This window comes from Apus apus, chromosome 2 (assembly GCF_020740795.1).
Source record: "Apus apus isolate bApuApu2 chromosome 2, bApuApu2.pri.cur, whole genome shotgun sequence".
Taxonomy (NCBI): Eukaryota; Metazoa; Chordata; class Aves; order Apodiformes; family Apodidae; genus Apus; species Apus apus.
Genome location: NC_067283.1, coordinates 39,437,414 through 39,575,026, shown reverse-complemented (window position 1 = coordinate 39,575,026; position 137,613 = coordinate 39,437,414). Strand labels below are relative to the sequence as shown.

At 43.6% G+C, this 137,613-nt stretch overlaps 4 protein-coding genes across 8 annotated transcripts; 1 reads left to right on the top strand and 3 right to left on the bottom strand.

Annotated features, from left to right (window-relative positions):
• Window positions 1-14,720: 14,720 nt before the first annotated feature.
• On the bottom strand, window positions 14,721-38,955 carry NR1D2 (nuclear receptor subfamily 1 group D member 2). Of its 2 annotated transcripts, XM_051609475.1 has the most exons (8): window positions 38,673-38,955; window positions 35,100-35,360; window positions 33,057-33,145; window positions 31,965-32,109; window positions 29,812-30,422; window positions 26,163-26,348; window positions 22,145-22,355; window positions 14,721-17,776 (listed from the first exon to the last, which is right to left on the bottom strand). In XM_051609475.1, the coding sequence occupies exons 1-8, from the start codon at window positions 38,686-38,688 to the stop codon at window positions 17,580-17,582; spliced, it is 1,716 nt and encodes a 571-aa protein (XP_051465435.1). In that variant the 5' UTR covers window positions 38,689-38,955; the 3' UTR covers window positions 14,721-17,579. The 2 variants fall into 2 exon arrangements, with proteins under 2 accessions (XP_051465435.1, XP_051465434.1); XM_051609474.1 differs by lacking the exon at window positions 38,673-38,955 and having other exon boundaries at window positions 35,100-35,436.
• A 15,873-nt stretch (window positions 38,956-54,828) lies between these two features.
• RPL15 (ribosomal protein L15) lies at window positions 54,829-59,692 on the bottom strand. 2 transcript variants are annotated; one of them, XM_051609681.1, is made up of 4 exons: window positions 59,609-59,692; window positions 58,447-58,628; window positions 57,268-57,404; window positions 54,829-55,188 (listed from the first exon to the last, which is right to left on the bottom strand). In XM_051609681.1, exons 2-4 carry the CDS (start codon window positions 58,616-58,618, stop codon window positions 54,883-54,885), a joined length of 615 nt encoding a protein of 204 aa, XP_051465641.1. In that variant the 5' UTR covers window positions 58,619-58,628; window positions 59,609-59,692; the 3' UTR covers window positions 54,829-54,882. The 2 variants fall into 2 exon arrangements, with proteins under 2 accessions (XP_051465641.1, XP_051465640.1); XM_051609680.1 differs by lacking the exon at window positions 59,609-59,692 and adding an exon at window positions 59,497-59,517.
• An 83-nt stretch (window positions 59,693-59,775) lies between these two features.
• On the top strand, window positions 59,776-73,182 carry NKIRAS1 (NFKB inhibitor interacting Ras like 1). 3 transcript variants are annotated; one of them, XM_051610238.1, is made up of 6 exons: window positions 59,776-59,858; window positions 60,349-60,442; window positions 60,648-60,943; window positions 61,119-61,245; window positions 68,330-68,571; window positions 71,439-73,182. In XM_051610238.1, the coding sequence occupies exons 3-6, from the start codon at window positions 60,941-60,943 to the stop codon at window positions 71,676-71,678; spliced, it is 612 nt and encodes a 203-aa protein (XP_051466198.1). In that variant the 5' UTR covers window positions 59,776-59,858; window positions 60,349-60,442; window positions 60,648-60,940; the 3' UTR covers window positions 71,679-73,182. The 3 variants fall into 3 exon arrangements, with proteins under 3 accessions (XP_051466198.1, XP_051466199.1, XP_051466200.1); XM_051610239.1 differs by lacking the exon at window positions 60,648-60,943; XM_051610240.1 differs by lacking the exons at window positions 60,349-60,442; window positions 60,648-60,943 and having other exon boundaries at window positions 59,780-59,858.
• Window positions 73,183-75,818: 2,636 nt separating this feature from the next.
• On the bottom strand, window positions 75,819-121,737 carry LOC127380755 (WAS/WASL-interacting protein family member 3-like). The gene is made up of 8 exons (XM_051610229.1): window positions 121,664-121,737; window positions 121,423-121,556; window positions 120,226-120,743; window positions 118,644-118,732; window positions 116,493-116,543; window positions 83,661-83,793; window positions 77,546-77,693; window positions 75,819-76,571 (listed from the first exon to the last, which is right to left on the bottom strand). Exons 1-8 carry the CDS (start codon window positions 121,735-121,737, stop codon window positions 76,474-76,476), a joined length of 1,245 nt encoding a protein of 414 aa, XP_051466189.1. The 3' UTR covers window positions 75,819-76,473.
• Window positions 121,738-137,613: the final 15,876 nt, after the last annotated feature.

Sequence of the window (137,613 nt, the reverse complement as noted above, 5' to 3'; positions counted from 1 at the left end):
AGAGCCATGAAGAATGGATGGATTTCACAGATGGTTAAAAGTGAATTATGTGAGGAATAACCAGACTTCACAGTTAAGTGTAAGGGAAGGTTGGGCACCTGCTGGGGGTTGGAATCTTGCAAGGTGTTCCATGCCTATCTATGTAAGAGTACCAGTAATGTCATATAAGGTCAAGATTATCTATGTATTATTATCAGAAGCACAGAATTTGGGTATGAATGTAGCCAAATTTGGACTGAGGGGGGAAAAGGAATTAGGGGTGACTTGTTTATTTGGGAGGAGACTAGGGTGGAGAAAGGAGGATCGAAACAAGGGAAAAGAGCTAATAGATGTAAATGACATAATCACAGCTGTCCATGTGTACCTGCCCTTTATCATTGCAGCCTGAAACTGGACAAATAACCAATCCTGTTGTTCTGATCATACCATGCATGTCTAACTTGTTTCCAGAGTCAGAGGCCCAGGGTGCATTCATTTGCCAGCAAGAGAACACCCAGGATGGACAAATCGAGCATCCCAGCATCACCATGTTGGTATCTGTTCCAGGTCTGATGGTATCAACAGCTCCTTATCAACCTGACATCAGTATTTACAATACACATGTTGATTACGTACTTCATAACAGGTTGACTGCTCTGCTTCAAAATGCTGTGAGTGGTTTACTGACTCATAAAGTTTATTGTTACTGAGCCAAGATACAATGGAGAGAGCGATGACGGTCTCCAAACAGGGGCTGTAGGATGCAACTTGCAGTTGTCCCTTTGAGGACTCTAGACACAGAAATGCACTCAGAAGCTCAGATAGTTTTTGTATTGTTTCCTTTGGATCTTCATTTCTGATTCCAGGTAACCTAAACTGCAGCAAACCCCAGGACAAGGAGTGTGCCAGACTATATGATAAACAGTATTTAGAAGTTACCTCTTCACATTTACCCTTCTGCTTTGTCTCAGCAATCTTTTGATTTCACAAGTTTTGTTTTTATTTAGAGATGTTTTGGCTGAGCCAGTAGAAAAAAGTACTAGAGAACTATAACAAATTCAAAGTCTTACACCAGAAAGATTTTTAACTTCAGCTGAGCATGTTGGTCATACAGCAGATCATGTGCATGATACATGTTTGTTACCACACCCTGGATCGTGCCTTCTCCTTTTAGCACTCCATGTCTGGAGAGATGATCTTGTTCATTGCCTGGCTTACCTGCTTGCCACAAAATGAGCATTGAAGGGGGGAGGATGGGGCTGTCCTGTCTCAAATATATTGTTTGAGAACAGGAATCTAGGAACGTAGTTCAGTGAGAGATTCCTTGAGTAGAGGTTTCTTCATGTGTTTCTCAGTCGGCTCCTGGGCCACAACCAGCCCAAGTGAACTCCTGCTTCTCTGCCTGCAGCTCTTGAGGCACAACAGAAAGTGAACTTTGCACCATCTCTCACCTCTTACTTGTCCCTTGTCTCCCTTTGAGTTCCAACTTGGGTTATGCAGTGGACTCTGGTTGCCATTTGAGTATAGACTCTGCTCAGCATTATTGAGAATGAGAGAAGAAAGGGGCTGATGATGATGGGAATGGGAATTCAGGAGCTCCAAAGTACATTCCCACCTGAGCCAGGGATTCTTTGTGTGATCTTGGGCCCGGGTCTTAAGTTAACTGTCTGCAAAATGGAAGTAACATATCCCTGCCTTCCTGGAGCACTGATGATAGCACTGATAGAAGAACACAATAATGAGAGTCATGTTTACACCTTTAAGAGCAGTGTAGGACAGCCTGGTCTTTTCCATATCTGGGACATGGAACGTCACCCTTTGAATGCAACACTGTTAGCAAAACTCCCTGCCAGCATCTGAATCAGCTTTCTTTGAATGAATTCCCCTGGATAGTGGATTAAATACAGCTCATTTTATCAGACTTCCCTAGGCTTTCTGATGGGGCAATTAAGATCAGAACACATACAGAATTAGTAGGTTTTGCATGGCTCTTATTGCGAAACAGATGTATTGATGAAACATTTTCACTTGAGGCACTGAGGGCTGAGCCTGTAGGGTGTTCATAAAATTAATTAAACAGAGTGAATAGAATCTCCAGGAGGGCAAGACCTTCCTTCTGGCAAGTACAGTTATTCTGAAGTGTGGTGTGCTGTTCTGACAGGGGAGCAGGAGCAATGAAGTAAAAAAGACTGCAGGTTTCCAGACAGAGAATGGTCTAGTCCTTGCTCCCCAGCCACTTTATCATATTTCCAGCAGATGGAAGTGTCTTGAACCTCTCCAGCTCTCCCATCCCAGTGTGCTCCAGTCTTACTGCGTGTCTTACTGCCAGGAAGGAGCCATATGGAACAGAAAGTTTGCTCCTCTGTTACACTTTGGTGTTTTTCTTTCACAGGTTGAGTAATGTAAATTCCACCAATACTTTCCCTGTGATATTTTGGACAGTTGCATTAATGAGTACATATTAATGCCGAGGAAGAAATGCTTATAGTATGAGTTTTAGGTTCAGGATGTGTTTCTCATTATAGTAATTTATGACTGACAGTGCTGGCAGAATATCTACAGTGCAGTCTCGGAATGAGTTCATTATTCTGCCATTCAGGAGCCTGGATAAATTGTTTATCTCAGGAAAAGACTGGCTGCCTCCAGAAACTGGCATTTTCATGTTTGATGTGATATGTAACACCTGGAGTTGGAGGAAGGCAAAAATACTACAGGTTGAGGGTTGATGGGAATTGAATGTATGGCAGCATGGAGCAGTTCGTTGATCTCTACTAGTGTCCTGCAAAGGACAGCAAAATTAATTCAGCCCTGCAAGTCCGAGGAAGATGAGGAAAGAAAAGGCATCATGAATATATGAAAATGGGAAATTAAACACACAGAAGCTTAAATTTTTTTTTTTTTTTTAATCCCAGATTCCTAAAAAGCCTGCAGTCACATGCTCTCGCTCTCTCCGTCTCCGTTTTTTGTGCACCTCTTTTGATTTTACCCTTCTCTCTCATCAATAACTTTTGACTCTTAGTGTTTTCTAGAGGAACTGAGATCTCAAGAGTGCCTGTCAAGAGGCCTCAAGGCAAAGGAGTGCTTATTCAAGATAAAGGCTTCCACGTGAGAGCAAGAGAAAGAGGGAGAGAGAGTGGCTGAATGCCCCGATTGCAGAAGAGCTTCAGCTGAAGATTACATGAAGTTGCAGCTAATTATTGTCAATGTACTCAACACTTTTTGCAGCCCATGATATATTCTTATTAGACAGCTTGGAATATATTCTTTAGCAGCAATTAACGAGGTCAGATAAAATGTACATAATATAGTTCTAAAGCTATTGGACTGACAAGATGGAGGTACAAGCTTCTGGAGGGGGAAGTGAATGAGAAGGGGAAAAGGAGGTTAACAAGTTATTTTAAGATTTTAGGCCTCACATTAAATTTGGTTTTTATGTTCTTTCTTGATAAGGATGAAGTGAGTTGTTTAAATTACTTAGAGGTGCCACACCCCAGTGTTACAAGGGCTGCCAGGAAGATTTAGAAGAAGAGGGCTTCATGGTTGAACTACACCTTCAAGGGTTCAAACTAACAGCTGTAGGGTATCCTAAGGGGCATGTGATCTATAGGCCTGTGCAGCTGTGTAGTGGTTTTGAGGGATGTGTGGCATCCAAGTGGTAGACTTTGGAGTCTGAAGAGGGATTTGGATGCTTTTGAACTATACCTAAATATTATTCCTGCACAGTTTTGTGGTTCCAGAAAGTTCAGAGAAACTATTTACCTTTGAAGAGCTTTAGAACGAAAATGTCAGATGTTTTTTTCATCATTAACCCCAGCCCTCAAAGTGATCTAGATATTCGGCAGATAGGTAAGAGGGCCAGGGAGATGATTCAGCAATCTTTATTCACACTAGCAACCTCAACAGTAAGGCTTACTCTTCTCTGAGGGATTTATGATCTCCGTAGGGAAGGGCCAGCTAAAGAAAGGAATACAATAAAGTGATGGTGTGGGAAAGCTTAGCTGGGCCTCCCTCAGCCAGCATCTTCTGGTTTGATCTCACTTTGCTGTTAATATTTATATTTGGCATCTTTCTGAAGTGCTTCTTATCACAATGAAAGCACAAATCATGTTAATTAATGAGAGCAGCAGCCAAAAAAAAAAAAAAAAAAAAAAACAACCAAAAAACCACAGCAGAGCTAGCACGTCTTTACCATAGTCAAGAGCTCTTGAAAAACTTGTCCTTGACATTGTTTTGGCTGAACGAAAATTAGATGTATAATCACTATTAGACTTGATTGACTTGATCTTTCTTTCTATTACACCGATGGCAGAAATTCTTAGCCTTGTAAAACTATATTGCCACATAAACCTGTGACTAAATAGCTGAGCATCATCTCCTCGACTTGGCCATCTGTCACCGAGGGCATTGAAATGCCTGAGATAGCCCACAATAGCTTGAGCACGATGGAGAAATAGCTCTGCCTGTTGACGCACAATCTCTGTCAGGCGCAGGCTTAGGGTATGTTGCTGTGAATCACCAAAGCGTGGCCGGAGAACCCATTCGTTCAAAACCTTTGGTGTTTTCTCATAATCATCTGCTACCATCCAGTGAGCATTAATTTAGATAACCTTCTTCCTAACCTCACACTGCTCACTGTGGGATGCTGTCCTGTCCCCCTGGCCGCACACCAGCAGCCAGGTTACAAGAAACCACAAGTAGGCTTCAGTCACAAGTAAACACCAGTGCTAAATGTAGTTGCCCAGCTCAGCAGAGAAGGGAGCAACTAGCAAAGCTCTCAATGAAGATGCCACGTGTTGTGTTAAATTCATAACCTATCAGCTATTCAGTGGTTGCTTCCCAACATTCCCCTACCAGCCAAACGTTTTCTTGTGGAGTCAGTGAAAGAGAAATAGAAAATGAACCACCAGAGTTTATGTAGTTCCACCTTCAGCTGAGAGATGATGAAAACCTTGTATCTGGCTCACTCACCACCACCACAGCAAAGCAATGCAACCGGCTTAGCAGGGACACATAGTGGTTCTCCTAAGAGTAAGATTAAGATAATTCTTACAGCTCCTGACTAAAGCACCTGTTGCAGGGGTGTGAGGTGATTATGGCAATTTAGACCAAACTAGGCAAGTATTACCTTTTCAAATCTTTGTGAATCCTCTTGGAACTTTTGAATCAGCTTTATATGCAGCCAGTAATTGCCCCTCTGAATGTCCAAGGGTTGGAGGGTTAGGGATGAATCTTCTTGATTTTGTGATTACACATACCAAAAATCATTGGGTGGCCAAGAGCCACAGGAGATGTACCACACAGAGCCAGAAGCAGTGGCAGATGGCAGCAGGTCCCTGTATATGAAGTGAAGGTGAGCATAAAGTATGCCAGGGTCTCAGAAGAGTCTGCTTTGAAGGCCTCATTTGGGTTACCTTCCTTTCCAGCTGTGGTTATCCAGCAGCACCAGCACAGCCCTGTGGCAGACACATGGCATATTGCCATGGAAGCCATTTCTGAACTGCAGATCCAGGGGCAATATTGGAGTCACAGGTTGTCTGAAGGACAGACTTTCCTATCCCCTACTACTATTAATCTCAAAACTGAATCAGGATTATATGTAAACAAGGAAGAAAGTGAAAGATCCATGTAGCCTGAAGATCTTAAATGCAAGACTGGTCCTGAAGAGCCACTTACAAACTTTCTTTTGAAGTTTGCCATCATTCAGAACTGCTGTCTTGGCATGAGTTACATAGAGCAAAACTGAGTTTTGTCCTCCCACCTAAACAGATGATCTGAGAAATCTCTACTGCAGTAAGTCCGGTTTGAGTCAATAGGGAGAGAAATCAAGATACTTCAAATGGTGAGCTCAGCTTAAAAAGCTTAACAGCTGTATCTGCAACAGCTGAGTCTATAATATTACAGAGCTGTCAGTCATGTAAACTGTTCAGCTCTTGGTATGCCATTTTTCTTGACCTTGTCATAAGTCAGCCATTGGTTCTTTTTCCCTCCTTGATCACTTTAATAAAATACTATCAGTTGCTATTGGGCTTCCCAGACACAAGCTGAACTCTCAGAGTAAACAGAAGAGTTGCCTCTGTTGCTGGTGCAGCTTGGGTGGTGGGATGGGAGATGCTGGAGGGGAATGCCTCCATTAAGGAGGAGGAAGTAAAGTCGATCAGCAACAAGCAGGCAAGCAGAAGTAGGAGGTAGAAAGCTCCAACAGCCCCGAGTCATGAAAGACTTCACTTCCTACTGAGGAAGGTGGCTAGACAGGCAGGATAAAATGGGATGGGGGCTGAAGCTGGTTGCACACCTGCCAGCTGGCTCCTAGATGCTTTTTGGCAGGCAGGTGAGGAGGGGGCTGTGGAGGGCTGCTCAGGGGACGAGTGGGTAAATGACCAGAGATGCTGGATGATCACAGCAGAGGTCTCTGCTCTTTGTCCAGCAGGTGGGTAGGGCAGGTACAAAAGCTGTAGAAGACACAGTGCAAATACAGTGACCTCATTTGTCAAGGACAAGAGGTATTGCTGGGTGTGGGACTGCATAGCAGGGACTTGAGGGCAGTCACAGCACAGCTGAATTGCTTGTTTCCCTCAGCTAAAGCCCAGCCACAAGAGAATCCAGCAGCACCTTCTGGAGCTGTGGCCTGGCATAAGCACGTCAAGAGCTGCTGCTCATGGGAGCAGTGAAAATAATCCAAGGAGCTGGCTCCACAGCTCTGATCAGTCGCACACACAGGTCTGTTTGTATCTTCCTAAACAACCAAATAAGCAGTGATTAACAAACACAGGCCATTCCCAGCATCACAAGCTAAACTTGCTGTTAATTAAAAAAGAGGATGGAGAGGAAAAGAAAGTATTATCCAGCTCCCCCCAGTGCCTATTCTCTGTCTTTGCTTTTTTCTCACTCTTGCTGGCAGACTTCATGGCCTGACTCCCAGAAGTGATTGAAAGGTTATATGATTCTGTTAGGACTGGTTTGTCTTATGGGGAAAACATCATCCTCTGGGAAACTTAGGAGTTGCTAGTGCTGCAAGTTCATGCCTGCATCCCCACAGTTGATGGTCTCCACCAAGTCTGGGGTGCTGGAACCATGTTAGAGAGAGTGTGTGTGAGCATGCACGTGTGTGTGTGAGCATGCTCACACAGTCACACAGTGGCTAGACAGGGGATGGGGAATCTCTGTATTTACACATGCAAAAGTTTAATTGTGAGGCCTCCTGGTTTGAGAAGAAAAGAAATAAAGACACTCAGAAAAAGGTGAATCCTGATACACAGATATAAAAAAAAAATCAACAACAAAAGATAAGGAAAATTAAAGGTATTTGGTGGTAGTATTATTATTGTTGTTGTTGTTATTGTTGTTGTTGTTATCGTTGTTGTTGTTGTTATTATTATTATTATTATGCCCCAAATTGACAGGAAGCATAAAGGCTGCTGTTGAGCCCCATTCTGTAGAGGGCTGCTTGCTTTTAAGGTTCCTGCTCCCATCTCTCTCTCACTGGAATAAACTGGCTGCAAGGAGAGAAGAGGAGCAGGAACAGGGGGCAAAGGCTGAGAAGATACAGCACAGTCACTTCTATACACAGGCTCTAAAGCTGCAGCATTCCAGCCCCACACCCTGCCACGTGCCCAGCCCCAAGAGGGGTTCAGCAGACTGTGTTGTAGTCCAGATTATGCTCAGCAGTGATTTAGGGCTCTTCCCCATTTTAATTCCCTCCCAGGCCCTCTTCCAGGGCCTGTGCTGCAAGCACGGTGCTGTTTGCAGGGCTGGTGCTCTCCCTGGCTCCAACACGGAGGCTGCAGTGAGAAATGGCAGTGCATTGCTGAGCAGCTGGAAGCAGTTATTAACTGAATTTGGCACCCGAGCTGAACTATGTATGCATCCTGGTGGCTTGAATTGTTCTTAATTATATTTTTGTTTTATTGTTTTCATTTCGAGCTGTGCTCTACCACTACTTTCTGTATGTCTCCATGCTGTACGTTTTCTTTGCTTCCAGCCTGGGGTAATTGCTCCTTGTCGTGCTGTGTTTGCCATTTTAATTTTTTATCATCTCAGTCACTTTCTTTTCTTTTCCCCTTTTGATTATTTGGTTATGTCATTCCCATTTGCCCTGACATTTCAATAAATTCACTGCTACATTATCTTTGTCCCTAGAGCTGCAGTTTATCCTTCTCTTCTAATGTCTCTGTCTCAAAGCTGGATATAAGCTGTTTATTTTTTTCCTAACAGCTTCCCTTTTGGGCTGAGGAGCAAACAGCAGCGGAGAGCAGCCCTGCCGCAGCCAGCAGCCTGCTGTGCTTCCAATCCTGGAGCCAGAGTGCCCCCTTCCAGAAATACTGGGGAATAACACGGCTTCTCTTCCTTAGGGGAAGAACTAAAATCTGAAGCTTACTGTTTGGTCGTAGAATCATAGAGTAGAATAATAGAATAGTTTTGGGTTGGAAAGGACCTTTTAGATCATCAAGCCCAATCGTTAACCCAGCACTGCCAAGTTCACCATCCAAACCGTGTCCATAAGCACCACGCCCACGTCTTAAATACCTCCAGGGCTGGTGACTCCACAACTTCCCTGGGCAGCCTGGTACAGTGACAGCCTGCCTGCCCAGGGTTTCTGACAAACCATTCAATAAAGAGGTTTTTTCCCAATATCCAGTTGAAACCTCTCCTGGCACTACTTGAGGCCATTTCCTCTTGTTCTATCACTTATTACTTGGGAGAAGTGACTGCGTCTAGTTGTAGAGAGCGATAAAGTCTCCCCTGAGCCTCCTTTTCTTCAGACTAAGGAGACTCAGGTTAAGACTATAGGTTAACCTATAGGTACTTAGGTGAGACTAGCTGAAAGGATGCTGGTGCAAATGGTGCATAGAGAAATGAGGTGGGGGGGGGGGCTTTTTATTTTCCCAAATGCCCTTAGCCTGAATGCACCTCTCTCTCTCTCTCGCTGAGGTGCTTGCATTTTCCTTTGTAACACTTGCTTTTTGTCCATGCCAGCTAAGAGCTCACAGGTGAGGTCTCCAGTGGGCAGTGAGCCGGGCAGTGGGCTGGGGCAGTGGGCTCTACTCCTGCACACTCATGCTCAGCATGGGGTGGTGGTTCTCCTGCCAGAAAGCACTTTTTCCCTTTGCAATAGTTTATTCCACCCTGAGCAGCTCGTTTCTGTTTGGTCAAGACTTGAGGCTTTAGCAGGCACTGAGCAATCTTGTTCTGGGAGTAGAGCTGGCCAGTCCACCTGCTCATGGAGAGAATGGCCTCTCTCATGGTCTCAGCAGGGTGGCATGAGTGGAACTGCTCGTGGGCCTCAGCTTCGGCTGCTGTGGAGCAGCCCAGTTTAAAGGGATCAACGAAGCTGAGTTTCAGCTGAGCTGCTGGTCTTTGTGCAGAGGCAGGGGAGGCACAGCCAGGCACTGGAGCCCAGGCTGATGCATCTGGGGGAGATGCAGGATAAATAGATGATGAGTGGAGAGGCAAGGGGTTCAGAGGAGTATGATGCTCTCTTAGCCTGCCTCTTTTGGGGCTGAGTAGTGCTTAACTTGTCAGCACTTTCTGAAGCAAGGTCCTCACAAATAGTTTGGTTTCTGTACCAAGAAAATGACTAAAAATTTGAGCTGTGGTTTGAAGTGTGAATTCAATCCAGCAACAGCCCTTTCTAAGCTGCTCGTGTTGGAGACATTGCCCATGCAAAGCCACCACATGGAAACTGAGCCAAACCTTCATGTTAAAACTATTCTCAGAAGATGGGAGGCTGTGGTCATATCTGCACAAAGAGGAAGTGTGCGGGAAATGTATGGTAACTGTAACACTATATCTAGGGTGAAGTTAACACAGAATCAATTTCTTTTTAGTAATTTTAATTTTCAGTTAAGCCTCATCTAAGTAACTTTGCTTTCTGAAATTAATAGCATGTTTTTCAGTCAGTGTCTGCATCTAGAACTGATGATGCTCCAGGTTTATAGTTATTGCTGGAGAATGGATTGCACAATCCTTTCAAAATATTGATCTTATTGCTGTTAAACTTTATTCATGTATGAGAAACACCACGGTCCTTCAAGGCACTCCTTTTGGACTTCATTAATAGCTTAATGTTTTAACAAGTTCAGCCACTGGAGTCATGCTCTTACTTACGTCTTTTAACACCCTCCAGAGGAGAGAAAACCCACCCTGCTAGACACTTGTTTCCAAGTTCTGATGCAGGAAAGCTCTTCAGCACTTCAGCAACACAAAAGCTCCTACTGAGGTTCTCCCAGCAGTCAGCAAATATTATTGAATGAAATCCCTGAGCAAGGGTACGTGACATGTCCAGGAGCACGTAGCCTGTGAATGACAGACTAGAGACCAAAATCCAGCTGTTCCTCTCTAGACCTCACCTTTACTAGACCAATTTCTCATTTTAGGCCTTAGCTGCAACAACACTGGGAATGTGACCCATGGTTGCCCTCATTCAGGTCTTTCCACCATGAGCCTGGCCAGTGTTGCAGACTCCTGAGAGCACCTCCCCATTCCCAAGCTGGCCAAGGGGCTGCCGGGTCTCAGCGTGCATGGAAGCACACAGCAGTAGTGCAGCTGAGCTGGGAGGGCACTGGCAGGGAAATACAGCTGCACCCCAACAGGACAGGGTGAAAGCTGATCTGTCCTCTGAGGAAACCTCAGCAATTGGTGGACATCAGGTGGTTTTTAAAGTGCAGAGTATCGTGGTTAGGTCACTGGGCTGCACTAGCAACCGAGCCTGAATTACACCAGTCTCCAAGCCAAGAGGTAGCCTGGCTGTTGGTACATATGACAGCAAGGGGATGTAAGGATGTCTGCAGGCACACGTGAATGGCTAAGAAAAGCTGTCCCCTGGCTCTGGGGATCTTGTAGTTTATTTCCAATGAAATGCTGGGACTAGAAAAGGAAACTGTTGCAGCATGAAGGCAAACTTAGCTCTCTCCGAACTCCAACAATACGGTTTCTGGCCATTTTTGGGGATAAGCAGGGTAAAGAGGCAAAGCAAACGCTCACCGTAGCAGCATCTCTGAAGGCCAAGCCATGCCCACAGAGCTACACCACAGAAAAATACAAGGACATCAGAGCACGCAAGCACTTTGCTTTTCAGCTTCAGAACCATTCTTAAAGAGCCTGACCTGTTTCAGAACATGCAAGAAACCTGGCAGGTGGGAAGGAGCAAACACAGGGACCTTCTCCATTATTTGAAAATAATTACTAGCTGTGGATGCAGTCACCTAACCTTATTACCCCCACCCATCCCATGTTTGTCTTCTCCAACCAGCTGAACATGACACCCTCTTGCCTTGTCTCCAATGCATTTAGGAGCTTTCTGAGGCCAGGTTTAGGGTACATTGTGAGCATGTCCCAGGAGCTGTGGTGCCGTGGGGCGGCCGGCGGAGGCTGACGCCCCTCCAGTGCAAGAGCGAAGGCTGAGCCTGAGTAGCTCCCTGCAGCCTGCTCCTTTATGCCAAGGAATTTTTGGCTGCAGGTGCCAGGTAATTCCTGGTATCGCTGGCAGGCAATCCTCCTGGCTATTTGCAGCAGTTTTAATTCAGCCCACCCAAGTTCAGACAAGGCTCCTGTGAGAGAATGACCCCGTGCAGGGCTTACATGAAGTGAGCTGCGCAGAAAGCTTTGCTTACAGTGAAGTTAGAAAGTGACACCCCAATTAGAAAGCCATGGAGGAACCTGTCCTGTGGTGAAGGACTTTAAAAGAGTAAACAGGACTTCTATGCCCAGTTTTATCACAGAATTTACTGTATGCAGGTAAGTAAAGTGAAAGCAGTCACTGATGGACAGAACTGGGTTCCCTGATACATTGTTATTTTAGCACAGCTCCTCTGTTAGACACACAGCAAGTGACTGTAAATAATTATTACTAAATTTCCCTTGTGAAATGTAAGAACAAGCACTTGTTTTCTGACGTGTTAACCCAGCAGTTTTGCTTATACTCTTATAAAGGGACTAACAGAACAGATGCTCCCCTGCAGATGTCAGGGGGTTCACTTTGGCCTTGCACCAAATTACCAACAAGGGGAAGCCTGTGCATGGGCAAGCAGAGGGCAAATGCACACTGCACAGTAGGAAATAGGGCTGCCAAGCCACACACACCACTCTGCAGCTTAAGAGTAAGCCAGAGAGGCTGCTATCGGGCAAGGATAAAGAGGTGAAAAGAAAAAAAATGCTCCATGCAGCATGGATTGATTCCTGCACCACCAGCCATCCTAAGAGGTACTAGTTCAGACATTGTGGAAATACAGCATAGTTAAATAATTTGTGTTACCTGTCACTGGGGACCCAGACACACGTTAGGTGGCCATTTATCTATGTGTTTTCTCTATTCTAGAGTGTTGTGCAGAAGAGAAGTCATCTATCAGGATATCACATCTGTGCACAGATCTCAGTTGCGTCCCAGGGCTTCTGCACCTACATTTGGGCCAAAGGAGCAAAGGGAAGGGGATGGAGGGGTAACCAAGGTTTCCTCAAGATCCTCCCACATTCAGGGACTGCATGAGAACTGAGTCAGCTTAGGCCAGAGGCAATCCTCACCTGTGTGTTGGCAACTGACCTACCAAAGCGGCGTAAGAGCGGGCATTACTGTCAGCCTAGTTTTATAAACCATCACCACTGCTTATGCATCACGTAACTTTGAGTCTCCGCATTAGGAAGTGAAAATCAAGGTGCAGCTATCTAGACTTGCAGCTTATCCCAGGCTGCCTGCATGAGGTCTATGGAACATCGTACATGAAGGAGAAGAGAAGATGTACAGCAGTAACCCAGTAGGCCTCTCTAGATGCGTTTCATTTTGAGCTGCATCTTCTGTGCCAGATGGGCTTTAAACACATCACATAAACCTTTGCTTTTCTACTACCTTGTAAGTAGCATACACTGCTGTTCCATGAAATAACTTGAGCCATAATCTCCTCAAGCTAAGGTACAGGGGCTGAGCAGAGAGAAACACCCTTGAAGACACTCACCCAAAATGAAGTATCTAACTTTACCAGTAACACCCTGACAGTCCTTCTCGAGCCAGAGCTAAAGGCAGCTCTGAAGAGCAATGCAGGGGAGCAACCATCACAGATAGCCCCGCAGCCTGCCACGGGGATCCAGGCCAGGCAGGAGCAGTTTGTTTCTATGGCTATAGGAAATGGTAGAGCTCAGCCCTCTATCATTGCAAGCTCTTCCTTCAAAGAGAAGCACCAGGGTGTATGTTTGCAGGGGCCTGGTGTGGCAGAGCAGTATCTGCATGGAAGGAAGCTTTGTTAGCGTGGATGGATCTGTTTGTTCCTGGTATCTGCAAATCTGCCGCCTTCCAGCCTCCATGCAGGCCTGCTCAGCTCCTCTTTCTCTTGCTGGTGACACATCTACATGCTTGACCAACTTCCCTGCCTTGCGAGCACAGCCTCCACAATATTTTTCTCCAGGCTGCCCATTAAAGCCCAGTCAGCTGTCAAGGGTGGGTGTCTGGGCATTCCCCATACTGGGATGTCCCTCCCTCTCCACTCCAAACTTTAACCTTAAAATTAAAAAAAACAAAATTAAAAAAAATAAAAATAAGGTATTAGCTGATTAATGCTCTGGTGGCCACTGGCAGCACTCATCAAAGAAAAGGAAGTGCCAATTATTTCCTCGTACAAACTGTTTCTGTAATCAAAGTGCTCTGTGGTTCAGTTGCAAATCCCAATTCCCTCCCACCCCAGACACAGCCCGTGGGACATGAACCCAAGCAGGAAGGAGCTGGCTGCCCACACCCTCACCAGCTTGTACTTTCACACAGTGACACTCAGAACTTTTGTTTCCCTTGTTACATTAGCCATTTCTCTGTGGAGTGAGGACAGAGACCGGGCAGGCTGCTGCAGGAATGTTCACTTAGGAGTCAGCGCTCTTGACTCCAAGACCAGCAAGTTTCCCCACAAAAAAGCCCAAGCACTTCATGTCTCCATCCCCAGATCATCTTGCCAAACGGGGAGGGTGGGAGAGGCAGAAAGCAATTGTATTTTACTGGGAAGCACCCCTCCCACCCCCTAATTTGCTCTGGTAAGGCTCTTGCTGACAAACAGGGAAGAATTACACCATCTGGAGCATCCAGGCAAAAGCCAGGAAAAGCCCTTCCCAAGGACCTCCCAGGCCCTGAGGCCTCTGGCTCAAGGCCCCATGCACAGGGACTCAAGACTTGGTTGCAACAAGGGAAGCCATATGCAAACATGCCACCAGAGAAAACATGCCAAGAACAATAACAGGGGTTTGCGCTGTTTTTTCCAATGCTGGCAGTTATAATCTTGTTTTGTTGGGTTTTTTTGAACAGCAACAGATTCAACAGTTCCTTGAGAAACTTAACTCCTAAAACAGTAAACATTTAAAAGTAGGAAACTAAGTTGGAGAAATCTTCTCCATATAGCTTCCTTGTAACCTAGCTTTAAGTCTGTCTCTACAAAAAAACTAAATCATATATATTTTTTCAGTTACAAGGTTATATTCTTGAAATGCAAGTAAGATGTTTAAAATTACTATTTTAATGAAGCTACTCAAAAAGTCCATTGACTGTAGTAAGCAAAGGGCACCAGGAAACTCCATCCAACCACCTGGCAAGACAGACCAGTATCACGGGCAGACCAAGATACTGGCTCCAGCCACCACACACCAGTGCAGCTCCTATGACCTTGACCTTACAGCAGCTGATGTTCTCATCCACTACTGCTGCTTTGTTCATTTGGGTGTGCTGTCCTCCCCTCCAGATTTCACACAGAAAACCAGAAAGAACACAGAAACACAGCTTAGCTTGCTGACATAATGCCCATATTTAATCTTTTGAAACAAGAACAAAATCAAGAACAAAATCAAGAATAAAAATTTCATTTAAGTCATACAGTACATTAATCTTTCATCAAAGACCCAATCTACAGTACTCAAATGCCTGGCATGAAGTCTATTATCTCAGCGTTTAACAAGTGTATAACCAGTGACACAGTAAAAGAAAAGCTCACAATACACAGCTAACACGATGAGTTTACATTTTCTTCTAAGAGTCCAGCTAGGGTCTATAATACGTGGGTCACTTTTGAACCGTACTTTAATCAACTCTTTTGTTCAGTCAATCTGTTTGGGGCTTTTTTTCTGTTTTTTTCCATTATGTACAGGAAGATTATTTCGAATGAAACCGCACAAGTTAGAATATCTATCTATAGGCATACATGGTCAATCTAACTAAAAATTTAATAAGCAGTTATTACTCAGTCCTGGTTATACATTCCTAAAGGCTTAATAATACAGTTTTAAGAAAACAAACAAACAAAAATGAAAACAAAATTAAACACAACAAAATACAGTTATAGGGTGGCGATCTCTGTAAGAAGCCTCCTTCCCTCCCAAAACAAGCAAGAGTTAACTGTACTTTCAACACTTGAAATGGGGTCTACAAAGAAGTCATTTCAGCTCCTAAGTAATACAAAACATGTGACTGTGTCCCTTCTAAAGTCTGAATGTTTCAATGTGTGACTTGGTGAAGCTCTCAAATAATACTGGTAGGATGCAGTTAACAGAAATTAGGACAATATGCCCTGACAGCACATTTTGGATAGCAAAATTGTATGTACTCAGGGCCTGTTATCCAGCTGTTAAAAGTAGCTTGAAGCAGGAAAATGGCTCTCCCTGCAGCAGCTGCAGAGGAGGGGAATGGGTGGGCTCTTCTGCTCCTCAGCCAAAGCTAAAGCCAAATCTTTCCCAACTCTTACTCAAGTACCCATCCTCTCCTGCTCTTGGTCCCCCAGCCAGCATTCCTTACCACTTTCCGAGGGGAAATCCCCATCCCAGAGGTGACTGGAGCCGTGGCAAGGTGCACATGCCTCCCCTCCTCTACGCGGCTGCTGGTGCTCAGAGATCTGCCTCGGCTCTAGGTCCCACAGCAGGAGAGCAGCTTCTGCGTGGCAAGCAGGAGCTCTGAAGAAGCTCTGCAGTCTGGCAGCTTTCTGCCTCCTGGCCTCAACTACCACATACATCTTAAATGCAGTAGCAAACTGAGAGGGCTCTCCTGCCCCAGAGTAGCGTTACCAAATGCTAGAGACCTCTAAGGAAAGTTAACGCAAGGGTAATGGCGCATCTTCTTCCCACATTAGCAAAACACAGGCATAACTAATTAACACAATGGCTTTGACTTTTTTTTAATTTCTCTTTTCTGGTACCAAGTCCTGCTACAAATGGAGAAAACCCAGAGAGAACTGCTTTCCTACATGGAAAAGCAGCAGAATCTTAAGCCTGGAGGAGCTGTTTTATAATTTGTTACTGGCATAAATAACAAAAAAAAAGTCCCATTTGTTTGGTTGTTTTTTGTAAGAAAAAAATCCTGACTATCCTGTGCACCTTCTTTGCACATACACACAAACACGCACCAACGGAGAGCTCCAGATCAGGCATGGAAACCACAAAGCCCAAACTGTGAAAAGACATGGGGAATCTCACATTTCTGTGTTCAATTCTCATTAAGCAATGAAGCAGCAAAATGATGTATTGCAAGAAATAAACAGTCACAGAACACACATACACCCAAACATAATCATGGATACATTTTTCCCATTTAATTTTTTTTCCCTAATAGATGCTGTTACTCATATCTCATAGTTTGTTTCTGGCTGTGCTGAAGTTTTTGAAGAGCATCTGATGCTTCTCTAACCTTTAGCAGACCATTAAGAACCTCAGCGGCAATGGAAAAATCAATCTCATTAGTGCCACAACAAACCACCTCCACTTGAGATTCTCCACAACCCCCTTCCCAAAGTTGAATCTGACTCTGCCCCTCTAGTGCCACTCTGTTGTTTATGGTTTGTTTTGTTTTTTTAAATTAACGAACACAGCATATTAATGCAAATTTGATGTTTTCTAAAAATTAGAAATGCTCAGATAATTAGTTCAGCAATATGCAAAGTGCATCTATTTGGTTCTTTCCATAGATCACCTTCTGTTTTAAGTTTAAATTCCTTCACAGTTTAAAATATTGTGAAGAAATTATATGTATACTTTATGTATAGAACTATTTATATACATACACATATATATACACAACTCTGTACTTTATATAGCCATAAACACTCATTACTTAGCTATTTATATTATATACACATGGCATGAACACACACTCAGTGAAGAGTTGGTGCAGGCTGAAATCATTCCATCAGGTTTAATGGAATAACAACAGTGAAACCATGAGTGAGTTACCAAGAGACACAGACATACATCTATTAGATAAGCGAAAGACCAATTAAATCAGCTCTTCGATTTTCCTGTTAGCACAGGATTGTTCCCACCCACATACACAGCTATTCTGCATTCAGTTTACATGAGAGGGCAGTGGTGGTTCTTCTTCCTAAGTGAAAGAACGGTCCATATTTACTTGGGCTCATCACAACCTCTTCTGCAGAAGTGTCCCACAGCTGGGGCTGGATGTCTTGGGGTACTCTGCTGTGCCACCCTTAGCTGAAAGCACCTGCTGAAGCATTGCTGCATGGTTATGGGACAGATATCAGTTGTTCACAGTCTGTGAACTCTCTCTCTTCAACAAGTGGTACAACTGTATAAATACGTATTTTAGCACAAAACAGTTTAACACGAGGCAAGTCCAAGTACAAATGAAACCTAAAGGCCTATGGGTGAACTTTAAAGGCCAAGAGTTCTTCAGAGTGCATGTTGTTTAAGGAACGCAAATCAGGTAATTTCAAAAGAAGTTTTGTGAAAATAGAAGCTTCATTTGGGTGATTTTTCATTATTAAGGTCCTTAGTGCACGGATTAGTGTTTCCTGAAGTGCCTCCACAGAATTGACATTTTCTATTCCGGAGCGATCTAAAAAGGAGGGGGGTTGGAGGGTGAAGAAGGAGAGAAAGAAAAAAAAACAGGAGGGGGGGAAAAATTAAAATAAAAAAAACATACTGAAGAGATCTACTTTGCAACATAAAGCCACTGCAAGAATCACTCACTACATGACCAAGAAAAATTACTTACAGCAGAAGTTTCAAACCCACCAAAAGTCTTTCAAATATTATTTAGCATCAACTTTGTAAAATACTAAAGCTTGTGCCGCAGTGGCAGTGTCCAACCACTGTTCCTGTAATTATTTACCCATGTTTCCAGAAAAGGACATGGTTAAGTATTTTGCTGAAACACAACTTTCAAGGCAAGGAGAGAGATAGGGGCACGTGGAAGTAAAAGTTTCAAACATTTCTCAAGGCAGGAAACTTAAATCGGAGGTTTATGTTTGAGAAGGAAACCCCTCAGGACAAGCCACACTTTTATCTGCACAATGAGATCCCCAAGGGCAAAGGGAGTACAGGCCTTGACATGACTGGGTGCTACTCAAGTGTGTTCTGAAGCGCTTACAAAATGAAACATGATGCACACAAAAGAATCCCAGTTGAGGAAGAGAAGAATTTCAACATCAAGAAAAATATTATGCTTTCACATAGCACTCACCCTACGCCTGAAGCATCTTTTCAAGAGAGCTGTATTTAAGAACATGCCTGCCGTCCTTAGGCGGAACCTAAGTAAGCAGCCTAAAAGGATGAATTTTTAAGCAAAACATCTCATCTAATAGTAGATGCACAGTAGCTCTTTTTCCAAGCTGTAACCTCTCTTTAAACACTATGTAAATTCAGCAGGGCACATATGTACACAAGTGACGGACATAAACAGAAACGTGCTTTGATGCGTACATGTACTTAAGCACTTTGCAGAACTGGGACACAGAATGACAACAGCTTTCTGGAGTAGCACTGAGTCAGACTGTACAGTCAGAGTGGGAACCCCTTCCTTATGCTGTCAGTGTGAATCCAAAAGGGCTTCTCAGGTGAACAGAGCGTAGGAAGCCCTACTGGACTATTCACTGCAGTTCACTATTGCTACAGAAAAAAAACTTATATAATCCACTTAAGGATCCATCTTGAAGCAGTTGCTATTCTTTGCTCCTTTAGAAGGATTGTTCCAGAACCTTCTTACCGTAACAGTTATGAACCTTCATTAATACCAAACTGGTATTAATCCACTCTTCTATGAAGACTGTCCATTAAGTTTAATAGCTGCTTTCCAAGACAGCACCGATTAAGATAAACCTCTCTGCCTGTATTTGTTAAGCTAACTATTCCACTTGCCCCTCACTCTGCAAAACCTTTAGGTTTGCTCTGTCCAGAGCAGGGATGATGACATTTGCACACACTATGCCAGATGAAGTTTCCCAAAAGCTCTGTACAGAGACAGCTGTACTGCCCTGCCTCTGAAGGCAGAATGCAGTCCAGTCTTTCCTGGTTGCCTCAAGTGAGGTAAGAGCCTCTGCTTTTCAGTTAGTCCAAGTCTGTCTTCTCCCTCTTGGTTGACTTCCAGTTGCCATCAGTGGCCAGCAAAAGTTTTTGTTAGCACTGTCCCAATAAGAAAGACTAACAAAAGGCTTGTATTTTATATTCTTCCACCACAAGGCAGCACTGAGTTAAAAGATTATCTGATCTCTAGACATGCACAAACCATTCTTTCTGCTTTGCTTCAACCTTCCTTCCTCCTTCAGTGCCCATGATCCACCTTGCTCTTCCCCTTCGTTTTCAACACATCCAGCCCACCGAAGCTAGAGGTGAAGCACTCTTTGGAACAGTACCAAGGTAATTCCTCAGCATCACCGGAAACACTTCCACATCCTCACTGTATGACTACCCTTTCTTTCTTGCTTTCTGGCACCAAAACCAGACAATGTACACAGTGACATTCCTTGCTACTACCCCTGCTTCTTTCTGCATGCTCTAAATAGCCCTAAGAAGAGTGGTTATTCATCCAATGTTACATACAGATGCTTCTGACAAGTGTTCTCCCCACCAGCACTATTTAGAGACTTTTTTTTTCCACTTCCACATCTCCTCCTCAAACAAATACTTGAACAACTGAAAGTTTTTTAAAAATATTCTTTAAATAGTGCAGCATAGTATTTTATATTCTTGATCACTTTATCAGGATGCAACAGTCACACAACCTGTTTCCTTCTGCAATTGACGTGGATTTTGACTATCTTCCTTTCAGTCTTCTCTGACTTTCATTTTGAAGTAAATTAGGTCTAACAGCCATATTCTTCCACCTTCAGTTCTACTTCCAGCCACAGCATCTTTTGCCTCTGCTTGAATCTCCATGTCATTCTTTGTGATGCTGTTTCTCAGCTTTTCCCTCTCCTTTAATTAAGCTCCACCTCCACCTTATGAGAAATGCCTCTCTAGGTCACACCCCACTTGAGGGGTGGAGCGTGGGCGAGACCTGCCTTTCAATATCTGTTTAATTGACAAATGCCCACAATCCTTCAGTTCTAGGGGCACCTTCTGGCAAGCCCTCAAACTGTGAGTATATTCCCCAGGAGCTGTGTTGGGGACACTTCTTAGGTATCTGCTCAAGTGTCAAGCTTGCTCACTTATTCACTTGTGCAAGTGATGACAGCAGCATTTCCAGTCAGAAAATCAGAAAATCACAGGACTCAGAGCAACCACCAAGGTTACCGTTATGTCTGTAATATGGTACAAATGTCAGCTTGGGCCCAAGGGCTAGAAGACCAATGATGTTGTGCTTCATAAAACTTCAGAAGTATTTCGTGAAGACATCCAGGAAGGCTGTGATCAGAATATCTGTGTAAGATCTGGAAGCTAAGACAGGTACTGCTAACATCCAAAGACATGATCTGAAAAATCCTCAGCCACTGCAAGAAGCCTGAATACTGAACACCTCCTTTTTTGTCCTGTTGCATGACTCTGACATTATGTGCTGGGTATGTTACATACCATCCCGAAGCTAAGCCCCACTGGGAGCTAGCAACAGCACGAAGCAGTGCTTAAAGGGCTAGGGGGGGAGGGCTGACACTGTGCTAGGAGCACATTTAACAGAACAAATAAGCCCACTTACATTCAAAACAGGTGGCACAGAGATTGTGATATTCTAGGGCCCAGAAGCTGAGCAAGCAAGACTGACTGTAGCCTAGATATGACACTGCAAAAAGAGGGAACAGGCTTGGTTCTCAGTCCTTATTTTAAAGGCTGTCTCCAGTTCTCATCAATTTAGATTTTCAAAGATAAAATATGCAAAGCACAGACTAGAAAAGCAACTAAACCCCCAGGTTTCTCTCTGCTACCCGAACATTTTGACTAACAGACTACAGTGCTATGCTTAGTTAACTCCACCATTGGTCCTGGCTTTTGCAGCTTGTCAGCTTCATACCACCCTCTGCTCCTCATCACCACTTCCAAATGAAAGTGGCTACAGCTGCCCCACCCTGTGCTATACCATTTCAGTCGACCCATGCACAAAGCTATTAAGACTGCCCTGTTCTGCCTTGTTTACAGAGGCTTCATGTGCATACAGCACCATGCCTAGGGTGCCCCTCCCTAAGAAGAAAGATGTGTGTATAACCTCTCCTGTGGAAGAGATGCACTAAGAATTGAGCAGCCCCCAAATCCTGGCTTGTTGTGTAAGCGGGCACTACTAGCCTTCCTGCTAGCTAGCTCTAGAGAGCTCTTTACTCTCCAAGCAGGGATTCTGCATCTTGTATTCCAGGCATTATATGCAGAGCTAATGTGTCTAATTTGAGGCTTTAGATAATACTACAGAAGTAGGTGCTTAATCCTTCTTTGAATCTGGGCCAGGTTGCTCTGTATATCCAGGGACTGAAACAAGATACGAGCCTAGAGAAGATGTCAGTGGATTGGCAGACCTTGAGCAGTAAGAAGTCACAATGCAGCTGGATGGGCTTTCTTGCTGACATAGGCAGGGATCAAACTCTTGGATTTAGACTTAAGCAAGATACGCAATAGACTTCAATGACGATGCTTGGAAGTAAAAATATCACCTTATCCCAAGACTTAAGCTGTGCAAGTCAGGAGTAATTTCATTGATGCTGTCCTGTGAAACTCAGATGAGTCAGACAAATAGCTTCTAAAGAGCCATCGGGCAGCTATAAGATGTATTTTTGCGTTCTATAAAAAGCAGATGGAAAACATAAGCCCTTTGCCACACATTTTTCCAAAAGGCAGTATTAGAGAGAGCAGGTATGGAAGAAAAGGAATTACAAGTTGCTAGCAGCTTATAACCTACTAAATTGCACTTAAGACGTAAAATAACAGTATGTATTTTATAGAAATCTTTGAATAGAGAGCCAGATTCAAAAGTTGGCAAAGGTTTAAGTTAACTTTCTCTCCTTACCAGCAGACACCAGGACAACCGCTGTAAACAAACTCATTTCCTCATCACTAAGTTGCAGGGCATTTAGTTTCTCACTAAATTCAAACATCGAGTTGAGCAGATCACCAGCTCCCATTGAATGCAAGTCATCCACACTGTACTTCTTTCCACTCAGGAAGGTGACAGTACGTTCCTTTGCATCAAACAAAGACGCAAACCGTACCATTAAAACCTGTTGAAAGAAAAAAAAAGAACAACAAAACCAGATAAATACAGGTGGATTTCTAGAAAAGCCAAAGAAAAATCCTTTTAGCATCATTCAAACTGTCTCATTAACTGCTGTACAAGCACTCTATACAGAAACCATCAGCATGCTATTGAGCGGTAAAAAACAGTGCAAGCTCTGGACCAGTATTCTGAGAGGAACAAACACGACAAAAAAATCAGCAAGTGGATGCAGAGGAGGGGCCAGAGCGCAAGAAAAAGAGGAAAATGAAAATGTAAGCCTCAGCCTGAGCCACGAAGACAATGCCATTCCTAAATATGCCAGTAGGACAACTTGCTGAAGCCACAGAACAGCCAAAGACATCCAGAGCATTAAGATAAATGTTTTCTTGGCCACACGTATGAGGAGCAAAATGAAGGTATTGAACCAGATTCTCTGTTGGCATAAACTGGAGCAGCTCCATTGAAACAATGCTGATTTACACCACCTGATGATCTGGCCCACTTGGCATTCTTTGGGAAAGTACCATGCTGCATTGCTGCTCCCACAGGAATGTTAATAAGCTCTGGTAGAAAGGAGCCACATGTACAGTCTTCAAAAGGCTAAGGAAGCAGGGCTTGAAATGGCACCTAGTCTGGAGCTGCAGCTGGGAATACCCTTTTGGTATAAGCACCTGGGCTGGAGCAGTTGACATGTGCTGAACTTACCCCTCTGGGCTGAAATTTCTCTCGTGGTTTCTCAGTCATATTGTGAAATGTTTCCCTCTGGAATGGCTTGTAAAGTTTCATTTGCTCATGTTCAACAACCTTATTTACATTTTCAAGGTTTAAGTTGCACACAACAGCCTTCTTATTTGGAGAAATGAACCAACTGGCACTGGATAAAACTTCAGACTTGCTGTAATCTCTTGGTGTGACAGTCACCTTCTTCTTACTTACCCTACATAACTACATTAATTTACATGTCTACTACAGATGAAAGGAGAACCAGGTTTTCACCAAAGACTAGTGCCTTTGATAATCTTGAAAAAGGAGGGTTAAAAAAAAATGAAGATAATCCCAACACCATTCATGCACATTGCATGAACTGCTCCTACATTTTAACAGCCAAATGACATGCAGCAATCTTGATGGACACACAAGCACTATGTATTATTCACCTTTTTTGGCTAAGCTACATGTCCTTTGATGACATTAATGACTGAGTGAAGAAAACTAGGCACAAAAGCCCTCAGAATACAACAAAAGGGAGACAAAGTGCAGACAGACAAAGCTGAACTTGTGCATTAGCAGGGACCCACCAGGTACTCAACAACCTTTCAGTTCAAAATTGCATTCCCCTTGAAGAACTGGTCTTTAGAAACATGAACTTAAAATAATAAACAATTAGCATTAACCCTGGTATTCAAAACTGAAGCCCATGAAGCTGTCTTAATACTAGGGCAAAGACCTTGCCTACAGATCTCAATGTCACCATTCTAACTCAAGGAAGACCAGTCTAGACTTTGGTATAGCACGACTGATTCAACCCACTTCACTTCAAGGCAGACTCCTATTTGTGCATGCTGAGGATATATCTGAGCAACCCTATCACCTGACCCTAGCAATATAAACACAAAAACTCCCTGCAGACTTGCTCAGTTCCCCACCACCTGTAGCCAAATTACCAAGTTTGTGAGTCTGTGAAGAAACTGAGTCACTACCCACAATCACCTAGATCTGGAGTATAGGCTTGTAGAGGTCGGGGACAACCCACCCAAATCCAGCTGAGCTCCTTATTTTAAGCTCACTGCTTTTTCTGAGCTGGCTCCCATACAAAGACATGCAAATGCCACTACGATACACTGAGCTTCCCAGTATTCCCAGTTTTAAGAGGCCTTTTTAGCTTACATGTGTGAGTACATACAGCTATGTTGCTTCAGCATCAGCATTGTCTCCATGCACCTTTGTACCCACAAATGAAGCAGCACTCCTTGAATACAAGTTCCTGGTAAGCAGTGCTAAGAAAGTTACATGCTCATGCCCAAGGGAGCCAAAAGAGGCTCAGAGGCAGTATTTTTACTCAGGTTCTTCTATTAACATGCAGATGTTGCAGTATCTTAGTTTAGTTACCCAGAAGACAGAAATGGCCTTGTACACACCAGGCTTTCAAGACACTTCTGCCTCTATTGCAATGGCTTAATTAATCCTGTTGGTTGGCTGGTTGTTGTTGTGTTTTTTTTTTCCACTGTTCTGCAGCATTGTTTTTTTCTGTTGCTAAGATGCCACACGAGCCTTTAACTACAGGTGCCAACTCACTAATAAAATCATTTATGTTTCTTATAAATAAGTGGCATGCAGCCACACATTATTATCAATTCCTCTGGATAGAGAAACTTTCTTATCAGCAGTCCTCATAACTGGCAAACAGGTGTATCAATGAGTCTTGAGAAAAGCCTGAGGTGAAGAAAGGCCAAGACAAAACATCTTACTTGCAAAACATGAAGGTTTGCCTTTACATTACAGGAACGGTTCAAGTCTGATTTTTCTACCCTCCTTGAGGGCAATGAACAGTATGCCATTTTGCAGAGGAAGGAAACAACTTTTTCGTGTAATGTGAACAGCAACAATGTAAGAAGCTGTAGCTGAAGAAGGTAAAATGCAGCCTGAACAGCTACAGGAGTTGTAGAGGAATATTAAAAGGTCAAGTGTCACTGGCAAAACACATTGCAGCAAAAGGAAGAAACAAAGAAACTGACACGCTCCAGGCACCAAGTTTTCCAATGTAACTTATACCTTCCAATCCAAAAAATACCCACTTCAGTATCAGTCTACATAAATGCCAAAAACAGATCCAACACATCACATGAGAAACGTCTTCAGTTCAGGTAAATACAAAATCCAACATTGCTCTTTGAAAGAATAAAGCAAGTAAATAAGGGGAAAAGGAGCACCAACCCTGCCCTCCCCAGAAAAGCACAGTAACACTGAACATTTGGGACTTAACTCCTCTGATCCTCTATGTTAAAACTTCACATCTGAGTGTTTATCAAATGTGTATGGTCTCCAATAGACACAAGAGTCTGAAAGAGCAATTAAACTTTAAGTCAAGGTCCCCTGGTGAAGGTCACTAATTATAAACAGCACTGAGCTCTCTGGTACCACTCCCAGTTTAACACCACTAATTCACATACATGTCATGGTCACAAGTGGCTGAAATTAACCAAGAGGACTTGGTGGCATTAGTCTAGAGTTGTCAGGCTCCAGCTGGTACACAGTATCTACAGAGCTGCAGCTGTACAGCTAGTTATCAATGTTACTGCTTTAGAGACGAAGGCTTCAGCACCCCCCAGTTGCCACCAAAGGCTAGTGGTGGCTGGTCAGGACACATGCTCTGGCTTTGGCAGAGAGTAAAGGTGCAGAAGGTAGGACATACAAAACAATAAAGATGTTCCTCTACAAAACTGGTGAATCAATAGTTTCCAAAACTATGCAGCCTTCCAGACACAGTCTGCTTCTCTCCAGGCTAAGCAAAGGTAGCTATTGAAGTAATCACTGCTATACAAACCCAAGAAACTCCTTATGAGTAATTTATTAATGCCCAGGGAAGAGGAAGGGGTAAAACAGTTGAGCACTTTTGAGATACTTGACAGCTCACCAAGATTTGAGCAAGCAGAAGCACTGGACACCATCAGCTTCATAAGAGCACAGAGCCTAGCACCCATGACCAAGCTGGTTTTGCCCAATATAATTCAGTTCTATTAGTTTTTATTCTGAAGGAGGTCAGACTAATGCACAGCTCGTCAGGTCTGCAATAAACACATAGCTGTCTCACCTCAAAGGTCCCAGCCTTCAGAAGATTAACTTGGTCATGTTGGGAGAGATCTCGGAAACCTGGGATGCGCTTGGCAAACTCCACCACTTCCTTCACCGCAGGGGTAAAACTCAGGGAAAACTCTTCCCAGACTTCATGGCCAGACTTGTTTGGGTCCACGTGGGGAGTCTTACTCATTGGGCAGACCTGATGTTTACAAAACACATGCAGAAAACAACTCTTAAAAGATATAATTCCAAATACTGACAAATTCTTAAAAGAAGCAGGTTTATTCTTCAAGAAAGCTTTGCAATAATGATGAATAGAGAAAAAATATCAGTATTCTTCAGTCAACTCCCAAAGCAACTGGATTTCTCCCCCTCCCTTCAGAACAAACAAGGAAGTACCAAAACCCCATGGTGGTCCATTAGCAATCTGTTTCTGTATTTGCTGACTTTGGAAACTGCAACATTATTTACAGCAGAAGACTTGAGACAATCCAGGTTATGCTCTTCCCTGATCTCAACACATGCCTGACACCTGAATTTCTCTTACTTGTATTATCCCTGTAATCACACAATTAAAGGTGATTTCACAATCAATCAATTGAAATCTCACAGTCACTACTACATTTGTTTCCATGTATCTTTCTTGTTTTGCAGAAAACTAAAGTGATTCAACCAATGTGGCAAAGATGTCAAAACCAGAGCAAGGAACCAAGCCTTCGCTTCCTGAGTCACAGGTTTACACCCTCATTACCAGGACAACCTTCCTTTCCTACATGTTTGCTTTTATTTGTATCACTGAAGGAGGATCACCACGGAACTGGTATTTCAATTTCGCTCAGTCATGAGACAACAAAATGCCTTTTCTTTTACACAAACATAGTGATTTTTCGTAGGAAAGTCTGAATCCATTACAATAAACAGGCATATCCGTCAAAGCTGTCTGCCTTCTGTAAAACCCAACCAGATGCTGTGAGGTACTTTCAGTTCTGCTTTCTAAATTTACATCTTTTAATCAAGTTTACAATTTTAATATTCATTTCACCTGTCATCATCAAGGACAAGAATTCCTTTAAGTATTCCTCACAAGTATACTAAACAGTGTATGTAATTCTACATAGCATCAGAAAAGCAAAGAAAAAGCAGTGAAACAGATCAGTAATTTCTGAGAGCTATGCTGTTTTTGCAGGGCATCTTGAATCTGATACTTGCCTAGCAATTTTTTGCGTGGAGGGTCCTGTGGTTACAAGAACATATTCAAGAATTACATTGCAATAATATATTCAACAGGTATATACACGTGTGTATTTGGCAAACAGCTTGGGAAAACAAATTTCTGGCTTTTTTCTGCCCAAACAGCAGTTATTAACCAGGCAGTCAACATGCAGAAAGCTCCTCCCTTTCTCTCTCCCCAGAAGATTAGGAAGAGAACTGTGGAGTTCTTGGTTCAGCTGTGAATCACATCATCATTTGTGTGTCTGAGGACAACACCTTCAGAGGGGAACCTTTTCCATGAACGGAAAATCATGGAATATTTGGGCAAAAGGAAAAGTCTAGGCACACAACCAGAAACACGGCAGACACTAGCCACTGCTCTGTCCAAGTTATTTTAATGGTTCACTCAAGCATTGTTACAAATACATTACTCTCTGAAAACAGGGCAGCTCTGGTTCAGCACTGCACTCTGAATTGGACACACAAAGCACCTCAACTTCTCATCCTACAGTGATTTACCCTAAACCCTAGGCACTTGGTCCCAAGGGGAAACTGTCACTTTCCCTGCCCTCCCCACCCATATATTATGTCCAAGCTCTCTTGAGAGACCTCTGCCCAAGAGTAACAGAGTATCTCAAGCTGAAAGAGATCCATAAGGATCATCAAGTCCAGCTTCCTGCTCCTTGCAAACTACCTAAAACTAAACCATAAGACTAAGGCTGTCATCCAGATGCTCCTTAACTCTGACTGGCTTCCTATGGAAGCAGCTGTCAGCTTGTACAGTCACTAGCTCTCTTCAAAAGGAACCTCTTCAGGAACAAACTTCTGCTTTTCTGGCTGGGGGGTACTGAGTTAAAAAAAAAACAACCTTGAACATCTGTCTCCATACTGCTTCAGAGCCTGATTACACTCCCTTACTGTACTGACTCATTTTGGTTAGACCCTGATCTCATTTGGTTCTCTGGCTCCGTCACTCATGTCAGGGACTAGGGGGGCGCTGCAGTGCTCTGTTGGATTTGGTTTTGTTTCCTCATTGTCAGCTGTGTTAAAGCTCCCTGCAGCTGTCATGCATGGGTCAAACTGACTGGTTGGGCTGCTGCAGGCAGTGCCACTCCCGGCCTGCCCATACTGACAGGTTTAACCTCTGCTCCTCAGGAGTGCCAAGAATGCCATTGTAGTGACTCCACAGACTTTCCCTGTAAGGAAGAAAGGTTGGGAATTATTATTATTTGCCATGCCGCAGTGCCTGGAGCCAGCAAAATTCAGGCCAGAGCCTGCTGGGGATGGCATGGTCCACATACGCAGTAGCTGAAGAAGGAAAAAAAGAAATAACAAACAAACAAACAAAGGAAACCGAGCATCAAAATAAACTGCCATCACGGTGTAGAGACTTTCAGGGGCTTTCAAGAACCTGTGAAGAATCTTTACAAACTAGGAGGAAGAAAAACACTGGCAGTTCAAGTACTTCAGAAAGGTCAGAAACCTGCACTTCTCGACAGGAGTGCAGGAAGAGAATGAGGATGTTATGTTCTCTCATCCCAGGCGGTTCCAGTGATAAAGAGAAGGACAATCTATTTTAAGGGGCTTACAGAACTGGTTGCCTCAATGGCAGAGAAACAGCAGGTGCAAGGCAAATGGGAGTGACCTGTTAAGGAAAAAAAAACCCAAAACCCATATTCAAGATAAAAGGAAGCATCCTTGTTAAGAATTCAGTGAGAAAACGCTGTAACAAAGTCACCTAAGGTATCTAAGCCTCATTTGTGTAAGTACTACAGAAAAGCCTCTGAACGACTCTCATGCGGTTTAGCTGTGCATCTTCCTCCTGCTTCTGTTCAGATCTGAAGATATTCTAGGGCAGACGGATGCACAGCCTGTGGGTCTCATTGGTTCTGTGTTTTACACTGCCTGTATGCACCTATCCCCCTTAAAACAAAATAAACTTCTCCCCCCAAAAAGCCTGCCTAGTATTTCAGAACACACTAGCAAGGTGTGCAGACTGGCTTCAAATCCTAGCCCTGAGGTTTCACCCCATAAATTTCTTCTGAATACCTTTAAGGAAAATAAAGCATATCTTGACTGTGTAGATTATTTTAAAGTGAAGTCTTCAAGGATTGAGTGAAGAAGGGAATTCATAAAACTCCTGGCATCTATTTTCATTTTTTAGTCAAGCCAGTTAACAAGCCCAGGAGTTTTCTTCAACCAACACTCTTTAATATTAGTCTACTTTCAGTTTGCTAAAAACTGAGTCAAGAAACCCCATCACTTCTATGTCTTCAAATCCTCCACACAACTTGAGCCATTATTCTCCCTCATCACAATCTGTGATATCAAACTGGCATTACTATTTTAAGTTTCAGCAGTTGTGCTTCACTGACTAAAGAGGCACAGCTGGATCACACCCTTCCCTAAGCCTTTCACTAAATCAAATCAAACAATGTGTATCAATATACCAGATGCATTCTTCCTCCCGTGCTGCAAGAGTAAGTAGTATTCTCGTTTGGAGAAAAGCCATCTTCTGGGATCCTATCACACAGTCGCTGAGTATAACCACTGGTGAAGTTCATACAGTGGCCATTTGTGAAACACACGGCGTGCCCACTTGGGTAATGCATTGCACTTCTCCCTTTGTACTGTCCACCAAGGTGCTGCTCGCTTTCTGGGTACTGAGGGCCACTGAGCCCGCTAACACAGTGCTCACTGCTCAAGATGTACTGCTCAGCATTCTTCGACACTCTCTCCCCACTCTGGGACTGCATCATCTCTGCTGGGTTTTGGGACTGTTCTTGGTTGTACATGAAAGTGTCTTTGTGGGCTCTAGTGACCATACCGATCACTTCTTCCTTAGCCATATCAGCGCTAGGAGAAGGGCTTTTGATGGCTTCACGCTCTTGTTTGGGCTTGGAGGAAAGGTCTTCTTGAGGTGCTTGGTCTTGATGTTCTGTTAGGGCTTCATTAGGTAAGTGACCATTGAACTGACTGTTCATCATGGTTTTCATGGCACTCTGCATTTCAATCAGCATCCTCTGTTTTTCACGTTTGGGAATACGGCCAAATCGAACAGCTACCAAGGTGGAGAAACGAAAAGCAGTGGAAAAGGGAAAAAAAAAAAAAAGTCAATCCCAAAAGTGTTAGCACACACACAGAATACAAACCCCAACTAAAAATCCTGGCACTTAAGGGAAGGCTTTAACTGCTCTCACCAATGCTACAGCAGGAGTATTAGCAGTGAAGTCAAGGAGCTTCCTGGACATAGGACAGGTGTGAGACATGAAATGTGTGCTGCTGTTTACATACGAAAGAGACAGCAGCTCTAAAGAACGCATTCTCTAAAGCCTTTTCCCCTTTTGCTACAAACCCAGCTACTGACTATACAGACAGTTGTGTGAGTTAATTATGTGTCAGGCTTTAAGACTGGATCAATTAAATCAGTACAACTTTGTGCACTGACAATTAGCCCAATTTATACACAGTTCATAAGATATTTGAATAGAAGTCCTACAAGACGGCTCCTCATGGACTAATTATACAACTTGCCAAAACAGTTAAGAGAATCAATGCTGAATGAAGCTTACCTTGGAAAAATTTCCTGATAACTTTGCCTTGGCAAGGGGATGGGCATCATTGTGGCTGCAGTGCTTTTGACCCTGTCCTAGGAAATCTACAACTGCCTTTACCATCTTGTCCAACCACAGCCTTACAAGGGCTTATAACCAGTGTTGACTGATCTAATTGGGTTCATGCAGTAGTCCATCATTAACATAACTAAGTATCTTTCATTAGAGCAGGTGCAATTTGATGCACAAACAAGCGCCTAGGGGATGAAATAACTCCTATGCACAACAAGAACTCGGAATAATTACTTAAATTAAGTTTTAACACTCCACCCAGTAAATTATGAGCAGTCCAAGATTCCTAGTTCTTGTGAAATAAACACCCATAGAAAGTTAAAAAGTGAAACAGAAGGAAGAGTTCTGGTTTGTGACAGTAAGTTGTAGCAAACTAATGAACTACACTTTCAGCATTACATTTTAGAAAATGTCACAAGGAATGGAGAACCAGCAAGTTGGTCAGAGACACAGCTCAACACTACCCTTTCCTCCCTGCCTTCCTTCTCCCCCCAAAAAGGGAAAAAAATAATTAAAAAAAAAAGATTTAAATGCACCCAAACCTAAGTCTTTATGGTCTATAACAATTACTCTAAAGCTATCAGCTCGGGCAGAGTCACCATTGAAAAAACAACAGTAACAAAACAAAAAAATGAAAATATTCTTGGTCATATTCAGGCAGGATACAGCTAAAATATTAAACTCACTAAAACAAAGCTGAGACTCCTGTTACAACCATCCTCTTGACAGACCACTGCAGTGCATCCCACTGCATTATCAGCCTCCAGAGAGAGGACAGCTCTGCAGCCAGTATTATGTTACCGGGTCAGGCCAGTCACAGAGCAAGAAGGCAAACTGATCTAAACACTCTTGGACAGGGAACCTGTCCCTGACGGTAAGGTTGGCTGCAAGATCTGCAGTTAAAACCCTTAGCAATCTGTTTTGAGGGGGGCAGCACATTCGCTCTCAGAGGATCACCACGCAGTACAGGAACGTACCATCTCTTGACATCCCAACAGACAGGCATTTTTTGAAACGACACTGTTGGCATCTGTTCCTATTCATTCTCATTATAGAACAGTTGTTATTCTTCAAGCACTTCTTATATTGGATGTTTTGCTGAATGCTTCTTCTGAAAAAACCCTGTGAACAAACACAAATACCCCAGAACTATTATTACAGCGTAAAATCCTCCTGCTAAGATTCACCTCTTCACAAGCCCAGAAAACCTCACAATATCTCATCAGCTGCTTCACAGCCATCAGACCCATGTGATTTTGAAAAACTCACTACTCATTGTGACTTATTTCCCCTTCGTGTATGAGCTGAACACAAACTAGCTATGATTTCTAACTACAGAAGATGTTGAGTTGTTCCCTGCATAGTCAGCACCTAAGGGCAAATTATCTCCAGTATTATCCCTATCATGGTACTGGCAGTTTATAAGATATAGCCTCAATCTCCCATGACATCAAGTACAAAGATGAAAGTCAAAATTGCATCTTTTTACTTCAATCTCCACAGTTTGGCAACAAAAACATGCTATTGCACTGTATGGCCTTCAAAAGTGGTCCTACCACATAACACCCAAGTTAATAAACTCCTTCACAGAGCATAAAATTTGTAGTGGTACAGTATCAGAAAATACAGATCTACTGATGAGTGAAAACGCAAGCACCCACTTCTAGCTTTACCCTGGTAAAGAATTGCTTTTCCAAAGCTGTTCTGTTTTGTGTCCCAAGCCCAGGCGACAACTCACACCCACTATTTCTTAATGCAATTAACATTCACATGTCTTGCGTGACATGGTACTTACCACCTCTGCCTCCAGTTTTTGTTCTCTGCTGTGCACTGCAGGTCAGGCAGGATTGGACAAGGGGTGAGAACAGAAGGTACTGCAGAGTTTGGAAGATGCTGTCTATTGCTAAGCAGTTTGCCTTTTCTCACAATTTATCCACCATTTGGAATTTCTCAGATTTAAGTTTAGTAGCAAAGTGCACTGATATTTTTTCAGCAGTATGATGCCTGTTCCCACATAGGCAAACCCAGAACGTTTCACCAGCAGGAAAATGAGGAGAAATATATCTCACCTTGCAGCCCTCACAGGCATGAACACCATAATGAAATCCTGAAGCAACATCTCCACAGACTTTGCAAAGAAGCACCATGCCATTAAACTCTAGAATTAGAACAGAAAAGCCAAGGATATAGAAAACCAAGAGCATTTGCAGGAACACATTCGCAGTTTTTAAAACCTGAACTAAAACCAAAATATGCCAAGTCAGTTCAACACAACAAAAAAACACAGCAGAGGAACAGACAAGTAGAATGCACAAAAACCCTGAACAGTTCAGAAGGTGCCAGTGCAAGGGAGGGAGAAAACAGACCAACATGAAAAACTCAACAAAATAGGGAGAAAGGACATATTCATTGGGCTTTCAATCACTGTAGCATTATACTCAACTGTAGAAAAAGAAAGTCTGCTTACATTTACACATGGACCATTTAGTTAACTAGGCCACCAAAGTTTGGGCTCAGCCTGTTTTTCCACCAGGACAACTAAGCCCATATAAAGGCAGCAGTTTGTCCAAGGGAGAATAAACAGCTTTTCTTAGAAAACAGAAATATTAAAAGTACACTTTACTACGTGTTGCAAAGAAATTATACACGCTACTTATTCAATAACAGTTTAGGACTGGTAACTCAACTACATCTGCTTATGTAAAGCCTCCTCATCTGAGTACATAAACAGAATGTCACACACACACACTACAACTTGAGAATACTTTCTCAGCCCTATAAATACACTTATGGTTTGATTTTATTATTTTTTTTAAGTTTTTACCCACATATTTTATATATCTGTCAATTCAGATTTTCTGCAAGTCCTAAGTGCTGGTATAACATATGTTTCAATGACACTACCTGGAATTTTACCAGTGACTTCAGTAACCATAATGTCACCTTAATAGTGAGCAACAGAGACAGCTGGAATTACTCCCACAGAACCATATTCTACCAGAAAAGCAGTTTATTTTACATTTGGGTTTAATTTGTAAACAGGAACTATTTATTTTTTTTTCTCCCCAAGGTTTTGAAAAGGAACCAAACCACCAAATGAGCTAGAAATGTTACCCATCTATGTATTCATCTAAACAGTTTACAACAGGTTTCATCTTCAGGAACTTCTGCCCCGATACCAAAAACCTAGTTACTGGCCAATTTTTAAGAGGAAGTAAAGGTTATTACTAAGAACTTAGGGTAGGAACACTAAAAAAACCCCACACATACAAGACAGACTTTAAAGGTAGAACTGCTAAGATACTTATTCTAGCTTCATAACAATTCAAAATGGTAAAATAATTCTGCCAAAAAAAAAAAGAATTCAGCATTCAAAAACTAGTCTAAATTCCAGCTGAGAGCTTGTTGAAACAGACATTTCAGTAGTTTGATTCTTACCCTTCCCAAACTGTTCAAATATAGTTAATCTTCTCTGATCACAAAAAAAAAAAAAAAAAAAAAAAAAAAGTATGAAGAAAAGAGCTGGAGCTAGCTTGTTAAATGCGTTTTAAAAGGCTATCCTGTAGGTCCATCTTGAGAGTACTTTGTTTTTCTAAATGCACAAATTGACACTTGGAATAAAAAAGATAAAGGTCCTGGATACAGCTATGCAAACATAACGAACGTTCGGCAATTTGTTTATTTTGTTTCTCAAAGAAATCTGGGAAGAGGGGAGGTAAGGGGCTAGGGGAAGGAGTATTAAAGAACAGAGAAACTAGATTTGCAAGACTGCTCCATAAGTACTCCCAAAGGCAGTCTTCGATTACTGTTACCTTTTACTTCATCACATCTTTTAAAGTGTTTGATTTTTATTAAGAACAGTTTACAGTAGTGAAAATCTGAAGTAAATCTGGACTGTATTTATGGACCATTTGAAGTCAGCAGCAATGGGACCTCCATCTCCTAGCATTTCTATGGCGAGACCATATGTATTACCATACAGATCATACAAAAAGATAAAAATGGAGGCTTTGCTACGTGCCTTCAAAGGAAACCGCACGGAAAACCTGGTTGTAATATAAGGGGAATATAAGGGGAAAAACTGTGGTTTCAGGCACCAACACCAAACATACTTGTGATTCCATTATGGCCTTTTGTCAAACCAGCAACACTCGACTGGTTTGTTTTAATAGTCTCCTCCAGCCGATCACTCTTGGGTGCCCCGTCAGAGCCCTCGCTGCTCCGGCCATTGCAGCCACCTTCCGAGGAGGAGCTGTTTGGAGAAGATGGTACAGGCGAAGAGGATGACTGGAAACCGCTGTCTGAGCTCTCACTGTGACATGAGGCTGGGCTAGATGCCGAGCTTGAAGAGCTGATGTAAGCTATCACACCCCCTAAGGCAAGAAAAAAAGGCAGCATGTAGTGACATAACAAGCAGACATGCACCGCTGCCATGTGAGCCACGCCGTGACCCAGCACCGCCAGACCCAGCCATCACGTGTCCCTGGGCGCACTCCTTTCCCTCCCTCCCCTGAACTCACTTCTCTCCATTCATTTTCAACACCTGACCTCCCAATCTGCCCCCATCCTCTTCCCCTGTCTTATCGGCCTCCTCCGACCCAGGTCAAGATGAATCGGCTGAACCAAAACATGGAGCAACAAGCCATGGTGGTGGCAGGATGAGGCAGCAGGGAAGAGGGCACAGAGTGGCCCAGAGAGGGTTTCCCCAGCTGCCCTCCACGCAGAGCTCAACCAGAGCCACAGCAAAGACCGGATCTTACAGTGCTGTTGAACCAGAACGCAAACAAGCTGGGTTGGAGACAGAAATAGGGCAGAGAGCAAAGACTTCACGCAGGCTACGCGCCAGAGGCACAGAAAGGAAGGGCTGGGAAATGCCCAGGATGCAAAAGGGAAGGTGGCAAGGGAAAGAAATGGCGCTGCAGCCTGGTCAGCCTGCTGAACGCCGTCTGTCCGACTGCAAGCCTTTGTAGCATTCCTAGCAGCAGCTCAACTCCAACTGCCAGGCTGCTGCTTGCAAACAGTCTCTGTCCCGCTGCATTTTGCAATCTGACACACTTGAGAATCCCTCAGATGAAACAGCTTTTTGTCCTCAGGCAGACCTGGGAGCAGTTCTGGCTTTTCACAGGCTCCTTTTTCTCGCTTGTAAGCATGAGAAATTGTTTTCACTTCATTTGATTTTGTCTCCAAGACTCAGCATTTCAAAAGTCAATATAAAAACATGTGATGTTTCACACAAAAATTTCAACAGGGAAAGCCACGCAACTGTTTAAATAAATAACATCCAGCATCCCCTCTGTTTTACGCCTGTATTGCTCTGTAGAGTCTCTTTGCACACGACTCAGGACATCGCAGCAGTAACTCCACACCAGAGCTAAGAATCAAATACTTTGACAGGGCCAAGCACTGCCTTCCCTTGGAGGAAAAAGCACTGCCATCTGTAGGGTCCTCAATTAACCCAGCTGGCATGGCAGGTTGGGGCTGCAGCCCCTTAGATCAGCCACTGCCTCCTCAGAGACAAAGGCAGTGATGTTATACAATTCTGGAAGTATCACTGCTTTCATGTTGCAATTCTGACTTGCAAATTTTCTTTACTTTTATTGTCCTCTTACGGTCCCTCTTAGCATTTCTGGTTCCTCTTAGCATTTCTGTGGCAGCTTTAATGGCCCATTTTCTCTTTAACATTTTTTCTCCTGTGGAAAGCACCACCAACACCGTAAGGAGGGTGCAGCCAAGGAGGCCCCGGCAGAACTGACCCAGAGCAGAAGCCAGACCAAGCAGCCGTGCAACATATGCACTACACACAGACTGCTTCTCACTTACACTGTCCCTACACCCCACCACAGCGTTCCTGCACGGACTTGATTTTCTTAACTAAATCCTCCAACAAGCGTAGCCTGCATCCAAGATAAGGTTTTTGGAGAAAGGAGGATTTCAAAGGGGAAACAGGTCCCACAAAAACAAAAGATTATGACACTCTCAAACACCCGTGGCTAGTGTCAGACACCACCTCTTTGACAAAGGTCCTGCTGTCACCACGCGCTGCACGTGCCACTGCCAGGTGCCAGGTCAAAGCTCACAGTCCACCTGATCCAAGGGAGGCACCCAGCTCCTCAGCAGGCACCATCCTTATCAGCAAGGGGCAGAGCAGGGCACAACACATGCTGTCACCCTGCCCCACTATCATTAAACCTTGTCTCACTGAAAAAAAAAAAAAAAAAAAAGGAAAAAAAAAAAGCTCTTTTCCCTCAAAGGTAACACCAATGACACAGGAGATCACAGAGAGGATGGCTAGGGGGTTTTCACCCCTATTTTTTGAAAGCCTGCCTGAGGAGCCCCAGGTGGCTGAGCCCATAGAGAGCTTGGAAGTTTTGCCTGTGTCACAGTCAGGATTCCCTGAATCTTTGTTATTTTAGAAGTTACATCCCCCTACGGACCCTGCTTTTTGTTTGATCAGCAGTTAAAAGCTGAACCTGAAGCACAGCACAGGGTGACAACTGGAAACAAAGGGCACAGCCACGGTCACCGCAGCGCATGCAGAGGGAAAGGGACCCCAGTGCCTGGTGCAGGAGGCTGTCCTGGGTGGGGGGGCTCTGCTGAGGGAACCCGGCAGAGGGTGGGAAAACACATCACTTCGGCTGTGCTGAGCTGCGCTCCTGCGGAGGAACGCCAGGCAGAGACACAAGGGCCTTTCGGGTCCTCCTGGTCAGGGGTTTGTTTACCTAAGGGGGGGCTGCGGCGGGGCGGGCCGCACCGCGCGGGGACTTGGTTTCAGAAGCGACGTGGGAAGCTGTCGCTGAGGCTGTGAAACAGCGGCGGTCCGGCCGGGTTAGCGACGGCTTCACCCGGCCCCGAGCGCGCTGCTGCTGCAGCAGGGGCTGCCCCGGCCGCCACGCCGCCCCGTGTATCGCCACCGGCAACAACGGCGGGAGGAGAAGGGAGCGGGGTCAGCCTGCCCACCTCCAGCCGGGGCTGCGGCTCTCCCTGCCCTCCCGCGGAGCCGGGCTGGGGAGGCCCGGCCCAGCCCTGTCCCCGGCCGCCCCCTCCCGTTACACAACCGCCAGCCCCGCGCACCGGGCCGGTCCACGTGCGGGGCGCGAGGGCAGCCCCGCCGCCGCCGCACACGGCCGCGCGCGTGAGGACGCCGCGCCCGCGCCGCACCGAGCCCCGCACATTCACACACACACACACCTCCGCACGCGCACAGCCCCGCACCGCGCCCACCGCTCCAGCGCGGCTCGGCGCGGCGGGGGCGGGGCCGGCAGCGCCGCAGCGGCGCGGCCCCACGTGTCCCCGGCGCGCCCCTCCGCCGCCGCCGCCGCCCCGAATGTAGGTCACCCAAACAGCGCCCGCCTCACGTGTCCGCGCCGCCCGCCGCCCCGCGCCGCCGCCCCGGCACGATTATGCAATCCGCGCGTCACCGCCCCGCGCGGCCAATGAGCGGGCACGCCGCGCGGAACGTAAACACAGGGCGCACATGGCTCGCCCGGCGGGTCCATGTGAGGCAGCGCGCGGCCGTCCCCGCCACCAGCGGGGTCGGGCACCGCCGCCGCCCGCCACCTGCCCCCGCCCCGCGGCGTCCCGGCCGGACCCCGCCTGCACACCCCCCCACACACCTCCCCCACACCCGCCCCGGCTGGCCGGGACCACCCCGCAGAGCCTCCCCCCGGCCCGCTGCGGCCGCTTACCCGCGCTGACTTCCATGGCGGGTTCCTCCCGCAGGGGCAGGAGCGGCGCCGCGCTGGGCTGCGCCGGGCTCGGCCCGGCTGTTGCTCGCCTCCGCTCGGCACGGCTCCGCTCGGGCACTGTCTCCCCAGGGGCGTCCCCGCCGCAGCCCTACGTGCAGCGGGGCGGGAGGCAGGCAGGGAGCGCGGCGGCCGCGCTGTCGCCTGTCAGAGCCGCAGCTGCCTGTCCCCGCCGCGGCGCCCTCCCCTTTACAACAAAAGCGATCGGGAGCCGCGCAGAGTGCGGCACCGCCGGCCGCCCGCCCCGCCCCGCCCCGCTCCGCCCCGCCCCGCCCCGGCGCCCGCCCCGCCCCCGGCCGCCCCCCTCACCCAGTGACACACTTTCCGCGCCACCCGGGCCGCGGGCGGGAGCGCTCACGTGCGGCGGGCGCGTGCGGGCGGCGGGGGCACTGCGGCGGCGGCGGCGGCGGGGCGGGGGCTGGCGCGGGGGCGGCGGCGGCGGGACCTGCTCGCCACCGGGGGTGCGCAGAGGCCCCCTCGGCTGGCTCTGCGGCCGGCGGGCGGGGGGAACCCCGCGGAAGTCACGTCCGCGCTGGCCGGGCCGGGCCGGGCCGGGCCGCGCCGCTGCTGCAGGCCGTGCGGCGGTCTCGCCCCGCGGCTGCGGCGGGAGGACGCGCCCGCCGCGCCGCGGGGCACGGTGACGGGGGGCAGTGTCAGCATCCGCCGGCGGGCTCCTCCGGCGCCGAGCACCGGCAGGAAATGCCACTGCTCTGATTGCCGCAGCTAATTAGCTCTCTCCTGTCCCGACCACGGCGTCTGACAGGTCGGAGCGCGGGCGCTCCGTCCCCTGCCAGCCGCTTGTTTTCTCACTGCAGGGGAAGAGGGAAATCCCGGCGAGACCCCTTCGCCAGCGCGCACGCACCGCGTCGGCCCGAATACAGGCAGTTAGGTCTCTGCCCCCCCCGCCCCCCCGGCCGAGGAGGGATGCGTCCTCAGGGGACCTGCTGCACCGGGGGGGTGACGCGGGGACGCCCCTGCCCTGGGCGGGGAGGCTCACCTTCCCTCATCTCCTGCTCCCAGAAGGAAACCCACAAAGAAAACCCACCACAGCGATGAGATGGGGGTTTGGGGCGGGGGGGAACCTCCGTTGCGTGCACGCACAGCCCCAAATGAAGCTCCGTCCTGCCTCGGCCCGCGGGAGGCAGAGGGAGGTGGGTGGCTTCGTGGGGTGACTTACACATCCGTGCGGAGAGGGAAGCAGTAAGGTGAAATGAGGTTAAACGCAGCTAAATGTAGTTGACCGTCTCCCAGTTTGGGTGAGCTTCCTCTCAAATGAGGTAAACAGGTCAGCTTGGGCGAGCTTCCTCACTTCACGAATCAGGTAAAGGAGTGAGTTTTCCTGGTTTTCTGCCTGCGGCCCAGCGGCCAGGAGGCATCCACCTTTCTTGGTTCTTATGCAGCACCCAGTGCCACCGGCAGGCCCTCCCATCCCCCAGCCCCAATTTCCTTCGGTAGAAGCTTCTTGTCCTCCTTGTGTTCCCAGTTCTCCTGCTCACACTGACTCCAAACAATGTCTCCTAAGCCCTGCCACAGGTCCCTCCAGCTCTCCCATGCAGCCCCTGCCTACTAGGTTGGCCACCGAGCAGTCCAGTCTGCCCTGGGAGCAGCTGGGAATGGGGTACAATGTCCCACCCTCCCCTCCCATGCTAGGGGCACCAAGCTGGGTCTCTGTCTTGCTCGTCTTGTTTGCTGCTGGTCTTTGTGGACCAAGCACAAATTTGATGTATTGGAGATTAGACCATCCTGCCATGTCAAACCTCTCAACAGCTGAAACTGGCCAACAAGGTTAAAGGAGGAGGTAGTGTATAAATCAGATTTTCTTAGGAAACCATGTTGAACATCAGGAACAACAGCAGAGAAAGTCCTCTCTGCCCATGCTTTCTGTATCTCTGAGGGGTTTACTTATTTATTTATTTTAGCAAAGCAGGTACTTGTGTAACATTTACTAACCAGTGGGTTACCAACCCTAGATGCTCACTCCTAAAAATACTGCAGAACTCAGGCTCTTGCTGTTGGGTAAGGCAGGAGACTTCCATTTGCAGGTGGTGGTGGCAGCATTAGAAGATGAGTATGCAGGCATTGGCACTCAGACCAAAGGTCCTCCTGGCCTGCAGGCAGTATGTGGTGCTCAAGGGAGGCTCCAGGTTTATCGGGTCTATGGACGCCATTCCTGAGAGTGGCCAATAAAGAGAAAGAAAGACTGCTCCTCCACTTCCTTTGTGGGCAAGGACATATGCTGCTGCTCCTGCCTGGCGGGACAAATGGGAAAGGCAGCATACACAGCTTTGTAGGATGCCATAGGGAGAGGCCATCGTGCTATTACTCCCAATCTCTGTCTCTCCTATTTACTGCCAAGACAGGACTTTGTCCCTCCCAGAGGGATTCCAGCTTCTAGTATCTTCTACCATCTGCTTTTGACATTCTCAGGGATCATTATAGCAGTTTCAGCCCCATCTCTGGCACTGCACTTTGCAGCCCTGGAACCACCCAACACCCATCTTCAAGAATGCCTTTCTTTTGCTTCTCTCTCATATCTCAGATCAACCCCTTCCTTAATGACCTTGGACTGCTCCCTATGCTCCAATACTACACCCTCTTTGGTTTCTTCCCTGAGGTGGCTCCCCACACGCATGTGGGTTGCAAGAACCAAGCACTTCTCTCAGGGACAGAGTATGGCAAAAGGAAGAAATTGGCCCAATCACCCAGCCTTCCCCTCATTTTCCTTGTCCACAACATCAGAGGAAGCCAAAAGTTGTGTTCCTGAGAAGGTCCAGGAGGTAGAGCTGGATGGGGGTAGCCATGGGATAGTGTCACCAGTGTAATTCCCCTCCTGGAGTTCCAAGTGAAGAAGTCCTTAGAAATGGCCCTGTCCACTCCTATGCTATAGGTCCACATGATCAGCATGAAGGTATGGAATGCCACAGCAGTACATGAGAGACACTTCAGTGTTTGGAGGAGAAAAATGTCTTAGCATCAAAGTTTTTATACCTGCCATGTAACCTGCAACCATCTTGTCTACACTGTGCTTTTGCCAAGAAAGGTTGCACAGATAATCCTTGAGGTCCTTTGCAACCAGGTATCCTGTGGTTGTATTCCCGACCCCCCACAAACAAGTGGCATAGTAACTTGTGGCTCTGGAAGCTGACCCAGTCATGGTGCCTGGGCTTCTTACTGAGTGGCTTCTTCTGTTTAGCCCTAGATTGGCCCATAAAGCTCTAGAGTTATTTGCTGAGCTGCCACTTCCTTTCAAGATATTCCCTGATCCCCATAAGGAGATATTAAGCCCTTTGGGTTGTTCACCCCTCCATAAAGGGCAAAACAAATTCTGGCATTACAGAGAGGCAGTGTACTTCTGGCATGCACCATGGCATGGCATGGCACCTCTCCAACCCGGAGGTCAGACAGGCCACCTGAAGGGTGATTGGGAGTCCTTGTGTTTGGTCAGTCCTCTGAATCCTTCAGCCTCCGTTTGCTGAAGATGCTGCTCTCTGCAGAAGCCTTGTGGTTCTGGGAAGAGGCTGAAGTGAGGCACTGACATGTGAAAGGGCAGACAAAGGAAAAAAAAACCCAACAACACAGAAGGTGGGACAGAAAGCTTCCACAATCTTTTTCCCACGCCTGGGAAGAAAAATAAACATTTCCTCCTTTTGTACCCCACCCCACACACATGGAGCAGCTAAAACTGCATATTTCAATTCCAAAGGTTGCAGAGTGACTCCCATCTAAGCTACAGACTCTGCTACCTCTGGATGGGAGATGGCACAACAGTGTTGCAGCAACTAAAGCTGACTTAACTGTTAAGTGCAGTTGATAGCTGGATGGTGGGACAGGATGCACTCTGGCCACCTCACCAGAGGTATGTGGAGGCTGATGACTCTTTTTCCTCAGGCCTGAAATGCTGGTGGCTGCTCAGGTCACAACAGAATGCCTGCACCTTTCTATCCCTGTGGAGAGGCCCTCCTAATCTCAGTAAACATCCACACACCAGCCAGGAACGCAGGAGTTTCCATCAGCAGGCATTTGTCTGGTTTTGGATGAGTTGGATTTCTTCAGTGCCTGGCACATTTACAATAATATTAATTTGATCCCCAAACATATACTTTGCGAAGAGAAAAAAATTTGTTTACATGAAGAATGCCAGGGAGCAGCATCTTTTCATGCCCCAACAGCTCCTGATGTTTTCTGTTTCTTCATTCCATATTACCTTAGGAAAAAATTCCTTACCTCTTATTTGTCTTTTTGACTGATGCTCAGAACAACGCTGACATTTGCACAGATCTACAGTAAGTGCAGGTTATTTACAGCTTACATTGGTTTACATATGATGAAAGCTATTTTCCCCCATATAAAATACTTTGTCACTGTTTTTCTGTCTTGTCAGTCTGTTTGATGAGATTCTTCTAAAATCTTCAGTAATCTGTCCATCCTGAATAATTTGTGCTCCACAACTGCAGGCGGAACTAGTTCATACAAGTACACTTCTCTTAGGTGAGGCAACTGATACCAACCCCATCCTTGCATTTCCAGTTTCTTTAAAGCAAAGATTTACTTACTATCTTCAGTTACTAGCTTAAATACTGCCCTCTAAAAGTCATTATAATGACTGTGACTTCTTTCCTACATTAAACGATATAAATAGCAATAACTCATCTAACTAAACTCAGCCTCTGGAAGCCAGTGGAAATTTTTCTATTGATTAGAGCCGGCTTGGGTCAAGCCCTACACAGTGTTTTCTGACCTCTTGCCCTACTTACTCTCCATTTCCATTCCGCATAGGTATCTAGCTCTTCAGATTGTTGCACTTTATTTTTTCCTCCCTCTGGAAGAGCAATCCTGATAAGGAGGTCCCAGAGGTCTTTTGCTTGTCATCACAACCCTTCATAGGCTGAATGTGTGCAGAACGCTTTAGGAAGAAGCAAAAGCTAAATATAGAGTCATTTAAAGCCTACCCATTAAGGGCATGCCTACATGACATGAATGCAAGTAGCCTAGGTACCAGGAGCAGTGTAGTCACGGAGCTAAGTATAACCAAAACACAGGAACTGGCTCACAAACTGTTCCCTCATGCTCACATCCTGTCTCTCAGTGCCAAGTATCAGAGCCTCAGAGGAAGATATAAAAGCTCGTAACAGACAGTTATATACTAGCTTGCCCATAGGAGAACTTTCTTCCTGAATCAGCTCTTTAGCAGTCTGTTTATGGCCTGAAGCACAGAACACTTCTGCTTTTCTCTCTCACCTAGTGTTACTGCAGGTGTGCTTTTTATTAATGTAAATTGATAATACATGTGGCCTTCTAGACTGGTCAAAATGAAGGGAAATAACCCCATGCAATAGCCTCTGCTGCCCCTGCAGATTTTTGGGGATATGGACTTCTAGTCCAGAAAGACAAAGCATTAATTTTGCATGAACTAAGCCTATACTTTATGGCAGTAATAGCACTGCCCACCTTTTCCTTTCTGTGCTCTAAGCTACTTCTATTTATCCAGAAATAATCAGTTAATGAAACAAAGATGAGAATATTTATTGCTTGATTGGGCCAGTTGTGATTTTTGGGAGAGAAGCAGAATGGATTGTGCAAAGGATGCTCAAGGAGCTACTCTTTCACTGAAGCACCAAAACTTAGGTGATTTAACTACAAGTGATTTATAGTGACACATTTTACTGTCTTGGAGAAGACATCCATGGTGTTATATTGAAGGCACAGTCAGCAGACAGCTGCTGCCTTTTGCTCTGACAGCTGCTAGTCCCTTCTCCCCACCACCCACTCCTCTCCAAGGGCAACTGCATTTCTCCCTCCGGTGTCTTTTGTAATAAATGTCCTTCTAAGACTGGACTTTCTTCTGCCTTTTTCAGCCTCTTTTATATCACAATGTCCTGCAGAGCATCTTATTTCAAAGTATTGATGCTCATTAGGAAGTTAGGTAAGCTGCAGGCTGCCAGCAGTCACGTTGGTATTGCTTGACACTGGCACAGTGCTGGCCAGGACACCCTCAGTGTGGTGGCATTGCTGTCACTGGATCAAAACCATTTCTTCAGAAGTCACGTAGCTTGGCTCCACCATTTCTCTTCTGAACTCTCCAGACCACCAAAACATAAATCTAGTTTGCTTTTTGTAAACTCTGTCAACCTTCATAAACTCTTGTTTGCTCTTTGTAATCTATGTTAATCCTTGGAGGGATGTATTCTAGCACAAACCCGAAGCTCAGTGCTGGGCAGAACAGAGATGCAAATTATGCTTTCTCCTCATCTTGGGAAAACTCTGCAGGTCATATGGTGGGGAGACACAGTCAGAAATGTTTGCCACAGCTCCTGCAGGGTTTTGCGTATTGCCCTTGCTTCTCTCCTCTGGAGCAGCACAAGGGTTTTGTGATTACTGGCATATTTTTCAAGCAAAATGCCATAGAAAACTTATCTCGGTCATGAACAGAAGGAAATGGTACCTGCATCTGGGCCCTAAATAGCCTAAGATTGTAGAAGACGAACATTCTTTCATTACTGGTACCATTGGTCCCTGTGCGTTGGCCCCAAGAGAGAGTCCTGCCTATTTACATCTGGGCAAAACAAAAGCAATGGTATTCAAATCAGTGCAATTTCTCTGGGGAATAAACCAAAACATATTTTGGCCCCCCCTGTAACTACCTAAAGGATAACTTTCAATTAAAGGGCCATGACAGCTTCGGACTTTCAGCAGAGCTATATAGTGCAGTGTTTTTTTTCTCAATCATCTCACCCTGGCTAACTTGGAGGTCAAAAGAATATTTAAGGCCTAATTCTTCAACGTTCTGAGTGGTATCAGGAGATGATGCATGGAACAGCATATTAAACCTTGTGTCATAGAATCATAGAATGGTTTGGTTTGGAAGGGACCTTAAAGATCATCTAGTTCCAACACCTCTGCATGAGTGGGGACACCTCCCACTAGACCAGGTTGCTCAAAGCCCCATCCAACCTGGCCTTGAACACTTCCAGGAAGGGGGCATCCACAACATCCCTGAGCAACCTGTTCCAGCATCTCACCACCCTCACACTAAAGAATTTCTTCCTATTATCTAATCTAAATCTACCCTCTTCCAGTTTGAAACCATTCCCCCTCATCCTATCTCTACATGCCCTTGTAAAAAGTCCCTCTCCAGTTTTCCTTTAGGCCCCTGCCAGATACTGTCCTCACATATTAGGCACAACTGGTGAAAATCTTGTTCTGAAATGCTGGCTTCTCTATTCTGCTAGGAGCCTGAAGAGTTAAAGTTATTAACTGGCTTCAGAATGAAATGCATTAGGAATAAATATGCTTTAGGATAAACCTATTAAAGGGATAAAAATGCCATTACCAGTGGTGAAATATGATTGTGTGACCTTTTAAATAAATAAGCCTGCTATGCACCAAATTATGTCAGATAATAAGCTTTATACATGATAAAGTCATGCAGTAGGTCTCAATCTTCAGGCTTTCAATGAAATATCACCAGCCATAAAGGGCTTCTGAAATGTTACACTAAAGAAAATTGCTTCCAGCTATAAAACCTTAAGTGTTAAAACAAATGTAGTTTTTCTCATAAAATCCTATGCACAGCATTGGTAGCAAGAGTGAAAACTTACTAGAAACAAACCTGAGGTATTCAAACTATTTTGCAAATACAGAACACTTATTAAAATAACTCAGATTCCAGATAAATCTGGAATAACTCTATCAAAAGCAAAAGGGTTATAATCTTGGAACACCAGTGTAAGATCCCAATGACATTTGTAGGGTGTTAGAAAGACGTTTGAGGATCTTACAAATATGTTTGTGGGACATCTCTGGATACAAACATCGCTGCCTATTCAAACTGATTTACACTTGTAGTTTGAGCACTGGTACAAGTGGTGGAATTACTGAGCTTTCTGGCTGCCCTGAACCTTGAGCCTGTCTGTGTTATGCCTCACCAACTTGCCCAGATTACTCCTGACACAATGATATTCCTGTTAAGGGACCATTTGGATGTGATGTGATGGAAACAAAGCTGGATATTATCAGCCTCATGAACAAAGACAGATGTGCATTTTGTCAGATTCAGCTACCAGCTTCACGCATGGCAAAACTGGCTCACTACAATAAGTCAGAGACTTCTGGCCTAAACCATTACAAATAGGAAGGAATTAAGCAAATTCTCTCATTCCTTCAAGTGATCATGGGTGAACCAACAAAACCTCCTGGTGAGGCACTTAAAGTTTTAATAAAATCATCACAATCACTTCATCTATTCTTTATGTGAACATCAGCAAATACATGTAGCTCCCAATTAGGGTCTCAAACGTAGCTCCAAGGACTGAAAATAGTTGTGGAACTCCCTGCCACAGTCAATTATCTTCTCCCAAAGGTGGTACTAGACATTAACAAACAGGAGCATTCCTGTTACTTCTGTGTTGGTGTTTTTTTGCGTTGTTGTTGGGTTTTTTTGCTTGTTTGTTTTGTTGTGGTTTTCTGGCTTTTTTTTTTTTTTCCTGGACTGAGAAAAGCAAGCATTTCTTTTATGATAGAAAGGATCTTCTTTACCTCCAGCTACAAACACTGACTATTTTCACCAATGCTTAAACCTGTGCAAACTTTTCTAGGACAGACACTGAAAAAGACCTAGCAAAATTCAAGCACACAAAAGAAGTCAGCTTTACCCCAGCCCCCAAAACCCAAAAAGATCATACTTTGAACCTTAGCCATTTTAACAGCAAACAAACAGGCACGTTCTCCACAACTAGTTTCATGCTTTAGCTAAACAGAGCGAAGTACATCACGCTAAGCATGACTTCAGTGGGACCACTGCGAAGCAATTGGTAGCAGGGAAATTTTGGCTTCTCTTCCTGAACAACTGTAGCACAATGTCCAAAAACAAATAACAGGTCTGTTTCGGGCAGGAGATCAGCGGCATCCTGAGAATGCCTCCAGGCACTTGCCATTTTGTTTTGTTGCAGTTCCTCAAAACGGGTCAGCTGTAAGCATCAGGCTCGTGGAGAAGGCACGTTATCCGAGGGGAAGGACAGCTACTTGTTATATAACCCTGCCGAATCCTTGATACAGTTCTCGGTGAACAACCCTCTTTCCCTGAGTCATCATCACTGGTTCAGTGAGCTTCCAGGAGCAGACCATCAAAACAGGTTGTACTTCCACTTCCCATTTCAAATTACAAGAGGCACCTATGAGTCAAGCCAGTAATTTTCTCCTTATCTGTCTTCAGATGCCATCCTGTGTATGGATCAAGCTTACGCTCCGGCTGAGCCAGAAGCCCTGTGGGAGTTCCCAGCTAGCTCTGGATGTGGCAGCTTGCAGCTACCCTAGGTGGCTGTTGGCACACAGGGCCGGTGGCAGCTACTGAGCAGGACAGTTCAAGGGCAACCAGTGTGCGCTTCAGAGAACTAGGGGTGCTACATGCAGGGCTGGACTTGCTCCATGCTCACCAGCCTTTCTCCAAACACCCATTGCTGGTCCCTGTCAAAAGCAGACTGCTTTGACATCTGGACTGGCCCTGCATGGGTGGCAGGAGGCCAGGTGCTGCCAAACAGTATCCCCGCTCCTGTCACCAGAGCCAGGGTCTTGATTAGCTCACACTTGGGTTTTTTGTTTGTTTTTTCCACTTGGAGGCCATGCCAAGTCTTAATCCAGTCCCGAGTCACAGATCTCAGTGGGACACATTAAACTGGGACTATCTTTGAATTCGCAAGTGTCCTGCCCCAGAGCTGGCCAGCTTAGACCTCCTGCTCTCCCATCTCTTCTCCTCCCTGTTGTGCCTCACAGTCAGCTGAGGTCAGCTCTTCACACAGCAGTGTAGAACACAAATATGAGAAGCTCATTTTTTACAAACCCAAAAGACTACAATTTTGGCAGTCTCACGGACATGGAACAACAACAAAAAGAACTGAGTCAGCAGCAAGCAGTACCCTGTTGCACAGGGCTGTAATAAACCCAAGAGAAACGAGATGGGTTAGGTTGTGTTGGCTGGTAGGTGCTGAAAGAGCTGGTCCAGAGTTACCACTTCAGGGGCCAAAGTGCAGAAAGGTGGCAGGTAATTACTTTCCCAGCTGTCCATCTCACTCCACTGCATATGGTGAATTTGCTTCAAGCTTCACTGCGGTTACAAAGTTCCTGCGAAGGGACCATCCAATTCAATATTCAAACTGTAATGCAGTTAATATGATTTTAGAACAATTTGCAAAATCTGTAAAACCTATCAAGTTTCAATGTTCATTATGATCTGGACAAAATTGCAGTTCTGCATTTAATTTCTGCACATTCGCAATTTGGCTAAAATAATTATTCAGGCTCAAAGCAAGTATCTTCTTTCCTTATTTTAAAATTATTTTTCCTAAAATAAATTAAAACCTCAGAATGTTGCCAGAATGGTACCTAATAGAAGGCAAGATTGTTTACTAGAGAGGTATTTTAAATTTTTCAGACCCAAACAGATGGGACCATCACTGGAGAAAACAGAACTCATGTATGCCATATGTTTTCGATCATTTTATAATTCTTGTATTTTTGTTAAACTAGCCAATGAAAACAGTAATTAGAATGGAATTTTTAATTTAGCCTCAGGAGTCACAACAGTGACTCAGTTGTTCACAGCGGGTTGTTCTCTTTTCTCCTTTTTTCCTTCTTGGCAACATAAACCATAAATGTAAGAATTGGTTTTCCAGTGTAACCCATCATAGTAATCACTCCATTTTTTTGTTTCCCATGGATATGGTGTAACTGTTGCTTTAAAATGGCTCCTTGGTTAAAACAGAGTCCAAAATCAAAATGACAGGTGTAATCTAAAATGTTTATCACACATAAAGGGCACTTATCACCTTCCCAGTACAAAACATTTGCCTTAACTTGGAAAAGTTGGTATCTCACAATCAGTTTGTATGAGTCTTTAGTCTGTATTTGTTGGAAAACCAGGCACCTGTGAGAAATAAAATACCTATAATCAGATTGGGAACTAGATTGTCTAGATTTCATAGAATCAATTTAATCATGTAGTTTGTATAAATAATGTAGGTACAACTCTATTAATCAAAGGAGTTCCTTTTATTTCCATGTCTTTTCCTAAGTTCATTAATATTAACTGATTTATCTCTGTCCTTGATTTTTATTGTGTAGCTAGATTTTACTTTGTGTATGTTTCTTTGAAAAAGACCATAAGCAGATGTTCTCCATCAACACCTGTAGCAATAACTTTTAAACAAAGTGAAAACAATACATTTTATCTTTCACTTAAAAGACTGACTATGACTTTAACCATGCTTTGACAGGACTGATTTCCAGTTAGTTGCAAACAACATAGTAACTTATAAAACATCATTTTTACATATAGCTGGAAATGAATCAAAAACATAAAGCTCAAAACACATTATTTATAAAGGTTGTGTAACTCACTATCTAAACTCATCTGACTAATCACGAAACCCATGAGAGAGGCAGGTGGATCCCAGCAGCGGATGAGTTGAAGGGCTGCAATTTGCATACAAGGAAAGGGTTCAAATAATTGCTTGTTAGTCACAGAAAAACAATCCTGGAAGAAAAATGTATGAATAAACGAATGAGTGAACACCAGACTAATGAGCTACTTCCTCCGCTTGGCGTATGAGCTCTCTGGGGATGGGGACTCATTTTCTGTACACGTGTGAACACAACACAGAGTGTAATACGGTCTCGGTTTCTGCCTGCTCTCCTGGCTACTGACACAGGTTGGTGAGGAGGCCTGGAAGATGGAGGGCTGGAGCACTGGATGTAGTGCCTTTCACAGCCTATGATTCTCAGCAACAATTGAGAATCGTCCTTCTGCTCTGGCTTTGGTGAAGTGCAGCCTCTGCCTGGGCTGTCAGGGTTGCAGATTGACCCTAGAGACTAGGAACCCACAGCTAGTTCTGCATTGAGACTTGGATCCAGCTAGGTTTATACCCCAGGGACTGCATCATGCAAACTTGGAGGACAAACCCTGCTGAACCCCAGCTACCCATAGACTCCTCTGCAACATGTTCCTGTCACTGGGCAGCACTGGGGTAATGACAAGCCCAGCTGGAACCCAGGTGACTAGTCCTTTCTTTCTGTCTTCTTTTTTTTTCCTCCAGCTTGCCTCTTGATTCTTGTTTCCGAGGGAACTTCTCAACTTGCACATGGACATGCAGCTTGGCTCCAGAGGTATGCATCCACAGCCCTTTTGCAACAAGGTACAGGCTGCATAGGCCCTAAGGAGCCAGCTCCAGTCCAGCACACTAACTAGCGAGGTGCTTTCTAAAGCCTGGTACCAGGAAGGCAACAAGGGGAGACCTGGGCAGGCTCAGAAGGGAGCCACCTTCCATCTGAGAGAGTGCTCTCAGCCAGCATTGATCTTAACAGAGCCAGGCTTAATTGAATCACTCATCTGCTCCCACTCTGCTCCCTGATCTCCAGGATACCCCACCTCTCCATTTCCCTGAATGATGGAGAGTTGACAGTACTTAATAAGATTAAATGTCATCTTCATTACATAAGAGCCTTTAATTATAGGATCTCATCAAATATCATTTGATACCAAAGAAAAGCATGCCCTCTTACATTTCAGGCAGTGACAAGGGGCCCAGAAGAACTGGGTTGCAGTCCTGGCTTTGCCAGAGTCCTCTTCTGGCATGTTAGGTAAGAGCAGGATAGCCACCGAATTAAAGGTTGTGTAAGCAGTGTAGCTCAGGCACTTCCTAACTTCAGGGAGCTAGACTTTGCAACCTCAACACTGTGTAATTATCAAATTGAGGCTGATTCAGAACCTTGACACATGAAGAACAACCCACAGGCCCTCCATTCTTTTATACAGCTTTACATTTCAAGCAATTGCTTGAAAAGGACTGGATCAAAAAGTTGGTGCTTGCTCCAAACCCCAAAAAAGACTGTCCAATTCAAATCCAAATTGCTTTTTCTGTGGCTGAAGCTGTTTCTATTACTCTGGGTATTTTGGCTTGATACTTGCAGAACTAGACCTGTGTGTGCTGCAAAAGAAAAGAGCCATAAAAGGGCAAAAAAAAGATGGTGTTTTTTTCCGTCTTGGATTGAGTAGATAAAAGAATAGGAATCAGGCTCTATTTTTAGAGTAGCTTTCTAATTCATTAGCTGGACCAGACTGTTCACATGCAGTCACATTTCTCACTAGGTCAAGGCTAGTGAACAGCTACTGCGTGACAAGGACAAAAACAAGTAAGCAAGTTCAGCTATTACTCTCCTTCACTGCTAACTACTTCATTCTTATACCCCCCAGCCAAAATTACCAGTGACCTTCTGCTGCAAGGAAGCAGCCCACTGCCCCCTCCATCAGCATCTGTGCCTACCGCAGGCAGCATGCCAGCATCCCTCGCCCAGAAGCACTCAAATGCCTCACACAGACTCCCAGTGCTTTGGAAACAATGTGAGGAAACAATTACACTTGCTGCTAATTAACATGGTCTGTACTTTACAACTTAGCTAGTGTTGCCAAATAATGAGCACTTCTATTAGCTACATGGAAGGCAGTTTACTACTTGCTTATTTAAAGAACGTGATAAATCAATCACACAATCCGTTTTTACACATCCCACCCTTCAGGACAGAATTCATTTCTAACAGGAGCGGAATTACTTGCCAGGCCCTCACCTTCTACCAAAGGCTGAGTGATTACTTAATCTAGGCAGCTTACACAAAAGTGAAATCCAGCCTCATAAAAAGCTTACAGTCAATGACTTTCAACAGCACCTGATATCAGGCTGAAATAGGCTGGTACTGTACAGCCCTGTTTCTCTGTAGTTTAACTGTGGCACTGATTATGTCTTAGCTAGAAACCAAACAGCTTTTAACTATGTCTAAAACACACCTGTTCAGACTGAGAAACAAGCAGTCCTACAAGCAAAGCCAAGTAGGTAGATTGCTTGGAAACCAATTATTGGATTCCTCCATGTCTTAATAAATTTCACCAGTGAAATTCCTGATGCTTCCTCTTCTCTCCCTTTGCCTTCCTTCAACTACAGCTTTGTATCCATGTTTCAGGCAGACTCTTCATGTATAAGGAGGGTTGAACTCAAATAACAGCTCTCACTAAGACTGCTGTCTCAGATGACTGATTTCACCACATTCCTAAGAACACAAACTGGCAATCTGTTGAATTTGCACAACAGCTTCAAAAATCAAGTGGGAAAGGCAGAGGTCATGTAATCTCTAAGCCTCACTTTCCAAGCTAACAAACCCAAACAAAAAGTTTTTCCTTAATGTTTTGCCTTTTTAAAAGACAGATTTTGGTAATTTGCCTTTCCTCCTCACACAAATACTGCAACTTCCCCTCAATCTAACTCAAAACACTGTTTGACAGAGAATAAGCTTTCAGTATAAGACGCCAAGGCAACCCATTTTCCTAAATACCTAGGATGAGCCATGTGCACCCAGAGCTCCCACTGAAAAGAGAACCATGTTTCAAATTTCTTAGCTAGTCTAATGGATACCATACCCACTTACATACACTTTCACTAGTAGATTTCAACAAACCTTGGAGGGGATGGTATTTGTCCCCTATTTTAAAGTTCAAAAAGCTACAGGACCATGATAGGAATCCTCAGGGAAGTCTCACCAAAAACGTCCCCCACCTACCATCAGTTTTGAACTCTGGCAAGAGACAGCATTAGTGCTGATTGCCAAGTCAACTTCCTTGATCAGTGGTAACGGTCCTCAACAGCTGAGCAAGCTCCAGTACAGTATCCACAGACCCCCACGAGTCTGCTCTGAGGAACTTCCACTTCCTGTTCTACACCATCACAGAAGCTGCTTTCAAGAATCCTCTTCCTAACACTACTTCCTCCTTTGCAGGAAAGGTGGAAAAAAAACCCCAACAAAACCCTTCCTTTAAAGAGCAGATAGCACTTTTAAACATATCTACAAAAGCGTAATTTAATTTTTTTTTTGCTTGAGCTGAACAAAATGTGCCGGAAAGATTGCTCTTTTGAGCTCTTCCTCCTGGCTTAAAGAAAGTGCTCTCAGTCTCTAGACTGACCAGTCCTCCCATAAGAACTCAGAAGAGCAAAGGAAGGTAATTTCTCAGTTGCAGGGCAGATCTTGGACATTTCAGTCTCAGCATTAGTTTTCCGTTGTTTAAAAACATTTGTACATCCCAAGCTGAAGCTCTAGAAAGACACAGCTGCTTCTTGGGCCTTCTATCAATCCCTTTTCCTTTCACTGCCCATTGCATGTGGTATGAAATCTGTGGAAGCTAGGACAGCTGTGCAGTTAATTGACCAGAAATTGCAGTTATTCTTTTCTCAGCATTTATGTGCAAGTTGACTTCATGTGGAAAGGTCACACTGTAATTTCACAAAATGTAGCTTAGAATACATTCCTCTTTAACTGTCACCCAAATGTGGTTATTTCTACCACTTAACCATGCAGAGTACATCAGAATGCATCTCTTTAACACCAGAGAAATATTCTGTTTTGGTATCAAAAGGCAGAAGTATCTAAGAAACAATCTCCACTGCAAAATATAAAATGGAACAGCCTAAAATCTTGCACAAATTAAGTAATACCAACTCTAGAATCAGTATTTTATTAACCAACCTAAAACATCACACAGGTCTTTGTGAGTGTCCATATTTAAAATACTGTGCACTTTTAAGGAACAGAGCAAGCCTTACCTTTGCTATTCTGTGCTTAGATTTGGCCAGTGTTTGCAGGTAACACAAGCTTAAGAGCTGGTTTGACACTGAAGACATACAAAAAAACAACTTGGAAAAATAAAATTGCCATTAGTATTTAATCATATGTAAAAAATATACTAGCACTTTCAGTTTACATCTCATTGCACAAGATCAAAGCTGGCCTTCAGTCTAAGCACAGGACAGAGACCCTGACCTACAGACAGTGAAGAAGTATAGCCAGACCAACAAAAAAAAAAAACCCAAACATGTTAGGCTTTAAATTCACACCACAAATGTATTTTCAGTCTTATAAAAAGATCCCTCACAGAACTCTATGCTTGGAGCCTACAATCTTCACAAATATCAAATGACATTTTCAAAGGCCTCTCAAAATATGGAAAAAACTGAACTCCTGGAGAACACTACACTTCTCCGCATAAACCAAGAAGCAGCAGAAGCAGTTGTTAAATTCAACAACCCACATCAGCTTTATTAGATTGTTACATTTACAAGACTTAACGGTAGCGGTGCAGCTGCAGGGTATTGCGCCTTCTCCAGGCAGCACGACGTGAGCCACCAATGGTGTGGTGGAATTTGTGGCCCTTGCCCAGACCACGACTCTTCCGCCCAGCTGATGTCAGCCCACGCATCTCTCTGTGCTTGTGGACAGGCTTGGTGATCCATTGGGTGTCAGGGTTGCGCCTGATGGTCTTATGGAAGGGATCGATCAGGATCACTTCGAAAAACTTGTAAGTGGAATCTTCACCCACCCAGTAGGAGTTCAAGACTCTCAGAGCCCCACAGTGACGGCCAGCACGTTCCTAGAGGAAAAAAAAATAATGCAAAGGCTGTAAAATCATGGATGCAGGGCATTATTTATGCTGAAAGATACGAGTAACTCACAACCAAAATTTTGCAGGTGCTAGAAATTTCAATTAGCCCTGAGATACCCTCTCTTCCTAGAACAACTGTTACCCTTCCACTTGCAAAGACACATGAAAAAGCAATAGCTAAAAGGAATGCTGTATTGAAAAAAAAAGGCTGCATTCCTACCTTAAATGGGTTTTAAAGAACTTTGGGACAAAGGTGCTTGGTTGACAAAAGAATTACTTTGTACACAGAAGCACCCAATAAGTAAATATACAGAGTTAAAAATAACTTTAATGTGAAAATGAAGAGCAAAAGTTGAACTTGGGGAACAATCTTTTGTGGGAAGTTATGAAAGACCAATCAATTTGCACATTGAAAGCTACAGGGGAGAAAGATATTTCTGCAGAGAATAAGCCCATACTGACAGAAGAGAAAGAGCTGATGTAACAAGTCTTTACTCCACTGCTGGTGTATCAGTCCTTGCTACTCTGATCCTCCCTTGTGGTTGGAAAGCAGTCTTAGTTCAGAAAACAAAACAAAGCAGAAAATACTAATTATGCAACTCCATCTGCCCTGCCTGTCCAGAATGCTTCTTATTTTAAATACCAGAAGCATGTTTAATCCTTGTACTTTATCATCACTGTGGGAAAGTATAAACCAATGGAGCCAACCAACTTCTACCTCAATGCAATCCCAAACTACTGCTACACTACACAGCACTTGGCTATTTTCTGCATATATATTCAAATTCTTTCAAGTCCTTGTTCTATACTAGCATATGAGAGCAATATATAATAAACATTAAAATGCCAGCCACTCTCAACCAGCTTTTATGTGGGGATGGTAGCTACAATGGAGGCTTTACATGTCTGCAGTACTTCCCTCTGAAAAATTTAAGTATTTCAGGAAAACCATGTCAGTTTCAGAAAATTTCAAACTAAAACTGAGGGCAGATAACCTCTTCCATGAGCTGTCAACACAAGTGAGCATGTGATTAGCCATCAGATAGCTGGCAATAGCACACGAGCACACTGTAAGCACTGAAGACATAGAATCACATCTTTAATTTACACCCATCACCTGTGTTTCTTTTAAATGATCATGTCCCTTTTATTTTTTTCCCCTTTTTTAAAAACCCACTTGCTGAATTAATTCATTAATATTTTTGAAGTCCTGGGAACAGAAGTCTTCTGCTTCAAGACAGAAAGGCAACGAGCAGCCTCCATTCGTCTACAATGTCTCTTTTTTGAGAGTGCAGACCAGTGTTACTTCTAACTCACGGAATGTTTTTCTAAAGGTGAGAACTGTATCTCTTTAACAGTACTACTGTGGCATTATGAAAATTAAAGATCTCATGAAAGTTTCCATTTTGAGTATTTCAGCAGGTAACAGTATCTCATCTAAAAAACAAGTTAACCACCAATCTCTGTGCTTGTGAGGTACCTAAGCTTTTTATAAAGAACAAGGAGGTCTCTAGCATGCTGGTTTTGGATCCTATGGTACAGCCAAGAATACTGCGCAGCTACACAAACAGGTGACCCAGAGTTCAAGATGAGAACTCATCTGCACTCTCTGAAAGGACCATTACTAAAGCAGGTAATAAATACATGGCAGGGAGCACAGTGGAAGGGTTTAACAATGAACAAAGTCAGACACCTTAGCATATTTCAATTTTTACTCTGCATGCCTAACCCTTTACTTTACTGGGGTTTACACCAGTTGTCTATTTTTCACTACAAATATTGTGGTGTGCTCTAGAAATAAGTATACACTACAGATGCCAACAAATCACCTAAGTAGTGCTTTCCTCAGACCCCATTTGTCAAGTCTGAATAATTTTTCTCCATTTGTCTCAACACAGCTTTTCTAGACTTTCTGGTACTTCCCTGCCATCAGTATTCAAGATCGTTCACTCAACACATTAACAGAAAGGTTGTGTGGGCTTTTTCTGTCACTGAGTATTTTCAAAATTCAAAGACCAAGACCTTCTTCCTACTGCATAGTTTCTGAGTGATAATCAAAATAATCACCTCTGCAACAGACTGAAGACTCCGGGCAAACTTCAGCTGGTTAACACCATGATGCACAGGTTTGCCATAGGTTGCACCTTTCGGGACCGGGCGCTTACGACCACCACGGCGAACACGGACACGGTAGATCACGTAGCCTAGAAGAAAGGGTGACTTAGGAACCAGAAGAATTCTGTAGCTTAGCAAATGCAGATCACAGCAAGGCAATTCTTCATGCTCATACTGCACTTCCCACCCTGAAAGCTTCACATGAAAATTAGGCCACTATACCAATCTTCACCAAAACCTACAAGTGGAGGTGGCTAGCACAAGATGCTTTTGTTACTTCCATTACTAGTGAGTAAAGGAAGTGTTGTTCCATCACAACTATTTTTTACTTCCAAACCAGTGTTGATGGCACCTTTCCAATACGCGGTTCCAAATACAATCAGAACAGCTACGTTGTTACACAAAAATATCCTACCCTGAAACATCCAACAATACAAACTACCCCAAAACTAAAATCCCATGTTCTGGAAGTAGCATTCATGAAGCTCTGAAGCACAAACCATCCACCAAACCTGCTGAAATATGATCGCTTAAAAATGAGGAAAAGCATCAAACTTCACAAGCAGTAACAGAAGCGTAGACTCCAAGCTTTATATTTTCACGGTGAACAAACATGTTGTTTTAAGGATATGCTCAGGCTGCAGATGGGCGGCCACTTTCCCCAAATTTCTTTCACTGACCATCAACTATTTTCTAATGGCACCACAACCTACGCCATCTTGCTTGCTCAAGCACATACAGCTGTAACACAGTCAAAATAATGCATGATAAAATCTGGGCAGAAAAGTGACACCCTTGAAACCTAGGATACTAAAAGCACTGGTCAACTCTGCAGTAGTAACATGGAACAAGAAATAAAGGCAAAGCCCACGTGATCTCCATCTGTCAAAATGGCCACAGAAGGAGTGAACTCAAAACCACATCAAGTACAGTTTCAAGCAGTGGGCAGCGTTACCACTTGAACACATTTGTAATATAAAGTTCATTTAAAGCAAGACACTCCAGGTTCTCAGGGAGTATTTCAATTTCAGATTTTGCTACTCCACTATCACTTCAGGAAGGAAAGAAGCCGACATACAAGGTGGTCACTCCCTCACGAAGCACACGGACTGCACCTCTACACCCCATTACCTTGCTTGGCCTTATATCCCAGCCTGCGAGCTTTGTCTGGTCGGGTGGGGCGCGGAGCCCGGTGCAGGGCCGAGAGCTGCCGGTACTGCCAGCAGCGCACGCGGAGCAGGAACCGCATCACGTCCGACTGCTTCTTCCTCCATAGCTCCTGGATGTACTTGTAGGCACCCATCCTTGTCTACCTGCAGAATCGAGGTGTCAGTGAAAAAAGTGCACCACATCTCATTCCAGGTCTGAGCAGCTCCCAACAGAGATGCTGCGTAAAACCACACAGGTAACACCACAGGCATGGAGGGTGCTCTCAAGCCTCTTTTACACCACTGGCACATCTGGTAACATGGCCCATACTTGGCAGCCTCCAACAGAACAGAGGCCAGTTGTCACTCTCAGCCATTTTTTTCTTTTCCTATGTTCCTAAGTGTTGAACTCCTCAGCTGAGAATTCTTCAGGTGTGTATGCCAGATGCTACCAAAATTGATTTTTAAAATAAAATATAACTTTAGAATCAAGTTATATATATTAACTTACAAAGAAATACGTGAGTTTGGGTGGTGTGGTCCTTATTTTCAGTGGGATTTAATTACCCCTAAAAACACCTGTGCTCTCATGCACCTGCAGCAATTAGCACGTGTGAGTGCACTCCATCAAACACCTCCCAAATCGCCATCAGAATAACGCAGCTTATTTTATTTGTACAAGAAAACCCCCCAATTATTCATGGCAACTTTCCACAACCCTCTCTGCACAGCCACGGGCAACCTAAGCTACCCCCCTGTACAGCAGCATTACGGCACAAACCACCACAGACCAGCTGCAAACCCAGACCCGCACTAGGAGGCGCGGCCTGTAATCAAGACGAACCCGCAGCGCGGCAGCGCACGGCCTTCCCCTCACTCCAGGCAACCCCGGCCCGAGTGTCCCCCTCCCAGCCCCACACCCCGGGCAGCCCGCCCGCCCCGGCGAGGCGCAGCTACGGGCCCTTCACTAGCCCTCCAGGCCTGCGGCCCGCCCGGGCCCCGCAGAGCCCCCGCGCCGTGTGAGCAGCCCGACCTCCCCGCCAGGGCGGCAGCGGGCGGGGGCGGCAGCGCGGCGGGCAGATGCTCGCCCTGGGCCCAGGATGGAGCCGGATTGCGGGAAAGGCCGAGCACGGACAGCTCCTCACCTGATGGCTCCCCGCACCGGAAAGGAAGAGACCTCCTTCCCACAACCCCTTGCGGTGACATCACGCTTCCGGCGGCGGTTGCGGTGCCTCATGGGTAATGTAGTCCTGGGGCGGCCGGGCCTCCCGCCCCGCCCCGGCCCGGCCCGGCCCGGCCCGGCCCGGCCCCCGCGCCCGCCAATGGCGGCAGGGAGCGCAGCGCGGCCCGCCCGCCCGGCGCGGCTCCGTGCGGCGCCGGGGAGCCCGGGTCCAGGTGGGGCAGGGGCCGAGGGGGCCAGGGCCGCGCACCGGGGCGCGGGAACCCGCGGGGCGGGAAAGGGGGGGCCCGGCCTCGGGCGGGGGCGCCCTCTGAAACCCCCCGAAACCTCCGGCCCGGGAGAGCCCCGCAGTAGCTGAGGGGGGGGGGGTGACCTAAAGAGAAGTACTTTAAAAGAGATCCTGACCAGAACCCTTAAAATACCGTGATGAACAATAATTAAAGGAAAATCATAAAAAGAAATGATAAATCCTAAGGGGGGGGGGGGGGAAGCCCTAAAAATGGCTGTAAGGCCCGTTGGGTGCGGGGTGCGGGCGGGGGCAGCGCAGCGCCTGCTGCTGCTGCTGCTGCTGCTGCTGCTGCTGCTGCTGCTGCTGCTGCGGGGGGGCCAGGCCCTCAGCGGGAATCAGAACGGGAACCAGGCTTTCCCGCCCGGCAGAGCCCCTCTCCCTGCGGCTGCGGGGGGTGCGACCTTTCTGCTTTTCAGGGCGTGCCTTGCAGAGCACCCCGGCTTCTGAGGCGTCACCTGGTTCCACTGGAATTGAAGCCGGACGACGTCAGCCCCCCCTGGTCCTGAAAAGGTACTGCTCTGCTCTCACCGCTGCGGCAAGCTGCCCCAGCAGCAGCCCCGGGCTCGGGCCCGCCGCCCTGCCCGGGCGCGCTGGCAGAGGGACTGGCCTGGCTTCTCGCGGCCTCCTGCTAGAACCAACCCCCAGAACGTATTTTAAAACCCTGCTTTTGCATTTGCTTTCCTGTGCTTCAGCCTTTCGTGCTCCTGTTTTCTAGCTCCTCACCTGTAAAAGGTAGAAGCCCTCTGTATGTGAAATAAAAAGGAGGGAACCACCGTTCTGTCATGTGTCCAGAAGCCATCCTGATACCACCAGGCACCATCAGGCCCGCAGCAAAAACATGCAGCCCGATAAGTCTTCCAACGCACACACATGCCAACAAGCACAGCCCCTCGCCAGCAGGTTTACAAACTGCACTGCTCGCAAACAGTCTCCCTGAGCCCAACGGGACGAGCGTCGAGGCTGCAGGGAAGCGTCGGCACCGATGGCAGCAGCCTAAAACCTTAAAAAATGGTGTGGGAGGACACTCTAGTCCTAAAAATACCAGTCGCTGGCGAGCGCCGGGGAGGGAGCTGTGCCTCCCAGTCACCCGCTGCTTCGCGTTTTGCCTCTCGCCTTTGGGGGGCTTTGCTTCTGCCCGCTGCTGAGCGGTGCCAGCGCGCCGGGTAACCCTGCTGTGTCTGCCCAGGGCTCGCCTGCCGACTCCGCCCTCACGGGAAAGATGGGGAAGGGCTACAAGGTGGTGGTTTGTGGAATGGCCTCGGTGGGAAAGACTGCGATTTTGGAGCAGCTTCTCTATGGCAAGCATACTGTTGGTGAGATATTTTGACTTTTTTTTTTTTTTTTTCCCTGCCGAATTGTTTCCTCTTCCAGAATCTTGTTCTGTGTGGGCCCCCAAAAAAAGCCAGTAACCGAGGTCTGCAAACAGCACTGAGGTGAAGGAGGAAATAATTGTGGTTTTGCTGCACCTCTGGGCAGTTCTTCAAATTTATAGTCCCTTGTTTACTGATTTTTAAAAGAGGCTTGGAGAAGAACCTTTTCCCTGATGTTCCCAGTTATAAAATACCTGAATGTTTAAAAAGAAACAAACACAAAAAGTAGGCGTTGTGCTTGCTGCCTATTTACATAATATCTCTTTCCCTGAAAGACGTTGTAGATGCCTGAAAAATAAATAGATAGCACATGATGAGCGGAGAGACTGGACTTTTGCTCCATCTTCTTAAAGCTTTCTATTGCTTGGTTTTGGTTAATATTTAATCAAAGAGCTTAAAAAAAAAACCCGCAAAACACAAACAGCTCTGCTTTAGGTCCCACATTCTGTGCTGAACTTCAAGGGCCAAGCTTCTCGGCTCTCACAGAAATCCTTCCGTGGAAAATGGACTTGAGAGGAGCATGGAATGTCTGAGACTGGCTGTGCACAAAAGAAAGGGAATGAAGGCAAAGCCAGCTTGTTTCCCTCAGTGTCTGCATGACAGCTTTGAGAGGAAGGGCAACGATCAACAGGCTGATAAATTATTCCTGCTTCCCCCAGAAACAAGAGGTGGCACTAGGGGTGAATCTCAGGGCTTTGACAGAAGATGTCTAGTCCATTTGTATCTTTTCCTTAGGCTGGTAAATTGAATGCTGGAGTAAGTGACTGGAGAAACACTAGGATTTCTAGAACGGTGCTTTGCAGGCGCTGCGCCTTTAAAATGTGTGGATGGGAGGAATTTGCTGGCAAAGCGTGATACAGAACTGCGTGCTAATACCCTCGTTTAAAGGGAGGATTTCCTCTAATGTTGCAGCAGCATCTGTTTCCAGCATCCTGCCGAGCCCTGTGCACGTAGCCCCGAGTAGCTTTCAGCGTGAAGGTTGCAAAACCTGCAGGCTGAAGGTTTTCTCCGTCGTTACTGACCTGCCTCTCCACTGTGCTGGGTGATTGTCAGAGCCACCCAAGCAGCGTGAGCAAGGCCACGTTGCTTAAATCATGTTGCCTTGCATTACTTGCTCCCCCAAACTCCTACTAGCCACCCAGGCAGGAAGGATATTCGGGTGTTGCTGATCAGAGGAGCTATTTATGGAACCAGCCATGTACATGATTATACAACGTCACAGATACTGACATAAACAGAGGGAGGCCTCGTGTCCAGGGTTTAGCTGCAGGTGTGCTACCAAACCCTCCACTCCAGCTCAGCCATTGTGCAATGCAGTCTTTCCCCCTCTTCACTCAAAAACATCATTTTTCCTTTCCTGCAGCTCTGCTCTTATGTTTTTTGAGCTAACAGTAAAGGGAGGGAGCAGCTGATATTGGGGGTGTATATGTGTGTATGCAAGGGGAGAAGGAAGAACATAGTCTCCCATTTTATATGATTTTCATAGAATTGTAGAAGAGTTTGGGTTGCAAGGGATTTTTGAAGGTCATCTAGTCCAACCCCCCTGCAGTAAGCAGGGACATCTTTGACTAGATCAGGTTGTTCAGAGCTCTGTCCAACTTGACCTGGAATGTTTCGAGGGATGGGGCATCTACCACCTCTCTGGGCAACCCGTTCCAGTGTTTCACCACCCTCATTGTAAGAAATGTCTTCTTCATAGCTAGTTGAAATTTACCCTTTTGTAGTGCTTTTGATAGCACCCACGTGTCCGACAAGCAGTCTGGGGGATGGACTGATAAGTTGGTGTTTCTGGCAATCCCACTGAGTGGCCACCATTCCCCCTGCCTCTTCCTCAGCCCACGGACAGAGAGGGTGCCTGAAGTATGGTGAAAACGGTTCCCAGAAGAGATTTAGCTGCTGCTCCAATCTCTGTTGATTTAACCCTCAAACTGTGGAGGCAGGACACCACAGTGAGGGTCTTCCTGGACAAGGACAGAGTTTGAGAACTGGCGAGTCCTTCATCGCTCCTCAGCTGAGTGGCTTTAAACTGCACAGACCCGCTGCTAGTCCTACCATAGCAAGGGTGGCCCCTCCAAGCTGTAAACATGATTACTGAATCTCAGCCCTCGGTTCCTAAAACTTGTGATCTCCAGAAAACTGAGGTGTACGTCTTGGCCTCTGGCCTTTTTGGCAGGAGGTGAAAAGGACTAGTGTGTTTGCTGAAAGCCTGTTTGTTCAAAGCCAACTAGCAAGGCAGCTCACCAAGTATGGCAACATGGACACAAGCTGTTTCAAAACCTGTGCTTCCTGACTGACGTCAGGAGCAGCCCTGTGGCTGGTCCGAGGGATGGGGAACTGTGGGGAGGACTTCTAAGCCAACGCATGGAGTCTTTCCATTCCTGACGGCATTCACATCCTCCTACTGACAAGAGGCATGCTCGAACTTGGTTGCAGGCTCAGAGCACAAGGTCTGGTGCCATTCTTTCAGTTGTCCCAGCCACTGACATGGGGGTCTCCTCCTGGCTGTACGTTAGCTTTGAGTCTATGTATATGCTCATGTGCCTCCTGTTGACTTTCCTGTAAAAAGGAGTGGTGGCACAGTTGCTATCAGGGAAGTGATTAGTGTCCTTGGAGGTTTCACGCTGCTATATAAAGCCCTTGGCTCTGAGCCCACACTCCCGGCTGTGTGCTTGGTGATGGTGCTGTAAACCCAGTTGTGCTGTCTTTCTTTTCCTAGAAACACATGCATCTTCAGCTCTCCCTGGCTTGTCATGGGTGAAATTCCTAAGTGCTGCCATTACTTACATGGTCAGCAGCCAGCACTGCTGCAAAGGCACTAAGATTGCTTGAGGTCAAAGAGGAAAAAAGTACTCGGGAGGCAGGAATACTTCCCCAAAAGGAGTATTTGTGTTGCTGGAGCATGTGAGCAACAACATATGGTATTGGGCTTTGTGCTAGGCTTTCAAACTGCAAGAGGGGCTGTTTGCCTTGGATAAGAAAGGAGAGGGCAAAAAGATGAGAGATGCTGTCAGAGCCACATAAATTCATGTACATGCATGGTAACCTCTGGCTAAACTGATACAAGGAATCGGACAGAATCTGAAAGATGGCATTTGAAGTGGGTGCAGGTTTAGCTCTGAGTCTTGTAGGCACTGTATTGCCATAGGTCAGGCCAAATGGTTAAGACTTGCACGTATGTCTATGGTTGCCTTGGTGCTGGGGTTGATCTCTCTTTTTGTGGCTTAAATGTTGTGTTTGTCCAAGTCCTCCATCTCTCTTGCTCTCCTAAGAAAGAGAGCCCAGTCTTTTCTTCTAGGTCATTAAATGGGTCCTTGACTGGCAGCAGAAGTTTGTCTCACTAAACACCTGTGGTACCTGGCAATGCTTGGCCTGAGCTCTCTTGAAAGGGCTAACGGGCGAGTTGATGGCTTAACTTCAACAAGGGACATGTCTGTAAAGAGGATAGGTACTTTTCCTTAGACAGTGTTCCCATTCAGTGATGGTGCAGAAAGAATGATTAAAACATCTCTGGCCCCTCAACCTATGGGTAAAGCTTATCAGATGAACAGGAGGAGATAGGAAACACTATTTTCCTTATCTTTGCCTCCTGGTTGTGCAAATAGCCAGTATGGTCAGTTATTCATAAGCAGCTACTTCAAATCATCTTACTAGCAGGGAATGTAAACACCACGCATTATCGTGGTAGAACCCATAATGAAAGCATTTGCCTCACTTGGTCTCAGCTGGAGGGAGCTGGGGGTTTGACTTTCACAGCTCTGAAGATGTGCAGGCTAATTAACCAAATTGTGCATCCTTGTATCTTTGTTTCTTAAATCAAAACTACCTTTTGATAGAGCTGTAGTCAGCTTTGTATTTTAGAAATAGATGAAAAAGGAGCTGAATGTAGGCAACTACGGGTTACCACTGTGGTTACTATTTGGTGGGACCAGTACTTAAACAGAAGCTAAATCTAAATAGACCAGCTCCTGCTTAAGGCCTGTCCAGCTCTTCTCCCAGTCAAAGATCCTCTGATATGCTGACATTTGAGATCTAAGTAAGCAAAGCCTGTTATCCCACAGTTTACAAACACAAGGAGTATCAGACTTTAGGAGCTCTTTGCTAAATTCCCACTGGAAGGAGGGAAGGACAGATTGCATAGGAGATCTTCAGAAGTACTCAGTAAGATACAAATTTTGTATTGCATTTATGTTTGAGAGTCACTTGGGAACTTCTGAAATTCCATCCATTCTGAAACTTTTCTTTATTTTGATATTTGCAATATCTCTGCCTTGTCTAGTCTGAGTGTGCAGTATTCACTAGAAAATCGAGCCTCTTTTCTCAATGGGAAACCACCAAGGGTTGAAACACCACCCAATTTATGACTGAGGCTTCCTCTTGCAGTTCCTCTGTGGCAGCAGTGGGTAACACAGGCAAAGACCTTTCTGCCTCTCCCAAGACTTGCACCAGCTAAGTACATGTTAGAGAATGGCATAAATCTCCTGTCTGTTCCTCTTTTCCCTCCCTAACTTTTTTTCACCTTTAGTTTGCAAAGAAACTATGAGATTGTTTATTGTCTTCTTTGTTCTCCTTTCCTTTGCCCCTATGGTTTCTGAACCTGAAAGCTGGCTCCATCTACCCATCCATCTGTGTCACAGCCATAGATATATCAAAATATGTTCCTGTAAATTTAGAAAAACTGCTAGCAGGAGAGAGAGAAAAGGCCCATGGTAATGCTCTCCTCCAAGGAGAACCTACTCAAGCTAGCAGCAGTCTACAGGGCAGCGCTCCCAGTGCCAGCTGCCCTTGCCCCCCCCCCCCCAGGTAGCATCCTTGTGACAGGGAGGATGGGATGGTGCCAGACAACTTCCTAGGACACTGGGTTTTCCTGAGTAGTTTTGTTGCTCGTACAACAACTTGCCCGACACACGTTTGAATAAGACTGGGAAAGTGGGTGAAAGGGGTGGTGCTAACAAAAAATGTAATTCTTGTTGCCAGCAAGATGTGGCTAACATATGGTCTGGGCTTTGGAAGCAGGGCCCAGAATAAAGTGACATAGGAATGTCTGAAAATTACCTGTGTTTGCTTCAGTATACTACCTCCCCCATTGTATGTGAAATTTCAGCTCTCAAATTGGATACTGATGCATGAATTCCATTTCCCTCCAAAGTGTCCCCTCCCATTTCACATCAAAATTTGTTGCTATATTCTGCTGACTTAACTCCCAGATCTTCATTTTTCCTCTTCATTTTTAAGTAGGATGTTAAAAGACATAATTTGCACTGTTACTTTTAATACCATCAGGAAGAAGCTGTCATAGGAGAACGTGGATATATTAGACTGTTGAATTACAGGGCAACATTTAGATGTTAAAACCCTGTCCAAGATTATTCATTGCTTTCTAAAAAGAAAACTTAGGTACTTACGGTGCATTCCTTCTTGCCACAGCAGTATTTACTGATGCTAGATATTCCCTTGACCTCTCTGTACAGTGCAATGAGGCAGAGCAAGAAAAAAATACAGTGCTGTATTCAGAAAGGGCTCTGTTATCTACTCCAGTCTTTAAAAACGCCCTTGTAACACATTCTCCAACCACTAGAAACATGTTTGTGCTTCCTTTTCATTAACCTTTGTTTTGTCCTTCTCCTCTTAGTTTTGCTTCTGCACATTAGCATGGCTATATTTGGAGGCAAGAAAAATTAATTTGTTGCAAACCTAATAAGAGTTTGATCTATGAAGACTGCATGGAGAGAGGCAAAAAGAACAGCTTGTGCCACTTTCCTGTATAGGAATGCTGCATACATCATGGGAAACCATCCGCGTGGGTGGAATGCTTTAGCTTGTTGTCAATGTGAAGTATTTTGAATAGTGTCACTGAATATAGCAAAATCCTTATTTTCACAGGCCAGATAATTCCTCGTGTTTTCTTAAACAATGCACTAATATGTCCCTTTTTGGCAGACAGAGAATAACGCTCATTATTGTACCCTCCAACAGCAAACAATTCATGTATCTAGGAGTGCAGTGGAGGCAAAAACGTGGATTGTAGGGGGTTTATATGAATGCTTAAAACTGACTCTGAAAGTGGCCCAGCTACACCATAGCTTAGTTGCATATTTTGTAAGGATCTGTAACCTTTTTATGCACCAGCATCCAGGGGGAACACAAAGCTAAGGTGATCTATGTGTTTTTAGGTTTTACTTTGGAAAAAAATAATTTTAATTAGTTCAAAGTAAGCTGCCTTGAATTGCCTCACATTTACCATGGGGGGAGGAAGACAGGAGAGCCAGTACACAGATAGTTACCATGGAGCAGGTGATACATACATGAAAGTTTGTTACCTTGTGCATGCTCTTACCTTGCAGTAAATGAGCTTGTTCCTATTAGCAAATATGAGTCATTTTAAATCCCTAAGGGATGGAAGAAGCTCACTGTGTATTTGAGTAAATATAGCATGCAACTTCTCTTGCATGCAAACGTCCCCTTCCCTTTCTGGCTTGATTTCACTTATTGGTTAGTTGTACCACCAATACACATTCATTTCCAGAATTATTCTTTTGGCTTCTACTTTTGCCATATGATCCAGCTTGGTATGAAGCAAAGAAGTAGGCTCAAGATGTTAGTACTTGACTATCTGGCATTCCTTGGCTGTTATTCCAAAAGGGTATGTTTGGGCAGGCCTGCTTGCAGCATGTTTGGCACAGAACTGATAACCTGGGTGGCTGGAGTTTTGGAAACCTGGGGGAAGAGCGGTATATCTTATCCTGTCCTGAAAGTGCATGTTGTATAGATTAATTTTACATACATAATCATGTGCTCATATATTAGATGGCTGTATTTACGCAGTGCCTCTGCATTGTAAATAGCTGGTGTGGTGATCTGTGAATACAGCCATTCATGGGGGTGTCAGGCAAGGTTGAGTCCAGGTCAAGTCATGCTGGAAAACATGCACTGAAAGCTATTGTGGGGTAAAATTCGGCTGTATTGCAAATAATTCTTACGGTGGTGTTGTACTTACACCAGTTGAACTTGCTTGCTTGTTTTAAAACAGGCTTAGAAGAGGGTGCCACAATGGAAGATGTGTATTTGGCCTCGGTGGAAACAGACCGAGGCGTGAAGGAACAGTTACGACTTTATGACACCAGGGGTCTGCAGGAGGGCGTAGAATTGCCAAAACACTATTTCTCTGTCGCTGATGGCTTTGTTCTGGTGTACGCTGTGACCAGCCTCGAAGCTTTCCAGAGAGTAGAACTGCTCAAAAAGGAGATTGACGTCTTCAGAGACAAAAAAGAGGTAACTGCATGGTGCTTTATCTGCTTGGATAATCGGTGTATCAGTGATAAGAAGTTAAGGTTGCAAAGCGTATCTTTTGTTTCTGTAAAATTCTCATACAAAGGAAAACTAACGTACCCACAGCCTTAGGCAATCCAGCAAAAGGAAGCTTTCTTATGCTGGGGAAGCCTAATTCACATGCCATGCAGGTCATGCAAAAGAATGCGGGTTTTTTTTCCTCCTTAATTCCTCTAGTACAACTAAAACTCAGTGAGCTGAATGCACCAGCTAGGACACTTATGACTAATAAAACATACGGTCTACAGCAGTGCAGTTCATATGGGTTTTTTTTAGATATTGTACATGGGAAGTCAAGTGCATAGAAAAATATAACGAAGGGCATTATCTTTGTTTGTTTTGTATTCATGCACTTGATGACTTACAAACTAGAGTAATTGACAATGGGTCTCCCAGACATTAGTCAATTGGCAAAGCGGCTTTAATGTATTTTAACAACCATATTGAATCAATTCAATTGTGTGAAATGACTGCTCTATTTTCCCTTAGAAAGCAGCTAGTGTTTTCAGCTGACAGTGTTCCAGCTTAGCAAAACAAATATAACTTGCATGTGGCATTAGCATTATGGCTTTTCTTACAGTATCTTTATATTCTCAAGTAGTTTTCCCTGTTAAATGTTAAATTTCCCTTCAGCCTACAGCTTTCCAAATGTCTGGTTCATGCTGTTAAAAAAATAAAAAGGGCATGAAGAATTAATTGGATAATGGTAGGGTGAGACTTACCAAAAATGTAATTTGTTTAGTACTGACAGCACATAGGATGGTGGAGGAAGGCAGGCTTCAAGTTTGACAGCAGCCGAACTTGCAGTCACAGGAGAGGTTTAGTAGCTGGTAGGGCTGGTGTGAGCTACAGGCTGTCACGTTATTTGAGGGATACAGGAGTCAATCACAACTCCCCTGCAGGGCAAGGAAAGGTGGACGAGCAGGAAATTTTTCCCAAGTGCTGTGTTTTGTGAGGGCCCTGATCTGTTACTTTACAGCATATTGTATTGAGGAGAGGGAAATCAGCCACAACAGGATCTCTCTCTCTCTCTCTCTCTCTCTCCATGTTACCTGCCAGAACTTTTCTCTCTTGCTACATGCAGGTATTTTAGAAAACAGCCAACTTGCTTCTCCTCTGGGAGAACTTAAAGTTGTGATTTTGACTGAGGATAACTAGTCAAAAGAGTAGTGCCCACAATAAGCTGGATAAATTAGTTTTACTCCTCTGGTTTCTAGTCCATATAAAATGTTCTTTGAAGCGGGTAGAAGGTGAGATCAGGAGTCCTATCTTAAGATAGCATCAGGAGGCTTAAAGTTTGGGTTCTGCTAGAATCCATCCTTAACCAAATTAGGGATGTATCTCCACTCATGGTGCTTCTGATCTGGCAGAACTTCACCTTGCTGAGTGGCACAATCCACTGTTGTGTGACAGATGACAGAAGGGACTGATGGCTGCTTCCTTGCTTCTACTGGCCCACTGCTGTGGGGGCTATCCAGCACACAGCTTAAAGACAGGCCAAATTTTATACTAAATAGAGGATGTGTTCTCTCATACTGACAGAGCTTAACCATAGGCAAAATTCAGTTGAAGCAAGCAGTAAATGTATATGAAGATTGTATCTTCTTTCAAAGCCCTTGCAGAGGGAAAAACATTTTTTTCCAGGCACCATGGGTGGGCTGCTATAGACCTCACAGAACAGGACAAACATCTCTAGCTGGAAAGAACCAGAGGACATCCTGGAGTTAGCCTGATGAACAGGGAAGAGCAAGCAGATGTGGCCACAGTAAAAACTCCACATCATCAGCAAGAGAGGACTTTGTCACTTGATCTTTGTCAAACCACTAGCGTAGAGATGAGACCAGAGTTTGATGAAGGACCTTGAACTATAAATATAGGGCTGTTTTCCCCTAAAAGCTGATTCTGGTAAAACATTCTTAGAAAATGGTTAAAACAAGCAGGAGCAGTGACTTTAAGTGTTCAGCACTACTGTCAGCACTTCCCAGAACTGAAGTACCAGTCAGGCCACCGAGCTCAGCCACACTGTACTGTCACAGTGACACAGAAGTCACTTGACTGATCCTTACAGCTAAGGATCTGACTTGATAGAGCTGGGCTGCTCTGGTCACTAACTGGCTGCTCTTGAAACTGCTTCCTTGAGGATGGTGTTGATGCTTATCCAGCCTGTTCAGCGACCGAGGACTGTATGCTTAGGTCCCTCCAGTGGCTTCTCGTGCATGTAGGAGCGGGCATCTGGGCTGGGAGAGGGGTTTAACAGCCCAACTGCTCAGCAGCCTGCCCCGGCTGCAAGGCAGGGATGGCCTTGGGTATATTGCCAGCTGGGACTTGAGAAAAAACCAAGCTGGGCAAAATCCAGAGCTGCAGGGCTCAGGCTTTCTCTGCTGCCATGCATTTTTTTACCTCTCAAGCATCCACTGCTCTGACCTACTCGGATGTCAATACTCTTATCCTTTGTCTAGGGCAGATCAGTTGCCAAATAAATGCAGAATAGGGCTGTTTAACTTTGGCTCTTTTGGTTAGTTTCCCTTTAAGCAATCGTGGGGCGGGAGGGGGGGGGAGGGGGGCGGCAGAAAGTGGGGTGGAGCTGTGAGGAGAAGGGGAAGTCCTGCGTATCCTGTGATTAAAACCAGCTCCCAGGCTAATTCAGATCCCAGGCCCTGATCTTCCAAACTACACACAGCTTACCTTGTGCCAGTGCTAAGTTAAAGAACAGATCTGAACTGTGTTTCTACTTACTTGCCTGCTGTTTTAAAGCACTGTGAGTGGTGGATGCTTCTTTTATCAAGCTCACCCTTTCCTTTTGTTTGTAGGTAACAGTTATTGTCTTGGGAAACAAAACTGACCTCCTGGACCAAAGACAAGTGGAAACAGAAGCAGCACAGCAATGGGCAAGGGCTGAGAAAGTGAGACTGTGGGAAGTGACTGTGACAGATCGGAAAACACTGCTTGAGCCTTTCACCTTCTTAGCTAGCAAACTCTCCCAGTCCCAGAACAAATCAACATTTCCCTTGCCTGGAAGGAAGAGCAAAGGGAATAACTCTGATAATTAAGCTACTTTAGCATTGTCTGCTGCTGCCAGGTCACAGCCTAAGTCCTTTTTGTGCCATTTGCGTCTCACAGTTTCACTTAAAGCAATAATCTCATTCAGCAATAAAATCAGCAAGCTTATGGCCAAGAGGTATCCTTCCTGCTCATGGACTTGGCTTGAAAAAGTCACTGGTGGTTAAAGCCTTAAAAAGCACTTAATGAGAAGAGTTATCTTGTAACAAGGGTTATGGAGGCGGGAGGGACAGGTGGACTCCTCTCTAGCAGGGGTTTTGACTGTGCCTGGATACAGCCATATTGACAGACAAATCAACAAATTTATCATTAAGCAATCCCCCTGCAGATCTATAGCCTCTAGTCAGAAATAGTCCTAGCTGTAATAAAGCATTCAATTTGGAGAAAGGATATATTGGAAATGGCAACAGTGCTTTTACCTGGACCTTAAACATGGCCACAGGGTTTTTTGATGCTGCAGGAGGCTGAGGTCAGTGTGTTGTTGCAGACGAGGGCTTTGGGGCAGGAGGAACAGATTTAGCCACTGAAGTTCTGCTAGTGCCTGGGGAAAAAAACAAAACAAAACAAAACAAATCTTGTGGGAGATACTAAAACAGATCTACCCTGACATGAAGGTTGTCAACAAAGTCTGGCAAGCAGTGCTTTCAGCTCAGGAATTTATTTGTACAAACCAGAAAGCCCTCAGAGCGCTCATTCATTTAACTGCAACCTGAAGGACAACATAGCTGTATGTGGTTTTGTTCCAGTACGTCCAGTACAAATCACATAGGTGATAATTTTACTGAGAAATTATCCAAAGCAATTTTGCATGCAGGAGGCACTGCCTGGGCTCTGCTGGGTCTATTGCACAACACTCCTACCCAGCCATTCCACCAAGCTGCAGTAATCCGCCCTTGGCACGAAGCTACAGGCCAGATGACAACTGGTGCCAAGTGCTGTATTACTTAGTGAGAGGGGGCTAGGGAGTGTAGGAGGCTGCCTTTTGGGAACAGCCCTATGGCAAATGCCCAGAAATACCTGTACAAATGGCCTTGGTCTTAATACGCCACACGTTGTCCAGAAGCAGGAGCACAACTGTACGTCCTGTATTGGACTCTCCATGCTGGTAAACCTGGGCTGCAGGAATCTGCTGTCCTAGGTCAGCTTTTCAGTAAACTAAACAAAATTGGATATATAGGGACAGAACGAGCAGCTGTTCCTAGAGAGTGGCCAGCTTTTGGCCTCTAACAACCTCTTATACAAATTGATACTGGGTTTTCTTTATATTTTAAGACACGAGTGAGGAGAGGGAGTGAACAAGTCCCCAGTTCCTTCATTTTCCACTGAACTAATGTAATTTTGAGAATTTCACTGTGAATCAGCAAAACCATAAGCAATATTTGCACTGTCATATCATAACTGCTGAGTAGTAAATATGCCTAATTGTCATGATTAAGCTGTGTGCTTATAGCATGCTCTTCCTGAATACTGACAAATAAAAGTCCTTTAGCATGACTAATGTCAGAGCAGCAGTACAATTCACTTAAAATTAAGCAGGTATTCCTAGCTTTATAATGAAGGTAGACGAAACTGTTTATGTGCTTTGCTCAATGTAGTTTGGATTGCTGTGACCAAGGAGTAAGATAAGAGAGCAATTAGGAATGAGCAAGCTCTTGTAATTCCTTGCTAGAAACATACAATTGTTTCCATTGCAACACTGCAGCTGAGTAAGCACTATAGCATGACCTTCCCCAGCCAGGCTAGCCATAGTCATTGTCCCCAGCGATGCTGCAGAACACTCCCTCCTCACTCATTTCCTACCAAACACACGTGTACTCAAAGGCTTCTCCCTACCCAGAAGATTCCATGTCTGCCTGTATGCTTGAAGTGAGGGTGACTTCAGAGCAGCAGCAGTTCACCTCCTTGCTGCAACCTCTCACCAAGTAATTGGTTATGTTCCTCCTCTTCAGCTCTACAGAACCCTTCTTCCAGAAGGAACCTGATTCAGCTTTGGGTTAATCTCAATAAGCAAAGACCTCTGCTAATGACACATTGTCATTGATGCTGACCCTTGAGCCAAGGGGAATGCAGGTTCTTAAGTCAGAATTAACTTAAAATATGTGGAGATGGAAGGAACAGAGGCAAGTGGTTCCTGCCCAGTTCTGCACCCAGCAGACTTGGTGCCTATTCCACTACCAAGACTGATGTCATCTGTAGGATTCCAGAGCCGTGTGAGATCAGCTTGCTCACTTGCTCCCCTGAACACTCAGGACTTGACAATGTTTTAGGAAAGGTAAGCTAAAAAGGGATCTTCTGAATGACTAAAGCCATTTTTCTAAAAGAGTTACATAAAGGCAAACACGTTATCTTTGATTTGGTTAAATTCATTAGAAAAGAGTTTAGATAATTTTGGGCATTCATATAAACAACCACCATCCACTGTTTTCTTTCCTAAGCTTATTCTGATGCTTTTTAAGCACTCATATAAATTGTCTTTTCTAAGTACCATAGTATTTTATTGACAAGTGATGGAAAATAGAGCATCTCCTCCACAAACAATCGACACACAGTGGCTGGTACTGAGTCTGAAACTCACTGCAGTACAGTTTTACATGGGGTTAATGAGTGAAGTACAGAGTATAATGTAGTAGCTAAAGGGCAGAACACGTAATTTGTTCCTACTATTCCACTGACTCGAAACCTCTCCTAGGTCACTGGGATCACTTACCTACTACACAGCTAGGCAGTCTCTTCACAAGATAATGGAGAAAAGTTATCACAAAGTAGGAAAATATATCAGTAAGTTTAACCACCTTTCTCTGTTCCTCTTGAACTTCTATCTTGCCAAACAAACACTGTAGAAATCAGTCACCACAAATCAGCTCCCTCCCCCCCTGCCAGCTACAATAGTTTTATTTGGCACGTCCTGGTAGCATGAAGCAAGGAGCCAAGAAAAACCTACCGAGATTAAGCCATCTACCTCTTCACTCCGAAGAGGGGAGGAGGAAGGGATTACCAGAAATGCTCCTGGTGTGATGTACCTACATGCCAATAGTTTTCCTAGGCTGAGCCAAACAGCTGAGAGAGCTCATACACCAAACATATGTTGTCCAAAAAGAAGGCAAGTTTAGCAGCTGAGGCTAATGTACTACTACCTACAATCACTCAGCAAAGGAAGGGTATGTCTAATTAACAGATTACTCTAGACCAAGTTGGATTTGATCTATATATAGCTAGGAAGAGAAATATATAAATAAAATAGATACAGAATTTATTTTAAAGTATCAAAACAAATCCACGGGCACAGATGACCACAGTGCACCCGGAAGATTGTCGCAAGGTGAAGTACTTGCTGTGTGAAAATGAATCTGTACTTCCGGCCTTTATCTTAAGGGAGTGGTCAAAAATGTCACATCCACAACTAATTACCCTGTTGCCACACACTTCAGTGTAAACAACATGTCTCTAGGAGATAATCTTTGTAGGTAGTTAAAGGATCTACAGATTAAGTCTCCTTTACTCTCCTTTAAGGTGTCTTCTGCTAGCTTACCAAGTCACGATTCCATCTCCTCTTCCAAGTGGGAATACAACACTCCATCAGAAAACCATGAAGAAAATTGCTTCTTCGTTTTACCTCCTGCATGTTTCCCTTCCAGATCTCTCACACTTTTTCAGTAGTATTTCCAATTAATGTGCCAGTCCTGAAAAAGCAATGCCGTGAAAACTTAATATAAAAAGTAACTAGCAGAGACTCTGCGGCAGGTTGCCTCGTCATGGGCCACGCCAGCCTGTGCAACACTTACACAGTAAACAGTTGAAAAGTCTCAGCTGTTATTCACTGTAGCTTGTCTAGAAGTGTCTTCCCAAAATAGCAGCAGTCAGTGCATTCACCTGCAGATCTCCCTTGTCCTTACCCATACCTTAATCCTCAAAGCGTACTGGGTGACACTGTTCTGGCAAAATGACAAAGCAAGGCACTAGGCAGAAATTTTTTCTTCTTCTTTTTTTTTTTTTTTTAAACATCTTTTTATTAGCACAGTAACAAATGCAGACTTAAGTAGCCCACAACATACAACCAATCCACTGAGTGACTCCTATTCCACGCCTTACAGTTAAACAGCTTAAGGTATTTCACTACAGGTTACCATAAGTCCTGATTAAACCCTTTATTCTTTTCACAAAGATAGATTGGCTTATAAAATAATACATTAACTACTTCTCATTTCATATATGAGGCCATATATCCACCTCTCCGTATCACAGATCATGAGATGACAGCCTTTAAAAAGGATTTGTTAAATACCAATGTGCCCTCCATAGGGGAAAACAATCCCAACATCTTTTTACAAAAAAAACCCCAAGAAACCTAACCCAGAACAAAATAAACCCCCCAAACCAAAAACAAAACAAAAAACAAAAACAGTGTGTAGAGTCTTGAAAGGACTTTTACATAAATGTCAACATATGTACCTGTACAAAATTAAGCTGTTTTAATCTTTTACATATTGCAAGCAAACTGAAAACCAAAGAAGTCTAAGAAGTTTACATTCTTCTCGGTACTATATGTGAGCTAATATTGCTGAACTAATTACAGTCTTTAAAATATGCTATTCCCAATCCTAGCTGTCTACTGTAGCAAGATACCTTAAGTTACAACAACAAAATCTTAGGAAATAAAAGACTGAATAAAATCTGTTATAGAAATACCCTACTCTTTACCAGCACCCCCCCTCCCCCCACCCCTTCAAAATCATAAGCAGCTCTTTCCATCACAGACAGACAACGCAAGTTAGACAAAAATCCAATTTATGTAGCATATCTTTTGGTCCATTGTCTGGCCATTCTGTCATGCTCTGCTCTGTTAGTCATATACTGAGTGGCAATACTTCCAACCAGGGGGTCAGCTGAAAAGGAAAGGAACAACTAATTTCAGACAAGTTGCTTAATAAAAACTTGCAGCTGAAGTGTGAATTTAATACGAGGGAATCACACAGGTAAGGTACATTGCAACAACCTAAATGTACTGAATTGCTGGTCTGTATCTTCATTGATTTGTGTGTATTTGTGGTGACATACTAATCTATTACTTAATAAAGAGCGAGCTGCCAATTCACGCTTTAAGGAGTTTAAAGGACAACAATCCGATAGTTGTATTTTGCATTACTGAGGACTCCCACTGATTCACGCATTTCAGGTTTATTTTACCTCTTCTAAAAGCACCTGGGACATACTCATTGCTAAGTGTACTGGTATCAATATAAATCTGACTTCAAGGAAAGATCAGATCCCTAGGAAAGGTTTTATTTTTCCAATAGGTTTATTTTTAGTATACATAATATAGTGTGAAATCTAGCATTTCTCTCATATTTAGACACATACAGAAATAGAATCTGTAAAATCAACTTAGGAAACCAGGACACATTCCTCTTAAGTGGTGTGGATATCGGGTGGGCTAGAGCAGCAGCGAGGACTACTTGTGGCTTAGTTGGTCACTGGTTTTAAACGGATGATGGGAAATATAAGGCTAATGCCTTTGTTTTCCAAACTCTGTGTGTGGTGCTTCTAGCTCTGTTACTGATTACTGCAGTCCTACAGACCAGCAAAGAGTGTTTAACCCTTACCCAAAACCAGAGTTGGTTTCGAAGGGGAAGGAGGAGGACTGCTGCTTTCCTTTTGGGTCAGCCTGAGGAGCAGTGAACAGCAGGCAGGTAGGGTGTACCAACCTCAAGACCAGTGCAGCTGTTGAAAGAAACGTGCTGCACTGGAGGATGGAGCCGTGCTGGCTGAAGCCAACAGGGTGAGAAGAGGGCTAAGTTGTGTGGGTGCCAGGAGAGGTGCAAGGCAGCAGGTGGCCTGTGTGGCCGCACGGGGGACTTACCTGGGTTGCAGTCTGTGAGGAGGGAGCAGATGGAGAGGAGAACTTTAGAAATGGTTAATGCTGGGCTCCAGTTGTCTTTTAAAATGTCCAGGCAGATGACGCCTTGGCTGTTGATGTTACAGTGGTAGATTCTTGTCCGAAACGTTACCTGCAAGAAACAGCTCTTAGCAGGTGTGCTGGCGATGCAGCAACGCACGGTGTTTGCTGCGATAGCGGTGGGACGCGCAGTAAGACCGGAGGGGAGAGGAGAAGGACCCAGGACCGCCCGTGGAGGAGCGGGCACCAAGGCCGGACCCTCGGCCCGGGCCCCGGGGGCTGAGCCGGGGCCGGGCGGGCTCCCCGGGCCGCTGCCGCCCTCTGGCGGCCAGTGCCGGGAGCACAGCCGCTCCCCGCCGCAGGGCCGGGCCCGGGGCTTCCCCGGCACCCCCACCGCCACCCCCACCGCCACCGCCCGCACACTTCTCGCTGCGGCAGCTCCCGGGTGGAAAAAAATAATAATAAAAAAAAAAAATCACAGGAACGACCCGAGTACATCTTCGATCCCCGGATACAAATCCAAAGAGCCTATTTGAAATCGAAAAATGGAAGTCTCCGGCGCGCGCGGCTGGCAGCGCCGCCCCCAGCCCCCCCGGGTGCCCCTCGGATTTCAGCCGTGACCAACACGCCCTCGGAGGTGACGGCACAGGGGTCCCACCCGAAGGAGGGGGGATGGAAAGGCAGAAGGGGGATGAGCTGTGGGAGCTCCGGGGTGAAGCGCTGGGGCTGCAGCATAGGCTCAGGGATGACAACACACGTACAATCTCCCTGCAAAACAACAGCCAGCTTTCCACCAGCGTGTGCTCACGGTCACTGTGAAACCCAGGTTGTGGGGCTTTGAAATTATTTTTTAAGATTTTATTAATTACCTTTTGCTTTTGCAGCAGCAAAAAGGGCCTGTGGCTTTAACACCAGCACTTTTCTCCCATGGGGTTCCCAGGGGCTCCCCAGACAGGCCAGTGCACTTGGAATTGTGGCTCGTATCATTTCCAAGTGCTAAGAAGCTGGTTGGATTTTATTGTTTTAGAGTTTGGGAGATGTGGCAGAGCCAGGCAGCTTGCCACAGAAGTTATCCAAAAGGGAAACAAAAGCACCACGAGCCATTTTCAGGAGAACACAACGTGACCTGCAGAAAGGTCTTACTATGACTCACTGGATGAACAGAGACAACAACTTTGGTGGAACTTGCATGAATTAGGATTATATGCATGAATAAAGGTTGGTGGGTTCATGCCCTAAATCTTCAGAATTCATCAGCTACCCACACCCACAAATTTTATTGTGTGTTTATAGGTCACAGGGGTATTTGCAAAACATGCTCGGTAAGTGTGTGGTGCAGCAAGAACACACTAGTGCTTTCTCACGAGATTAGACTAGCCCACACACACATTTTGCCAGCCAACCCTCATTTTTCCTGCTGTCTTTCTGATGCAAAAATTTTGTGACCCTCCCTCTCACAAGCCCAAGGAGCAGGCATGGGGTGACAGAGCTACAAAACCTGCTACAGTGCCTGGGTGTCCCCATGCACGGTATCCGTGCTGTGTTTCCAAGAACGCTCCCAATGCACCGAGCACACAGGCTATTTTCAGACTCAAAAAAGCAGTTAACTTGTCACACAGGAGGAGACAGACACCTACACTGCACACTTGGGGAGACTTTCTGCTTTGTTCCTTGATGAAGTGCTTGAATTTTAGATTAAAATGGAAAGCAAGCAAAAAAACCCCCACAACCCTAAATCCCTATGCTTTTGCACATTACTGGTGTCCCACACTTTCTGCAACAAGCTGCAACTCCAAAACCAAGGACACCTACAGTTTTCTACCCAGGGAACCTTAGAGGCATAACAGGTAAGAAACCAAACTGAACTTTGTCTCCCAGATCATCTAATCTTCAGAGGAAAAGCAGCAATGACTCCCTACAGTCATGTGGAAGTCCACGTGCCTCATCAGCCTGAGCACAGGGCGGATCTGACTCTGTGGTACCTGCCCCAACCCATACTGTTTAGGGCAAAACAGAAGTTTGTGGCGTTTGCAGTTGCTGGCAATGACTCTGCCCCAGGCTCCTCAGCCTAGCCCCACTGCTTGCTCAGTATTTCTCTATTTGACCTGCAGCTTTGGTCTCCTTCCAAGAAGGCTTCTAAATGTAGGTGAGGTAATAATTTTAACAGATTAAACACTTCCAGAAGGGGAAGTGTGAGTGTTTCCAACCTGATATAATAAGGACCAAATTAACAGAGAGGTCAAGAGTTCTAATTTGTAAAGACAGAAAATTGTTAATCCTGATTCTGAACACAAAAGTGAAATACTCTGTAGGCAGTATCTCAGTCCAGTTGACTATTAACTGATAACAAAGCATGGATCCTGTTTCCTGTATGAATAAGACTTTTTAACTATTATTCATGAAGGAGGGGAAAGAGAAAGAAGAAGACTCCCATATATTTTCAGAACAGCCTGGTTCCTTAAGAAACCTTAAGAGATAATCCTTAAAGTTTATATCCATAGCACAAATAGCCAGTTTCTCCAGTTAGAGGAAATCTACCTAACCAAAGCTCTGTGGATAAAATCTGTTTTCACTTAAGCAGAAAGTCAGAACTGGGATGGTGTTAGACACATGTAGGCCAGCTGTTTGCCATTTACAATTTTTGCTGATGGTACAAAAACCAGCTGTGCAGGGAACCCAAATGAAGTTGGGAGAGGGGGAGGAATTGGAGGTACACTTAAAAACAAATAAAAAAAACCCAACAAAACTTCAATGTTCATTACACCTGAAAGGGGAAAAAAAATAATCACATAAACCTAGCAGACTCAGACCAAAACCAAGACAAACAGTTACTTAGAAGGTAATACAATGTCAAAGAGAATGGCATGTGGAATAGCAGAAAAAGATAGTGAAACTGAACAATCCTTTGGAAATATCCCACCTGAGATTACATTAATGCAGTAACTACACAGAGTTAAGCACGGCTTTTGAAAAGACATAAAAGAAACTAATCTCAACCTTACCCTGAAGTGATAGCAGAGGTTAATTTACACAAGCAGCAAAATGGGAGTGGGGGGAAGGAAGTGGTTAGAGGTTATTAATACAAATGATCAAAGCACACACCAGGTCAACACAAGCTACTGCTTTCACCTCAATAAATGAAATGTAACCTAACTATAACTCTTGGGAAAACGTCCATTGTAACAGTACAAAAGAACAGCAATTATCTTGAGGACTAAGTGCTGAACTCTTAAATTCTAATTATATTTATCTACTGGATTCTCCTGAATACAGGCCCACCCAGCATGTGCCCAACTCAAGTGCTGTCTGAAACAAAGACAAAACCAGAATACCACACCAAGTGAGAAAACCTAAAAGCAGAGAACAGATTAATGCTAACATCTTCAAAGTGCATGGAATGCTGAATAGAGGCAAAAGAACTCCATTATACATATTTAGGACAGGAGAGAGATCATCTCTCCCTGTATCAGGTTTCTCCCACCGAAGTTCCTTGTACTGGGCAATGCATTTCCAAGTCAAATTTTAAGACCTTTAATTTCTCCAGCCTCCAGTACAAGTAGTGCAGTCCTTCTTTATATCCTTCCAGGAATCTACTAATATCACTTCCAGCACAGTCCTCTGGCTCTCATATTGCAACAAGTTCCCCCCAAAAGTTTGCTCCAACATACTGAATCAACCCCTTAGCTGGAGCTACACCCAGTCCTTAAAGGCTGCACCTTTATCACACATCTCTGGGATGCTCATCAACTGCACAGCATTTGTCAACAGGGGCTATGCCTCAACACTTTTCTCTTGAACATATTCCTATGGGCTTGGAAGCCTGCCAGGATGACCAGTTTCACCTCACTTTATTTAAGAAGGTAAATCCTTTAATGACATTTCATTTTCAAGTTATGAAGTGTGTTCTTCTAGAGGCACTTCACCACAGGGCAGCCCACAGCAGGGACTGTCCTTGTAAGAATTATTGAGGAGTCAAAGTGACAGCAGAATTTTTCTTCCACTGCTCTTGCAAGGCTTACCAAGGAAGAGTCAAGGAAAACTAGTCCTTTAGACAGCTTAATCTTTTCAGAGGTCAAGGCTTTTGAAACCACTCTACTGCTCTACTGGTGCTTATAATAAAAATGATACACAGGGTTTTGTTTCAACTAGCTGTTTCTTTATTTCTTGACTTAAAAGACAAATACAGGACAGCTGTGGTAATTACATTAGTCCTACTGCTTCCAGATGACCCACAAACAATATTTATCAGTCACTGCAAGTAGTTGTGCAATCCAAAATTTAAAAATTGGTGGAAATAAAGCAGGAGCAATATGATAATTATATTTTCCACATTATAATTGATTTTCACCAGCATAGGTGTTAACACAGGAGTCGCTGTAAGAGTCTTTGGCTCTCAGCAAAAGAAAGGTCCTTATTTTAAACTTGAGGTATCAAAGTAGCATATGTATGTTCTATTAGAGCACTGCTATGCTTTCTCTTACATCTCATCTCAATGTAACCAAACCTATATGTATTTTATTTCCATATATATATGGTTTTTAAACAAACTTAGACTCTGCTAGATTAAAGATTCCACTTAAATGCAACTCTGCTACAATACAGTGAATCACCACCAAACTAGTCTTTTAAGGCCTCACTAAGTGGTCCCTGTTTTATTTAATCCCACCCTTATTTTCATCTGAGTGAGGGTTTAAATCCAAAGATAGTTAAAGAGATCCCTGTCAGAAGCACAGAGCAGGAAGCAGCACTGAATTGGAAAGAAAAACACAGGATCTTTGGTTCTGCATCAGGGAACTTGGCATATAGGGCTGGCTGTCTCAATACCACTGGTAGATATGGTATGGTCTTGTAAAGCATCAGGCTGGAGAAGCTGGGATGATAAATGCTTCTGACCTGTAGCTTAGTAAGCAAAGATGTAGCAAAGCACACATAGGAAGCGTAAAAACTCCCTCTTTAAATGCTTACTGGGCTCAGGATATAAGATACTGCATATAGTTAGTTGGACAATAAATGAACCAATGCAAACTAATTAAACCAAAATAATGAAAAATTATTCTGAACTGAATTAAACACTAACACAAGATGCAAGAGAACCCTTTGCTGCTAGAGAACCTCCAAAGATGTATGGGCTGGTGTCAGCAGGGAATCACTAGAGATGTCCCAAGGTAGAACATGCTGCTTGTCAATCAGAGTCCTAGCTTAGGGATAGAATTTAAGGTCCTGCTGATATTACCAGAAACCCTGAAATTATTCTAGCAAGAACAGTTTCCTTAATTTGGGAAGCTTGTATTAATTTGTCTGGTATAGCAAATTAGCACTGTCTCTCCTGAGACGGACTGATGGCCTGAGCTATGGCAAGTCCCTTCTACTTCAGACTAGACCCAAGTCTGAAGATGGGGCAATCACTAGTGTTTATCTCATCAATGCAACGACTTTTAAGTAGAAAGATAAATATGCACATAAATGCTTTCAGATACAAGGCAAATATGAAGTGTATATACAACCACCTCTTCTTGTAACCCAATACTCTTCCTCTGGCCAAATATGTGAACCACAAGATAACATTCACATGCACTGGTATTTGCCTTGTAGCATTGGAACCCAAGAGCTTCACAAATACAACACTCCTACTGAAAAAGTTTGCTACTGTACGAATAGGTGTACAACACAAGTACCCAACAAAACAGAAAAATTAAATACTACTTTAGTGGCCAAAACACACACGTTACACTTATGATAATTGAGTGGTTTAAGAAACAAGTATTTGTGTATCCTTTCTCCTCTCCCTGGGTTTATTTACTTTTCAGTTTCTCAGTCCTGTCCAGATGCTTGCACTAATTGCTTAGGAGCTCTTATAAACACAAGCAGGGAAAAGGAAAACAAGCTCTAAAATAGGGATCAAGAGAGTTGGAAAAGCTGTTAACATTTGCTAATAGAAACTGATGTAATGTCTGAAATAAGCTTAAGCTTGTTCTTAAACAGAGTGGCTTTCAAATGGGCTGCATACCAACAACACTGCTTGTTACTAGATGATCTGCTGAGTGCTCATGACTTAAGACATCAGCTACAGGTCTCTTACCTTTGGAGGCTTGAAAGGATATTCTGGTGTAAATGTGATGTCAAGGAAGAAAACGCCTCCCTCGTAGACTGAACCTGGAGGTCCTAGAATGGTTGATCTCCATTCGTAGATGTTATCACCTTTGGGTCCAGCACTATTAAAAAAAAAAAGTTTAGGAATATTACCACAGTTCAAACAAATATGACCTCTTACATTCTTCAAGTATGATATGGAAGAAAGCTTTCAGTGTTACACTTCATATACCACCTGAAGTAAAGACAGGGATTAAAAGTAGATTGAGACTTATATGAGCCGCCTTGCCCAGAACTACTTCTGAACATGCTACACAATCTCAACACAACAGAAAAGGTAAGTTTCAAATAACTATTTCCTATAATAGTTCAGAAATAGCTCTTCCAGCTCAATCTTAATAAAACTGTACTACATTAAAGGCCATACTAAAAAACACTAAAGACTTACATTGATTTTATTAATCTTGTGCATTCTTTAAAGTATATTCCTGTGTTATTGCTAAACCAAGGGTCATGGTGTAACTGAAGGAAGCCAAATACATGATGATACTTTTAAAAGTAAAAATTGTATACATTTTTATAATTTTGCTGCACTGATTTCTAAAATGAGGCCACATGCACTCATCCCATTGGTATTGTTTGCATTGTGGAGCTGCTTTAGTGAGGGGAATTAAAAATCACTGTGTCGAATTAAAACAGCGGTTTCTCAAACAAGCTTTGTCTGCCTCTAAACTCCCCCTAACCTGCCAGCAGCTCACAAGAGCAGTACAAACTAAAGGTGTTACAGAGCACAAATGTCTGCTTGTCGAAAATTAGTTTTACTGATAATCCTCAGACACTTGTATGCTGTTGTGTGCCATATGTCACTGAGTATTTCTAAGTACAGCTCAACCTATAAAGCCATTAATGGTTTAGGACTCCATTGCTACCTCTTTCTTTCTGTGCTGCTATGGTAGTATTTTATCGGTAAGATGCCTGAGCTGAACATTCCCTTTGCATAAAGGGAGGTGCTGACACAGCTTTTTTCATCAGGGATGTGTTATGACTTCAGAAATCTCTCCTCCCCTTGTTCTCTATGGGGCCAGATTTTAACATCCCTAATACAATGAAAACCAGCCTTGCTCTTCTTTTCCCATTCTTTTAACAAGGCTAATATAGGACAGAAGGATCAAAAAAGGGTCTTTTCATATTATAAAAATCATGGAGCAGTATTACTTGAGAGGGAAGGCAATCCAATAAATTCAGTATGTGAATGCAGTATGCATTTAATTATTGTGAAGGGAATCAGAGTAATTGCTAGGTATTAGTAACAGTGTTACAAATAGAAATACAATAGCAAAACCATAAATTCTCAATGTAACAATGGGGATCAGACACATGCTTTTTTCCCCTGCTCTTTGCAGCACTGATGAACATGTTCTTGACAGCAGGTGAAGCAAGGGTCAGAAAGGGAGTTAGTTCTGTTATCAAACCTAAAATTTTTTTTTTAGAGTAAACTAAAAAGTTCACATTATTTTTGCTAAGTAGTTCAACAATAGTGAAGCTATGACTAAAAGCATGCTTCCAGGGGAAGGAAAGCATGTAAGCAAGCAGAAAGGGGAGACAGGTTCTCTGCAAAGTGACAAAACAGTCACTGGAGAAAGATTTCTCTCCTCAGAACACAAAACCCCACAAAGTTCAAGATCAGTACTAAATAAAAGTAAAAGCCACTCCATCCTGAACATTCCTGGCATCCCGCTGCACTGTAATGACTTGTCCCTCTCCTATGCAGGTGTATATATTTAGGCACTCAGTACTCTCCAGCTACCACCTGTGCACTAGACTGGAAGAGCACTATATTTTGACAGGAAGCTCTACCTCTTGAACATCAGCTTAACTGTGAAAAATTACTGAAAAGGACTCTCTGGGGCACCCTTAGCCACCACTCCAAGGAATCACCTCTTTATGTACGTATTAGCAACCTACAGACACGCTGTCATTACTGCAAGTTGCACTGGTGGTCATCCTCCCCTCCCTCCCCTAAAGACGGAGCGACTGAGCAGAACAGGTACTTGAGCTTCGTTAGCACCGATTTACTGTGGGAATTTATATCATGGGAACTGCCCACTGGGAGCACTTCAGCACTCATGAAATGGCTGTGTTCGGTGCTAATCACACATCACTTCTGAACCAACAAGAAATACTTCAACATTTTGCATTTCCAGCTTCAACCCAAAGGACTGTCAATAAAAAATCCCAGAGACTTAAAAAATAGTATATTATTATTTGTAATAGTCTTAGAAATCTCTTGTATCCTATTACATTTCCAATTAGTGCTATCACTGCATGCAAGTAATATACTGCTAGGCCTCCATATTAAAAGAGTGCAACATCTTTGTAGGACATCAGTAGGCTTTAACAGTGATGTACTAGGCTAACCTTTTAAGCTCTTAATAATTTAATTAACAGAGCGAAATAGCTGTATATGGCCAATTTTTACATATTAACATTGATTTCTTATAAAGGAAAGACTGAAAGAGGAAGATGCAAGTCATCTTCAGAGTACAATATTGGTTGGATTTAATTTAGGATTAGGTAATATCAAGCAGCTCAAGAAGACCTAGTGCTTAATAGAAAATTGATGATACTGGACCACAGAGTAAGTGCAGCAGCATTAACTTTTGGTGGAGATACAAAAACTGTCAAAGGTTAAATATTACATTTTTTGGTTAAAATCCTTGCAATTATCTGCTTCAAAAAAAAAAAAATTAACTGATGCAATGATACAGAGCTCACAGGCACAGCTGTCACCTTGCCTGATGTGTGTCACCACTGCTCAAATTAAGTGTCTAGATCTACTAATGCAACATTTGAAGCTGTCCAACATATAACCACTGGGAAGACAATTTAAACCAATTAAATAGAAATCGTTTTCACAGCAAGACAAGAGTATGAGAGCAACAACTTTCTGTATTGAACTCAACAGCCCACAGCCTCTTTGTTTCCAAAGAGAGAAATGAGACAAAGACTGATAATGCAGAGTGAAAGATGACATGTAAAAGAAAACTGAAAAAAAAAATAAATCCCAACCCATCATTACCACATCAGGCAGGATGAAGTGAAACTGCTATCTCTTTTCCCTGGAAAAACAGTGACATGCTCAGCAAAGATGCGCTGCACCCACTGTACCACTTGTTCCTGATGGTTCCCAAGTTGCTGCTTGCTTATCCTCTGGACGGATGTTACAACTGTAATGCCCTTAGGAAACTACCCAGTGCCAAGGTAGTTTTTGTTCAAGGACTATCTAACTTTCCAAGTCTAGAAGCAGTGGTCTGAATCCTCCTGGTAAATGCAAAGCAGAGAGGAAGTCTTAGCTCAAAGTTCTGCCTGGACCAAGTCCCAACCTTCTGTCACTTTGGAAAACCCTCATCTTGCTCTGCCTCTCTTTGCTGGCAGGTGCCATGTTTGTTCTCTACTTCAAAACCCAACAGGAAAATAAGAAATGTCTGCAGCAGAGGCTGAGGAGCAGAATGATGCCTAGGTAAATTGGCTGCATGTTCAGAGGCCTTGCAATACTGAGCAATTGTAAACATAGGACTATGTCTCAGAGACGAAGTGTTCATGGAGAAGAGACACACACACCTTTTCATGTATCGAAAAAAGCTGAAATGACAGATAGTCTGCAAGAACAACCAGTCTGTCAATTGTTGATAGAATCATAGAACGGTTTGACTTGGAAGGGACCTTATAGATCATCTAGTTCAAACCCCCCTGCATAGGCAGGGATGCTTCCCACAAGAGCACATTGCTCAAAGCCCCATCCAACCCAACATTGAACATTCCCAAGGAGGGGGCATCCAGAACCACCCTGAGCAACACGTTCCAGTGTCCCACCACCCAGCCAGATACAACCTCCACCACAGACCCACATTACATGATACCACCTTGATAGTTTGTACACACAGACTTAGATCCCTCCTCTGCCCATCCTGGGCAAATCACCAAGTTTGCCAGTGCCATGGAGGGAAAGCAGAAGTTTGGTGTTCACCACGTAAACCTAATGTACAAAATTCCCTGGGAACACACTGATGGTACTTTCCAGGAGAATGACTCAGAAAGAGCCCACTGTTTACACCAACTTGCTAGTATGTTTGGAAACTACCTTGTCCTTTTGTAGGAGTCGACCAAATGATAAAATAAGTTTTCCCTCTAGAGAAAATACAGCCTGACGAACACTTTAGTTCCTCTTCTTTGAGAGACAAAATACAATAGCAGATGACTGTAGTGATAATCAGAATCAGTCAATGCTACAGACACTAGGTTAATACCCTCATCTACCAAAGCAGTGCATATTCCTTTTAAAAGCTAACTAATTTAGCAAAGTAGTTTAAAAATGCCAGAGATGACTATCCATCATGGTGATGAGAGGAAGGGCAATTTCATGGTATGCTGAAGTAAATAACAGCTAATGAAAAACTACAATATGTTTCAGTTAAAACCACAAGTAACAAAACCACAAACTCATACTTCAACTACTCCATATCCCTAGATGCTATTTTTGAGGCTATTTTGCTCTGAACAGGAAGAATTTGAGGAGAGTAGCTAAGCAGTTTTGAACTTGCACACTTGTGGAAAATAAATATAATTTCAAAAAAATGCTGCAGACATGACCTTTTCCACAGGCCACAGCTCAAAACAGAAAGTAAATGACATACTAACAGTATATGGGAATTCCAAGGTGGCAGAGAATCTAATGATCTCCAACAGAAAGCTGCGCTGTTCCAACTGATAGCAACATCAATTGTTGTTGTTGTTTTATTTTGTAGTAAAAAAGTGAATGACTGAGCTTGGAATTGCATCTCAGTCTTCAGCTGACTGTCACAAGGTCTCTTCTTTACCTTTTTTTTTTTTTTTCTTTCTTTTTTAAAAGATGTAAGTCCCAAATGCATTAGAAATTTTGACTGGCAGGCAGGTAGCATAGCATTCTCACATTAAGTTCTGGTGCATCTTGATTTTCCCTTCTGATCCACCCCATTCCTGACCTCAGGGTAAATACACTTTCATTTCTGGTAGGCCACCAAGTGGGTCCATGCTGAGCTTGCACACCTGCATTGTTAGGCTGAATCTGGTGCAGAGATTGGAGAAGTAACCCAGAAGTCCTAGATTACTGGGGGAGGCAGGCGTGAGGTCTACAGAGAAGCAGGATGGCTCATTGAGCTTAGCCATTGAAAAACACACACAAAATCCCTCATTCAGAGAAATTTTACTCTTCAGATTTTTAAGCAAGCTGTGCTAAAAATGGAAATGTCTAAGAGCAGAGTTAAAACCAACTGAACAAAAAAGCAGCTAATCTTTTGGCCACAATGTCACTTCAAAAACTGCATGTTAATGCATAGCTCTAATTTTAGAAATAGTCACCTTCTGTATATGCTTTAGCTACTAAAATGTAGAATTATTATTTTTATTACTTTAGCACTGAGACACTCCATTCACAGATAGGACCCCACTATGCTAGGTATGCTACAATGCAGTCCAAAGACTCATGCACACAACTTACACGGGTCTTTAAATTACAAAATAAGCATTAAAACATTTCTCAGTTATGACAAAGAAATTCAACTAGACAAGACAGAAGTAGTAAAAAAGGGATACCCTGACCCATCCATTCAATTGCCATTATTCAGTTATGTAGTTTAAAACTGGGATATAATTTTTTTGCCTTCCATTTTTTAATCAAAGAATAGAAGTAAAAAGGGAAAAAAACCTCTCCAGGGCAACCATAAAAAGTTAAAGGTAACATACTGAATTACCATGTGACTATGTGAATCAAAGTGATTTTTTTGCCCACTGTCACTATACACAGCCACACTGCTCCTGTGTGTTAACATTAGCTAAACATGATGGACTGACCATAGGTGAAATGCCTACGAACTCAGTGAGAGACACAGGGAAAAACCAGCAAGGTAAAAAGCTGCAGCTACCTTCAATCAAAACATCAGAAGGGAACAAAGGAGGGGAACACGAGGTGAGTGAGCAAAGATGGAACATTATATCACTAAAGCAATTCAAACTATAAATTGAGAAAACAGAACTTAATTCTCCTTCTAATGCACGTTCAGGGGCACAGTTTTCATGTAGAAAGCAGTAAATATTATTTTTCTTGTAACTCCTTGAAGGTACTGTGTTTTCTGTCTTAAATTTAAAATGGCAGTCACAATATTATTGCACAAGGGTAAGTACCTTACAAATCCCACCACATTTCCAAGAACATGCACAAAATTTCTGTTTTAGTATCTGAGAAAGCTTTTCCCTCAAGTATCAGACTAATGTAAATTGGGAGGGGAAGTTTGAAAAATGGCACATAAATTGCACAAAGCTTGAACTGGAAGGATAAATGGTGCAGTGAATTACATTCTTACAAGGTTAAAAAAGGAACTAAATAACTAAATAGCTCTGATAATGGAGCTGATAAAGCATTATGCAGGGATTTATGAGACTTCAAGGAAAACTGTTTCAGGGAGATTTCAGGGGGAAGAAAAAAAAAAAGACTAGGTTTTCCAATTTAAATAAAAAATACTTGGCAACATGATCACACAACAACTGAGAGCCTTATTGTTGCCAAAATCTCACTCTTTGCAATTGTAACAGGAATAGAAATGCCCAGGACCTTCACCTGAGTATTTCAGTCTCTGCAAAATATTACTGTGAAGTTACTACTAAACTACTTGGTGAAAAGGCCAACCCTCTTGAATAATTTCACTGCAGAGTTTGAGTTTTAAACCAGGCTTCAAAGATTTAAAATAAAATCTCAGTTAACAGGGAGGTCAGGAGACTTACAATATTCTCAGGAGTGTGCTGCAGCTCTATTTAGTTTAACAATAATCACTTCAATTTAGGAGCAAGACCTCATAAAAAGGTTCAAGAAAAATTAATCCATTTAGCATTGATTCCAAAATTGAAAGTAAATCCAGCCTGCTCAGCTCTCGATTTCCTTTGCAGTGGCTTCTTCCTAGCCTTCTCCACCTCAAAGCACTGGAAGTTTGTCCCATTACATGTAGGAACACTTTCAGGGTTCAAGATGACTACAGAGAGGCCATCTGCTTCTGCAAGTCTGTGGCTTTACTATGTAGAGTATGCAAATACAGAAAATGTCTAGTCAATTAAATTACTTTAATTGTATGTAAATCAGTTTTCCTTTTCTCCTCATAGTTATAGCTGGACACCAAGGCCAAAAATTAAACACAATAAAATGTACTGACTTATATTTGACCTTGCATCTCCCATTAAATAATACCCTTCACAAGAAACAATAAAAGAAATTGGGAAAGAGTAGAAGAGAATTTGACTTGCCTAACAATTAGCAACGGCATATTTAAAATAACAAGAAGATGTAATGGTAGAAACTGTGCTCTGCCAACTTAACCTTGTGTTATTTTTACATCAGTTTCCTTCCTGCCATTTGTCAACTGGCCTATTAGCTGCCAACATGGGGACAGAAATGCCTTCACATCATCAGACTTTATTTCCAAATTTAGTATTTATGGCACAGATGTGTAATTTACAATTGATAAGCAAAACTAGGCAGTTTCACAAATGCTGCATTTTTTGCAGCCACACCATTTGGTCTGGGCCTCCTCCAACAGGTTTTTCAAAGTTGGTATAGAAATAACTAATAAACCTACTTGTTTCTGTAATTTTCATGCTTTCATAAAGCAAACATACTCTTGAAGTGGTTGCCCAGCATCAAATTAACAGTCCCGTATTTAAAGACAATAAAGGAGAATCAATTCTGTTACTAAATATCAATGTTCTTGTGTCACTAATATCAAATGTGCCATACTCCTCAAGAGAAAACAAAAGCTTTACTTCCTCCTGGTACTTACTGGGACATAGCAGATTCTTCACATGTGGGAAATTAACTACCCCATCTGAAAACAGAACAGTTCAGTATGCCCCCTTTCCTCCCATAAGAATCCCTATATCAACATGATCAGAGGGCTCTCCTCTAAATATCATGTTTTATCCACTAGAGAAAATGGAAATCCACCAGAATTAACCTGCCATTACAGAATCAAGCTGGCATCATCTGTTCTCCATGCCCATCTCCTCTTCTGTCTGTATCAGTATGGGAATATGAAAAGTGGTGTCCATAAATGGATAAAAAAGCCCTGCACATCATAAATATTTAGGCACCCTGTAGTACATCAATTGTAACACTGCTAAGTTTGGACCAACATGATCTGGAGGCTTCAGGCTCTTTAATAGTCTCTTGTTCCGTTTAGGGAAAAACAAACAATACAAAGCAAAGGATCCCACCTATTTCATAAGACTACCTATACAACATTAAGATGACACAGTGGACTGGTTATCTTAGGCTTTATTATCATCAGTTTGCCCTATTGATTTCATTCTAACTAGTAATTTTGTAGATCATGAAATGCTAATGCTAAATATCTTAGATCAAAAGGGCAACAGCAGCTACAAACCAGATTGGAAAACTGGCCCCAGAAAGTGAAAGATGATGTGTAACTCTTGGCAAGAAGCCCCTGCTACACTGAAAATTGAAAGCAGACAAGACTCTCAAACTTCGTCAAACTAATAAGGACACGGTTCTTGTGGCTTCACCCAACTATCTCCTCAAGTAGCTTTCTTATTTCCATGGGGAGGAAAAGGGCTCTTTTAAAATGGGGCAGGCAATGCATTGCCAGACTAGAGATACAGTACCACCTCTCTTGCACTGAACTACAGGAATTATGTTCAAAGTCTGTACTCAGAACAGACGATGCAGTATTTTAAGATTGCTAATTTATAAGCAACTTTAAGTTATCAAGAAAACATAACCTAAGGAAAACATCTGCACATGTACCTCATGCTTCAAAACTGGTCCTCCTGTCCCATCACCTTCCCACCAACCAACTCACCCTAACACATGCTAGGAGTTAAAACAGACCCATGAGCCAATCAACACCTATGGAGTCTCTTTCCTGGTAGTTCAAGAATAGGTAGAGTCAACAACACTTAACTAGAGAATCAGGTCATCCCATTATCTTGGCTTCACATCATTCTATTGCGTCCCACCATCATATCAATGCTAAGATTGATAATTTTATGTTGCTAACCAAAATATATTATGTTTTGAAGCATGTATCTTAACTATACATGAAACCTAGAAAGGAAAAAAAAAATCCAGTCTGGACGTCCTCCCCTTCTCCTTTGTCTGCATTAAACTTCCTTTCCTTGCTATTCACTAAACAAATTAAGATCACTGCATTTGGATTAACCTACTTCACTGCAAGTGATAACAGCAAAATTAAACAAACTACCCAATACCAAGACAAAATGTGGTTCCTCAAAACAATAATAAAATATCATCAGTCATGCTGCACTACTCAGAGCATCTCTCTACTGATTTTCACAGCTCTGAACTATCAGAACAGCCTAGCAAAAATGTAATTTGAAAACACTGCCTTTGAGTTTTAAAACTTTTAACATGCACAGACTAGAAATTCTATCTGAGAGCTGAGATGCGAATTTACTATTTTTTAAGTAAAACAAGATTACCTACACTTTAATACAGCACAGCTGCCGGCTAACTACATAGCAGTCACAAGAAATCGTTTATATACCACTGCAAGTTGTTCTCATTAATAACAATTGCAAACATGAGCCAGTTACAATAGCTAATCAGCATTTGTTGTAGTGTTTTCTTACGTAAATATTATTCTGAAGCTGACCTGAGGGCAAAAGCTTGGAAAAAAAAAACCCAAAAAAAACCCATACCCAACAACAATCTTTCAAGGGATTTGAGAACAAAAATAGGCTCTTGATTTCTTGATAGCATTTTCCCGTTCATAAGATGGCCTCACTAGGAATTTGTAGTGGCCTTCTAAAGTTTTGATTTGTTTTTTTTTTTTTGTTTTCAAAGTTTTAGGAACACTAAATGTAATCCACATTGGGAGCCACAGGAGGTCTAAGCAGTGCTCTTAAATACTGTATACAGTTTGGGGGCCAACTTGCACACCTTAACTTGAAGAGACTGATACAGTTCTTCACAAATTATCTTTTGTCTCCAGAACCCTATTTGGCAACTGAGGTTAAGTACCTTCCCCCCAAAGCAAAAAAACACAAACACTTCACATCATTGACTTTCAAACATCCCAATGCCTTCACTTTGTGACGTCTTGGTCTGGAATTATCTTCTGAATATAAGGAAACATTGAAGACAATGAAGTGCCAGGAAATAAAGAGTTTCAACTTAGGCCATTACATCACTTACACCTTTTATAAAAAGCATGCCGTGTTCACGCACATAAAAGCCAACACGGATGGCTGCTCCTCCCTGATTTCCACCAAAGAGAGAAGGCTTAACAATAATTTATTAAGATGGAAAGACAACACCCACGGGGTAGCAGTTAAGTTTTGCTGACAGTTCCGCAGCAGGCAATTAAAAGGGAATTGCCAGGGAGCCCAAGTAGTCCAGGCATCCTCCTCCACATCACTGCTGGTTCCACATAGCTTGAAAACTTTGCTCCTTCAAGTAATCACTGACATTCTTAGTTTAAACTAAGTTGTAACCTTTTGCTGTCAGGAAAAACAAAAACCAACCAACCAACCAACAAACAAACCAAACCAACCAACCAAACAAAACCACAGCAAAAAAAAAACACACAACAAAAAAACAAACAAAAAACCAACCCAAAACCCCAACCAAACAAACAACAAAAAAAAACAAACCCAAAAAACAAGCTTTAACTTTACACTGCAATTAGATTAAAACACTGATGCTAAGTAATATTTCAGGTATGTTTCCTTGAACTGAAGGCTTTTCTAGTCACTCAAAAGACATACTTTCCCCATAAAGTTCCTGTGCAACTCATGAATTTCACTAAGAAGGATCTTTAGTGGCATTTACCAAAAATTCACATTTCTTTATTGGATGGTGTTAACAATTTAATTTCTAATAATGCTCACATGAGATCTTCTATTGTATTTCACAGAGACAGAGCAAGGAAAGCACACCTCCCAGACACATGCACTGCTTTCACAGTGACCAAGTTATGTTGTCTAACCTTTTAACCTGAGCATTGTTAAAAGTAACATCTGAAAGCAAGAGTGACACGATGAGGAGAGAGTTCCTGGGTTTTATGAGCTGTCCATCAGTTTTGTTATGCTGGAACCATTTTGATACAGATGGTAACAGAAATAAAGAGGCATGCCTACAAAGCTTTAAAACTGACACAGTGTAAAACTGGGTGTAAACGGCACATCTATCAATTTTCTGAAGAAAAACTGACTATGTTACTTATAATTAGGTACAAATATGAAACCAGCATAATAGCATACAGTATGCTATGGCAGCATGGCAAACCACCTCAAAAAACTGACAGCCTTAATACCTATGCTTGATGTAATTTTACATACATGTCAACATAAGAAGAGAAATAAATCTATCATTAGCTACAGATCACAGGCATTTGGGGTATGAAGGTAGGGAAAAGCACTGTAAGAACAAAGAAAAATTGTTTTCAGTCACTACAGCATCATTCACTTTTTTCACTAAAAGGCATTTCAAATATTCCTTTTAGTTAAATAAAGATGTTCAAACAGCAATATGTCTACAATGTAAATATATTTACACTATTTTCATTATGCTAGAAAATTCCTCAGCCAGTCTAGGCAATCCTATCTGAACTTTCACGATAAAGTAACAAAGAAAGACTTCTACATTTAAGTTTCTATGCCAAGATCTCACTTCAGAAACGTCAGTAAATAGAATCCATGCAGTACAGTTTTCTTTATAAATCAGTAAGAACAGACAAATTCCAAAGGCAGCTGATGCTCCCACCATTAAAAGAAACTTTAATTTTATTTTATATTGGGTTCTTAATAAAATGTAATTAAAACTTATTGAGACAACTCTCTTTTTCCAATTAAGGTACACTAATTAAAAATAGTTCTCTTCTGTTGAGTTTGTGTTTGTAGAAGAGTAAAACAGAGCACACAAAAAATCATCCCAATGGTAGCATCATTCACAGAGTGGCAAACTAACCAATCCTAAAACTATTTTTTTTTAATCATTCTGTATAAATATATTAAAAACTACATCTCAGATACATCACTTTCCAGCCATGAACTAATGATACCATGTACATTAAATTTGACTAGGTAAAGTCAATGTTAAGATTAAGTATGAAGTAAGACAACAAAGTATGTATACACTTGTTTTCTTTTTCGGTCTCAATTCTTTGAGACAGATATTAATTTGACCAGAAAAACCCAAACCAAAACAAAAAACCAAAACCAAAACATAACTTTTGGAAATTACTCTTAGGGGGTCTTCTGTCACATATACACAAATGCATATATGTGTGCATGTGTTTCATAATGCACAAAACTTTTTATAACATGCCTTTAAAAGATTTTTTCTGGCCACAGTTTTCCTTTATAAAACAAAGGTAAAATAAAGCTCTATCCACTCATTAGTATAATAAAAGTAGTATTACTTGGAAGACTTTTATCACAGTTCAAATGCGAATTTTGGCACAAAATTCTCTGTTCCTCCACTATTTTATCCAAAGAAATACAGGATGCTAGGCTGGATCTGGTCTGGAGTCCACCTATTCCAGTGCCCTTTCTCTGACTAGTTGCCAGTATGAAATGGGACAGAGATGACCATCAGGAGCCTCCTGCCAGTTCCCCTACCTTAGCAACACCCTCCGTGATAACAGATTGAGCCTCAAAAATAGGCATCTATGTGTCCCTCCTGAAATCAGCACTACATATAAGCTGCAGTAATTCTGTCTGGTTTTGCTCTCCACAGAAGTCTGAGTCTTTTTGAAGCTTGCTAAATTCCTGGCTTCAGCAATGTTATACTGCATGGAATCTCTGTGCCTAATTCAATTCTGTAAAAATTAATTAAATTTCGCTATCTTTTAATCTTATTTCATATTACTTCATTCTTATATTAGAAGACGGAGGAAAATAATCTTTCCATCTATTTTCTCTAGAAAAGAAACTACATATAGTAAATATTCAGTCTATTTTCTGAAGGAAACAATCCCTGCATCTTCACATAAGAACTTCTCCAGGGTTATTTTTAGTAACTTCCATCTCTCCAAAACCCACCTACTTCTCCCATACTGTTAATGAGATAAAGTGGACAGCATTACACAAAAGTTGATGGACCACAAATTACTCTTTATGTATCTATATGAAGCTTTTTTCTCCTTCACATGCCAGAAATACCTCCTACCCTACCTTTTTCAACATGGAAAGACTTATCACCATAGGTATGGCCCTTAATGAGCACTAGGCCAGTAAAGAATAATTTTCTTCCCCACTTTCAAAATAAGAAGTTTGCAGCAGACCATATGCTGTTAAACACCTGCCTTGTTACCAAATACATTTGTCAAGTGTCTTTCTAGAAGCCAGTCCTTCTGTATCAGTCTGGGCTAGTTGAAGTCACTGACAAAACTCCCATAAAATTAAGCAGAACAAATTCATCTGCAATGCAGGACAGAGAAATCTCTTTTGGGAACCAGTAAGAAAAACAGTTTTGCAGCAGTGACTGCAAAAGCCAAATTGCTGCAAAGCACTTTGATTGGGAGTTTGCTTCAACATGCTTAGCCCAGTAATTAATATGGCACTCCTCATTCTCACACAGTCATAGATTAGTTTGGGTTGGATGAGACCTTTAAAGACCATCTAGTCCAACCCCCCTGCAGGAAGGTCACCTTAAACTAGCTAAGATTGCTCAGAACCCCGTCCAACCTGATCCTGAATGTTTCCAGGGATGGGACATCTACCACCTCCCTAGGCAACCTGTCAGCAAAGAACACACTTGAAAGCATCCTTGCTACTTCTGCATCCTGTAAAAAGACAGAATATTACATTATTTATGGAAGAATAAATTCTAAGAGTTTGTTATCAATCAATGCTGCAGCTGATCATCTTGGCAACAAGCTACAAGCTTTGCCTCTGTCATTAATCTGACTGTAGTTTTCAGATAATTACAGAACAGTGGAACCTTGCAAAGGAACGCACACAGTCTGCAAAGGGAGCTGAACTCCTCTACAGGAGACATTTTAAGGTTTTTTCCTTTAAAGCCACACGATTTATTCAAGTTGCATTTCCTAAACTCGCAATAAGAGAATTTAAATACAGTGAGTAGTTTGGCTAATACCCAGGGATTTCTAATTGTTGTTTCTAATAAGCTTTTTCTCAACTACTTTTTTCCTCCTTTTCCCCTGATACTACAGCTGAGGGTTTTGTTGTTTTTTGTTTAAATAAAAAAAAGGCAGCTTTAGCATATCAAGCAGATATTTCTCCTCCCTAGCCCAAATGTGTAGGAATTGTGTGATTTAAATGTCTGCTGAGATTTGCAGGTCTAAATGTCATCTACAATAGTCAAACCTTTTAACATACTTATTACTTCACTCTTGATATTTTTCCACTCTGTGGAATTAATTCCATAACTTGAAGTGCCACTTATTAAAAAGCCAAGATACAGTAAGGAGCCTGCTACCATCATCACTTCCTTTAGAGAAATATAGTGATTTCACTCATCACAGCATACTCAAGTTTAATCAACGTTGTGGCTCTTGCTCTGTGTAGGCATTAATCATTCACAACTCCTCGGATTCTATTGCTCACTTTGTAGGTCATTTCCACAGGCATTCCTGTGCAACCTGCGCAGACACAATGCATAATGGTCATTCCTGGGATGAGCTGATATGGAAAGGGATTTGGAAAAGGGGTATGTGTACAGAAAGGGACAAAGAAAATATGGGAGGAGGATATCCAGTCCCAAATAAATATGACAGGTGTGTATGTGTGCGTGTGGAAGAAGGGAAGGACAGAAACAATTGCATATGTACAAGCCAGGACAAGATAAATGGATGTCCATGCAAAGCTCAGAATTCAAGTAACTGTTAGACCATGGGCAAGTTTAATTTGAAGGAACATAAAAAAGCATGCTTTTCTGATACAACATCTCAAGATAAACTGGCTTAAGCCTAGGAGCATGGGTTTAATATTGCTCAAAAATCACTACAGTTATTAAGGCTGACTTTGAATATTTGTGATAGCTACATGCCTGTCCAATTCTATTTCAAACCTTGTTATGTTTTTGGCTTCAATAATTTCCTGTGACATTAAGTTCCACAGACTAATTATACGTGTAAAAGACACATATAAGACCTCTCTTTTATTACCCTTATATTTGCCACCTTTGATTTCAATAGAACATATTTCTTTGTTCTTGAGTTACAAGAAAAAGAAACCAGATGTTTCCAATTTATTTTCTTTTACACTAGTAGTCAGTGCAGCATGAAGCTAACAGTTAAATAAATGACCACAGTATTTCAACCTGGCTGTGTTCTTCCAGAGCAAACTTGCCTGTCTGCTAGAAGAATCAGAGAAAGATGAACAAGTAAAGGAAGTAAACAAACCCAAACTTTATGAACTCTGAGTAAGAGGCTTATGAGAGAACATGAGAAAAGAACTTCTACAAGCATTAAAAAATGGTCCCCTATCAATGTTAGTACACCTATGTTTGAAGAAAACAAACCAACAATAAACAAACTATAAACTCTAACCAAATGACATATGGTATATGTGGCTGAAGATGCTAGTGAGGGAGAGGGTCAATAAAAAAATCAAAAGAAGAGAACCTATCATGTAGTATCACCTGAACCTCTAAGATCACATGTACTCAGCATGCTACATTAAACCTCATTATAGAAGCAGTTACAGTCAACAATTCCAACTTTGTGAGCATAAGCAAGATCTCAAGTGCCACAGTCAGTGTCATGGATGAATGGCTTAAAATGAATTAATGCCACAGTTTTGCAATGACATTTCTGGGCACTTGCAGGAAGGGTGTACCTCTCTATTTGTATGTAACTATCATCACCTGGGTTAAAGGTGCACCAAACACCAGCATGACTTCAACCAAACATTTAATAAAATAGGGCTATTTCATAAAGTAAGGATCTCTGTGTGGAGGCAGTACATTTATAAAATCACAGAGGTAGATTTCAAAGGGACTTCACCAGATCACAGGCTGGTGACATTGATGTCAGAATTTCAGCAGAAACTTTGCTTGACTTATTTACTGCAGGACATAAAAGGACAATCTAGAGAAACTTTCGTATTACCTCAGCTATAGGACTGATCCCTAAATACAAAGGTTACCTACCCTCAGATCCTGTATCAGCCTGCACTGTGGCTTACTGAGCACAGCTCCAACTTCCCTCACGTTCCAGTGACTGAGACACTGCTGCAGTTATCTGTGTTCAAGCTACTGTTAAATCATCCAAATAAAGCCTCAGAACACAGGAAAAAATTGATTTAGGAGTCTGGCAGTTTCTGTATGAAATCTTAGCCACCTGTCAAGTATGCATAGGGCATGCTTGAAAGCTACCTGCAGGATGTTGACTCAACCTCTCTGCCAGGCTAGGTTCAGCAAATCATGACAAGATAGTAATTCAAAAGGACAAACACAAAAGCAACAGCTCCGAGAAGACCAAGATCATAGTCCTTTTATGTTATGCTACTTCAATGAGGACTACAGCCTCTTCTTTTTCAACAACCTGGTTGTTCCTATGTTTAATGGAAATTACACTGTACTTGAGGGAAAAAATATGCTTACATGGCAATGCTTCATTTTGCAGTATCATTGGATTCTTCATCTTTACACCATCATCATTCATATACATTAGTTACACGTGAAAAGGCATCAGCTGTATGTGGCCAGCTTTGAGGACTTGAAAATGAATTTCTGGAGCAGAGCAACTCTTGTTGACAATACATACCATTTGGACCAGATTTTATTATTTTTTTTTTTAAAGCTATATTTTCAACTATGAAACGGTTTATGAAACAAATAAAGTGTTCTTGCACAGCTAAGAAGTTCATTTTTCCAAGTCAACACTCCACAAAGATGGGTGAAAGTCACCAGTCTGCTATGGTTAGACAAGGGCACGAGAGCCCAATTATTTCTCACTTGCTGACAGAAGGATTGGATGGAAAAAGGAAAACCAGGTGGGTGAAATACAAAATGAGGTGTCCTAATTGAGTGTGATGACATTCAGATAGAGTTTTCTAAAAAATGTAATACATCTTTTAACAAACTTGGGTGAAAAAGAGCAAAAAGATATGCAGTTCCAATCATATGCACATTTTCATATACAAAATCTGGGTATATATGCAGGTGTATATAAACATGCAAATGCATATATATACACACATAGACACAAAATCTGTATGTCTCCATAGGTGTACTAACCCAGTTCAATGGCAGTTGAAATGAACTGCTACTGCTACCAAAACAACATTGTGGAACTGCAAAAAGACTATCTAGGATTGATAAAAGATAATTAGCTCACTTCAGCCCCTGTGCTTAGATATTTGTTCAGAACACACACACATGTAGCCTTTCATAATGGCTGATTTAGAACTACATTAGAATCTTCGCTACAAATCAAACACAATAAACAGTATTGCAGCACTGATCCCAGCTAACATCTTTTGCTCTCAGTTAGGACAAGAAGTTTGGATTTACCCTTTATACCACTGGGATTAACTGGGAAGTCAAGAGTCTGTTTTGCCCACACTTAAGAGACTTTCCCATGTGTCCTCCTCCCAGGTGATGCAATGTTCAGAGTTTAGGAAAATATGTATTCTGTCAACTTTTGCAAATTAAGTTAAATTTTTAAATTTTTGCACATGTGGGGGACTAGAATGATGGGGAAAGTGAAGAGGAGATAATCCTTTACTTTCTCAGAAATACAACTGTACTCCAGTAAGTGAATGCAAAAGGGGTGTTTGCACACACATGCACACTCTAAACACACCACTAACGAAAAGCAGATCTGATGCAACACTGTTCCCTTAGAGCTGTTGCACAGATAATATCTAGCGGTTTTAAAATTTGTAAATTATTATTAATTACCTCATAATTTGCAAAATGAAATAGTGGGCAAAATACAAACCAAGCTAATATCTACTTCATTTATTTCAAACTTGAAGCCTGGCAGCTCTATTGTATTCTCATTCCTCTTGAGCAATTCACTTACTGCAAAACACACATCGAGAACTGCTATGTAGAGCTTTCCTTACTGTTAAGGATTTACCATTAACTGCTAGTAAAATCCCAGGACATATTCCCCTCCTGAGCATCTTTTCATCTTTATAGTTTGTTTCTGTTCTTTTATCCAAGTATAGCAGACACCCAACAAGTATGTGTGCCTCCCCAGCACGGGCTACAGAAGGAGGGCAGCTCTGGCTCAGTGGCAACTGAGTTCAGGTGTCTTTCTGAATAGAGCAGAAAGCAGGACTTAAGCCATGCAAGGCTAAATTAAAGCAGAAAAATAGGCTAGATTAAGAAAAATCTATTAAAAATGTCTTAGCAGCTGCAACCAACGTGGCTGAAAAGTTGAGAGAGAGCCTGCCCAGTGGCTACTGTGCTGTTTTTTACACACTTTTCCCACTAGGGCAAAGAATAATCAAGAGACTCATCATCTCAAAGTACTCTTACTGTAAACAGCTAGTGTTGAAAGTCAGACCCTTAACAAATATATGCCTTTAATAATTTTACTCCTGAGACATGCAGTTCTACTACATACCAGAAGAGGTACAGAAAGAATAAAAAATATAGAATAATTTAAGCCCTTGGCTTCTTCAGTACTACTAGCAAAGAGAAACTTGAACACACAAAATAAATCACTTTCCATAATCCTGTGAGTGTGCTAAGGATGCGCATGGGACTGATTCCCTACAGGCCTGCAAGTATTAAAAAAACCAAAACAGTTCAACAGACCTCTCCTCATCTAGATCAAATGTCTTGCTGCACATGTATTTACCTTTTTCATGTCTTTGTTTGCTCTGTGCTCACTTGCTCTACAGATGTTGAAGTTTCCTAAAATCAGAGGACTGCAACAGTCAAATCAATCCACAGAGAAGACAAAGAAAATAATCCTCCCACCAAAAAAAACCACCCCAACAGCCAGTACAGCATACCCTACCCTTTCTTATACTGTGAAACAGGATAATAAATATTAATAGGAAGCAACATGAAACTGTGCACGGCATTCTTATTATTTTTAAACAAACAGTCTTTATGCTTGCTTTTCATTAGCTCCCTGTGGTGGCAAAACTATAGATGTAAAAGTTAAGAGTCATAAAGGGAAAAAAAGAAGTATCCAACAGCAAAGATTTCAAATACATTTAAACAACCACACTGTTTGTTTTACAGCTGCTTTATATAACAATAAAAACGTAATATACTGGAGGGGGGGGGTGTTGGCGGTGTGTAGAGAGACATCATCCAATAGCAATACCGGAGTAAGCAGAAATGATCTCTTTGGACAGAAAGGTCAAAAATGTGAATTTCTCCCTGCTGAACAGAAATCGTATATGTGACCCTTTGGAAGACAGAGGCTAACTTCATAATCATATTATATAATACCTACCAGAGAATAATGCTATATAAAATCCAGGACACTAAAAAAAAAAAAAAAAAAAAAAAAAAAAAGGAGATCTTTCCTTCAGAAACCAAAAGCAAGAAGCACGCTTCCATCCAGATATTTCAGCATCATGAATATATAAAACAGGGAAAAAGAAAATAAATGCTTACCCTCTTTGTCTAGAACCAGCTGAGAAAATGAAAATCACTGGCTATATATAAAACACACAGTTCAGTAAAGAGTTTGTCACTTAAAAAAAAATAAAATAAATGAGTAGAGAAAACATTGTACATTAAAACCCACAACACTTCTAGTGACCTTGAACTCTAGTAATATGAACAGGGACATACAAAACCACTTATTTCTGGACACAGTTCATTCACTTTCTTCATTAAAGACTGAAATTTAGCATTTGACCTCATGTGTCATTAGGATATGACATATTGTCTTCCACGAAAGCCAATCTAAGCAAACATCACAGTTCCATTACTATATTAATATCCAGAAAACTAGTTTCTCCCTCTGAAAAGAAACCATTATCTAAAACAGCAACTAGATGACTTTCCAGATGTCATTCCATGTGTATATGACAGAGAGATTAGTAAAAATACTGACCAAAGAATTTTGTATTGGTGTGGTGTACAGCTGTCTGCTGTGTAAACACTGCACGTCAAATGCCTTCATAACCATGAAGTGAGGTTTAGATGCATCCTCTTGACTGGAAACCTTTCAGGATAATTAAATACACTTTTCCAATGACCAAAGAGTATCACATAAAGAAGGATGACAAACGTCAATTCTTATGTATACCTTGCACTCAAGATTATCCCAATTGATACTTTAAGTACCTTAAAAACACTTTCCTCTTTCCCTTTCATCAGGCTTCTCCAATTCATTATCTGAATACTGAAGCAATGAATAAATAAATAAACCTATATATACATTCAGTAATTTAGCCAATCACTGCTACTTCATTTGCAAGTAAATTAATAAAACCAGAATGGTTTTGTCTGTTTATTCTTCATTCCTCATAAACATTTTCTTTCCGTCAACAGGACAACTTTGCCTCTTCCCTTTAGCCACAGACTGCAGACTTAGACAGATGTGATGGCTTACTGCTGAAGGACCAGTGTGGCCTGCTCAGCTCAGCAGGATAAGGAGGCAGAAGACACTATCACCACTCCTTACAAGTGATGTGACGATTTGCAGAAAACGGCCCAGCTCCATGGGCTAGAACAGGCACACTAGCACTCTTTTGCAGAAGGTACACCATACTGGTGACTTGGGACACACTGGATTATAACGAAGAGAGAGCCTAGTAAAGGAGTATAGAGAGATGAGAGTATGTGCAAGAGACTGACAGGTTTACTACTGGAAAGGAATCTGGCAAAATGCATTTTTTTCCCTGTTGTCCTCTGCTTTTAAGGGTCACATCTAACACCACCGTATATTTTCACTCTTTCCTAGTGTGTCATAGCTCAGCCATCAACTCCAGCTCCACCTTTTTTTCCCCCATTTGTTCTGAATCAATGGATTGCTGTAAATAGAACAGGCTGCACTTAGGTAACAGACAAGTTTCCTTTCCAGATTCTCCTTTCCAGACCCCAATCAGCACACTTCCTTATCTTTCTTTAAGCCAAGCTGTGAATCACTAACAAATCCCATCCAGCTGTCCAGCCAGCCATGAGAGAGGTCACAGCACATCCCTATTTACCCTCAGCCCTTTACTTCACTGCTACAGCTTGCAGCTGGACACTGCCAGTTCATCACATCCCCACTGCAAAGTGTTACCATACAGATGCTCCGCTATCCAATCCCTATTTTTCAGTCTTCCCTGACAAAATCCAGTACTAGTTATTAAATATGTCCTAAATGGCTAGTTCTGTCCAACTTAGCACAGCAGTGAAACATGCACCTGAACAACCTCAATGCTAAGTTATTTGCCCAAACTGTACATCTCCTCATAAATAAGACTCTACTATGAAAAGCAAAGCAAAAATCCTTGTAAAGCAGTGTAGGAAATACAGCTTGCACTGTCTATGGGTTAGAAAATTTGCATTTTCTGTGGAAAAAACAATGTACAAGACATAACGGATACATTACAAAACCTCAGATGTAACATCATATTTATAGTCATTAGGAGTTAAGCACACACACTGAATACTAAGTACTGTAAATTGGAATGTCTCAGCAGATGCAATAGCTCTGCAATTTAGCTAATATTTCCCTAACAAATAGTTACAGTCCTCCTAGCTGTTGAGGTGGAAGGTGAAGTAGGAACATGAAGACAGCAGAGATTAGCTGTTGGACACCTTTATTATCTCTCTGCCACTAACCAGGAAAATAAAACAACCAACACTAACATATCTCAAAACACATTATCCTATTACAATGTAGTAGTATTGCAAAGTAACAGCTGTGATAACCCTCATATGCATAAAAACAGAAAATAACCAAATCACATATTCAAGACAATACATTAGCTGTTGAATAAAACAACTTGCTTATTTACCTCAATTAGATAAGGGGGGGTGGAAAAAGTATGACACAACATAAGCAGAACTACTATTTGTTTTTTTTGGAAAGGGGCGATAGAGAGACATCTACAAGCCCCTGGACTAAACATACTTTATTATTAAAGAATATTTAAACATAGCTATAAATGTACATACCACTTTGAAAACACAGAAAAAAATTCAAGAAATCCTTTGTCCTGAAAATTTTACAGTCTAGACTCAGCAAGGCAAACACATGAAGGTTAACCCTTCACAAAAGCAAGGAGAAGTGGCTGAGCAACAGGAAACAAGGGTTTACGAATTAAAAAAAAACAACAAACAAAACATTAAAAAAGAGAGAGGCAGGAACTGTTCCACAAAGGGCAGAAGTTGAACATTTCATGTGGCTAAAAGCTATGTCAAGTGGAACAAGGAAACACTTAATTCCCCTTCCTGTCCCACAGCATCCACAGCCACTGGATTAGGGATGCTGAAGGATACACCCTTGACTTTTCTGTGTTTTTTCGCAGATCTGTTGCCCATGAGTTTGTTCAGCCCATTTTTGAATGTGTTGATACTATCTGCCTCCATAACCTCCTGCAGCAACAACTTCCAGAACTCCACTGTCCATTGGGTAGAAGGACTTTAATCTGTCCTAAAATGATCTATTAACAGTTCCAGTGAATAACTCTGTTTCTAGCATCATGGAATTTACTAAGTAACAGCTCTTGTCATGCCTCTCTTCCATTTGCTACAAAGACAGGGTGTTCTCCTTTGGGAGATGCAGGTTCACAGGTCCTTCAAAAAATGAAATTGGCAACTTCCAGCCTTTAATACTTTAATGTACTTGACTGGTATTGATTGAGTTTTCAAGAGATTTTTTAAATTTTCCTACACTTTTTGGTTGATAAGTTGTTTTTCTCTCCCCATTTTGCCCCCTCCTTCCATTTCTACTTCTGTCTTTCTCTCCTTCTTCTCCTTTCTTGCTAACATCCCCCCAATTTTCTTCTCACACTGCTAACTGTTGTTTTTTCACATTTCGCTCATGCGCTTCTAAAGATATAGGAGGATAGTCCATGGGTCAAGAGCTGCATACAGCTCAGGCAGCAGTCCAAGGAGGCCAGCAAAGATACACCTGGGCATGTCATTTGCATTGTATTCTTCCAGGTACAGTAGGCTGTGCCTTCTTGATTTGCAAAGCATTGTAAATAGTATAAGACTGTATAAATGTGTTGTCTTTATTGCTGTATGAATATTTTGTCTCCCAGGCGCGGGTGTAATACAAGCAGCACAGCAAAAGCTATTGTTGCAGCTTGCATATTTTAAAAATTCACTTATGTCCAAGAAAAGGCTGGCTGATGGATGGCCCATTCAAGAGGAGGGTGCCCTGTCTCTTCTGTTCCTTATAGAAGGCAGTAACAAAGTAGGGCTAAATTGCTGGAGCAGAAAAAGAATCCATCTGTCTCGGCTTCCACCTTTGCTGCAACTGTTTGGGCAACCAGTGCAAAACTGCCTCAGCCATCCTGATGGGCCACCTCTCTCTGCTGTCCCTGAAGTTCACAATTAACACCTTGCAAAATCTTGCTCTTCATATGAATCCTGCCTGGAGAGGGTTTATGTTCTTTTCTGTTCTTCATATGCAACTCATTCATTCTCTCAGTCTTACCAACATCTGCAATCTGACTAACATTGTAAGGGGAGTAATGAGAAGGCAAAAAAATGGAAAAACACTATTTTAAAGAATGTATTACATTTTCACTAGAGATTTTAATCCTGGGATGCAACTGAAAGACAAGCAACAGGGCAGCTGAAGTCCTGACATGAGTTACATTCAAAACCTAGATCTCCTAGTTGACTCTTGTTACTACTATGCTACTTCTTGCCTGATTTCCTAGATCACAAGGGTGCTGTTTACGCTTAATTTTAGGTAGGAAGGCAAGCATCACTACAACTTTAATGCAATGGAGAACTCTAGTCAGATTAATGATATTTTGAGATTTTATTTGCCACAGCAATTTAAAGCCTCCAGACTTTTTCCTTTCTTCCACAGTCCTCCAAGTGTAAGCAGGCATAGACACTTTTTAACAGAAGTCAGAGCACTACAAAATACGATGAGATTCTCAAATTAAGAATTACCCCATCAATACCAAAAATAGACAGTTCTTACTGATAAACAACTTAAAAAGAAGTCAAGGAGGACACCAACTATAAATGCTTGCATGCCTCATCTAATTTATCTCATTTTAAAAGGTTACCAAGACATACAGGAAATAACATGCAAATACAGTATTACAACAATCAGTTTGATTTATTAGAAACTTCTGATTAAATGACCTTTTCTGGTATACTGGAGTATTGATATAATTGCTTTAAAACTATGTTATTACAACTGTGTGCATTTTAGCAATCTTTTCAAACCATCTGCAATGGTGAAACATTAATTCAATTAAATATATTGCACTTCCTCACCAACTACAGGCCACTTCTCAGGGCAGCCTACACTTGTTCAGAATACCAAATAATACACTGAATCTTTCTAGTTGTTGTCCACTTGAACATTTCAAACATGTAACTTATCCAGGATGTGATCACCTAGTGATCACTTAAACCAACACCTTAAAATTTCAGTGAAGATATTCAAACTGCATGCAAAATCTCTGAGACAGTTACTTTGACAGGCTTCCTTGTGTAACTATCCCTACTGCCCTGAAGCTTTGCTGTTGTTCCCAAAACCAGAAATATGTTTCTTCTTTTCACCAAGTCACCTATTGTGAAAAGACAGTTTTGATTTCAGAGTTAGTTTTAAATGTTTGGGGGTCTTTACACTCCTCTGTGCAACTCTCTGTAGGATTTGAAGCACCAAAAGAAAAAAAAGAGATAAAGACCCTCAGACCCCTGTCCTCATTTATCCTTAACAGACACTGGAATTAGCTCAGTGGCAAAAATCTACTGCTCAGACACCCATAACAGAAAGAGCACTAAATATTAGTAGCCCACCTGCCCCAGGAAGTACTCCCCCTCTAGCCTACAGAGTTTAAAATTGCCTTTACAATTGTCAGTACGAGTTCAAGATTTTCTGTGTTTCCAAGCAAGTTCAGCAGCTCCAGAGGAAAATATGAGAAATCTCTCACGCAATCATTTACACAGATACAAAAAAAGCACAAAACACATCTACTAACATGTTGATTTGGTTTACACTCACTTTTGATTCCGGAAGTTAAAGCCCCTGGAAGAATCAAGACCTGAATTTTGTACTGATTCACAGAAACAAAGAAATTTAACAAGAGTCTACATCATTAGTTGTGCAGCCTCTTTAATCCAATTACTTTGTATTTTCTCTTAACCAAGTAAACTGCCAAAACCTGGCCTGGACTCAGTTCTCAGAAAAGCTCAACTTAATCTTACTTGATCTGTATTTTCAGTTATGAAATCATGGAAAAAACTGGAGGGAGTGGGGGAAATCAAACACCACATTGTCTGCCCCATCTGCATGACCCACACTTCTCCCCCACCTCCCATTCCAGGGAGTCCATGTTAATAAAGAACACTCCATATTGGATATTCCACGTTAAGTGTACAGTTGTGTGATATATTCTCCTGGTAATGACAATTAGCCCCTCATGCACAGAAGAGATGTATTAAATGCACTGTAGTAACCACTACACTTTCCACAAATGCCTTGGAAGACCAACTGCATGTTGCTGAAATTTGCAAACTGGCAAGAGAAACAAGAAAACCTCTCTAAATTCCAGACTGTACAGTGTTTATTTTGACAGTTGAAGTTTATTTATAGTACTTGACAATACATGTCCTCCAGTTCATCTTGTAAAATAATGAAGTCGGTATTTAGACCTCCACTGTTAAGCCTCAGAGGGAAAAATAAGTACAAACTTATTTCATTCTAATAAATGTACAGATTGGCGAGATTCTACTATAATGATTAAATTACATCATTAATTTGACTTAGTTTAAAGCACTTCCTTTGGTGTAGAAACCATAGCCCTTAACTTTGTATGTGGTGTGCAAGTCTGCACAAATATGCAGTCATCTCTTAACCCACTCAGAGAAAATGATATCTCCTTTGTGTTTAGTACATTAAATACTTTTAGAAAGGTGCTGTAAGGAAGGCTGGTCTTTCATGTACAATTACAGAAGTGTACAGGCAGAGGCTGCAGAATTTTTGCTATGCACTAACTGATCAATAACCTTAATCCACTGACACAACTTGTACCGGTGCAGGTGAGCTCTGTCTCCATTCCCAGAACAACCTCCTTCAATAGCAGGGCCAAAGTTAACATCTTGCCAGACAGCATCTCACTGGCTCTCAAGACCAACCCACTCCTCAGAAACCAAAAAGCTCTTGATCAATAGCAACCTGCTCTTGCTGAAATCCTCAAACTCCAGACCATCCCCTATCACTTTCTCAATCCCGTAAATGAGCCAGTTCTCTGTGGATAACGTTGTCTTCATATAAAAGGACAGGATAGATTCAAGCCCTTCAAGCACAAATACTCCACAAACAGCAATTCCTATTTATATCTGTGAAGTACCAATACATATAACAAACATTTCTTAAAACAAAACCAGACCCGTAACCTGCTGCTATACACATATCCTATATAAAAATCTAGACAAGCAGAGCTGGAATACAACAGCAACAGAATAAAATTAAAAACTGCATAACCAAGAGGAAATATTAGAATTTGTCAGATCAAACATAAAAGCAGCACCATAAACACAGTTGCACAGTGCCCTCCAAGGGCAGCAAAGCTGAGCCTCAAATAATAAAATTAAGTGGTATACAAGAAAGTGTGCTCAGAAGGGATTTCAATCCTCTTTGTTCTTAGCCACGATACAATTTCACAGTCACTCTCAAGATTCATCGTTCTGATGTTTGGCATGCAAGAGCATAGAATGCAGTTCTCTTGGGAATTACTGAGCCAGGATGTGCCAAACAAAATCTACCACAGCATCAGCCAGCTCCTGACACAACATTCAAAGAGCCTGGCCATCAAAATGTTTCTGATTTTTAAAGGGAGCCAATAAATAAAACCAGGAATATCTTCAGAAAGGAGAATTCCAGTAATATTAACTAGTCAATCCACAGTAAAGAAGGTGCTTCTGTGCAGCTATTGTCTGAGTAAGTCTGTCAGAGGACTTTGCCTGCAGGAGCTTCTATCTACACATACTTTGAATTCACCAAGTGTAGAAATGGTATTTTTTTTATGGTTTGCAAGCTAGACCATACACAGCTGCAGAGGATCTCTAAATTAGTTAATACACCATTTCAAAAGGAAGAGTTATTTCTCTAGGGATCATGTGCCAAACAAAGGGGGGAGGGAATGCTGAACCACTGGTAGTTTATATGACAAAAGATATTTTTCAACTACACACAGCACTAATTATGAAGGTCCTTCCTATCCTACGGCTGGAAACTTCTCAGAGAAAAAAAAAATTCCATTTCAGAGAAACAACGGGGGTGGGGTGGGAGGGAAGTGCTAAAACCACTTTTGTGAGCTGATAATTTTCATTAAATGTGAGCGGCATATTTTTTTCTACAAGGCAGCAAGCCCCAGCATTCGTGCCATTCGTGATCTAATAATTTGAGTGTGCACATTAAAAAAAAACAACAAACCTGCCTCACCAAAATTAAAATTTCTAGTCACAAAATGTAAGACCAGAAAGTTTACATTAGAATATGGCTATGTTCCACAGAAGACTATTCCAGGCATGAAAATAATAAAAGCAACACTGATTTTATAGTTTAACACTGACAATCCAGCCTTAGATAATACACTAGATTTAAAAGCAAAAGCACTTAAAGCATTATTGGGGTTGGAGGTAAGGAGAAAATACATTTACCAAAAATTACAAGTACCATAAAAACAAATGCAATCAAAACAAATGTCAGACTTTCACAGTATATAGACTAAATATATTAATTACAATATGAAACCATGGAGTTCAAAACTGCCTCTGAGCCACATATTTTCTGCAGACTTTTCTCTAACCAAGAAACCTTCATTCCACATTGCAAAGTTTTGTAAACTATGAATATTTCACACATTACAGTGGAGAGCACTTCTCCCCACCATCTATACTGAGACATATATTTATTAAGCGCTGACAGTTAACTTTCACAAGACTCTCAGGCAAATCTGGTCCTTATTCTGTGAATTTACAAAAACTGGGCAGAAGGAGCCAGGCAACACAACTGTATTTTATTATTATTTATATAATGCATTTGTGATAGCACTTCACTCTGAAGTGATGGTAAGCCTTGCAGGCAAATGCCTTCTTTAGTAAAGATCTGAACATTATTTTTGTTTAACTAACAGCTGGTCTTAGCTGGTCTTGCCTATATGGACTTAAATGAACCATGTGGAGACAAACTTGTTTCAGTCTGGGTAAGAAACATTAAAAACCATTAATTCTAGTTAATATCCATTTTTGTCCCTCTACACAGATGGGAAAAATAACATTAAATTACCATGCTTACATACAGTCAATACCAGACACCCAATAAAGCACAAATTCAAAGCCCTGCTCGTAACACAACCGACACACACAGTTCCAGCAGAACAGCTCAGCTGCAAGTTCCCCTGAAACAAAGGAGATGAACATTCATTTCTCCGCTTTGCCACAGACTTCCTGCATGACCTTGGACAAGTCACTTGGTTTTTATGTGCTGCAACTCCCCATCCCTAAAATAGGGAAAAACATTTATTTCATAACCTCACAGCAATTAGCAGATTTACTATCAGGAGATGCTTAGATACAGAGGTCATATAAATGACACAAAGAGAAAAGACAGTACTTAAAGCTCTATTAACTTCTGTTAAAGCTTTAGAAACCTCATAACAGTGACAGAAGGAAAGGTTTGGCACAATACAAGTGTTATCTATAAGCAAAGATCAGGTCTGCCTAGGTAGCAAGGGGGAATGGTATTTTGGCATCTACAGGCTGCCGCAGACTTCCACAGACACTACATACTCCTCTGTCACCAAAGTATAGAGACAACCAAAAGTCCAAAGCCTCTAGGTACCTTTTTTGAGTTCTAAAACCAGAGTTACAGCTTTCTGATACAATACAAAGTAGGAGACGAAATCACCAGGTACTCTCTTAAATTATTTTAAATGTTTCAGGTCCAAACAGTTATTCTCCACTTCATGTTAACCACTAACCAATCTCTGAACTTGAAAGCCACATTTAACTTTCATAACTCAGTATTAACATCAGAACAAATAATCTTGCAGGCAACAGCAAATTAAAGACCTCTAGAGCACCAGCCTACCAAAAAATGATAAAGAAGGTAAGAACCACTCAGAAGCAGCGAAATGCTACATATGTACTATACGTGGGAGGACAGCAATGCCTCCATCATGAATCCACAAATTTGTAAAGTGTATTAAATATGTATTTTTAGAAAATGTTTTCAAGGCCAAAAAAATCTACCTTTTGAACGCAGACCAAACATATACTGTGTTTCCATGCACATATTCTGCAACTCTGTACAAGTAACAGCACTAGCCTGCATAAAATCAAAATCACAGCATGGGAAAGGAGACATGAGGCGCAAAGGGGCTACACAGGATGATGAAGCAGTCAATGAGACACAAACACAGGTAAGCATTTGGGGGACACAGTCAAGCTATGGAAAACTAGAAGCAAGGAAACTACTGAGGGGAGAGGAAGCTCTGGGATAAACTTCCCCTCATATTACCCACACATGTGCCAAAGCCACACAGCTGCTCAATCACAGGGTGTTGAGTGTGCTTGGGGTTTGTTTTTTTTGTAGGGTTTTTTTTAAACAGATGATCTGTGGTTTACACACATGAAAACACAGTCACTGCGAGCTACAAAAATAAAAATGAAACTCATTTGTTTTTAAGATATTTTGTTTGAAATATCAAATGGTTTCCATTATTTGTAATTGCATCTTACATGTGGTGTTTTATAAGAAGAAAAATAAAACTGTTCTTACTAAAAATCATTTACAACCTAAAGCTTTTTCTTTCAATACGTGGAGCTGCTCTGGGATGTGTTAAATATTTTGAACTCCCATTACCGTAATAAGACTGGAAGAACAACAACACTTTGCAACAAGGCCAAAAAATTAAAGCATGGACAAGAATGAACTGCTATCAAACACCAGGCATGGCACAGAACAGGGGATAATAGAAAGATGGCAGTGAAGGGTGTAAGAACAAATGTCCAGTAGAAGAAAAATAATATTATGTTTCCAACTTAGCACAGGATACAGTTTTGGACACACATCTTCAAATGTGACTTCTGAGAATTTGGCATCTCTAAAGTTGACAGCAGAACAGATAGTACCTGGTATCATATATAGCTCCCTGAATAAGTTTTGAGATTAGTCGTGCAGAAGAGAGTGAGCTGCCTACAAGGAGAGGACTGCCCTACCCTTCAGTGACACCTGAAAAAAGTTTATAGAGGCACAAAGGCAGCAGAGAGATGAGGGGCTGGCAGTTAGAGGAAAGATGAGGATAAGCTAGTCATGAAGGCAGGAAATTGAAACTAAATTTTGGAAGTGTGTATTTAATACCTCCCCCACAGCATGCTAATAATGTTCATACAAAGGAAAAAAAAAATAAAAATAAAGCAGTGACACTGTTAGCAGGCATCCCCAGAGCAAATTTTGGCAACCTTAAACATCATGCAGCAATCAGAGTCTCTCACTTGCTTAAGCTCCTCACACTCACAAATTGCCTATTTCTATTTCCAGAAGAGGTGAACTTTCCCCGTAACTGTGATAGCTGAAATTCATCCTCACTGTTGTGGCAATTGGCACCTGCCTACCCTTTTAACAAACCAGCTGCTACAGAAGCAAACTCCAAGTGCTTGACTGTGCAATTGGAACCTCATCAGCCATAAACAGAGCTGTTCTTTACTCTCAGCACTATCTTTACTGAAGTAGGATGACTTCACCTTAAGATGAGCAATACCAAAACTCCTTTGGTCACACACATCCCCCCTCCATTCATGTTTTCCTGTCTATCAACCTATTAAGAGACAGTAGCAATTACACCAGTTTCATGTAATATTTGCAATAGTTGCCAGCCTTCACTGTCACTCACTTGAAGGTCAGAAGGAATGTAGAATATTTGTAATTGTATTATGGGCAAAGATTAATCATCACTACTTCTACTATGAACTGAGTTTTACCATTAGAAATATTTTAAAAGGCTGAAGCAACACCAACTTACTGTGTGGGCCTTGAAGTGCGTTACCTTCAGTGGCCTAAATAATTAAAAAAGAAAAATTCAAACTATAGTCTATTTTGACAGGTAGTCTGCCTGCTTGTCTTTACCTGCAAATGATGCCAACTGAAACAAGGACAAATTAGAGTTCTAATACTATTTACACAAACCTTCAAATGAAACCTGGAATCTGACATACTTGCATACTATCACAACTTTTAGATAGATTTGTGAAGTTCAGACTGCAGTCCCAGCATCTTGATCATCCAAACTCAGTTATCCAGAGAGGAAGGCACAGTGCCTTTCTCTGTTGTGCTTCTGGGTTTCTTTGCCATGAAAATCAGGTTATGGTGGGAGGAGGAGGGGAAAGCATGTGGACCTCATCCTGACACAAAGCCAAGACACAGGCAGGAGAGACACTTTCATTCCAAGAGCTGTAATATTCAGGTAGTCATTACTGTCACTAAAACAATATTGTCACAGCTAAATATTTCAGAACTAATTTGTTATCTTCTGAACAGCACATAAATTTTAGTATCAGCTTAGACCTCTACTCACATGCCTCATCCTTCCTTTCATTAATTATGATCCTTGGGACTCGTACCAAAAAGTGGCTCTGGACCTGTCAGGCCAACTCTTGTTCTAATGTCTCCCTGCAGACTAACAGCGGCAGAAAGCTTCAATAAAACAGTTCACATGCACTCGTGGGTGGCAACTCAATACTAAAAGGACCAACCTGAAAATTAAATGATAAACAGAATTTTCTCTGATTTCTGATATTGCCAACATCAAAATGTCTCAAACCTCAGCCACGGCAAGAAAACAGGAACAGAGTTGTGCTTTGGCAACTCTAGCAAACACAGACCAGATCATAAGCCACTTTGCCCTTGAATGAACAGGAATAAACCCTTTAAAGACATTACAGTACTACTGTTTCTTCTCCAAATGCAAAGTCTTGGGCCACAATGCAACGAACCACAACAAACTGCTAGATGTTTTAAACAAATGTTACAAGTTTCTAAAACATATTTAAAAACAAGCTGCTCTGTAAAGGGCAACAGAATATCCCTGCTTGTTATTTCATCAACTAACAGGTTTGCTCCTGGAAGGGCACTTACTGAGCAATGAATTCACACTTCTCTTCCACTGTAAGTTACGGTTCACAACAGAACTCTCTTAGCTAAAAAGCTCATAGCATTTTTCTATTCTCCACTTCCTTGGCAGGACTCTTATTTATATAAGATTAGTTCAGTCAGGCATTAGATTTATAAACCAGAAAAATTAGAAACAAAAACCAACAACAAACAAACAAGGAGAAAGTTTTCACACTCTTCTTTATAGGCCAGATTCGAAAACATGCACAAAGCAATATAACAGATTGAAATGCCATTGTTAAAAAAAAGCAAACCCAAAACAAAACCCCCACCAAATATAACAAGCCCCCAAAAAAACAGAAAACTCGTATAAAAACACACATATCTGAAAGCCCCCCAACCTGAAAACTATTTAATGTCATTCAAGCATTCACAAAAGTAGTCGGCCACATAAAAAACCATTCCTCTGCTCTATTCAGAGCCCTGTAGGACAGTCACAACACACAGAGGCACACTTCAGCCCCTCACCTTCCCCCGCCCTCCTCAGGGAAGGAATCAACACCAACCTGCAGTTTGGAGGTGGATCTAAGGTGATGTCAGCCAATTCCTTCTGAATCCTGTGGCAATAAAAGCAAGAAGGAACAAAGGTAAGTCACTGTGTGGGATAGCAGTTAACACATACGCCTTACAGGCGTACTGTCAACGTGACTTTGCAACACTGCACAAGAAAGAGGCACCCTCAGCTGCAGCCTCCCACCAGTCCAAACACATGAAGCCTGACATGCTCTGTTACAGAGATGGAGAGAAAACTGGACAGCCACCGTCCACTGAACCCAGCCAGGTGCACTGCTGCATGCTCCCATAAAGATGCCAACCACACAGGGGCAGTGGAAATACTGCGTGCTTTACTCTGCCAACCAGCCTGTAAATGAGGGAAACCCTCTGTAAATGTGATGCACAGGAAACTGCAGGCTGAAAAGGTATTTTGTCTTGCTGGATTGAGAGACAAGAGTCTTTGCCAAATTGGCTTCTCCCCTCTCCCACCTAGCTTCACATCACCACCCTGAGAAAATACACGAGCCCCAAGGGAGTAACTGCGCCATTCCCAAGGACACTTAAAGGAAGGTGAATGTCTATTTCTCAGGCTCCTGCACATTCCTTCTGCCTTCTTTTCTCCCCTCACTTCACCTTCAAAAGCCACACAACATCCCTGTGTCCCTTCCTTCAGGACTCCAGACGCTCCCTCTTTTCAGTGCGTTCAGACAACACCCTGTCCTCCCTGCCCAGGCTATTCTGGGCTCACACTGCATTTGCCACAAAACGCCCAACCAGTTATCATCCCCTCTCCTGGAGTCCCATTACTGTCACTCAGGCTTCCCCTCCAGATTTCCCCACCCAGCAGTCCACCTCTCTTCTCCTTTAGTCTCAGTCAGCATCTCCTGCCTTTTTTCCACTTGCCATACAGGACAATCACAGCCTTTTCACATTAGACAGTTTACAATACTTTTTAAAATAGTTAAGGGCATGACACATAAACACCACTTGCTACTAGCTGTGTCAGTTTGCCATGGAAACCTGCTGAGTGGAGATCTGGAATAACCAAACTGCCTAAATTCCACAAAGCCACAGAGAATTCAGTTGTGACAACAGGACATTTGCATAACACTCCAGTCACTTTTGACACCTACAGATACAACCTCGCTGGGCTGCTTGGCAAAGCTGTTTAGTGAGATGGTTTACTATTCTTACTGCAGGTTTGCTTGAACACTTCAATTTATCAGCTTAGTACCCTGGAGCAGTTGATACACAGAATAAGAAAGGGTAGCAATTTATTTTATTTTATTTTATTTGAGTGGCTACAAGAATCTGTCCACGTGAAGAACACTGCTGTAGCTGTTCTGAAATTACTATTCTGTGCATATATCTCTCCCCCGTGCAGACATGATTCTGGAATGAAAATTATTTCATTTCCCCCCAAAAAAAACGACCCCAACCTACTCTGTGCTGTGAGCAAAAACTATTTTAGAGCAGAACATCCACAAGTGGACCTGCTGTGCATTATTTATTTTACTCAACATCCAACCATACACAGAAAATTAAATGTAAGTGACGAGCAGACAGAATAACAGCAATATATTTAGTGGAAAAGATCTGGGGCTATTATTACACCACTAGCACTGGAGTGCACTCCTCTAGTGCAAGCAAACTCAAAACTTCTCACTTCTCACATTAATTAATCCCCAAAGCAGTCCTTGAAAGGAAAAAAGCCACTCTAGATCAATCCCAGCCTACAGAGAGGGAAACTGATGTTGAAATGTAATGCCTTGCTCAGGACCATATAGTAACTACATTAATGTCTTACATGCCAATGCTACACCATCCCCATAACTGATGCTAATAAGGAAAAAGGAAAAGACAGTGGAAATAACTGACGGACAGAATAACAGCCTGGAGGAAAAAAAGACAGGAAAATATTTGAAATGGAACAGAGGAAGAAGCAGAAAGAGACAGTAGAGAGCAGTGAAGTTGGGCAGACACTCGCTGCACCGAGAGGCTGAAATAAGTGAGACAGTGGCAGCTTTGTGTGGAAAGGTTAAGCATAAGGGTTAGAGATGAGGAATGGGAGCAGCTAGGGAGCCGTGGGGGAACGGAGCAAAATATAATGAGAAAGGAGAGAAGATGCAGCAAATCAGTGAGAAAACTGACTGCAGCCTCACCTCTTGGCACTGGTGGATAGCAGCTTAGAGTTTTTACTCATGCTGACTTTGCTCTCCTTCTTCTTAGGCGTGCTTGTCTCTTTCTCTGTCTGTTGGTTGGAGGATGAAGATGAGGAGGAGCTGGTGCTGGCCCTCGAATCGTCATCCGACATAGTGACCCCCCCACCACACACCCCAACCTGGAGAGGAGACACCATGGGGTGTGGGGAACAAACAGTGAACACAAACACACAGAGAAAGGCCACTGACAATCTCGGTCTGTGTTTGGGTCATGCTCCTTTTAAAGGGACCTCATGTCTCCCTCTCCTCTTCAGGCCCTACAGCTGAAGCAGGAAGAGCAGTAGCCTCCCCTGAACTAGTAACACCAAGGAGAAGGGGCAAAGGGACTTTTAAAGCTTCTTCTCAGAAAGCAAGTGTGAAACAAGAGGAGACGAGACTGAAACAAGGACGACTGCAAGGATCAGGGAAGCTCAAAGCAATTCCTCCTAATCTCCCCCAAACCGCACACACAAGAGGAGCCATCACCACCCACCACTATCCAGCCTAGGGGTGTAGGAGATAAAAATGGAACAGCTCTGGTCCCTTGGGTTCCCGGGAGGCACGTGGGGGAGGCAGGTGGGAAGGGATGGGGCTGGGGGCTGACTGTCACCAGCATTAAAATGGAAGTGGGGCAACAGAAAGAGACCCTGAAGGAGGATCTGTGACCTGTAGTGGGGAAACCCTGCCTATTAGATAACCCCTGCCTGCTGGATCGGGTGTTGGGACTCGGGGGGGGGAGCATGGGAGGGTGGGGTGGTGAGGGGGGGCAAGGAGGAGGGGAACAGCTGAGCTGGGAGTGTGATGCACACAGGGGACCCACCGAGGCCCCCTGCACCGAGGGGCAGAAAAGGGGGAAGGGAACAGAGGGTCTGTGCCTGGGGACTGCGGGGGAAGGTGGGGAGGGCGGGCTGCGGTGGAAGCAAAAGAAGGGCCAGGGCCTACAAGGGGTGAGAGTGGAAGGCCTGGAGAGGCCGGGGGCAGCGAGGTGGACAGCGGGGTGTCGGGGGCAGGCAGCCCGGTTTCGTGCGGGCACCTCGGGGGCAGAGGGGAGGAGGGTGAGCACGGTGGGCTACCGAGGGCAGGTCTGCACCCGGGAGGGGCAAGAAGCAGTCGGGAAGGATGGGGGGGCTGGCAAGGCAGCCCGGGAGAGTTAGGGTGGGAGCGAGGGGGGCAGCCACGGGCCCGGAGCCAGCGGTGGCGGTGCAGCAGCGGGCCGGGGGGGCAGCACACGGCCGCCTCCCTCCCAGGGCCACCGGCCCCCGGGGAGCTCCCCGGCCCCCGCCGGGCCGCCCCCGCTGCCGCCCCTCCGCCGGGCGAGAGCAGGGACGGGGTGGCCGGGCCGAGATCCCCCGGCCGCGGGCCCGCAGGGCCGGGAGGCGAGGGGCCGGGGGTACAGCGGTACCTGACAGCCCCGGGCGCGATCCCCCTGCCCCGCCGGCTTCGCCGCCTCCCGCCCCATCGCCGGGCCGCGGCCGGCCCTGCCCCTCGCCCCTACCCCCGAGGCCGGCGGAGAGGGTCGGCGGGGGGTGCCCCGTCCCCCTACCTCTCCCTTTGTGTCTGGCTGCTCCTCCTCAGTGCGGCTGGGCCTGGCCACTCGTGTCTCTCTCGCTGGGAGAGAAGCGGAAGTGCTGCAACAGCAACTATTAAACAGGCAATGGCTTCCCTGGCTGCCTCCCCCACCGCCGAGCGGGGCTGGGGGCGGCGGGACCGGGGAGCCACTCACCGCCGCCTCAGGCAGAGCGGGGCCCGGCGGGGGGCGGGCGGCAAAGCCCCTGCAGCGAGGCCGGCAGGGGAGCCCTGGGCAGCCACAGTCCCCCGGGTCGTACGTGTGTGTGTGTGTTCCCCCCTCCCGCTCCGGCGGCTGCTGGGGAAGGAAGAAAGGGGCGCTCGGAGGGGGACGTGAGTTTTTAATGGAGACCCTCTGGAAAGTAATCTGCGAGGGTGTCCGGGGGGGAGGGATAAACGCCCTCCCCAGCTCCGATTCTGCTTCCGTGCGGGAGCCCCATAGGGACGCAGTCGAGGCAGGTGGCTGAGAGAGGGGGCGAGCTCCCGGGACTGCTTTTTTTTAAGGCTGAGCGGGGGTCATTAGGCGGGGTGGAGGGGGGCTGCTTGCGTCCCTCCTATTCTTACAGCTGTTTCAACCCCAAAGCTTCTCCCCTGCCTCACCTGCTTTGTCTCTCCGGCAGCAACAGCAACTTCTCACCTGTCTCAGTTGGAAAGCCGTAAGGAGCGGGGGGGGGGGAGAGCCCAGCCCAAAGAACCCCCTCAAGCAAGCCAAAGGGGATCCCCCCGTAGCTCTCCCGCCTCTCACCTGTTTCAGCCCTAAAGCAGCAGCTGTGTCCTCCCTTCTCAAGGCTCAGCCCTGAACCAGCAGCAGGATCAGCCGCTTCCCACTCGCCCTCGCTCGGAGTTCAGGATTCCATTGTCCCCCACACTGCACTTGGTGACATCACTGACACACAAAGAAGGGGCACTACTTCGTGATGTCATCAACGCATGCTGGGAGAGAAAACAAAATCCTGGGCTCGGCTCTTGGCAGCTACGGCACGAAAAAAACCCTTAAATTTTCCAAAGGTAAAAGTACTAGGGATTTTTTTTCCTCCTCTTTTTTTTTTTTTTTTTTTCTTCTTAATTATTTCTCCCCCCCCGAGACTCCTGGTGGGGAGCCTGTCTGCTGGAAAAGCGCAGCGTCGTTCAGCCGCCTGGGCTGCTAGTGTATTCTATTTGCGAGGCGTTTTACTCTTCTCCCCGAAATACTCGCTGCCGGCGTCTCTCTCGCCCCCTTGTCCACCCACTGGGGAGAAGTGATTTGGCCGGAGCGCCCCGTCCCCCCATCCCAGGCGTGGGCGCAGGGGGCAGCCCAACAGGCTCGTCCTGGAGACACCGGACTCACTCGTGAACGGACAATAGGGACCAGCAGCGTTCCCACCGACCTCACCCGGGGCAAATTTGGATCTGTGCCCCCAGTTTCCACAGCCTACCGAGGGGATCGCCTATCGAATGACTTGGTGTCGCCGGCGGTGGAAAATGCAACGACTGTCACCCCCCCGCTCATCACGATAATGAGTAGGAGTTTGTGCGTTCGGCTTTCCTCCTGCGGGAGGACCCCGAGGTGATCCGCAGGCTGCTGCCTCGACAGAGCGCTGTTGCGACGTGACCCCTTGGGACTCCCGGGGGTTCAATTAACAAAACCGAGGCCGCCGGGTCCGGCGGGGGACGGACGAGCGACCCGGCGCCGCGCCCGAGGGGACATCGCGGGGCTGGACACCTCCGCCTCATGGCGACGGCGGGGGCGGGGGGCAGGCGAGGCTGGCTCCTCCTGCAGCCCGGGCTTCCCGTCCCACGCTGCCGGGCGCTGCCCGCTCCCGGGAGCCGCCGCAGGGCCCCGGGCCGGCGCTGCGCCCGGGCCCGCACGCCAAGATGGCCCCAGCGGGCGGCGACTGGGCGCCCAGAGGGGCTCGGCGGGCCGGGGGAAGCCCTGCTGAGCCCCCGCGGGCAGTGGGCCTCGGCCGGGTCCTGCCTTGCGGCTCCCCTGGGACCGGGCTCCCTGCCCACCGGTGGGGCGGGGGGTGTCGGGCAACACCCGACCCTGACCCTTAGCAAGGGTGCACACTTGAGTGAGGACCAAAACCTTAAGATTGGGTCGGGCAGTGGATGCCTGTGGCTTCTTCTGGAGATGCTTAGGATCTGAAGAGGTGTTTGGAGCGGGTGGTAGCAGGACTGCTGAGCCCCGGGGGGACACTTGCGCCTCTGTGGGACAACGGATTCCTGCTTTTGTGACTCGCCGCAAGGATCTGGTTATGGCAGTGATCTTTCACCAGTTATCGCCAGTAATCCTTGAGGCAGAGATACCCCTGGGAGGGATCACCCAAACAGGGACAGCCTCTTCCTTTGTCACCCTCCATTTCCATGGACCTCTGCCTCTGCTGCTTCTTCCCCCACCTCCCCTCTTCCCACACCTCAATTTTCTGCGCACATCTCAGCAGCATTTCACTTGGATTAATCCCAAAACTACCTATGCTCCCCACAGACTTGCTGCCCAGTCTCTGTGTGGTTGAACAGTGCAGTGACATTGTGAGAGTCACCCTGACAAAAGAAGGAATTCCACTTGCAGTGGCACACCTCCCGGCCTTCAGGTGGTTTTGTTTTGTTATGTTATTTTTGTTTGGGGTTTTTTTGGTTGGTTGGTTTTGGTTTTTTTTGGTTGGTTTTGTTTTTTGCTAGCCCTCCTCTTCAGTCTCTGTTCCCTGTGGTATATATTAGGCCCTGGGGAATCTTTCTCCAAAAGCAGCCTGCTAGCATAGCCAACCTTGTCTACTTTGACCTATGGGAATGATGCTTGAGAAGTCATGTTCATCCTTCCCTCCAGGAACTGTGAAGCTTTGGCATCTCCACCACTGACAATCGTCTCAAAGGCACATAATAAATTTCATGAAAACTGGCATTTAGATAAAGATGGGTGATCTGATCACTTAGTGCCCCTCATTGACGAAAGTGGGGCAGAATCCAGCTCACATACTCCGAACTTCCATCCAGCTGCTCTGTTTGCATTCTCCAAACTAACCCAGGGGGCTGTGGAGGATGGGGCTGGCAGTATGGCACTACATGCCAGGCAACAAATAAAGGAGATGAGAGGACACAAAGCAAGGTGATTTGGCTTCACAAATTTCACTGCTTATAGGAAAACTTTTTTTAAAACAGAGAATCTTCACTTTCACCACACACAAACCTCCAGCCCTTTCCTGTCATCACAGGAAACCTGCGCGAAAGTCAAACAAGAAAACTGATGTTAATAATGAAAGCTCTTTGGTAATAGAGGGCAGGGAAAACAAAGATTTTTACAGAATCACACACACCCTTTTTCTTTATTATGTTAATAGCCTTGGTAGGGAGTTATCTGTAGACTAACCTTTTCTGCAGCACACAATCCTGGCTAACCCTGTTCAAAGTAATAATATGATAACCAGCAGTAGCGGTTATTTACTTTGAAGCCTTCCCATAAACACATTTGCTGAAGGCACCTACTAATGTCAACACTTGAGCAGCTGTTACGGTGGCAACTCTCATTTTGTGCCTCAGCTCCCATGTCACGGCTAGGATCTGGCCATTGGCAGTTCTCTGGTGCTAGCCATGCCATACCCACAGCCCTGGCGAGAGAGGCAGTCAAGCAACATACTTGTATGCCCAAACGCGTATTTGCAGCTTCCCTTGCTCTCACCCGTGGTTGTTTTCTCAGCCCTGCATGAACACTGAAGAACTGGAAGACAGTATAGAACATGATCATTTTTCCAGCAAACAGGAGAACTAGCTCCTCTAATCCAATCTCTTCCCACCTTGGGAATTTTGACAAAACCTCACTGATCTGCTCTATTTCTTTTCTGTAAAGTGTGTGCACTTCACGGGGTGAGCTTTCCTTCTTATCAGTGCTTCCTCTCACTGTCACCTTACTCTTTTATTTTGGCCAAATTATGCAAAGGACTTGCAGAGGAAAACTGACCCAGATTATTCATTTTCCCTGTCCCCCAAGCTTTTTTAATCGATGGCACTAGCTCAGCGTAGCAACTGAATAGGATTAGTCACTTTTCCCTCTAGATTGAGTTTGGAGGAGTCTGCAAAGCTAGATGACTCAAACTGAGTTGCCTTTGGGGCTTTGAGCTTAATTCACAACAGAAACTAGCCAATTCAAATCATTCTGAGCCTCCTGCTAAAGGAAGGTGACTGGGATTAGTCCTTTTGTACCATAATAGCTCCAGACACATTTTCAGCATTATTCTTGACTGGTCTGTTTGGGTCTGAGCCAAAGCCCCTTATATTTCCACCAATTCTAGTGAATTTTGCATCAGGCCTATTGTGGGGAGTAGAAAAGAAATGATCATCTGTTTGGTTCTCCTAGTGTCAGCTCCCTGCTAATGCCACACTCGTAGGTGACAGCCTCAAAGCTAGAAACATGCTGATATCTCACACAGTCCTGGGATGTCACACGTCCTTTTTGTGTGACCCTGTGATACTAGGTGAGGTAACAAGGAAAAGCTATGATAAGCTCAGGATTTATGACACAGCTATTTTGAATAAAGCTAGGCAGAAACTCTGAACTGGGCCAAAAGAGGAAGGAACTACATTCAAATGAGAGAAAAGGTAGTAGAGAAAACACAAGTGGCTCATTTATGTGACATAAAGGTAACAAATTTACAGGCTCACCCTGTTTCCTGCTCGCGACTATCTTGCCATAACTTAATGATGCAGTCCAGCTTCCCTTGTTGTAATTTTCTTATGCAATACAGCTCTTAGTCCTTAGAGTTATATCTTTTTCAGTTCCTTACAGAAGACAGAAAGGGTCCACAAGCAGAAAAAGACTTGTTTCTTACCCTTTGATTCCAGTGCCAAAGAGGACTTAGTTGTGGAAGGAAAAGTTTAGGTCTCATTGTCAGACCCCTGCTATTTGCTCTTGGTTTTGGTTTAGTTTTATACTAGTGCTCAGAGGTCTTTGAAGGCCTTGCTGAGAGACGGTCATGCAGGTAGAAAGACTTGAGACCTGTTACAGAATCACAGAATATTCGGAGTTGGAAGGGACCTCTGCAGATCATCGAGTCCAACCCCCCTGCCAGAGTAGGACCGAAAAAACAAACCTAGGGCAGATCACTCAGAAAGGCATCCAGACAGGTCTTGAAAGTATCCAGAGAAGGAGACTCCACAACCTCTCTGGGGAGCCTGCTCCAGTGCTCTGTAACTCTCACAGTAAAGAAGTTCTTCCTCAAGTTGAGGTGGAACTTCCTGTGCTTGAGTTTGAATTAATTTCCCCTCATCCTATCACAGGGCACAAGTGAAAAGAGGCTGTCCCTGCCATCTTGATGCCCAGCCCTCATGTATTTATAGACATTAATTAGGTACCCCCTCAGTCTTCTCCCCTCTAGACTGAAAAGGCCCAGGTCTCTTAGCCTTTCCTCATAAGGCAGGTGTTCCAGTCCCTTAATCATCCATGTAGCCCTCTGTTGGACTCTCTCAAGTACATCCCTGTCCCTCTGGAACTGCAGAGCCCAGAACTGGACATGATACTTCAAGTGAGGTCTCACCAGGGCCAGAGGAAGGAGAATCTCCCTTGATCTGATGAAGACACTCCTTTTAATGCACCGCGAGATACCACTGGCCTTTTTGGCCACAAGGGCACATTGTTGTCCCATGGATAACTTGTTGTCTACCAGGACTCCAAGGTCCTTCTCCATGGAGCTGTTCACTAGCAGATCACCTCCTGTGATGCCTGTACTGGTGCATTTTGTTGTTCCTTCCCAGGTGCAGGACTCTGCACTTGCTTTTGTTGAACCTCATTATGTTCCTCTTTGCCCAGCTCTCCAGCCTGTCCAGGTCTCTCTGAATGGCTGCACAGCCTTCAGGTGAATCAGCCAATCCTTGCAGCTTCGTGTCATCAGCAAACTTGCTGAGGAGACACTCTGTCCCATCATCAAGGTCATTGATAAAGATGTTGAACAGGACTGGACCCAGTACTGATCCTTGAAGGACTCCACTAGTTACAGGTCTCCAGCTGGACTCTGTACCATTGACCACCACTCTTTGGGCTCTGTTGTGTAGCCCGTTCTTAAGCCATCTCACTAACCATTCTTTTATCCCACATATTCTGAGCTTGATCACAAGGATGTTGTGGGAGACTGTGTCAAAAGCCTTGCTAAGGTCAAGGCAGACTACATCCACCGGTCTCCCTGCCTCTATCCATTCAGTCACAACATCACAGAAAGCTATCGGATTAGTCAATTATATGTTGTATGTTTTGGCCTTATTCAAGTCCTGGCTGAACTCCTACAGATGTGAAGAGTGTCTGGCAATTAATTCCAAAAGCTTAAGCAGAGAAGTACACCTGCATTTAACTATACAGTATCTCCTACCTCTACCATGCTTCTTTTATGCCTCTCCTGGTATATGGCCTCGTTCATTTTGGTAAGTGAAAAACTGCAGATGCTTTGATCAATTCAGCTTCACAGCATTATAAGAAGTTTCATGAGATATATCTCCAGGGTTTTCCACCTTGCTTCCAGGTGATGAGATCGAGCCTTAAAATTGCTTTACCTTGAAGATCCAATGATTCACTGCTTTCTGTTTGCCCTATCTATAGCTAGTACTTAGAGATCAGGACTGAGAGATATGCGATGCTTTCCCTCTCTGTGTTTCTAGCAGTCACTCCATATCCCTGATCCTCATTTTCCCCCTTGTAAAAGAAGAGAATAATGTTATACAGTAGTTGGACTGAAAATGTAAGTAGAGATGCTCATACAGACTTCACCACTAGCCACTCATTGGACTTTTCTGTCAGTTCCTTTTTGTGCCTGACGGATCTGCTTTTCTGCAGAATGCTGCCTTCCCCGTGGTCTCTCTGCTTCCTTCAGGCTTTGCAGTAGCTGGCTCTGCTTTTCTTCTCTGTCTCTGCAGCTCACAAGCTCCCTGGATTGCTGTATTCCAGGCTCCTTGACTTCTTCTCTTCTGTTGCTGCATGCTCCCCTAGTTCAGATGTTTTCCCGGTTTCTGCCTCTTTTTCGGTTTACAGAAACTGCTGCTTTCTTGATCAGCAGCAGCTCTACATTTCTACATACCGCTTTTCCTTGGCAGCTGTGCTCAGATCCTGAAGAAACTCTGAAAGAGGAGTGATTATACTAGATTAAGCAGAATATGAACTATCATTAATCAGTCCTGCCCTAGGAAACCTCCCAGGGCAATGGTATTCCTGTTGACAAGAGTCCTGGGAGAGGTGAAAGGTGTTGGCCAACATGACCCAGACAAAAGGATTCCTGGAGGCAATGGGTCAAGCAGCAGCAAACTTGCTATTTTTGTCACTCTTCCCCTGCTAACTTGCAGGAAATTGCATCTTGACATTTAAACTTGTATTTGCTCTTTGTCTCCACTGAATGGCCAATAGTAATGGCCACTGCAGGACCAAATCCATAGTTGAAACTTTCCACTACAGTAATAATTGGTTAGGTTGTGACATGCCTATGCTGGCGTAACCCAGGTACAGCCCAGGAAAAGCCAGTCTAAAAGACTGTTTTGCCAGCAAGAGGGCATCTCCTGATGTTGTGTTTTACCTGCACAGCTGTCTTGCCTGCACAGCTATCCTGAGATTCTTTTCTCATGTAAGCTTAACCTCAGAGTGTCTCTGTCTTGCAACAGAATAGTGAGAGAGGAGAACCACTGGGTATGGTTTACTAATAGTGTACACTCACAGTTTATGCCTGTGCCTTTGTAGGGTGCTTTGATAAATTCAGTTGCAAATAACAGCATTTTTCATACAGTCACCAGCATGCTCCAGGTTGACCACAAACTCCGAAGATGTACCCTGGAAAATCACTCATTGTGGAGATGCAGATCCACAGTAAGACATACAAAATGTCAGTCAATTGCACTGAATGAGCTATTGAAGAACTCAGCAATAAATGGGCAAAGTAATTTTCCTATTATCTGAGACAAAGGGGTTTCTCACCATATAAATAATACTTACACCTACAATCCTTTCTTTTTACCCTTTCAAATAAATCTCAGTGTCACAGTATGTGTCACTCTGGCTCAGATGGGTTAGTACAAGAAAATCTGCTTTGCTTGCTCATACACTGAATTGGTAATATTCTTATTCTAGTTTATTCTTTCTACTAAAAAATGAGTGATTCCCTGTCTGCTCCAATTATGTGGATTTGTAAATCCATGTGGGTAAAAAATCCATATGTCCTAACATCTCAGAAAATGTATTTAGTGAGGATTTCAATTGAGTCTTTCAACCTCTGCCTCCTCATCTAACAAAGGTTCTTCTCAACAGAAAAGGATCAGGAGAGGTGTTCAGGGCTCAGTAATTTCACTCTGTGGCTTGACTACAGTTCGAGACTTCAATGGTCTTCAACTGCAATTTTTCTCCCCAGGCCTCCTTATTATTAGAGCCCTTCACAAGGAAGCAATAGAATCACTCAGACTTTTACAGATCCCTGATGCTGCGTTCTTGAGAAACCCGTGTATAGCACTTCTTTTCTTCTTTTTTGTCTGACCAGCACATGGAAGCAAAAAATAGAGCATCCATCTGATTGTTAACCATGACTTATATTTAACACTTGAATAATATGTTTTTCTTATTTATTAAGGGATAAGGCATTCTTCATTTCCTACATAGAGTCCATACTTAAACCAGAAAGGTCTATGCTATTAAAAGCTCCAGCATTAGAGAGCCCTTAATTTCAAGACTTCTTAAATGCCATTATCTATATTTTTTCTTCCTGATTTAGGCCATGGTAACTGTCAGATTATGCCAAAGGTTATAGAAGTGTTCACAGCATGGACTAGAACTTCACACATAATATTTTCCCATTATCTCTTCTCACATTCATCAGCACAAAACTTTCATGTAGCATCTTCAACAATTGCTTACAGGGAAATATAAGCTTAGGGAACCTAAACATTTCTGAATCCCTGTAAAGGACTTTTTTTTTTTTTTTTTTTAATAACCTTATATTGTTCTATTTTGTTCCCATACAATCATAAAAGGTGTCTTTGAAATGTGGCTTCTTGCTAAGCTAAAGCATGGCATGTCTGTGGCCTGAAGGACAGCTAGATATTCCAGGTTTTGTCCACACAGACACATTTCACCCTTCACATCAATACAACTCTACTGATATAGTCAAACAAGCATAACCCTACCTGTGAACTCCAGTCCCAACATAAAAATACCGTCTCCAGTTCAACTAGAACCCTTTCCAGATTCAATATAAGTCAAAATTGGAGAAAGACTCACCCCTAGAGTGTTCACACAAGGAACTATACCAGTGTAATTACATAATATTACATAATATAATAACTTCTTTTGTTGCACAGACATGCTTTGGGAAATTTTATCATGGTGTAACAAAGTTTCTCCACCAGTCTTTCCATTCAACATTTTCATAGAGCTAGAAATGAAACAGGAGGTCCTTGCTTCAATGTTGTGTCTACGATTCTTTCTCAAGTTCTTTGCACCTTTTCACCCCCTTTGGCTTTTCTTTTTTCTTTCTTTCTCCCCATAGCCTGAAGCACTGTCTTTATCTATATTTATCTGACCACAATTCTCTGCTTCTTTTTTACCTGTTCCACTTTTTCTTCTCTACACCTTTCCTTGCTTCTGGCTTTTCCTAAATCCATGCAAGTGGTTCCCTGAATTTTGGCTGGCGTGTCCAGTCGGTCAAGTTTTTTCTCCCATCTTCTCCAGGCACACAAAATTGACAAATACTTCCTTCTTTCCCTTCCTTCCAGGTGGTGTGGTGGCTACTTCTCTAGCAAATGCCACTACATTAGTTCTGTCTTCCTGCTTCTTCCAGGCTTCCAGGCTACTCCTTCAAGTGCCTTGCAAATGGCCCTGGAAGCAGCTTTCTCTCAACAGTCCAGTGACACAGCAAATGCTCTACAGCCTCTCTGTAGGCCTGTAGTTTGCATGATAATATTAGTGGCCCTCTGGACATTATTTTTTTTAGCATAACTGGGCTTTAGGCATTGCCACAATATGAACAGGTCACAATAACATAATAGCAACAATTTAATTCTTGTTTTAAGAGTTTTAACCTTTTTTTTTTTATTATTTTTTTTTTAACAATACCCCAAGTTGAAAAATATCTTTAGAGAACCTGCTTTGTTAAGATGTCTACCAGCCTAGAGACACATGGCTGGTAAAAATCCAGTCATGTTTGTATACTTAAAGCAAATCAGAAGATTATGCCTCCTGAATAGAATGTTCGAGGTGTCACTAAAACTGCACAGCTCTATGGCACTTTGGGTGGCAATCATACCACAACCTGGAAAGGTTTGTTTGCAAAACTGAGACTGAACAAAAAGGACACTGAACAACAGATGTCAAGAATACTTTCTCTACCAGGTATAGACAGGAGAACAGAGGAAATATTTTACTTGCTCTTTGAAGGTTTGCACACAAATTGCAGTGTCCTCAAAAATGAGATTTGCATTTCAAATATCAGAATTTATGTATTGAAACTTACAAAATACAGACAGTCTTCACAGGGTGGGCTTATATGAAAAGCATGATTTTTAAAAAATAGCTAATAATGAAATGGAATATTGCCATTTCTTCTAGGAATTTCTTGGCAAGGAAATTGGAGATTTTTCAGCTAGCAGAGACAGTACTAACACCTTTCCAATGTCACTTGTAAATGCTGCCATTTTTTTGTTTTAAACATTTGCTAACCTCAAAATATGCCAATTTATTTTTTGTGGATGTCATAGAAAGGTAACACCCACCCTTCTAAATATAGTGTCACACAGGACAAACAAGGCAGTACAATCATCTGCAGTCTGCAAAACTGTGGGTTCATTTATCATGACGATATTTCACCAGTTTACCTTTTATTTAAACTCATCAGGCCTCATGCACTGACTGATTAAGTCAGTAAGATTCTTTTCACTAGTTTAATCTGTTTCAAACCAAGCCGTTGGATAGGAGCAGAGTTTTGGAAGGAACTCATTAGAGCAGATGCTGCTTTCTTCAAGTCCAAGATTGCCATTGGGAGAATCCTTTACTTGCCTTAATGTCTCTGCTCCATCTGTGTTCTGTGTTGTGTCCATGTTACCCAGGTATTGTAGGTTTCTCTAATTTAGCTGCCATGATCTCCATTCAGTTAGGTTTTTTCCTCTGCTGTGAAATATTATTTTCCTGTCCTCTAGTTTCTGTGCTGTCAGCCCCCCTTGCTCTCTGCTTATCAGAAAAGCAAGAGAGAGGACAGTGTCACACTTGAGTGATTTTTTATGAGGTTAGGATATACTGTAGGTTTCACAATAAGGTAGCCTGGCCAATGGAGTTTGTATATATAGATTTTTCAGTTTTGTTGCAGCCAAGGGATTAGCTAGCACAGCAAAATAAAAAAAGCGAAGAGAGGAATTCTGATTTTGCCTTGGCATAACTCAGAGGAGTTCTGCAGGCTTACTCCAGATTTACGCTGGAATAAAGGGAGTTCAGAGTCAAGCCCAATGGATCAGTTTACAGTGCTTTTGGAGGCATCAATTTACTCAGTCACTTGGAAAACCTTACTGCCCTACTGCCAAAGATCTGGGAAATTCACAATTCTAATGTATTTGGGGGTCTGCTCTGTGGTGTTTAGATATGTTTGCTTAATAGAATTAGGAATCTGTAAAGTAAACTTTATACAGCAAGCCCTGCCCTCTCCTGTGCTTGAGGGCAAGGTAGAGAATAAGATGCACAGGGAAATTTCCTGCCCCTGTACAAAGACAAAAAGCTGATGAGCACTGGCCTGGAGCAGACCTGGATACACCCTTCCAGGCAGCGATTCCGTACTCAGCCCTCAGAAACAAACTCTAGAACTAGACACAGAGTTGAGCACTCTCACTCATGGGGAAAAGGATGCCAACAGCCTGCTGTGGGGAGTCCTGTCCTGACTGATAGGACTTCTCATAGCAGAGCCCATGCTGAATAGCACCTTCACTCCCCTTCGTTGCATGGGCAGGATTCTGGTCCTGCTATTAAATGGCTTAATGTACTACAGGCTTAAGCGTGCTTGTAGGTGCAGGGAAAAAGCCTGTTTTTTTTCCTGTGTCAGTGGCAATTACATGAAGAAAGCTTATCAACTTTGACCACACACAGCTGCAATATTTTATTTTTTTTTAAGAAGAAGGACTCTGTGGTAAGTAAAAACAGAGAAATTTTGCTGTTTAGTGGTTTGTTGACAGATATTTTTTTTTTTTTGTGCTCCCCAAGGTGTGAAATTACGCTTGGCAAAAAGCATCTGAACACTTGAACGTGTCATTTAGTACTCCAAGTGTTTATGTCCAAACCTCTGCCACTGATGACACAACATGCTGCAAGAACAAAAGTCTGTTGTCTGGAATCTGAACTGGTTTCCTAATTCACACCCGTGCATTGGCAGACCAGCAGCCATCAATCCCAGACTCCTGTGCATCCTGGGTACAGTGCTATAGGCAGGGCTGAAAACATTTCTCGGAGCACTGATGGGAGGAATAAGGTGAGAAAAAAACAACAGAAGAAACGTAAGAAACAAAAGGTAATAGAATTACAGGGAAAAGGGCTGGAAGGGATGTCAGGAGGCTGGATTGTCTATACTTGTGTAATTCCTGACAGATGGGATTAAAAAAAATCTCTTTCAAGTGCATTATGGCCACAGAGCCACAGATACAATTTGTTTGAAACAAATCACTCCCTACATCTGCTAAATCTTAAAGCACTATTCCAGAGTGGTAGACAGAGGTTTTAATCACTGTACAAAAGTTACTGTATTTTGTTTTATTTTATTATGTATAAAGTATCTGTATAAAATATTTATCCACAGAATGGAAGAGTATAGGTATAAATTATTTTTGTAACACTCTGCCAAGAAATGGAATTTTACTAGAGTAAGGCTTGTGTAACACACTTGAAATTGGGCTCATAACCAGCTTGTACAGCTTGCAGTTTTATGAGTTCATTTTGTGTTTAAGAGGTAGAAGTAAATAAAAGAAGAGAAAAAAATAAAAAGATCTCCTATGCAGCTAAATCATCTTTAGAAAGGTATTAAGGCCAGGTCTCCTCATTAATTTTTTTCTTCATTAGCACTGGAAGAACAAAGAACAGCATTTACTTTATATTCTAAAGATTAATTGAAGTGGGGGATGAAACACTGAAATTGAATTAGTAAATTATTAACCAATTTCTAAGTAATAAGAAATAATCTATTACAGAACCTATCCCTTCATCTGGAGATTTGTCTTAAGCATTTGTCTTTAGGAGAGAAGGTGGAAGGAATAAGGGGACACAGACTAGAGTCAATCCATCAAGTCAGCTACTGGAACATTATTAATGAAGACCTTTGAACTTGAGAGATCTTCCAGATAATCTCTCTCTTACCTGTGACTGACAGGTTGTCCCAGGGTTGCTGCTTAATCTAATGGCCTCTTTTTAATTTTTGTCCCCCCCATGTTATTAAACACGCTCCTGTTATAGTCTCAGCAGCTGACAGTAAAAGCAACAGTTAACAAAGCCTGAATCTGGCAGAGTGTCAGCTCAGGAACTCCCTCCAGCCTGCAAATACAACTCCACCCACTCACATTTGCAGGAGAGGAACCTGGTGCCAAGGCAGTGCTGGCAAAGGTGGTGGCTGGGGAAATGGAGATTCTGGCTTCTTTGATTTCTGAGGCTGCCTATGAACAACTGGCTTCTTTCTTCCCTTTTGAGTCAAACCTTGCTTTTTCTGTTGGAAGGTTTCCCCATCACTTATTTCTAAGATTAAAACTCCAGTTTGGTTTTAGAAACCATAATAAGTAACACAAGGGTCTGACTGAAACCAACAAACTTACCTCTCATAGGGTTCTAACAGGAGGGGTCTGACTCTCGCTATGAGTACTTATCAATGGCCTTGTGGCATAAAGGTGTTTTGAAACAGCACACAGGGGTGAGATTTTCATCCGTCACTCCCTCCTGGCCCCCAGTGTCCAGGATGCACTTGCAGTGTGCATGGAAGATGGGGGAGGAGGAGGCGAGGAGGCGAGAAAGCCTGTGGGGTACAGACAAGCATCTGCCCAATGGAGGTTATGGCTGTTCTAAACTGCACCACCCAGTCCCCTGATCTGGGAGGGGTTAAAGCCTTTACACCAAGTGTAAAGATCTATTCCTCTCTGTCTATATGGTGGCCTCCTTCTGCCCTGCTTCATATATGCATCTCTCAGCTCCCAGCTCCAGCCCCCAATACTTTGCTTTCGAACACATGTACACAGTCTCTACTCAGAAGAACAAATGCATTTTGTCCTATGGTCTAACTGTGCTCCACAGTCTGTAAGGCCCTATGAATGGCCTTGATGGATTTTAGAAATGGGAGAAGGGAGGGCAAAAGCAGGATTTTTTTGAAAACTTCTACCCTGTGGTGCCTGAGCTGTGCCAGATTTCCCTGGCTGGGCTGCAAACTGTGCAAACACACATTGCTCCCTCTCAGACTCGTGCTCAGGCTTTAGTGAAAGCCCAAGAGTACTGTACTAAATTCTTTACTCCCACTTCCAGTCTTAAATGAATAGCTTGTTGACTCATTGTACCTTATGCACAGCTTTACTGAGGTACTTAGCTCCAGGGGTGAGCTCTTCCCAGGCTACTTCCTTGTGTATCAACACTCCTCTCTCCTCCATACCCCAATGGCTTAGACCATGCTCCAGGCACTTACAGGGCCTGCCAGGAGCAGGAAGTGGTGGAAGAAACAGATGAAATTGTCTCATGCCTGGGTTCATTTTCACCCCAAATGATGCTCTTCTTGTTCCTTTTTAGGATGGGGGAGGAGGAGGCGAGGAGGCGAGAAAGCCTGTGGGGTACAGACAAGCATCTGCCCAATGGAGGTTATGGCTGTTCTAAACTGCACCACCCAGTCCCCTGATCTGGGAGGGGTTAAAGCCTTTACACCAAGTGTAAAGATCTATTCCTCTCTGTCTATATGGTGGCCTCCTTCTGCCCTGCTTCATATATGCATCTCTCAGCTCCCAGCTCCAGCCCCCAATACTTTGCTTTCGAACACATGTACACAGTCTCTACTCAGAAGAACAAATGCATTTTGTCCTATGGTCTAACTGTGCTCCACAGTCTGTAAGGCCCTATGAATGGCCTTGATGGATTTTAGAAATGGGAGAAGGGAGGGCAAAAGCAGGATTTTTTTGAAAACTTCTACCCTGTGGTGCCTGAGCTGTGCCAGATTTCCCTGGCTGGGCTGCAAACTGTGCAAACACACATTGCTCCCTCTCAGACTCGTGCTCAGGCTTTAGTGAAAGCCCAAGAGTACTGTACTAAATTCTTTACTCCCACTTCCAGTCTTAAATGAATAGCTTGTTGACTCATTGTACCTTATGCACAGCTTTACTGAGGTACTTAGCTCCAGGGGTGAGCTCTTCCCAGGCTACTTCCTTGTGTATCAACACTCCTCTCTCCTCCATACCCCAATGGCTTAGACCATGCTCCAGGCACTTACAGGGCCTGCCAGGAGCAGGAAGTGGTGGAAGAAACAGATGAAATTGTCTCATGCCTGGGTTCATTTTCACCCCAAATGATGCTCTTCTTGTTCCTTTTTAGGAACAGTTCTCAGCCCACATTCAAGAGAGGCCTGAATCAAATGTTCTGCTTTCCCCCCTCCCTCTAAATGACCTTTGGCTCTGACTATATCCTGCCTCTGAGAGAGTGAGAGGGAATTCCTAGACTTGTTTTCCTCAACTTCACTGTGTGATTGGGCTCTAAACCACGTCAGACCCAAGGGTCTGTGGTTGCATGTTGTCTGGCAACACTGGCTGGTGATGATTTCTCAGCAGAGTTTTCACTTGGAAAACCTCATTCCTTCTTAAAATGCTCTCAAGATGCTGAGTGTGAAGATGAGCTTCAGTAGCACCCACAGCAAATACCTTGCTGGATCTGGGTCTCCCATCCCTTGTGCTTGGGGTTTACTATGCAAGGTTCTGCTCATCCTCCTGCTGTATAAATACCCGCTGCATCTATAAAACATAGATGGTGAGAGCCTGAATAAAATTGCTCTGACTGCAACATATGTGATGCCCTCTCCCAACACTATTCTGTATTCACTTTTCCTTTCTGTCTCAGGGGCAGGCTTACAGCCTCTGCAAAATTTCTCTTTTCTCCTTCCTGAATCCCAAGCCCTTTGAACTAAACCATTACAGGGAAAGATCCAGAGATAGCAAAGAAACAAGGGATTTTCTTGTAATTTTAGCATGTATTTCCTCCTCAAAGATGCAATTGCTTAAAATAAGTGATGTCCTGGCAAAGGCTGGCGTTACACCCTGCCAGAATATTTTATCATCTCAGCCCACGAAGGCTCTAGCATACGATGTAAAGCCGCTTTGCTTGTCGACATGCTAGTTTTTCAATGCCAGATCTCCCCTTGGCAGTGCTCTAGTGCTCTCCGGAGTTTTCTTCAGCATCCTTGTGCCCTCTTGCAGGTACCACGGGTGCCGAGCCGGAGCTGCACGGCGCGGCTCGGCTCCTGCTCGGCGACGGGAGGGGGAGCTCGCAGCGCGCCGGCTTTAAATCGAGAAGTTAATTCAGCAACGCTGCAAAATCACCCCTGCGGCTCAGGTGCCCAGAGGGCCCTTTTCGAGACCCTCCTCCAAAGGGAAAAGAGGGGGGTTTATTTTGAGGTTGAGGTTAAGATGGAGAACTAAGCTCAATTAAGGGGAATGGAGAAATGGAGGGGCGATGCGGATGCTGGGAAGTGGAGTGGGTGGATCTTAGCATGTATTTATGGCTCTAGCAGCTATGAATTAAGATGCTTCCAGTAATGAATAATGTCTTTGGTTTAAAAGACCCTGAATTCTATGTACAGTTTGGGCTCTTCACTGCAAGAAAGACACTGAGGTGCTGGAGTGTGTCCAAAGAAGGGCAAGGAAGCTGGTGAAGGGTCTAAAGCACAAATCTTAGAAGGAGCGGCTGAAGGAACTGGGCTTGTTTAGCCTGGAGAAAAGGAGGCTGAGGGGAGACCTTATCACTCTTTGCAACTACCTGGAAGGAGATTGTAGTGAGAGGGATGTTGGTGTCTTCTCCCAAGTAACAAGCAATAGAACAAGAGCAAATGGCCTCAAGTTGTGCCAGATCAGATATTAAGAAAAAATTATTTATTGAAAGGGTTGTCAGGCACTGGAACAGGCTGCCCAGGGAAGTGATGGAGACCCCATCCCTGGAGGTATTTAAAAGAAGTGGTGCTCAGGGACATGGTTTGGTGGTGGAGTTGGCAGTGTGCTAGGTTAGTGGTTGGACTTAAGATTATCAGATCTTACAGATCTTTTCCAACAAAAAAGTTTCTATTGTTCTTCTTCAGTATAAGCTCAGGGGAAGGATATTCAAGTCTGTGCTGTTACATGGGGCAATAGGGGCAGAATTTGGCCTTGAACACAAACTTTCTGCCATACCTTTAGGCCCAATGCA

Bases quoted from the DNA above. Each gene is read 5' to 3' on its own strand.
- NR1D2 (XM_051609474.1), bottom strand. From the start codon at position 35,421: ATGGCAGCGGTGCATGTCTGCTTGTTATGTCACTACATGCTGCCTTTT. The intron at 32,110-33,056 runs GTGAGATATATT...GTTTGTTCACAG, and splicing joins ATGCCTGTGAGGGCTGCAAG to GGTTTTTTCAGAAGAAGCAT. The intron at 22,356-26,162 runs GTGAGACAGCTA...TTCTTTCAACAG, and splicing joins TGAAGGCTGGGACCTTTGAG to GTTTTAATGGTACGGTTTGC.
- RPL15 (XM_051609681.1), bottom strand. From the start codon at position 58,618: ATGGGTGCCTACAAGTACATCCAGGAGCTATGGAGGAAGAAGCAGTCG. The intron at 57,405-58,446 runs GTAATGGGGTGT...CCTTTCTTCTAG, and splicing joins GGGATATAAGGCCAAGCAAG to GCTACGTGATCTACCGTGTC. The intron at 55,189-57,267 runs GTGATTATTTTG...TTTTTCCTCTAG, and splicing joins GTCTTCAGTCTGTTGCAGAG to GAACGTGCTGGCCGTCACTG.
- NKIRAS1 (XM_051610238.1), top strand. The intron at 61,246-68,329 runs GTGAGATATTTT...GTTTTAAAACAG, and splicing joins CTATGGCAAGCATACTGTTG to GCTTAGAAGAGGGTGCCACA. The intron at 68,572-71,438 runs GTAACTGCATGG...TTTTGTTTGTAG, and splicing joins TCTTCAGAGACAAAAAAGAG to GTAACAGTTATTGTCTTGGG.
- LOC127380755 (XM_051610229.1), bottom strand. From the start codon at position 121,737: ATGAGCGGGGGGGTGACAGTCGTTGCATTTTCCACCGCCGGCGACACC. The intron at 121,557-121,663 runs GTAGGCTGTGGA...CGGTGTCTCCAG, and splicing joins TTCGATAGGCGATCCCCTCG to GACGAGCCTGTTGGGCTGCC. The intron at 77,694-83,660 runs GTAAGAGACCTG...TGTTTCTTGCAG, and splicing joins ATCCTTTCAAGCCTCCAAAG to GTAACGTTTCGGACAAGAAT.